At 40.4% G+C, this 138463-nt stretch overlaps 5 protein-coding genes across 5 annotated transcripts; 3 read left to right on the forward strand and 2 right to left on the reverse strand.

The window, feature by feature from the left end:
* Positions 1-932: 932 nt before the first annotated feature.
* sae1 (SUMO1 activating enzyme subunit 1) lies at positions 933-33962 on the reverse strand. The gene is made up of 9 exons (XM_063016254.1): positions 33775-33962; positions 30738-30849; positions 30488-30661; positions 19676-19821; positions 19509-19608; positions 17238-17343; positions 6155-6299; positions 5987-6056; positions 933-1213 (listed from the first exon to the last, which is right to left on the reverse strand). Exons 1-9 carry the CDS (start codon positions 33873-33875, stop codon positions 1115-1117), a joined length of 1053 nt encoding a protein of 350 aa, XP_062872324.1. The 5' UTR covers positions 33876-33962; the 3' UTR covers positions 933-1114.
* Positions 33963-40660: 6698 nt separating this feature from the next.
* Positions 40661-61203, forward strand: zc3h4 (zinc finger CCCH-type containing 4). Its single transcript, XM_063016255.1, has 14 exons — positions 40661-40954; positions 47959-48196; positions 48288-48395; positions 48492-48723; positions 48812-48954; positions 49081-49159; positions 49253-49386; positions 51295-51393; positions 51510-51621; positions 52196-52305; positions 53489-53865; positions 54022-54290; positions 54441-54680; positions 58576-61203. The coding sequence occupies exons 1-14, from the start codon at positions 40881-40883 to the stop codon at positions 60165-60167; spliced, it is 3807 nt and encodes a 1268-aa protein (XP_062872325.1). The 5' UTR covers positions 40661-40880; the 3' UTR covers positions 60168-61203.
* Positions 61204-88010: 26807 nt separating this feature from the next.
* Positions 88011-89935, forward strand: zgc:154093 (uncharacterized protein LOC777623 homolog). Its single transcript, XM_063016913.1, has one exon. It carries the CDS (start codon positions 88374-88376, stop codon positions 89211-89213), a length of 840 nt encoding a protein of 279 aa, XP_062872983.1. The 5' UTR covers positions 88011-88373; the 3' UTR covers positions 89214-89935.
* A 1575-nt stretch (positions 89936-91510) lies between these two features.
* Positions 91511-119125, forward strand: ercc2 (excision repair cross-complementation group 2). The gene is made up of 23 exons (XM_063016387.1): positions 91511-91600; positions 97339-97438; positions 97514-97591; positions 97685-97747; positions 97841-97954; positions 101591-101707; positions 101843-101959; positions 103627-103750; positions 103832-103928; positions 105018-105151; positions 105246-105414; positions 106415-106533; positions 106632-106701; positions 107312-107381; positions 109678-109779; positions 110221-110284; positions 110370-110491; positions 111548-111640; positions 111755-111827; positions 117970-118040; positions 118135-118278; positions 118362-118505; positions 118909-119125. The coding sequence occupies exons 1-23, from the start codon at positions 91596-91598 to the stop codon at positions 118999-119001; spliced, it is 2283 nt and encodes a 760-aa protein (XP_062872457.1). The 5' UTR covers positions 91511-91595; the 3' UTR covers positions 119002-119125.
* A 1268-nt stretch (positions 119126-120393) lies between these two features.
* On the reverse strand, positions 120394-132268 carry klc3 (kinesin light chain 3). The gene is made up of 12 exons (XM_063016226.1): positions 132059-132268; positions 130695-130925; positions 129428-129503; positions 127975-128200; positions 127785-127872; positions 127606-127707; positions 125680-125853; positions 125481-125580; positions 125330-125379; positions 125130-125251; positions 123934-124000; positions 120394-120805 (listed from the first exon to the last, which is right to left on the reverse strand). The coding sequence occupies exons 1-12, from the start codon at positions 132266-132268 to the stop codon at positions 120719-120721; spliced, it is 1533 nt and encodes a 510-aa protein (XP_062872296.1). The 3' UTR covers positions 120394-120718.
* Between the last annotated feature and the right edge of the window lie 6195 nt (positions 132269-138463).

Genomic DNA, 138463 nt, shown 5'->3' on the forward strand with positions numbered 1-138463 from the left:
AATGTAAGGAAGAGCCGCTCAGGTGGCGCAGTGTTAAAGTACGCTAGCGCACCAGAGTTGGGTTTCTAGATGCATCGTATGAAAACTCAGCTCTGCCTTTCCGACTGGGTTTGGCGGCAGTATGAACAACGTTTGGCTGTTGTTCAGGGTTAGGGGTAGAGTCGGAGCATAGGTCCTCATAACTGGTGCGACTGCGGACCCTGCTGTTGACTGACGCCGCCTGCACAGGGCTGAGGAATCACATTGAGGGGGGTGTGACCCTCCGTGCGCAGTGTCTCTTGGTGTATGAATTCGGCTCGTGCAGGTGAAAAATGCAGGCTGTACTGATTGCGTGCCGGAGGGGGCGCAAGTCAGTTAAGTGGTGTCCTCAGTCAGCAGTGAAGGGTCGAATCAGTATAGAGGACACAATAAGGGTAATTGGACATGACTAGAATAGGGATAAGAATGGGGGGGGGGGGGGGGGGGAGTGGGGAAAAAAATAGATAATTAAAAGTAAATGTAAGAAACACTGCATTTTTATTTTACTTGCATTTTCCATACTGTCCCAACTTTTTCTGATTTGGGGATGTACATTTTTTTAACTGAAAAACATCACAGCCAAGAACAGTCAGATGACAAATCAGTCTGATAGTCTTAAACTATTTATTAGTGGTCGGCTACAAGAAAAAATAGAAATAATAATAAAAAATAAAATAATTATTAAAATTAAATTTATCAATGCAATGAATTGGTCTACTTACAATTATTTAATATAATATTAAACCCCATTTTAAAATTGCTTGGCTTAAAATTAAACAGTGTTTGGTCCAGTATGGATTTTTTGGTCATTAATAGCCTACAGATTTTTTACCTTATACAATATAAAGCGGTAATTATGGATGATTTATTAAATTAATGACAACCATCAGCTAAATATCATTGTGACAAGACACTTGTAGTTCAAACCAGGTTTTTTTATTAAGTTCAAATTACAAAAACATTGCATGGCAAATTGCTCCACTTTTCTTACAGTTTCAAAAGTTCAGTCAGAACATTTGTTTCTTGCTGCACTAAAACAGTTTGTGGTGCTTTGAGTGCTTTGATTTCAACCCCCTTGAAACCACCTTGTTCTTCTTTATGATCGTTTGGATCCGAAGAAGTCCACAACGCCGCTACTGTTTAGTCCATCAAAGAAAAATAAATTCCTGTGTGGAGCATCCCTCTGAGACAGTGCCTGTTTTAATACACAGGAAAAAAAGTAAAAATCACACCACGTGCGAACCATTTGGTACATTTACCAGTATCTGTTTGTTTACCTAGGCTGTTACGGTTAACCTGTGTGATTAAACTGATAGATCTTTGTTGTGGTACATGTGTGGCTGTGGGTAAGGGACAGCATGAACTGCGTGTGGGTTGCAGCCTGTTTCATCATGCAATAAAATGGCGAGACGGCCTGGCTGCTCTCCACCACCATGTGGGTGCAAAGGCGTGCCCGGCAGCTATGTATCAGCCACCACAAGCAACACACACACAAACACACCCACATACACACACACACACACGCTCTCTACCTGACTCTGAATGACTCCTGCATGCTGCAGTTATGGTTAGTTCAACCTCAATGAACCTGCACCACTAAGCTCAGTATAAAGAGAGCCGGCATAAAGAGACTCAGCATTTCAATATCCCACTATGTAAACATGACTTGCATCGATATCCACAACCACAAATACCTCGTGGGGTTCACTTTAAGTGAGTCTTCAGTAACGGCTGTAATTCACATGTTATGATTCAACATTTCAGACACCAGATTTCAGTGACCGGAATTTTACCTTTTCAGTTCTGGCATTTAAAAAGTGCAGGCATCTAAAAGGTTAAGATATAATGCCAGATTCCAGGGGGGATGGCAGCTGTCATTTGCCTTACATTATATAACCAACAGTATGTGGACAGCTGACCATGCACTTTTTGGACATTCTATCTTATCTCTGTGCCCTCTTTCCTTGCAGCAATAATCATCTCCACTCTTGGAAAGGCTTTTCACAAGCTTTTGGTGTATCTGTGGGAATTTGTGGCCATTTAGTAAAAGGGCATTCGTGAGGCAAGGTACTAATGTTGGACAATCAATCCAAGTTTTGAAATGGATTGAGGACAGGGCCACTAGAGTTTCTTTACACCAAAATAGACAAAGCATGTCTTGGACAATGGGCCTTACATGCACAGGGGCACAAGCAAGCTGCAACAGAAAAGGGTCTTTTCCAAACTGTTGCCACAAAATTGAAGGCATATAGATTGTCTGATGATGTTAATTTTACACACCTGTTAGCAACAGGTGTGCCTGTAACCCCTGTGCCTAAAACCACATCACCAGAAACTATCGAGTTGTGTCCCAAAGCATTTTGAATAGAAGTCAATGTCATATTTGGAGTAACTATTTAGTACGTGCCATGCTGTTTGCAACATATCAACTATTTTTAAATTAAAGGATGAAGGGCTGTTTGTCAAGTATCATGGTGATTCAGATAAATACAGAAAAGCTTTTTCTTTCTCTAAAACTACCAATAATCTTGGTTATATAATTGGGTTTTATAATATATACCCAAAATATCAAAGATCTGTAAACAAACAAACATAGCCTGTAGCTTACAAAACAAACAAAACAGCCTAAAACAAAAAAAACACAGCCTGAAACAAACACAGCCTGTGACTAGCAAAAACAGACAAAACATAGCCTGTTACTAACAAAAACTAACAAAACAGCTTGAAACAAAAAACTAACAAACAAAACACTGCCTGAAACAAACACAGCCTGTGACTAGCAAAACAGACAAAACACAGCCTGAAACAAAAAAACTAAAACAAAACACAGCCTGAAACAAACACAGCCTGTGACTAGCAAAACAGACAAAACACAGCCTGAAACAAAAAAAACTAACAAACAAAACAGCCTGAAACAAACACAGCCTGTAACTAACAAAAACTAACAAAACAGCCTGAAACAAAAAACTAACAAACACAACACAGCCTGAAACGAACACAGCATGTGACTAGCAAAACAGACAAAACACAGCCTGAAACAAAAAAACTAAAACAAAACACAGCCTGAAACAAACACAGCCTGTGACTAGCAAAACAGACAAAACACAGCCTGAAACAAAAAAACTAACAAAACACAGCCTGAACCAAACAGCCTGTAACTAACAAAACAGCCTGAAACAAAAAACTAACAAACACAACACAGCCTGAAACAAACACAGCCTGTGACTAGCAAAACAAACAAAAGACAGCCTGAAACAAACTCAGCCTGTAACTAATGAAAACAAACAAAACAGAGCCTGAATCACAGTCTGTAACTAACAAAAACAAACACAGTGTGAAACAAACAAAAAAACTGCCTGAACTAACAAAAACAAAATCAGAGCCTAAAACTAACAAAAATGAAATACAGCCTGAAACAGTTTCAGGTGTTTTTTGTTAGTTACAGGCTCTGTTTCAGACTGTATTTAATTTTTAGGCTGTGTTTTGTTTTTAATAGTTTTAGGCTCTTATTTTGTTAGTTTCAGGCTCTTATTTTGTTTTTGTTAGTTTCAGGCTCTTATTTTGTTTGTTTCACACTGTGTTTGTTTCACACTGTGTGTTTTAGGCTGTGTTAAGTTTTTGTAGTTCAGGCTGTTATTTGTTTCTTTTCACACTGTGTTTGTTTTTGTTAGTTTCAGGCTGTTTGTTTTTGTTAGTTTCAGGTGTTTTTGTTAGTTACAGGCTCTAAAAAAACACAGCCTGTAACTTCCAAAAACAAAACAGCCTGAAACACAGTTTGTAACCAACAAAAACAAAACAAACAAAACAGCCTGAAACCAAAACTAACAAAACAGAGCCTGTAACAAACAAAATATATAGAAAACAAACATAACACAACCTTAATCAAAGTCAGCCTGTAACTAACAAAAACAAACAAAACAGAGCCTGTCTGAGGGGGTGTGTTTGTTATGGACCTGCTCGGTCAGGACTGGAGGTCAGCAGCATTAGAGAGGAAGTGAAATGTGATAAGGTGATTGGGGGAAATCGGGGGGAAAATGCATTAACAAAAAAGCGGGAAAAAACTGCCTGTAACCAACAAACAAAATACAGCCTGAAACAAACTAACAAAGCAGCACAGTCTGTTACTAATAAACAAAACAAAACATAGCCAGTAACTAACAAAACCAAACATTGCCTGTAACTAATAAACAAACCAGCACAGCCTAAAGATTAGTAATTTTAGTGATCTTGTACTCAAATATGCAAACATGTAAAATGTTATTACTTCTTATTAATGCTTATTATTGAAAATATTAATGCTTTAAATTATTTTTGCTTAAATTGCCAGGGCAAATTTCAGAAATCTATGATTCTATGGGTTAAGTGGAAGAAAACTAGGCATGTCATGAATATTCCTAATTACAGATGAACCTTTAAAACTAGCTTTAATGCTGCTAAAAAAACGACGTCCCCTAAACTCAAAATCTTTGAAATTTGACGAAATTCGTGGAGAAATTTGTACCCTTAAACTCGACATGTTCAGCTTTTTAAAAAATCTATTTATTTATTTCAAATTAACAATGAACAGCCACTTTGTTTAGCGTTTGGCTTGAGCAATGCGGTAAAACACTATCAAAGTGCGCATATGAGACGAATCTGCATTTGTGTGGAATAACCATCAGATTCACATGTATCTGTGTTTAGCAGGATTTTCCACCTTTCACTTTTAAACATGTGTTATAGCTCGAGGCGCTGAGAAATTGTGAGAATCAGCTTGTCCATAAGAGTCTGAAACGCTTATCATAAAAAAAAGCTTGATGTGTTTTGTCTGTAACTGACAAAAAAAAATCCTGAACCTAACAAAAACAAACAAAACACAGTCTGAAAAAACACAGCCTGCAGCTACCAAAAACAAACAAAATAGAGCCTAAAACTCACAAAAGCAAACAAAACAGTCTGAAAAAACACAGTCTGCAGCTACCAAAAACAAACAAAAGAGCCTAAAACTCACAAAAGCAAACAAAACACAGCCTAAAACTCACAGAAACAAACAAAACAGCCTAAAACTAACAAAAGCAAACAAAACACAGCCTAAAACTAACAAAAATAAAACATAGCCTGAAACTAACACAGCCTGTAACTAACAAAAACAGACAAAACACTGCCTGAAACTAACAAAACACACCCTGAAACAAGTTTAGTTTAGTGTTTAGTTTTTAACGCCATGTCTGCCCTTTGGGCCATGTTCATGGCAGGAAAGGTTGTGATCTGTCTTTTATTTACTTATTTCCTTTCACCCTGAAACAAACACAGCCTGTAACTACCAATAAACAAACAGCCTGAAACAAAACACAGCCTGTAACTAGCAGACACAAACAAAAAGCCTGAAACAAACTTGTGTTATAGCTCGAGGCGCTGAGAAATTGTGAGAATCAGCTTGTCCGAAAGAGTCAAACGCTTATCGTAAAAAAAAGCTTAATGTGACAATGTATTAACAGCACAACATAGGAACACTAAACCTCTCCTAATTATTACCGCTCATAAATTCTCTTCACTAATGAAATTCCTCACTCGTTGTTTTACTACAATAAGTCATGTTAATCTTTGTGCACCGTCACACTTCATAGGAAATAACGGCACAGTCGGTGCAAAAGTGGCTTTGCCGCTTCTCATGTGAATGGGCCTTTACTTGACTTTAGCTGTTTTTCAATTGTATTTCATTGTTTTTATTATATTATTTTTATTATACTTGTGTTATTGTCAGTGTGTAAGTGTCAAAAACAAGCCCATTATTTTACGTTAGCCTATAATACATATGGTTCCATGGAACGCATTAATAGGTTTCCGATTCATCAAGGCCAGTCCCAGAACCAACTGACGTCAAGTTTCAAGGTATCACTGTACATCGGTAAGTGTGGGTCAGAATCTTCAAAGAGTCAACGTTTGTCATAAGTTGAATTAAAATAAATAGTACTGAGTGGGATCATACCTTGACAATCTCCTGACCTAGTACTCCTCCAACCACAGCACACACTGGTGCCATCTCAGAGAAGCAATACCTTTAAAGATCAAATATACAGAGAAGTTATGCTTGTATTTGGACACTTTATGAGTATATAAGTATATAATGCAGGATGGGGGATGTGTTAGCAAGCACCTGACAAAGTTGTCTGGAAGGAGGTCCGGATTCACTCCCATGGACTCTAGGAGGTCATCTCTGATCTGCAGGAGCAGTTTGGAGTCCTCAGCATAACTACCAGGCTGAGGATCTCGTCCTTTATCAGTACGGAACTTCAACATTACTGTAGGGGGAGAGAGAGAGAGGACTTCATAACAAGGAACAGTATGTGTATAAGTGTCACTAATAAAACAAAGTGATGGAACCTAGTAACTCAAGGGTAACACGTGTGCATGTTTAAATCCCTGACAAAAAAATGACCGTTCATCTTGTGCAGATTTTACTGGCATTACTTTGAAAGTGTATAGTTACTAACTGTAGTTCATCTGTGGCTATGCAAAATGTTAGATCCTTCTATGTTCCATTTATTATTAAACAGGATCATCAATGATCAAAAATTATTTGGTCGTGGGCCATTTCTAGTACAGCATTAACATAGTGAGGATATTTTGTGTTGTACACTGGTATTTTAACACAGAGTAGGCTAAAAGCATTAAAAAAATTGACAGATTGTTTTGACATTCATCAGTTTTATGCATCTTTGTCATTTATTACTTGTTAGTTTAGCCTTTCTATTACTTTTCAACATCTGTGTGAATTATGGCATGTATATATAACATGTAAATAAGGGTAAACTGAGTAAAGTCAATGATACCAATGATAATACTGTATGTGAATAAGGGATGAGTAAGCCTTAGACACCCAAAGCAAATAATCAATTATAAATAAAGATTAACGCATGTTGAGCATCACACTAACTACAAACATTTTAGAAACACATGTACACTTGCTTATTCATATAATTATCCAGTCACTCCACTCATGTACATTTAGCAATATATACAATTACAGAGACGCTTCAATAATGTTGCCATAAGAATGTGGCATGAACATAAATGACTTTTCCCATGAAAATGATTGTTGGTGGCCGCTCAGGTGGCGCAGCGGTAAAGTACGCTAGTGCACCAGAGTTGGGGTTCTGAATCTCGACTCCTCATGGCTGGAAAAACCGCCTGCACGGGGTTGGGGAATAATGCTGATGGGGGTGTGACCCTCCGTACACAGCGCCCATTAGTGTATGAACTCGACTCGTGCAGGTGAAAAATGAAGTCTGTACTGATTGCGTACCGGAGGGGGGCGCAAGTCAGTTGAGAGGCATCCTCAGTCAGCAGTGAAGGGTCGAACCAGAATAGAGGACGCAATCAGGGTAATTGGACACGACTAGACTAGGGGAGAAAAATTGGGGGGGGGAAGTGGGGAAAAAATAGATAAGAAAAAAAAAGAAAAAAAAAAAAGAAAATGATTGTTGGTGGAAGTCTGACTGGTATGTGTACGTCAAAAACATACACAACGTCTGCTAATAGTCAAAAAGAATTTACACATTATGGTGTAAAAAACAAACAATATCCAGTGAGCGACAGTTCTGTGGGAGCGGCTACTTTACAAGTCAAAGAAGAATGGCTAGACTTGTTTGAGCTTACAGAACGGTTACAGCAATTAAAATAACCATAAAGCATTAGCAGAAAAACATATCTTAATGCACAGAGTTAAAATGTTAAACTTTGAGGTGAATGATCTACAACAGAAGAAGACCACAACAAGGTCCACACCTGTCAGCTTAAAAGAGGAATTTAAAGCTACAGTGAGCATAGGATTACCAGGACAGTTAAAAATTTAAACACCCTAGGTGGTCTGATACATCTTTATTGCTTCTGCAACATGCAGATGATAGCATCACCTATAAAACCTGATGTAGTCTTTAGCTCTTGTAGCTCAACCACCTCATCCTTCAATGTTTAGGGCGTCAAGATGCTACTTGCTCCACACAGTTGTAAAGAATAGTTATTTGAGGTACCCTTCCTGTCTGCTAAAATCTGGCTCATCTACAAGGTGTTTCTGCAGACAGGACAGCCTTTTTTTAAATGTTTTTTTTTTAATGTTAAACTGTTCTGTATAAACTCTAGAGACAGGTGTTTCTCAAAAAGTGGGGTGTGTATAAGACTGTATATAGCTCTGTAAATGCACAATTGCAATAAAAGTATTAAACCCTATTGCAAACTAGGTTTATTCATGAGATTCCAGCTGTTTGCAATAAACCAATCAAAAAGGAACATTTTAAAGCCCAAGACATCTAATATAACAGGTGATTTCATCAAATTCAACACAATGACAAGTGTCTTTAGTACTTAAAGCATCCATTGGTGTTGGCCATTCCAAAATCTTCCACGACTTCTTTTAAAACCGAGCCTTGGTGGACTTCGAGGTATGCTTGGGATCACTGTTCTGTTAAAAGGTCCAATGATGCCCAAGCTTCAGCATCCTTGCTGCAGGTTTCCAGAGCCAGAGGAAGCAAAGCAGCCCCAGAGCATTACAGAGCCACCATCAAACTTCACTGTAGGCTGGGTATGCCTTTTCTGCATATGCTTCATTCTTCCTCCATAGAGCCAAAAGTTCCAGTTGTGGTTCTTCGCTCCACTTTTTTCTTGTACTTTTGGGTCAGTAGAGGTGTACGTCTTGGAGTTCGGACATTCAGCGTTTAGTATGCACCCTACTGTGCAAACTCAAACCTCAATGCCTGCTGCAAGCAAATCTTTTGTAGTCACTTGAGGGGTTTTGATCACTTGCTTCCTCTTTCTGCCGTGTCCAGGTTGTGTGGGCAGTAGTCCTTTAACTTTGCACTTGCAAACAATGCATCCAACTGTATGTCTTGGAACATTCAGCGCCTCTGCAATCTTTTTGTATCCTTTTCCTTGTTAGAGCAAGGCAGGTATCTCTTTTCTTTTTCTCTCTTGATTTTATTTTATCTTGCTATATTTCTAACATGAAATTAAACATCACAGTCAGCAAACCCCTGACCACACCTGATGCAACTAATGAAACCCCTTCAAAACCCCTGATATGCAAATGTAGGCTCCTATAAGGGAATCTATTCAGGGGGTTGAATAATTCTGAGACCAAAATAGTCATTAAAAGTGGATTTGGAGAAAACACTTATTTTAATTGTGTTGAGCAATTTAAATTGTTCTTTGATTGTTCTTTTGCAAACAGCTAAAAGTTGGTAGATTTTTATAAATAAATACACTTAATTTGCAATGGGGGTTGAATAATTTTAAGTGAAACTGCAAGTGGTTTCTTAACACAGAACACTGTCAGTTGGCTACTGTCGCCCTAGACAAATGTAAAAAAGGAAATCACAGAAACACCAAAACAGAGTTGACGCTTTCATCTTTCAGCCTCTAATGCTTGTTCACAATTGGCTGTTTGCTGACAGATTTTGTATTTACTGTGCTGAAGGTTTTTTGTTACATTGAGCTTGTTTTACAGAGAGTGCTCGCAAACCTACTGCTTCTTGGAGTGACTTTTTATTATTTTATTCCAACAATCACAGCAGAACCACATATTGCCTGATTGCCTCTGCAACAGCAACAAGAATTCAAGTAGAAGTCACAGGTTTTGTTCAGTTGCTATTTTTCAGACTCATCTAATATCAAGAAAACCATCAAGATTTGACTAGTCAAGTACATTACATGGCCAGTTGAACATTGACACTTAACCATGAGCTTGTTGGACATGCAGTGGATGCCCTTACTCACTACTCTGATTTATGAATATATTGCCTTTGAATTTGTTGTACCCTTCTCCTGACTGATACCTTTGAACAATGAGATTATATTAATGCTTTGTAAGCTCTATGTGGACCATGGCTTTTGCTATAAGTTGCACCTATTAGCTCAGGACGCAGACGCTTTTATCCAAAGCGACTTGCAGTACTGCGACAGTATATTGTCTAAGCAATTTAGGGTTAAGGGCCTTGCTCGAGGGCCCAACAGTGGCAACCTGGCTGTGGTGGGGCTTGAACCAGTGACCTTTCGATTACTAGTCCGGTACCTTAACCTTACCTTAAACTGCCCTACTAGAACAGCTGAACTTTATACATGTTTATTCTGAGCCACTTTAATTGATGGCATCTGTCACTGACTACTATTTAACATGAGTTTAAATGGGATTGGTTCATTCTGAACACAGCTACATCCCCAATTATAAATGGTTGCACACTTATGCAATGACATTAGTTTTCTTTTTCCCTCAAAACTATGGGTCAAGGTAGAAATACATCTGAATTTATTTACCTTGGTCAGATTTTTTTCCATTACAAAAACCTGGCATTTTAACAGGGATTTGAAGACTTTTTTTTATATCTACTGTATATTTCACATGAGAAACAGCTGTTAGGACAAGTCACAAGGGAAGAATTTAAAAAAATTAAATAAATATAACTGATTAGTCTCAAGGCGTGGTGTGATAACATGCAGCTGAACACGCAAATGAAACTGTGGAAATGATTACCGACTTCTACAAAAATCATGCACCACTTACACCCATGGAAAAAAATGGTAAAATTTTAGCAGAACAGTCACACAAAGTCATTAAACAAGATTTCAACCTCACAACGAAACCTCACAACATCACAAAGAAGGTCCTGCAGCGCCTGCACATTTACCGCTCAGCTGAAGAAATTTAAGCCGCTTCACAGAAGCTGTTGGTCCTTTTCTACACAAAAACAATAGAATCAATAATAAACATTTTCTTTTAGTTCAGCTCTGCAACTTCTCACACCAAGCACAAGCTACAGCGTATTGTGGGAAGCACCATAAATGTAGGTCCCAGCTCTGCTCCGTTTCTATTGCAAATATTTACATTTTGCATGATTCATTATTTTTATAATGTTCGACTTCTTGATATTGTATTTGTTACAAAGTAATACTGTAATGCTATTGCATTGAGTGGCACCACACCAAAAAGACTGAACCCAAACCATGTCTTTATGATTTGCTTTTTGCACAGAGGCAGTCATACTAGAACGAGAAACAGCCCTCCTCCTACAAATAAAAAACTTGGATTCCTCTCATTTATATCACTGATGTTAAAACTGGGTGTGGCCAAAAGAAATAAACCCAATAAAGTGGTACCTTGAAACTCAAGGTCAAGGTCAATTGGTTCTGGGAGTGGCATTGAGTTTAAAAGGCGTTGAGTTTTAAGGTATTTTTTCCCATAAGGATGTATGGAAAGCCGGTTAATGCGTTCCATGGTCCTGTGGAACTGCATATATTTTAGGCTAATGTAAAATAATGGGGTTGTTTTTGGCACTTATACACTGAGAATAACACAAGTATAATATAAAATCACTGAAATATAATTAAAAAACAGTAAACATCAATCAAAAATACAATAAAACCTGCTTTTACCTTTACTTCTTTATCGTTTTCTTATGCTTCTTAATTAGTGGAGAGAACAAATAAGCAGTAATAATTAGGAGAGGTTTAGTGTTTCTATGTCGTTCTTTTAATACATTGTTACATTATAATTTTTTTTAATGATAAGCGTTAGACTCTCTCGGAAAAGCTGATTCTGACAATTTCTCAGAACCCCGACTGTAACACAAGTTTAAAAGTGTAACAGCTGAACACAGATACATGTGGAGTAAATTTGACAGTTATTCCACACAAATGCAGATTCGTATCATATTTGCATGACGTTTTACCACACCGCTCAAGCCGAGCGCTGAGCAAAGCAGCAGTTTACACACGTTGAGTTTAAGGGAAACGTTGAGTTTAAGGGTACAAATTTCTCAACGAAGGGCATTGAGTTTCAAAGATTTTGGGTTTAGGGTACAAGGTACCACTGTACTTAGATGCTGAGTCCACATATTTTTGGCTACATAGTGTCCATTCATGCATTATACAATTTCTTACTCATTACTTACTATAAATAAAAGGTTAAACCAAAAATATTACATTTTAAGCAGATGTTACAAATGAATGTTAAATCCACACTCATTCTAACGCGACATTACCAAACATTGAAACTTTCTTGATCACCCACTCACCACACCATAAAGTGCATTTCACTAAATTTCCACAAGGTATAAGGTGCAGAGCAAAAAATCCCTCAAGCATCAAGGACACATTTTCCTAGACACATTACCATAAATAGTAGTAAACACTGGCAAAAACTTTATACTGTGATTTTAAGATAATACAGACTTTCCTTTAGTCACTGAATCTCATTTTGCAATTATTTACCCTTTCTACCTCTTGCATTTATTTAATTTCCCTGAACACTTCATACTGGTCAGAGCTGTTTTGGATCTGCGCCACTCTGAAACACTGAGCCTGATAACAGGTTGCCGATTCCGTTTAGGTTGGTGTGCAGGAGGTATTGCAGAAATATCGTAACTAGTTTAAATAAGACTGGCTAATTACAAAGAAACTCAAAAGCAGTGTCGCCGCTTTCAAATTGCACTGCTTGAATCAAGGCATGAATGAGCAGACTTTCTCAAAAAAGTGGCTTGTACTACTGATATATGACATTTTTTTCTATTTTCATCAACCTCCCTCATTATTCTGGCTAGGGTTGTGGCAGGTGCAGTTCCACCATGAAACACCAATGCTAATCCATCAAATGGGTTCAGCCATACACCAGGAGCCAATCAGTCTGCATAGATGCCCTACCAGGCGATAGCAAGTGAACTAGCACTTGATCTGTAGTATTACCCTAATGTATATTGTTAATTTGTTTAACTAAAGATAAAAAGCAAAAGTAGTAAAACATAACTTTGTCAACAGATTTGATGTGAACTGATGTCTTAATACACAAACAAAACATCACTGGTAACAAATTATGCATCCAACAAATGGAATTGTTCATACACCTCCACTCTGCATGGTTTAATCTGTGGGTTTTTTTATTAGTCAGGTCAAGAAGTTCATTTCTTTCCTGTAGGTTGCTTCTGTATTTTGGGGATCAACGCAGTAGATCGTTCTGTTTTGCAAACCTAATTTGGCAGTTTTAGGCTGGATGCCCCATGGTGGCACGGTGGCTTAGTGGGTAGCACTGTCGCCTCACAACAAGAAGGTCCTGGGTTCGATCCCCAGGTGGGGCGGTCCAGGTCCTTTCTGTGCGGAGTTTGCATGTTCTCCCCGTGTCCGCGTGGGTTTCCTCCGGGTGCTCCGGTTTCCTCCCACAGTCCAAAGACATGCCACCAGGCTAATTGGAAACACTGAATTGTCCTATAGGTACCTACCTTGCCGCTAGATGCACAAACCAGTGCATTGTAGTGCCGGTCCCAAGCCCGGATAAAATAGGGAGGGTTGTGTCAGAAAGGGCATCCGGCGTAAAAATTTTGCCAAATCGATGCGCGGATCATGATCCGCCAAAGCGCTGACCCCGCAACCGAGCGGGACAAAGGCCCAGGAGAAGAAGGCGGCTGGATGCCCCATCTGATCCAACCTCCTCATTTTATTCAGGCTTGCCACAGACAAGTTCAGCTCCTGATGGCTAAGCTGTTCGTACAGCATACCACTGCTTCCACCCAAGTGCCCTGATGCTAAATGCTAATAGAATAGAGTGACCACTACGTGATCTGTTCAGCTAGAAGCACAAGATTTTGAAGTATGTCTGTGGGAAGCTGTGCCCATTTAGTCAAAAGAGCATTTGTATGGTTGGTGCTGATTTGCTGAGGTCAGGGCTCTGTGCAGGCCACTGGAGCTTCTTTTATCCATGTCTTTATAAACTTTGCTTTGTGCACAAGGACACAGTTGTGCTAAGACAGGAAAGGGCCTTCCTTAAATATTTTCCTATTTATTAGACCTGTTAGCAATTGCTGTGGCTAAAACATTAATTTACTAATTAAAAGGGGCACATACACTGATCAGCCATAACATTAAAACCACCTCGTTTCTACACTCACTGTCCATTTTATCAGCTCCACTGTTCATATAGAAGCACTTTGTAGTACTACAATTACAATTGTAGTGACAATTACAATTACTGACTGTAGTCCATCTGTTTCCCTACATACCTTTTTAGCCTGCTTTCACCCTGTATTTCAATGGTCAGGACTCTCCCAGGACCACCACAGAGCAGGTATTATTTAGATGGTGGGTCATTCTCAGCACTGCAGTGACAATGACATGGTGGTGGTGTGTTAGTGTGTGTGTTGTGCTGATATGAGTGGATCAGACACAGCAGCACTGCTGTCCACTCTATTAGACACTCCTAAATGGTTGGTCCACCCTGTAGATGTAAAGTCAGAGACGATCGCTCATCTATTGCTGCTGTTTGAGTTGGTCATTTTCTAGACCTTCATCAGGTCACAGAATGCTGCCTACAGGGCACTGTTGGCTGGATATTTTTGTTTGGTGGACTATTCTCAGTCCAGCAGTGACAGTGAGGTGTTTAAAAACTCCAACGTTGCTGTGTTTTGTCCACTCATACCAGCACAACAAACACTAACACACCACCACAGTGTCACTGCAGTGCTGAGAATGATCCACCACCCGAATAATACCTACTCTGTAGTGGTCCTGGGAGAGTCCTGACCATTGAAGAACAAGGTATGTAGGGAAACAGATGGACTACAGTCAGTAATTGTAGAACAACGAAGTGCTTCTATATGGTAAGTGGAGCTGATAAAATGGACAGTGAGTGTAGAAACAAGGTGGTTTTAATGTTATGGCTGATCGGTGTATAGTGTAGTGTGTGTGTATGCATGGATGTTAACTTTTACAAATAATAGTCTAAACACACACATACAGTGTATCACAAAAGTGAGTACACCCCTCACATTTCTGCAAATATTTCATTATATCTTTTCATGGGACAACACTATAGACATGAAACTTGGATATAACTTAGAGTAGTCAGTGTACAACTTGTATAGCAGTGTAGATTTACTGTCTTCTGAAAATAACTCAACACACAGCCATTAATGTCTAAATAGCTGGCAACATAAGTGAGTACACCCCACAGTGAACATGTCCAAATTGTGCCCAAATGTGTCGTTGTCCCTCCCTGGTGTCATGTGTCAAGGTCCCAGGTGTAAATGGGGAGCAGGGCTGTAAAATTTGGTGTTTTGGGTACAATTCTCTCATACTGGCCACTGGATATTCAACATGGCACCTCATGGCAAAGAACTCTCTGAGGATGTGAGAAATAGAATTGTTGCTCTCCACAAAGATGGCCTGGGCTATAAGAAGATTGCTAACACCCTGAAACTGAGCTACAGCATGGTGGCCAAGGTCATACAGCGGTTTTCCAGGACAGGTTCCACTCGGAACAGGCTTCGCCAGGGTCGACCAAAGAAGTTGAGTCCACGTGTTCGGCGTCATATCCAGAGGTTGGCTTTAAAAAATAGACACACGAGTGCTGCCAGCATTGCTGCAGAGGTTGAAGACGTGGGACGTCAGCCTGTCAGTGCTCAGACCATACGCCGCACACTGCATCAACTCGGTCTGCATGGTCGTCATCCCAGAAGGAAGCTGACGCACAAGAAAGCCCGCAAACAGTTTGCTGAAGACAAGCAGTCCAAGAACATGGATTACTGGAATGCCCTGTGGTCTGACGAGACCAAGATAAACTTGTTTGGCTCAGATGGTGTCCAGCATGTGTGGCGGCGCCCTGGTGAGAAGTACCAAGACAACTGTATCTTGCCTACAGTCAAGCATGGTGGTGGTAGCATCATGGTCTTGGGCTGCATGAGTGTTGCTGGCACTGGGGAGCTGCAGTTCATTGAGGGAAACATGAATTCCAACATGTACTGTGACATTCTGAAACAGAGCATGATCCCCTCTCTTCGAAAACTGGGCCTCATGGCAGTTTTCCAACACGATAACGACCCCAAACACAACCTCCAAGATGACAACTGCCTTGCTGAGGAAGCTGAAGGTAAAGGTGATGGACTAAACCCAATTGAGCACATGTGGCGCATCCTCAAGTGGAAGGTGGAGGAGTTCAAGGTGTCTAACATCCACCAGCTCCGTGATGTCATCATGGAGGAGTGGAAGAGGATTCCAGTAGCAACCTGTGCAGCTCTGGTGAATTCCATGCCCAGGAGGGTTAAGGCAGTGCTGGATAATAATGGTGGTCACACAAAATATTGACACTTTGGGCACAATTTGGACATGTTCACTGTGGGGTGTACTCACTTATGTTGCCAGCCATTTAGACATTAATGGCTGTGTGTTGAGTTAATTTCAGAAGACAGTAAATCTACACTGCTATACAAGTTGTACACTGACTACTCTAAGTTATATCCAAGTTTCATGTCTATAGTGTTGTCCCATGAAAAGATATAATAAAATATTTGCAGAAATGTGAGGGGTGTACTCACTTTTGTGATACACTGTACTAACTTTCCCATAAATAAATAAATAATAATAAAATTAGTGCATGAATAGTATATTATTTAATATATTGTAGTTTGCTTCCTTTATCTAATTTTGTGAGTGTTTGTGTGAAAAAGGTCCTACATATTCATGAAATAAAATATTAGTATATATTCTAAGTTAAGGTATATTAGTATACAAGTTGATGCCATCAATAAATGTTTATAAAATACTGTGCTGGTCAACATTACATCATAAAATGACATTACATTTTTTTGCTTTGGTGTTTGCAGTGATTAAAATCAGTGGCACTCTAGCCGTCTTACCAAACCCATCAGTGAGCTAACCTCAGATCAATCAGTGAGATAACACAAAGGAAACAGTTCTTCCTCAAAAGCAGCTCAGCCGTTACATTCCATTTATAAGCACTCTAATGTAACCTTTAAATGCTTCAGCACACAAATAGGACATGTTTTTTTCCATTAGTATACCACTATATGTGAGGCGCTGGAGCATTCAATGCCTTTTTTTAGTGATCGGTGCCTATTCTGAGAGAGGCGGAGACAGCATGTTTTTAGATTGTAAGTCATCGCACATGACTGGCCATGGACAACCTTCGACAAAAAACGGGCAGTCGTCTAAGAGAATGGCAGGTGAGCTCATATTAAAAGATTAACAGCAGTCAGAGCTTGTTTATTATGGAACATGCACAGCGTGACCGCATTTTAAGGCGTGTTTGTGTCTTCTATAATTAAACATGACACTGAACATGATGTACAAATAAATACATTAACAGTTACATCATCACCTGTACATAATGCACTGCTGAACTGGAAACAGTTTGGAAACAAACTGGAAACAAATTTGTTAGATAATAATAGATGCATTTAAAGTACCTTGCAGTAAGAAGTAGTCTGATGGAGTGCGTCTGAGACTGCGTTTGGCCTCCTCGCTGGTCCAGTCTACCTCCAGAGCCTCTTTCAAGGAGCAGAAACTCGCCGTCTTTACAAAAAACACCAAAAAGAAATTAAATTAGGGGAAAAAAAACCTTTACCTTCCAATCTATTCATTTCCAATTCCCATTTGTGAATCCACTGCCGCTTGCACAGCACCTGATTTGGTGGAAGTTTTATTTATTTTACAGATAAGTTGTTTATTCAGGTTTTTTGTCAAGTGTTACAGCTGTGTCAGGTTCTATATATGTACTATCAGTTTTGTATTCTTTAAAAAGTTAAAGAGGGTGTCTGCTTTGGTTTGGGTAAATATTCCACCCATTGTGTCTGGAATCTGGTTAGTCAGGTTAGTTTTCCTGTTTCTTTGTGGTACTTGGGGTATGATTACAAATCCAAGGGCACTATCTGTTCACCAGATGTTCACGTGTCAGGTTAGAGTGCCCAGTGTGTGTCTGGGTGTACAGTCAAGCCGGAAAGTCTGCACACCCCTTTAACCATCTCCGTGTTTTATTACATTACAGACTCATTCTATAGTAGATTGAATTCATTTTTTGGCACAAAATTCTACACAAAACAGCCCACAATGAGAAAGTGAAAGCAGGTTTTTAGACATTTGTGCTAATTTATTAAAAATCAAAATGTATACCATCATATGTACAAGTGTGCAAACCCTTTGATATGACGCCCAAAAGTGAGCTGAGTTGCATTTTGTTTTCACTGATACTGCTTAAAATATTTCTACAATTTAACCTATAATACATTTAATTGATTGGACATGATTGGGGATTGCCAATACCTGACTATATAAGGTCCCACAGTTGACAGTGCATATCAGAGCAAACTCCAAGCCATGGGGTCAAAGGAATTACCTGCAGACCTCAGAAACAGGATTGTGTCAAGGAATAGATCTGGAGAAGGGTACAGAAAATTGCTGCAGCTTTACAGGTCCCAAAGAGCACAGTGGCCACCATCATTCGTAACTGGAAGAAGTTTGAAACCACCAAAAAACTTTTGGGGAAATCGATTGGGGAAGACGGGCCTGGGAGGTAAGCAGGAACCCTATCAGAAGATCAATCATCTAGGCAGCACTCCACAAATCACGTCTTTATGGTAGAGTGGCCAGACGGAAGCCACTCTTTGATAAAAGGCACATGACAGCCCGCTTGGAGTTTGCCAAAAGGCACCTAGAGGACTCTCAAACCATGACCTCTGAAGGAAACCAGGCACCACTTATCACCTGGCTATTGCCATCCCTACAGTGAAGCATGGCGGTGGCAGCATCATGATGTGGGGATGTTTTTCAGCAGCAGGACCGGGGCGACTAGTCCTGATAGAGGGAAAAATGAATGCAGCTAAATACATCGAGATCCTTGGAAGAAAACTTGCTCCAGAGCGCTCTGGACCTCAGTCTGGGGTGAAGGTTTACCTTCCAACATGACAACGACCCAAAGCACACAGCCAAGAGAACAAAGGAGTGGCTTTGAAGAAAGTCTGTGAATGTCCTTGAGTGGCCCAGCCAGAGCCCAGACCTGAATCCAATTGAACATCTGTGGAAGGAGCTGAAAATGGCTGTGTACCGACGCTCCCCATCCAACCTGACTTAGCTTGCAAGGATATGCCAAGAGGAATGAGCAAAAACGTCCAGAAACAAGTATGCCAAGCTCGTAGCTTCTTTTCCAAGACGTCTTGAAGCTGTAATTGCTGCCAAAGGTGGACCAACCAAGTATTAGGCTAAGGGTGTGTACAGAGATGTAACCCCTAAATAAACTATTTTTGTCAGTAAAATAAAATTGCATATTTTCTAAACCCTGTTTTCACTTCGTAATTATTAGTGATTGTGTGTAGATGTTTTAGGCAAAAAAAGAACTCAATCCATTATAGAATGAGTCTGTAACGTAATAAAATGTGGAGAAGGTGAAAGGGGTGTGCAGACTTTCCGGCTTAACTGTACGCAGTGGAGCTGGGAAGGTGGAAGAAAACCAGAGTACAGACACGGGAAGGACTGAAAAACTTCCCCCACACAGTGACCAAAGATGAGAATCGAACCCAGGTTTCCAAGACCCATGTTGCTGAGCATCACCCGATCTACAAGCTGTGCCACTGTGCTACTTCAACAATATCAGATTTATTCATATTTGACTTTATAAGAAAGAAAGTGGCATTAGTGATGAATAACTTTATGGTTAGTTAAACATAACAATCAAAGTTCTGCACCTTCTTCACCATGGTGGTCTCATTAGGATCGACTTTAGGTTTCTTTACTTCAGGTCCGTCATTAGACTCTTCTGATGATTTTACCATCTTTGGTTTTTCTCTGAGGAAACAAAGACACCTTAAAATCACAGCATACAATATAATTATTTAGAAAAGACGTGACATACTCTACATAATGATGCTCCAGGCCCAGGTCAGAAAACATGTATCCATGGTAACCATAGACATCCCCACAGAAGACCTTAATGTTCCTAGAGGAGCAAAGCTGATCCACGTGTACCATGAGGTCTCTGGAGCATCCTGTCAGACACACCTAAAGAAAGAAAGTAAAAGTTGGTGGTGTGAGTGTCTGAACTTGCAAGTTCGAATCCAAGCAGAGCTACCAACCTGGCCGGGTGTCAGCACAAACACAAATGGCCGTGTTTGAGGGAGGACAGTCAGACAGGGTCTCTTCACACTGCAATACATAATCTCCTGGAGTGGGGGGGTTGTTTGTAGCCTAGTGTGGCTCTCTATACGTGATATGGCTCTGTAAGATAACCCAACACTGGCAGACTACAATATAAGAAGAAGCCGCAGGTTGGATTGGACACATGTCGGAAAGACCATGTGGTGATCCGGATCTCCTTAATCAGATTGGGCGTAGTGCAAGCGGCAGCGGATTCACAACCAGGAATTGGAAACGACTAGATTAGGAGATAAGGGGGACAAATAACTAGCTTCTTCAGATTACATCTATACATTCAGGAGGTGCATGTTGGTTGTTATATGATTCGGAAAACTATTTTAAACAACTCAAAAATGTTAAACTCACTCACTCACTCAACCGCTTATCCAATTAAAGTTGGAGCCTATCCCAGCTTTTCAATGGGCACAAGGCACACAGGAACACCCTGGACGGCGATGCGATGTCCATCGCAGGGCAGACACACATACACACACCCATTCACCTATAGTGCAATTCATTGTCTCCAATTAACCTGACTGCATGTTTTCGTACTGTGGGAGGAAACCGGAGCTCCCGGAGGAAACCCACACAGACATGGGGAGAACATGCAAACTCTGCACAGAAAGGCCCCAGACTGCCCTGCCTGGGGATCGAACCCAGGACCTTCTTGTTGTGAGGCGACAGTGCTACCCAAGCTATCAGACATGAAACGTCTATAGATAAACAACAGCAGTAGAACAGCTTTTACTGGGAAGCTCAGAAACTTTGAATGCTTTTATTTAATAGGATGCCACCTCTTTACACAGTAGTTCATCACATTTTAAGCGTTGAACGCTTTGGTATAATTTATTTATTTATTAGGATTTTACGGTCATGTTTTACACTCTTTGGTTACATTCATGACAGGACAGGAAGTTACTGGTTACACAAGAGTTATCAGTTCAAGACATGTTATGGACAATTTTGTCAGTTTACCTCACTTGCATGTCTTTGGACTGGGACATGGGAATCGAACCCAGGACCTGCTTACTTTGAGGCGACAGTGCCACTGTCCAGTCCCATTGGTATAAAGAACAACAACTGGACTCTGGAGCAGGGAAAAACTTCTCTCAGTCTAATAAATAAATGTGACTGACTGATGCTCCTTTTTGATCTGAACTTGAACTGTTTTTAATCTGGCTTCTTAGAACCTTGGTGCTATTCAGAGGTTTACAGGAATCAGAGTAAACAGAAGTAACTAGTAAGTAAACAGTAGTAAATAGCACATTGATTATCTGTGAGCATTTGTGCTGCTGCTACAGATGTTTGTTTTTGTCCGAAAAGCAGGCATGGATCAAATACTGGTGATAAGAAGACATTGAAGACTACTCTGTGTGTACTACACACCCACGGATGTCGCCACAGTTCTCGCTGAAAAACCTACTATTTTTAGGTTCCAGGTGGGAACGAACAGTTTTTTGGTGGAAATGTGCCAAATCGTTCAAAATGAGGCTCACAAACTGGAACGGAGCCCGCTCCACGTCTGTCAACAATGGCTATTTGTGGTACAGCTTGGGGAAAGCAAAAAGCAAAGTCCATAAAGAATCGATTTGCTGGGTTTAATGTGAATGCAATTGCTTTTGGGTGATTTGTAGTGTCCACTATAAGCCAGGCCTTATCGCTCAACATCAGTGCCGTCCTTCTGAGGCCAAGTCAACACCTCAAACTCGTTGTTTTGCTTCTCATTCCTGAAGCATTTTTGCTTTGTGGCAGGGCCACAGCCATCAGGGAATACCGTTTCCATGAAAGGGTGTCCATGGTCTGCAACAATGCTTAGGTAGGTAGTACGTGTCAAAGTAACATCCCAAGGCTTCCCAGCAGAACATTGCCCAAAGCATCACACTGCATCCGCCTGGCCTTCTTCCCATAGTGCATCCTGGTGCCATGTGTTCCCCAGGTAAGCGATGCACACACACCCGGCCACCTTCTTCCATTGCTCTGTGATCCAGTTGCAATGCTCACGTGCCCATTATTAGTGCTTTTGGCGGTGGACAGGGGTCAACATGGGGACCCTGACTGGTCTGCGGCTATGCAGCCCCATACACAACAAACTGTGATGCACTGTGTATTCTGACACCTTTCTATTAGAACCAGCATTAAAGTCTGTTGGGCCGGACCACACGGGCCAGCCTTTGCTCCCGACATTGAAGACTACTCCATGCGTACTACTGAACACACTCCTCTGCACTACATGCAGCTGCTTTTGGGTGATTTGTAATGTCCATTATAAGCCAGGCCTTATCGCAGAACATCACTGCCATCCTTATGTAATATTCTTGTGGCTTAATGGTAGAGAATCCATTGAGGGGAAAGACTTTCAAAAATACAGTGAAGCCTGGAATCATTACTAGGTTATGACGGCTTTCAGAGAGCCATTTGGGTGTTAGTTTGGATGTACAAAAACATAATGTACAATTACAAATAACTGACCTCAGGGTTGATCCATCTTATCAAACTCTTGCACGTTTTCCTACCATATCTATGATAAGACTATTAAGTACCCATAACTTAACATGTTGCTTTGATATCAAAAGACACAACCTCCTGTAACACCACTCTGCCTCGTCATGATCGGGCAGGACTGAAAGTTATTTACGGCCACACAATTGAAGTTTACGTCTCCAGTCAGAACATGAGTGCAGCACTTTTTAACTGATAAGCAATGCAGCAATGCACACTAAGGACGTTCCACTATGCAAGGATTCCAAAACATGGTAAGAACGTTATGCAATCAAAAACAGAAAATGAAAAACACTTCAGAGATATCAATCAAAGACAGGCTTGTTCATCACATTCTGTACTGACTGCCTTTCGCAACAAATAACTATACTGAAGCCGTTAAAGCCACGGATTTTTTTCAAGTGTTTTCGGATGTACATTGATGAGCCAACATATTAAGGCCACCACGTAAAAGTGTGCATGGCAATGAAATCTTAAAATAACTGTGGGGTGTAATACACACAAACACATACACCGGCATCAGGCATAACATTATTACCACCTTCCTAATATTGTGTTGGTCCCCCTTTTTCTGCCAAAACAGCCCTGACCCGTCGAGGCATGGACTCCACTAGACCCCTGAAGGTGTGCTATGGTATCTGGCACCAAGATGTTAGCAATAGATCCTTTAACTCCTGTAAGTTGTGAGGTGGGGCCTCCATGGATCGGACTTGTTTGTCCAGCACATCCCACAGATGCTTGATTGGATTGAGATGTGGGAAATTTGGAGGTCAAGTCAACACCTCAAACTTGTTGTTTTGCGCCGCAAACCATTCCTGAAGCATTTTTGCTTTGTGGCAGGGCGCATTATCCTGCTGAAAGAGGCCACGGCCATCAGGGAATATTGTTTCCATGAAAGGGTGTACATGGTCTGCAACAATGCTTAGGTAGGTGGTATGTGTCAAAGTAACATCCACATGGATGGCAGGACCCAAGGTTTCCCAGCAGAACATTGCCCAAAGCATCACACTGCATCCAGCTTGCCTTCTTCCCATAGTGCATCCTGGTGCCATGTGTTCCCCAGGTAAGCGAAGCACACGTACCCGGCCATCCACGTGATGTAAAAGACAATGTGATTCATCAGACCAGGCCACCTTCTTCCATTGGTCTGTGGTCCAGTTCCGATGCTCACGTGCCCATTATTGGTGCACTGTGTATTCTGACACCTTTCTATCAGAACCAGCATTAACGTCTGTTGGATCGGACCACACGGCCTTCGCTTCCCACGTGTATCCATAAGCCATAACCGCCCATGACCTTGTCGCCAGTTTACCACTGTTCCTTCCTTGGACCACTTTTGATAGATACTGACCACTGCAGACTGGGAACACCCCACAAGAGCTGCAGTTTTGGAGATGCTCTGACCCAGTCATGTAGCCATCACAATTTGGCCCTCGTCAAATTCGCTCAAATCCTTACGCTTGCTCATTTTTCCTGCTTCTAACACATCAACTTTGAGGATAAAATGTTCACTTGCTGCCTAAAATATCCCACCCACTAACAGGTGCTGTGATGAAGAGATAATCAGTGTTATTCACTTCACCTGTCAGTGGTCATAATGCCTGGTCGGGTATATACACCTCTTTTCTTTTCAAACACCACTGAAATTGAAAACTTATTGAACAAAACACAACGAAGTGACAATTCCCCCTTACAGTGGAATTATTACAAGTGACATGCATTACGATCTTAAGATTTTTATTGTGTAACTCTCACAAACCTGTCCATCCTATGCTACCAGTGCTCAAACATGCCTCATTCACTTGCCTTGCGGTGTCACCCCCCTGCAATAGCTCCTCACTTGAGAACCACTGGAGTAATGGCAGTTACTTGTAGTACACAATGTAATTCCATTTATAATTTTTATTATTAATCTTCGGCTATTATTCTTTCTTTTTTGTATATATGCAAATTTTAGCAGCATTTAACAGGCGCTTATATCCAAAGCGACTTATGTTATACAATTTAAGCAACTGAGGGTTAAGGGCCTTGCTCAAGGGTCCAACAGTGACAACCTGGCAGTGGTGGGGTTTAATCAGCAATGTTCCGCTTACTAGTCCAGTATTCTAACCACTAGGCTACAACTGCCCGACTAGCAACTGCCTTACCAGCACGTTATAATTTGTACATTGTCTTCTTAGCATTTTGAATATGTATACTGTATTGTCTGTATATTGTAGATTTATTTATTTATTAGGATTTTAACGTCATGTTTTACACACCTGGATTACATTCATGACAGGTAGTTAGTTACTCGTTACATTACCCGTTCATCAGTTCAATGTCAAACACAGTCATGGACAGTTTTGTATCTTTGGACTGTGGGAGAAAACCGGAGCTCCCGGAGGAAACCCGCACAGACACAGGAAGAACAGGCAAAGTCCTGTATATTCTAGAGTGCTACCAACAGCCAGAAACAAATTCTGTGTAGGTGCAAATCTGATTCTGATGTTGAATGCAGGAATTATGGACATGCTACTTGCATACAACTGTGAATCAGGCCTCAGTGCAACATCAGCGCTGACCCCACTATTGCTCTCGTGGCTAAATAAAAGTGAATTCCCGCAGTCACGTTCAGAAAAAATCTATTGAAGCTCTTTGACAGAAAAAAATGCAGGCTGAGCTTATGGCATCAAAGGAAATAAAAAATCTATATGAATGCCTATGGTACTGGATGTGATGCTTGGAGGTTTACAAACTTTTGGGCATGTCATGAAGCATTCTGTTTATCTGTTCACCAAAAGGACTGCATTTTTAAACAAAATAGCACAGATATCATGTCCCTTGTGTAAAATCTGTCAATCACTGGCAGACAGTGGCATACGTTCAGCACTACACAGCCAAAACACGCTCCCGGTAAGTGCAATCGTGCCAGCTTCTAACATATATATTTATTTATTATAAATATCAGTGGGGGCAGATAAAAGACGAGAATGGTCAGTAAAAAAAACCCGCCTCACTTCACTCCTCTTCCCCTCCTTCTAAACTCTCACTAGTACTCCCACTGGGAGATTTCTGATGGCTAGCAAACACAGACAGGCTGGGAGGCAGATCAGCTAAGCTTTGAACAAGAGTGCCGACAGATTCGCTTATAAACAAGAATGAGCCAAAGTCTACTTTCTGACCGTGCAATGACAATACTCCAAGGAATGGACAGCTTTAATTGACAAGCATCCCTCTTTGTCTAGAGAATCTGCTTATCGTCTGTCTTTTCTCCAAACATCAATGATTCTCTTTCATCTATTATTAAAGTTTACGATTATTTTGCTGTAGTTTTCTACCATTTAAAGTGCATTACATCATTTTTTTACTTTGCAAATGTGAAATAATAACCCAACAGGCAAGAATGTTTCACAATGGGTAAAAAACAATATAGCACCATCTACTGGTCATAAATAGAAAAGGACCCTTTATACAATAGGCAGAGCCCTACTAAATTTACAGGAATGTGCTTAATTTCACGGACCTAATTTATCAAAAATCACAGATTTCACAGATTTTTAAAGAAAGTAGTCATTAAATAACAATTAATGGAAGCTACAATACACAGCCCAGCCTACCTTAATAGCTCCCTCTCAAAAAACCAAAATAATTGTCCGTATTTTGACCTTCCACCCACTGTGTCCACAGAATTGGTTGGGAGTTTTCCAAACTCAGTAACCTGAGAAGTGTTTTTAGCTGCTTTAGACTTTTTTTGCATTTTCTCCCCTTTTTCTCCCCCTTGAGTGCGTCCAATTGCCCAATTGCGTCATGCTTCCTCTACGCCTATGCCGATCCCTGCTCTGACCGAGGAGATCGAAGCTAACCCACGCCCCCTCCGACACGTGGGCAGCAAGCCTTTTGCATCTTATCACCCACACATTGACGAGTTTTGTGCCACCTAGCGTTGTGTACGGAGAGAAACACCCTAAAAGCACTCTTTCCTCAGCTCTGTAGTAGGCGCCTCTAATCAGCCAGCAGAGGTCGTAATTGCACCAGTCTAACAGAGAGAGACCCATATCCGGCTTAGTCCCGCCCATCTGAACAACAGGCCAATCGTTGTTCACGTGACCGCTCAGCCTCAGCCGGCAAGGCAGAGCTGAGATTCGATACGATGTATTAGAGATCCCAGCTCTGGTTGCAGCGTATGTTTTTAGCGCTGTGCCACCTGAGCGGCCAAGAATTTTTAAAGAAGAAATAAACTGTACATAGACAAACTATCGGGAGCATAAAACTTTACTGGCTTGTCTTTTTTAGCACAAACTACAGAGAGATGATCACATGTGTAGAGGAGCACACTTGGAATCCCCAAAGGGAAAAATGCACTCGATAATTAAACACATACATCAAACATTCTTAGCACACTACACCTCAGAAACAAGTTACACAAATTAAAAATGTTAAACCACAAACCCTAAACTTTGAATTTTACAGCAAATTGCATATTACACAGGAGACGGCTTATTTTATGGTCTGTGACGCGATTTTCACAGCCGTAAATTAGGTAGGCCCTTAACAATAAGTAATTTTAAACGTCTCCACTGTTTTCATTATGGAGAGAAATTAGTGCCAGACTGAAATGCAATAACTGCAGGGGCGAAAAATTAAAAATGAAACAGAAGTTCGTGTTTCTCTAAACTGACATTTACATTTTCAGCATTCAGCAGACGCTTTTATCCAAAGTGACTTACATTACTGTGACCGTATACTGTCAAAGCAATTGAGGGTTAAGGGCCCAACAGTGGCAAAATAGGAGTGGTGAGGCTTTATAACTTCATTATCAAAATGTTATAACTTTATTAAATTTGAACTGAGTAGTTCAGAATCTCGGCACTGGTGTGCTAGCGGAATATCCCGCTGTGCCACCTGGGTGCCCCATTATCATTATAACTATTTTGACTTTATTTTTTTTTTTTCATTTGGGACGTTGTTAATGAGGCTGTAAAGACACCCCTAATGCCTTCTGTTTCTTCCAGGCCATGGGAAGCCTCTGACATTTCTTTTGCTATTCTTTATGGTAAAATAGATTTAAAAAATGGGCACCATTTGCAGTTAAACTTTGCTTGCACAATGTGTTTCAGTAACCTATGTAAAATTAGGATCAATTGTGTCTGTATGGCCCCATTAACCACGCCCCAAATTTAACTGGACAGTGATTACTTTTCATTGTGGCACGTTTTCTGCATGTCAGTCTAGTTTAAACAGTCTTGTCAACTTTGCACTTCACTTTTTTTTTTACTATAATGACAGCATTTCAATAAGGCATACATGTCTGAAGCACCTCATGATGGACAGCAATAAAGCTGTGTGTTGATTTAATTTTAGTCAATTGTATTCTTTTTATATATATTTTTTTTTTTTTATGCAAATTATTATGTTATTATGTAATTCTTTCAGTAAAGATGTCAAATGACATGAAAACAAAACCCCCAAAACCTGGAACCACAGTGACAGACTGAATGCTCACAACACTTAAACTGTGGGTTGTTCATTTGCATATTGCAGGCTTTTCTAGTGTCATTAAGGTGTTATAAAATCATACCTATCATATATAATTATAAAACAATCATATGGTAAAGGCAAATAACTGATCAAAGGTTTAAAAAGGAGATCTCTAAATTATTTGTTTTATCATATAAGCACTGAATATACTTTAGATATACCTTAGAACATATAAAACTACAGTCAAGACAAGTCAGACACTCATTTAAACTCAGTCACCAAACTATATGGATACTCGTGGGTAGAGATGGACCGATCGGGTTTTTTGGCATCGATTGCGATCTCCGATCTCCTTTCAGGGCAATCGGCCGATAGTCGAATTCGATCGGGGGGGGGGGGGGGGGGGGGGGGATGACATGCAATTTTTAGCGCAAAATCAGCAGTAAATAATAAAGTATCCAAACAATTATTTTTTTCACCCACAGGAGACATATCTTATTAGTCTAACTGACCACACACACACACACACACACAGGTTTAATGTTATCCAGTTTAGTCTGAAAAAAACTTAAAAGATAAACCGAAAGCAACAGCGTGTGTGTGTTTCTTTAAAAAAACGCTTTGTTCACAGTGTCGCTTTAAATGATTCTGATTCAGGAGTCGAATGTGACGCGTAAGTTTCTCTCTCCGTTTTTACTGTTATTAATAAATGCTGTGGTTTTAAATAAACACCAGCTACTACAGAACATTTTGTGTGACTTTCTTACATTAAAAAGCTTAATTAAAAAGCTTAATTAAACCGCTATTACCACAGAGCGGTCACCGAGTCAGACTCGTTCCGTCTGTGGAGCTAAAAGTTCTGATTACCCTAAAAGTTCAGCAGATGATCCTGAACTAACGAATTTGGTAATGAATAAACTTTTGCCTCTGATTGGCTCTGTAACGTTTCTGTTCTCATTTACATCAAAAGCAAGAACCGCTTACGAGTTACCAAACTGAACACGAGTTTGAATAATGTGCTGATAGAATCGGCTCAGATGTGACCGGGTTGAATTATCTTTTTTAAGTAAATATTTCAGTCAGCAAAATTGCATCGTATGTATGATGCACAACGTTAATTCTGTTATTTTAGGTCGTGAAGAGCTTTCATGATGGTTTCTGTATGATGGTTGATGAATGGTGATGTGATGGTTCGTGTTTTGTAGCGCAAAGTCTGGATCAATTCACTGAGCTGTTAAGCTTAACATGATCTTTATATATCAAGTGATCGGATCGGCTACATTTGGGAAATATCGTCCGATCGTCGATAGCATATTTTGATTGAAAATCGGCCGATATCGATTGAAAGTCGATCGATCGTTCCATCTCTACTCGTGGGCATCAAAAGGGTCTTTATGGAAAGGCCTCAATGAAAATATAAACACTGTGTAATACTAATCTAAAAAGATCAGACAGGTAACACTATGCCCTCTCTAAAACAAGGTTATGGTAGTGTCATTATATAAGGGTGCTTTTTACCAAGATGGACAGGCAGTCTGGTTAGCAACCAACCTAGTTCAACAGCATTTTAGCCACTGTTAAAAACATTTAAAAAAGAGTAGGCTTAAAAATAGTCAAATTTCAATAATTGAGCATTACTGGCATAGGGAAACCCAGGCAAACATGTAGATAAAAATCCATTCTACACAGCCAGATACCAGATGAAAGGACTGCGCACAGATTTCTAAAGCTATGTAGCACTCACACTACCTACTGTGCAGCAATGCTGCCCTACTTCAAAATAATATTTAAACATAATATTAAAATGATGCTTACATTACTTCATTGTTTCAGTAGTGCATTAACAGAGGTAACAGACAGTCATGTTTAGCAAACCTGCCTCTTGCTATCACAATAAACATTGTCTGCAATCAGGTTCTAGTGGAACAGTGGTCCAGAAAAATCTTAAGTTTATGGCTCCGTATCTGAGGAATGAAATGCTGGTTAAGTAATCACATCCTTCTGTCTGGTCAAAGAATCCTTTGTATGCATTAAAGCTCTCTGTAGAAATCTGCTGCTAGTTGGTGAAAAGATGTGGCCGGCAGCTTCATGTGTCAGAGAAGGCTTGTGCTTGCCTGCAGCCATCCCTTGAGTTAACAAAGTGTGCACAGGAGGTAAGTATATCCGAATTGGGACAGACATTAATGAACAAATGTCTTAAATCAAGACTCCACCAAAGACATTATCATGATTAAGGCTACGCATTATGGTAGTTAGCAGTCCAGCAAGGTAAGTGACCTTTTATATATTTGTATTGTGTGATTACTGCTTTTCAGCCCTATATTATTAATATGTAAACCTACTACATAGGCATTGTTTTCCAAAAAATGTAAATATCCACATGTAGACCATAGTACCCGGGAGGAACGTAAAAAAAACCATGTGCCCAGCAGTAAACTTAAGTCTTGTAAATCTTTCTTAGGAAAGAACCAGTAACTATCAAAAAATGTTACCAGCTTCTTAACTGGGCTTTATTTCAGTATGCAGTATTCAGTGCCCAGCAAGTTAATGAAATGCCATTTTTAACACTCACCGCATCAAATTGCAGAAAGAAGTCATCTGGCTTGTTCTCCACTTGTTCAGTGTCAGCCTTTACTTCTACCATCGGATTGAGGAACTGGGCTCGTTCCAGTGACGCCTGGGCTTGATTTTTACCATCTGCATCTACAGGGATCAGAAACTGTGCTCGTCTGGATTCTTCAGTTACCTAAAGTAAAGGTCATGGTAATCAGCAGAATGAAACTTTTTAATAAGTGGTAATATACAGAAGAATAATACTCTACCTGTTCATGGTCCAGAAGTGTGAGTGCTTTTACTCCAGCTAAAATAAGGTTCTTGGCCACTTCAGCACCCAGTCCTTTTAGTCCAACAAGCAGTACTCGAGAACCCCTCAGTCTGAGAAAGATTATATGTCAATTTGGAGAACTTTTTCTCTGTTAAAGTAGAACACAGTAAATGCTTATATAGTGAAGCTTTGACTATATATAATTAGATATTGGGTTAGTGATTAGCTAATCACAAATTTTAATCTGTCCAACATTTGTGTACACAATTGTGTATATTGTGCGCAGAGCACAAGGCATCTTCGGGGACCCCTACCACCCCAGTCACACACTGTATAACCTTCTGCCATCTGGGAAAAGATACAGGAGCATTCGTGCCAGGACCAGTCAAAAACTGTTTTTTTCCCACTTCAATCGCTTTACTGAACATCACACTACACCGCTAACTCCAGCAACACCCTGGACTACACACTGGACCTATTATTTATCATTTATCATTTGCACCATTAATATCATGAACACCCCCAGATTACACACTGGACTGCTATTATTATATATTATTGCACCTGCACTTTACCAACACCCCAGACCAATATACACTGCCTGGCCAAAAAAAGGTCACACACTCTAATATTTCATTGGACCAACTGTAGCTTTGATTACGGCACGCATTCGCTGTGGCATAGTTTCCACAAGCTTCTGCAATGTCACAACATTTATTTATGTCCAGAGTTGCATTAATTTTTCCCCAAAATCTTGTACTGATGATGGGAGATTTGGACCACTGCGCAAAGTCTTCTCCAGCACATCCCAAAGATTCTCAATGGGGTTCAGGTCTGGACTCTGTGGTGGCCAATCCATGTGTGAAAATGATGTCTCATGCTCCCTGAACCACTCTTTCACAATCTGAGCCTGATGAATCCTGGCATTGTCATATTGTAATATGCCTGTGCCATCAAGGAAGAAAAAATCCATTGATGGAATAACCTGGTCGCTCAGTATATTCAGGTAGTCAGCTGACCTCATTCTTTGGGCACATAACGTTGCTGAACCTAGACCTGACCGACTGCAGCAACCCCAGATCATAGCACTGCCCCCACAGGCTTGTACAGTAGGCACTAGGCATGATGGGTGCATCACTTCAGCCGCCTCTCGTCTTACCCTGATGCGCTCATCACTCTGGAACAGGGTAAATCTGGACTCATCAGATCACATGACCCATTGCTCCAGAGTCCAATCTTTTTGCTCCCTAGCAAATTGAAGCCGTTTTTGCCGGTTAGCCTCACTGACAAGTGGTTTTCTTAAGGCTACACAGCTGTTTAGTCCCAATCCCTTGAGTTTCCTTCGCATTGTGTGAGTGGAAATGCTCTTACTTTCACTATTAAACATCCCTGAGTTCTACTGTAGTTTTTCTACCATTTGATTTCACCAAACGTTTAAGTGATCGCCGATCACGATCATTCAAGATTTTTTCCGACAACATTCCTTCCTCGAAGATGATGTTTCCCCACTGTCCTTCCACTTTTTAATAATGCGTTGGACAGTTCTTAACCCGATTTTAGTAGTTTCAGCTTCTCCTTAGATGTTTTCTCTGCTTGATGCATGCCAATAATTTGACCCTTTTGAAACAGATTAACATCTTTTCCACGACCACAGGATGTGTCTTTCGACATGGTCATTTAACAAATGAGAAGCTACTCACTGCATCAGTCAGGGTTAAATAACTTGTTGCCAGCTGAAACATAATCACCCATGCAGTAATTATCCAATGAGAGGCTCTTACCTATTTGCTTAGTTAAATCCAGGTGGTGACCTTTTTTGGCCAGGCAGTGTAATTCCATATATGTAAATAGCTATAGTTATAACTTTATATTCATATTAATCATAGATGTATGTTACTGATATTCTCTGCACAATGATATTTGCACTTCTGGTAGATGCTAACTGCATTTCGTTGCCTTGTACCTGTACTGAGCAATGACAAAGTTCTATCTATCTATTCTAATCTATTCTAATCTATCTATTTATCTATCTATCTATTCTAATCTATCTATTTATCTATCTATCTATTCTAATCTATCTATTTATCTATCTATCTATCTATTCTAATCTATTCTAATCTATCTATTTATCTATCTATTCTAATCTATCTATCTATCTATCTATCTATCTATCTATCTATCTATCTATCTATCTATTCTAATCTATTCTAATCTATCTATTCTAATCTATTCTAATCTATCTATTCTAATCTATCTATCTATGGCCAGTGATAGCTCAGTGGTTAAGGTACTGGACTAGTAAACAGAAGGTTGCCGGTTCAAGCCCTGCCACCATCAAGTTGCCACTGTTGGGCCCTTAACTCTCAATTGTCATGCTCATTGTGTAAGTCGCTTTGGATAAAAGCGTCTGGTAAATCTATCTATCTATTCTAATTTATCTATTCTAATCTATCTATCTATTCTAATCTATCTATTCTAATCAATCTATCTATCTATTCTAATCTATCTATTTATCTATCTATCTATTTATCTAGTGTGCTGTAGACACTATCCTCACTACCCACTGTCATGACATACTTGTTGGGGACTGCTCAGGGCAGCTGTAGCCTAGTGGTTAAGGTACTGGACCAGTAATCAGAAGGTTGCCGGTTCAAGCCCCACCACTGCCAGGTTGCCCCTTAACCATCGATTGCTAAGATTTTGAACTGTCACAACTGTAAGTCGCGTCTGTTAAATACCAAAAACGTTATGGAAGTGGCCACCCTTAAGCCATCAGATTAAAGAGCTCAAATTTGTCAATGTGTTTATGATAAGACGTTTGTAAACATTAGTAAACATAAAGATTACATTCACATTTATGTAACTATGGTAACGACTTACGCTATACCAGAAACTACACACAATAATGCTACTGAATTTACGTGTGTGTCCGAGTAAAATGACTTATGGATAAAGAATAAATGCTTTTGGTTTAATCAGAACAGTAACTGGACTACACTGTTTATAAAAGGTATTATGCTAGTATCGGATCAGACCTCTTTTGTGCATCCAGCCCCCATAGTCGAATCTGCCGGTCATATTGAGCAGCTTCCTCCTCACTGATTAGATTCTCATCTTTCTCGATAGTATCGATCATTTCGGAATGTTGCGACGAATCACTTAATATAAATATTTACAGATTTTTAAACAATTTCACTTGCTGCCCATTCAATAACTCCCGCTTCGTCGCAGAGAAAATGTCGCACAGTGATGACGTATAATGCAAAAGTTTAGACACCCTTGTTAATTAAGAGAAGCTAGCTCGTTATTTACAAAGAACAAACTTCTGCATATTTGAATGTACATCTCTGTTTATTTACTAAATTTGTGTTCCCCACTGTGTAGGAAACATAAATCCGTTATCTGATATACAATCTACAGTAGTGCACTATGTAGTGAACATAAACCAATTATCTAATACACTATCTAGTGCACTATGTAGGAAACATAATTAATTATGTAATACACTACCTAGTGCACTATGTAAGGAACATAAACCAATTGTCTAATTTACTATCTAGTGCACTACGTAGGGAACATAAATTCATATCTAAAATACTATCTAGTGCACTATGTAGGAAACATAAATTCGTTATCCGATATACAATTTAGTGCACTATGTAGGAAACCTAAATCCGTTAACTAATACGCTACCTAAAGCATTATGTAAGAAACATAAGTCTATTATCTAGTACACTATCTAGGGCACTAAGTATGGAACATAAATTCTTTTCTAAGATACAATCTAGTGCACTATGTAGGGAACATAAATCTATCATCTTTCACACTATCTAGCGCACTATGTAGTACACATTAATGTGTTTGTGACGCGAACAGTTAGCTTAGTAGCTCAGTTAGCAGTTCCTTAAAGTTCTGTTATCACCCATATCATTTGGTGTGTGCAAGAGGTTTTTTTTAGCTTTTTTTTGGGGGGGGGCTTGGGGGGTCGGGGTTGAGGTCCGGGTCCGGGGGTACCTCCCTGAAATGAGTTTTTGCAACTTGGGATGTCTGCATATGTCTCTCCAAAATACCAATCAAAGCATCTACATATATAAAAGGCCTTCACATATACAGTGGGGTCAAAAAGTATTTAGTCAGCCACTGATTGTGCAGGTTCTCCTACTTAGAAAGATGAGAGAGGTCTGTAATTTTCATCATAGGTACACTTCAACTATGAGAGACAAAATGAGAAAAAAAAATCCAGGAAATCACATTGTAGGATTTTTAAAGAATTTATTTGTAAATTATGGTGGAAAATAAGTATTTGGTCAATAACAAAAGTTCAACTCAATACTTTGTATCATAACCTTTGTTGGCAATGACAGAGGTCAAACGTTTCCTGTAAGTCTTCACCAGGTTTGTACACACTGTAGCTGGTATTTTGGCCCATTCCTCCATGCAGATCTCCTCTAGAGCAGTGGTGTTTTGGGGCTGTCGCTGGGCAACACGGACTCCACTAATTTTCTATGGGGTTGAGGTCTGGAGACTGGCTAGGCCACTCCAGGACCTTGAAATGCTTTTTATGGAGCCACTCCTTCGTTGCCCGAGTGGTGTGTTTGGGATCACTGTCATGCTGGAAGACCCAGCCACGTTCCATCTTCAATGCTCTCACTGATGGAAGGAGGTTTTGGCTTAAAATCTCACGATACATGGCCCCGTTCATTCTTCCCTTAACACGGATCAGTCGTCCTGTCCCCTTTGCAGAAAAACAGCCCCAAAGCATGATGTTTCCACCCCCATGCTTCACAGTAGGTATGGTGTGCAACTCAGCATTCTTCTTCCTCCAAACACGACAAGTTGAGTTTTTACCAAAAAGTTCAATTTTGGTTTCATCTGACCACATGATATTCTCCCAATCCTCTTCTGGATCATCCATATGCTCTCTGGCAAACTTCAGACGGGCCTGGACATGTACTGGCTTAAGCAGGGGGACACACCTGGCACTGCAGGATTTGAGTCCCTCTCGGCGTAGTGTGTTACTGATGGTCCCTTTGTTACTTTGGTCCCAGCTCTCTGCAGGTCATTCATCAGGTCCCTCCGTGTAGTTCTGGGATTTTTGCTCACCGTTCTCATGATTATTTTGACCCCACGGGATCAAGGGAGATTATCAATGGTCTTGTATGTCTTCCATTTTCTTACAATTGCTCCCACAGTTGATTTATTCACACCAACCTGCTTGCCTATTGTAGATTCACTCTTCCCAGCCTGGTGCAGGTCTACAATTTTCTTCCTGGTGTCCTTCGACAGCTCTTTGGTCTTGGCCATGGTTGACTGTTTGAGGCTGTGGACAGGTGTCTTTTATACAGATAACGAGGTCAAACAGGTGCCATTAATACAGGTAACGAGTGGAGGACAGAAGAGCTTCTTAAAGAAGAAGTTACAGGTCTGTGAGAGCCAGAAATCTTGCTTGTTTGTTATTGACCAAATACTTATTTTCCACCATAATTTACAAATAAATTCTTTAAAAATCCTACAATGTGATTTCCTGGATTTTTTTTTCTCATTTTGTCTCTCATAGTTGAAGTGTTTAAATTAAGTGTAAATTACAGACCTCTCTCATCTTTCTAAGTAGGAGAACTTGCACAATCAGTGGCTGACTAAATACTTTTTGGCCCCACTGTATGCAGATCACCCTTGCCTTGGGTACTGGTGCACCCCCATGCCATCAAAGACCTGGTTTTGCACTTTTCATAGATAAAAAAAAAAAGCTGAGACGTGGACATGACTGACCACAAAACATATTTCCACTGTGTTTCAATCTATCTCAGATTACTTCTTTTCATGACAGTATAAACTGTAGATGGTGAAAATTCTGTGCAATCTTGTGCTGGGAAACATTATCTTCATCAGAACTGACTGACAATTCTCTTATGACCTATAAAGTAGTCAACCACGAGCTGTCTTTGCTTGCAAAGTCTATGCCTTTTATACTTGTCTTGACGACCTCACCTATTATCATTTAAACTGCTTATTAATGAACCTGTCCTGGGTTCGATCCCCAGGTGGGGCGATCCGGGTCCTTTCTGTGTGGAGTTTGCATGTTCTCCCCCTGTCTGTGTGGGTTTCCTCCAGGTGCTCCGGTTTCCTCCCACAGTCCAGACATGCAAGTGAGGTGAATTTGAGATACTAAATTGTCCATGACTGTGTTCAATATAACCTTGTGAACTGATGAACCCTGTGTAATGAGTGACTGCCGTTTCTGTCATGAATGTAACCAAAGAGTGTAAAACATGATGTTAAAATAAACAAACAAACATACAGTATTATGGAACCTTTTAGAACTATGGAGGTAAATGTGTAGCAAACCTGTAGAAAAAATTGTACCTGTAAAAAAATTGTACCTACAAAAAAATCTGTACTGCAAAAACCCCCATACATAAATTCTTTATATTCTACATAAATGCTATACATAAATTCTATGCAGAAACGCTGTCAACTACTGTGGGACAAAGTTCCAGGGCGGCACGGTGGGTAGCACTGTCGCCTCACAGCAAGAAGGTCCTGGGTTCTATCCCCAGGTGGGGTCGGTCTGGGTCCTTTTTGTGTGGAGTTTGCAAGTTCTCCCCGTGTCTGCGTGGGTTTACTCCGGGTGCTCCGGTTTCCTCCCACAGTCCAAAGATGTGCAAGTGAGGTGAACTGGAAATACAAAATTGTCCGAGACTGTGTTTAATATAACCTTGAGAAGTGATTAACCTTGTGTAATGAGTAACTACCGTTCCTGTCATGAATGTCACCAAAGTGTAAAACATGACGTTAAAATCCTAATAAACAAACAACAAAGTTCCAAGATTGTCTTAGATCCAACAATAGTGGAAACATGTAGTGGTCAGATGAGTCCAAGTTTCAGCTTGTTTACAGGAAAAACAAATATTGAGTTTCCCGTGCCACAAAAGACAAAATGATTATCCATACCTTTATAAGTGAAAAGTGCTAAACCCCACCTCTGTCATTGAATAGGGGAGCTTCAGTGCTCATGGCATGAAGGATTTGCATATGTGTGAAGATACTATTGATGCAGGGGCATTTGGGATTTTAGAGAGATATATGCTGCCTGCATTGCAACATATTTTCCTGAAAAGTCTATGGTTATTTCAGCAAGACAATGCCAGGCCTCATTCTGCACAAGCCACAGTAGTATGGCTTTACAGGCATAGAGTGTGCATGCTTGACTGGCCTATTAGCAGTTCAGGCCTGTCTCATACTGAAAATGTATGAAGCATAATAGAGAGAATAAAATGACAGCCACTTACTGTTGAGCAGCAAGTTGTGTAGCAAGCAAGAATGGACAAAACTGTAACAGTTGGCTTTCTTAGTTACCAAACAATTAAAAGGTGTAACCAACAGGAAAGGTAAGCATTTAGTGAGCACACCTTTGTCCCAACTTTTTGAGTGTGCTAAAGGCATCACATTTTAAATTAGTTTATACACAAAATATCATTAAGTTGGTCAGTAAAAACAATAGATCTTTTGTCATTTTGTCCATTAAATAAAAGCTCAAGAGAGTTAACAAATTACAAATTGTTGTTCTTATTGTATTTTACAACATGCCCCAACATTTCAGGAAATGGGGTTTGTCAATACTTCCTAAGAGTCCCTAAACCATAAATTTTGCCAAAATATATACAGTATCCCACCACAATATTGCAGATTTTGAAGCACTGAACAATACATAAAATAATTAATATTTTAATAGAACAGAATGCCTTTGTTTGGCATGAACACATATACACATGTACAATATCCCAGCTCGTTTGGAATCTGGAGTCAGAGTGCAGGGACAGCCATTGCATGCCCCCAACCCCCCATCCCCAGAAGGGTTAAGGACCTTGCTAGAGATTTGAATTCTCAACCTTTCAATAGTTAACCCAAAGCTCTGACCAATCTGCACTTATCCCCTATGCTCCTACACAAGTATTTATACTATATATATATATATATATATATATATATATATATATATATATATATATATATTTCTACGTATAATGAAATTACATCTAGTTAAAAAGTTGTGTATATGTTTATAACATATGTAGTGATGCTAAGTAAAATAATGAAATGTGAGCAAAAATGCAGAGCATAGAAAGATGGAGGGCGTACGTTTACTCAATAAAAGTACGTTTTAAGGGGGTGTGTGACATCAATTTCAATCAACTTCAAATTCATGTTTTTATGACAATGCAATAAACTACTTTAAAATGTTTAAATAACATTTAGAAAAATAACTTACTCCCCCTTAACAATGTATATTAGGTTTAAGATTTAAATGAGATTTAAAGATAGATAGATAGATAGAAATAATATATATAATAATATAATATATATATTTTTAACTGTGTCAGTGGATGTTGTATGTGTGCTGTATGTATAATGTCAGAGGATGTTGTATGTATGTAACAAGTTGTTTGTCTGATGTGACTGATGTGCTGTAACAAATTAATTTCCTGCAAATGATCAATAAAGTATCTATCTATCTATCTATCTATCTATCTATCTATCTATCTATCTATCTATCTATCTATCTATCTATCTATCTATCTATCTATCTATCTATCTGTTTATCTATCTATCTATAAATAAAGTAAGCAAGGTGTAGCAAATGTACAATGTGCATATATACAATACACAGAATGCAAAAATATGTGCAATTTGTGCATCAGACAATATGGCATGGCCTAAAAATAATAATAGGAGCAGTAGTATATATATTCTTATAACTGATATATACAAATACTATATGTGAATAAATATACAGTAGAAATAAATTATCAGATATAGGTATAAATGTATACAATAGAAGTGATAATATAATTCTCTCTCTCTATAATAGAAGCAATCATAGATATTGCAACCCACATACATATAAGAATAAATATACAAATTCCTGTCTAATTACAATATACAAGATTTATAATTTATATATAAGATTTGTAAATACACTGATCAGCCATAACATTAAAACCACCTCCTTGTTTCTACACACACTGCCTATTTTATCAGCTCCACTTACCATATAGAGGCACTTTGTAGTTCTACAATTACTGACTGTAGTCCATCTGTTTCTGTACATATGTTTTTAGCCTGCTTTCACCCTGTTCTTCAATGGTCAGGACCCCCACAGGACCACTACAGAGCAGGTATTATTTAAGTGGTGGGTCATGCTCAGCACTGCAGTGACACTGACATGGTGGTGGTGTGTTAGTGTGTGTTGTGCTGGTATGAGTGGATCAGTACTGTTTGCCCACTCACTGACCACTCTATTAGACACTCCTACCTAGTTGGTCCACCTTGTAGATGTAAAGTCAGAGACTATCGCTTATCTATTGCTGCTGTTTGAGTTGGTCATCTTCAAGACCTTCATCAGTTGTCACAGGACGCTGCCCACGGGGCGCTGTTGGCTGGATATATTTGATTGGTGGACTATTCTCAGTCCAGCAGTGACAGTGAGGTGTTCCACTCATACCAGCACAACACACACTAACACACCACCACCATGTCAGTGTCACTGCAGTGCTGAGAATGACCCACCACCTAAATAATATCTGCTCTGTGGTGGTCCTGTGGGGGGTCCTGACCATTGAAGAACAGCATGAAAGGGGGCTAACAAAGCATGCAGAGAAACAGATGGACTACAGTCAGTAATTGTAGAACGACAAAGCGCTTCTATATGGTAAGTGGAGCTGATAAAATCATCGGTGTATAATGTTGTATAATGTTAACATGAGTAATTTAAATAGTTAAATATAGATTAAATTGAACATTTCCAGTAAACAATGAAAACATTGACTCCGCCCCCTGCCTTCACTTCGTACCCTTCGTCCTCTTACGTGATGACGACAGAGCCTGTAGCCCCGCCCCCTCCATCGGAGAAGAATCGTCGCCATCTTATGCGCATGAGTTTCATTTCACTTCGCTACTGTAAGGACGGAGAGAGCATCAGGAACGTTTCAGCATGTTGCCTCTTTCAAACTGTTAATGGGAATTTAACTGCTATGAACTGAAACTCTTCCAAAAATCAGTCAACAAGTAGATCAAAGTCAGTAACGCATAAGCCAGTTGAATCCTGAGTCGATTTTTGGCACAGTAATAGCGTTAGAGGAAAATGGCTGTGGAAAGCATGACTGTCCATCCAAACTCCCCTACAGCCAACCACGATCACCTTCTCACTGACGAAAGGTCGAGTAATATCATATTTCTCTCCAACTACTTATTTATCCTTTGCTTTTTAAGTACAAAAAGCATGGGTATTTTTCTCTTTTTTTTTCTTTCAAAGGGATTAAAGTCGACTTTTTCTGGGAAACGAGTACAGAGGTAACGAACGCCATTTTGAAACGTTAACACAGGAAGGTCATATATCCGAATCTGGACAAACTGAACCTACATGTCTCTACAAATCAGTCATATTCCATCGAAGGTCTTTCATTATTGAAGGACTAAAGTGGCCATTAGACAAAGAACATTGATCATGTTTTTTAGTCGTCATAGAAAATGGATCAACAAACATCGGCTACCTAGCGTTAAATAGTGTTATTAATTTAGTTAATAATATGTAGATATTACACTTTAGTCTCATCTTCTGCGTGGCGTCTTTCATAAAAACACAAATGATTAACTGCGGCTGCTTTAGCTTGCTATAGACCGTGTATCTGTTAATGCTGCCTTCCCGTGCTCCTGAATTGTCCTTTGTTTAAATCAAACCTCACTTTGCTACGTCCCAGTTAAATAAAATCCTAAGGTGCGTTGAGAAATTAGTTTATTAATTAATCTGGATAATCGGATTGGTTTAGGTGTCTTCCCGGCTAACATTCCCACCCTTTAAATTGCTGTACACACGCCAACCCCAGCTGAGACATAATAGCCATGACCTAGTTATTAAGTACTAAAATAAAATTGCATTACTAAATTAAGTTATTCACGGCCAATTCACATGCTATGCATTAAATCCTGTTTTGAAAATATACACCTGTACTGATAAGTTTGCTGTGCAACTTTTAATTCGTAAACTCATTTTAACAATAAATCAGATAGCGCACGAAGGTAGCATTACCCGAGCTAGCAAGATGTACCCCGAACCTAGGTAAGCTAACGCTAGCTCAAGCAAATTCTAAAGCTAAGCTAACAGCTAGCTAACCTAGCCGCCGTTCTTAGCTGTTAATGTACTCGTCTAATATTAATATTAGTTAAATATGTTGGCTCAATTTTGTGTTTATACAGTTTGTTTATATTTAATTTTTAGTATATTAACCCCCATTTACAGTGAACATTCCTCTTTAATACCAAACCCACCAACTGCGTTTGCTTTGTTATTGTTCTTTAAAAATTACTTCAAATAAATGTTCGTTAGCCTTTAGTTTAAATAAAACTTTTATTTATAAAACTTTTTATAATTTCTTCGAATCAAATAAATCCTTTCTTATAGTTGACTTAAACGTAATGCCCCTTTCAGTAAAACAACATGAATCCAGCTTTATAATTAAAACAAACAATAAACCTAAACAATTCAAATAATAACATAAAAATGCAATTAGTACAGAAATGAAGATGCAGTGGTAACTCAGTAGTTAAGATATTGAGCTGTTCTTGAAGGTCAGAGGTTCTAGCCCCTCCACCAAACTGACACTGTTGGGCCCCTGAGCATGGCCCTCAATTCTTCTCAATTGTATTCATTCATTATAAGAAGTTGCTTTGCATAAGCGTTTGCTAAATACGGCAAATAATAATTTCTAATCTAAACAAAACAATTCCATTTTAAATGCAAAAAGTTAAAATTGATCTCATAATTATTAATTATAATTAAAACATAATTTTAGTTAAGATAACATAGTATTAAATTCATTAACGATGTGATTAGGCGGCACGGTGGCTAAGTGGGTAGCACCGTCGTCTCACAGCAAGAAGGTCCTGGGTTCGATCCCCAGGTGGGGCGGTCCGGGTCCTTTCTGTGTGGAGTTTGCATGTTCTCCCCTTGTCCGCGTGGGTTTCCTCCGGGTACTCCGGTTTCCTCCCACAGTCCAAAGACATTCAAGTGAGGCGAATTGGAGACACTAAATTGTCCATGACTGTGTTTGATATAACCTTGTGTAATGAGTAACTACCGTTCCTGTCATGAATGTAACCAAAGTGTAAAACATGATGTTAAAATCCTAATAAACAATGTGATTAAAACACAAATTAAAAACAAAACCATCACAAATAATGCTTAATTAAAATTGAACATTGGAACTGTAATTAGCAAACAACATAAAAAGAGCAGAGCATTGTAAACAAAACACATCTTTTTATTTACCTTTTAATTGAAACGTTTTTAATAGAACAAAAACGTTTAATAGAACAATTTGTCTTGTAATTAATCAATCAGCATCATAATTAGCAATTTTCATATCTAAACTGTTTAAAACTTAAAATAGTCAAAATAAGACTTGATTAGCTAATGAAAACTAAGGAAATATTTTTGTTACTACTATCTTATAAGTAGGTATTTATAATGCATCCACACTGTTTTGTAATACTTGTGTTTAGTGCACTGTGAATCCAGAAATACCACATAAAATATTAGAAAACTCATATTCTGTAGTATTATGTAAGGGGTTAGTGGCTCTTACTGGTATTGTAGTGTATTTGTCAATATCTATCACACTTCATTACAATGGGTTGGGTTGTTGGACAAATATAAAAAACACTTGTACTGTTTAATTTGTTAAACTGTGTGTGCTTTAGAAAATAAGTACATTTGCACAAACACATTTTTCCAAATCTTTCCCAATGTCTCAGAAGCATTCACAGTCCAAAATGTGTACTAAAACACCAGTTTCACACATCACTGAGTCCCAAAACCAGTAAATTACACAGCAACACGAGCCCCTTTTCAGCTTCAGTCCAAACAGTTGTGGAATGTGCCGTAGTAATGCTATTGAACAGGAATGTTGTAAATAGGTAAACATGTTTGAATCGTAGGTTTTAGAATTGCTTGGTAAGAATTGCATGATTAGAATGGTCTGACTATACTGTAGATTCGTCATTGCTTTTTTGGAAGGGTGACCTTATTTTTCAGCTGTCTTGTCACTCACTGTTAGTTGCGTGGCCAAATGAGCGGAGTTGTCCTCATACACTTTATGGCCAAAAAGTATTTGGACGCCTCACTATGAGCTTGTTGGACATACCAAAAGCAAATTTGTATTGAAATAGATTGACCTCTAAAACAACAGCATTACGTAATGTTGTATTTTTAGTATTTTTACCCTTAATGACATTGACATTGAGTACCTGTTTCAAAGAGTCATTTAGAAGAATCAAGCTAAGTTAAAGGGACTGTTTTGGTTTGAGCCAACAATGGTCATGTGACTGGAAGTGGATTTCAGCTTATGAAAGCTCTAGGTTTTCACTACCAGTGGTGGTGAGTGGGTTCAAAGTACACAGATCTCTTTACAGGCTGTATTGTACAAATATTAGAGGTCAGGGTCTGTTACTTGTAGTAGCCTATGTTTAAAAACCTGGCTGTTATGTATTACCATAGTTTAAAAAATGATAATGCATCATCATAAACTGTTTTTCTAGCAAAGTGTCAAAACTGGTATTAAATTATTAAATACAGCATTTATTTATCTAATTGAGGAAAAAGGAAATGTAAAACTACAGCAGATCTGTTAACACCTGATCAGTTGGGACTAAGAATAAAAACTGTGATCCACCTACACCTGACAATAGCTTAAATACTTACAAAAGTGTAGGCAGAAGGTTGGTAGGTGTACGTAATGCTGGCTTAAACTTTAATCAAGCATTATATCATTTGTTTTGGTGGATAGTACTGTCATTCCAGAGTAAAAAAATCCTGGGTTTGATTCCCAGGTTGAGCAGTTCCTTTCTGTGTGGAGTTTGCTTGTTCTCCCTGTGTCTGCATTATGTCATTATAACTATACACATGTAATATATGCCCAGAAACAGATCCACTGTTATACAACTAGCTGTCATAGTAAAACGCAAAGTATACAGTGTGCATGTTTGACAGCCTTGAGGATTTAAAGAAGTTTGAGGAGTCAGATTGTTCTCATTATGTAAGTAAAACTATTAGGTAATAGGTTTATAAATGCTGCACTGAAAAATAATCAAAATGCTGCCCTGTTTACTAGTAGGTCAGTAGATACAATCGATTTAACAGAGCTCTTGCTGTGTAAGACCCAGCTTGATCCATTTTATCTACTAGACCTCATTTCATTAGCAAACTACCTTTGCCACCATGGACTGTAAGTAGTATGTAGTTTCAACAATGAGCTTGCTGTTTCTGAGGTCAGGATTTATGCATGCGGTGCACTTTTCACTACAACCTTTGGTGTGTGGTGTTCTCTGGTGGTTAAGCCTGCTTCTAGTTGACCTGCATTACAGTTCTATTTGTAATTTAGTTTCAGTTTCTAAGGAGTTTGGTAGCTTCCAGTGAGACCAGCAGAAATGATAAAATAGTTGTCTAGTAGTCTAAGCACTGGCTGATAGCACATGACATTAATGACATTTCATAATTTGGTATGTGTTAGAGACCATGTTTCTATTACTTTTATCACTTTAGTGCAATTCTATTAGTAAAAAATGTGACATTTCAACTTGCCAAGGTCACGGAGCGTCTTTTAAAGTTTTATTAAAAGGCAACGTTCAAAATTAAGAATTTTTGTGTACAAATTAAAGCTATGTACACCGATCAGCCATAACATTAAAACCACCTCCTTGTTTCTACACTCACTGTCCACTTACTAGAAGCACTTTGTAGTTCTACATTACTGACTGTAGTCCATCTGTTTCTCTACATACCTTTTTAACCTGCTTTCACCCTGTTCTATTATGGTCAGGACCACTACAGAGCAGGTATTATTTAGGTGGTGGATCATTCTCAGCACTGCAGTGACACTGACATGGTGGTGGTGTGTTAGTGTGTGTTGTGCTGGTATGAGTGGATCAGACACAGCAGCGCTCCTGGAGTTTTTAAATACCGTGTCCACTCACTGTCCACTCTATTAGACACTCCTACCTAGTTGGTCCACCTTGTAGATGTAAAGTCAGAGACGATCGCTCATCTATTGCTGCTGTTTGAGTAGGTCATCTTCTAGACCTTCATCAGTGGTCACAGGACGCTGACCACGGGGCGCTGCTGGCTGGATGTTTTTGGTTGGTGGACTATTCTCAGTCCAGCAGTGACAGTGAGGTGTTTAAAAACTCCATCAGCGCTGCTGTGTCTGATCCACTCATACCAGCACAACAAACACTAACACACCACCACCATGTCAGTGTCACTGCAGTGCTGAGAATTACCCACCACCCAAAAAAAACTTGATCTGTAGTGGTCCTGGGAGAGTCCTGACCATTAAAGAACAGCATGAAAGAGGGCTAACAAAGCATGCAGAGAAACAGTGGACTACAGTCAGTAATTGTAGAACTACAAAGTGCTTCTATATGGTAAGTGAAGCCGATAAAATGGAGTGTAGAAACAAGGAGGTGGTTTTAATGTTATGGCTGATCAGTGTATACCAGTTTGTTAATTTGATTGACTTGATACAGTTTTTACAGATTTTTTAGAGCTTACAAATTTTCTAAATATTTTATAAATGAAAAACAATATAACACAAATATACTTACCTTACCTAATGAAACATGCAGTATTATTTCAAAACTTTTTCTAATAAATGTATGTATTACTAAAGGTAATGTAGCATCATGGATGTTGCTAAAAAAAACAGAATTTGACAGAATATAGGCCCGACATTACCTTACATATGTGAAAATACTGCAAAAGGAATAAAGAAAACAAAAAAAATGAAGAATCCTTAGGTTACTGGACTAGTAAACAGAAGGTCAAACGTTCAAGCCCCACTACTGCCAGGTTGCCACTAAGTCTTTATCGTACTCTGTGGCAACCTTGCAGTCTGCGTCTGCTAAATCCTGTAAAAGAATATTCTATATAAATATTTTAAAATCAGATTTAAGTGCTTTTCTTTCACGCTCACTTAATTTGTATGTAAAGTTGACTTTTGCATCTAATTGGCTTTTGATGGGCGGCACAGTGGATAGCACTGTCGCCTCACAGCAAGAAGGTCCTGGTTTTGATCCCCAAGTAGGGCGGTCCGGGTCCTTTCTGTGTGGAGTTTGCATGTTCTCCTGGTGTCTCGTGTGCGTGGGTCTTCCCATAGTCCAAAGACATGCAAGTGAGGTGAATTGGAGATACAAAATTGTCCATGACTGTGTTTGACATTAAACTTGTGAACTGATGAACCTTGTGTAACGAGTAATTACATGTCAGGACATGAATGTAACCAAAGTGTGTAAAACATGACGTTAAAATCCTAATAAATGAATTAATTGGCTGTTGATAAACCCGTCCATGACTATGCAAAATATTTTTTTATATTTTTCTTATTTTTTTCTAAAAAGAAGGGGCAAAAAATCAGTATAGAAGCAACCAATACACATTTTTTGTACAAATAACAAAAAAATGTCATTTAACAATGTAGTATACTTCATTTTGAGGGTAATCTTTGCTTGTTATTTGTTATATTTTATATAAATGCAGCTGCTTGCCTGGTTTTTAACCAACCTAAACACTGCCACATCACCCCACTGCTGCGTTCTCTTCACTGACTTCCTGTAGCTGCACGCATTCAGTTTAAAACACTGATGCTCGCCTACAAAGCCAAAAATGGACCAGCCCCAAGCTACATCCGAGGTCTAATAAAACCCCGCTCTGTACCACGCAACCTTCGAGCCACCTGTCGCTCGACTTGATCCTCCACCTAGAACTCGAGGAACACAAGAATCAAGGCTGTTCTCTGTACTTGTACCCATGGTGGAACGAGCTTTCATTGTCTGTACTAACATCTAAGTCTGTCAGTGTCTTCAAAAGACGATTCAAACCCCACCTGATTACTGAGCACTTAAGTTGACATACACTTACTTACTAACACTCTTATTCATTTCTTGTGCCAAAGAACCCCACTTTGGTTCTAACTGGGTTTCATCAGGTTTGTATTTTTGGACTGTTGTCCTACTTAAACTAGAGTAAGGTAATGTCTACTATGGAAGCTCTGGATAAGAGCGTCTGCTAAATGCAGTAAATGTAAATATAAATCTATATATAAATCCATATTTCCACTGTTGAAGTTTCACTTTGTTAATTGAAAACTTCGGGTGCTTGTACTCTACAGGGGGGAGGAAGGAGAGCTCGAGGAGGGTGAGCTGGAGGACGATGGAGGTGAGATTGAGGTGCCCAGCACTGAGGGAGTTGAGCCAGAGGAGAAACCCACCCGCAGCAAGGAGCGGCACGGTAGCAACTCGGATGATGAGAAGGCCCATCGCCGAAAGAGAAAAAGAAAGAAAGAGAGAGAGAGAGACAGGGAGAAGGAAAAGAGGAGGTCTAAAAAGAGGCGCAAATCAAAACACAAGGTGAGTGTGTGTCTGATGACCTGATGTTTGATGTCATTTCTTAAATTTGAGCTGCAATGAGTCTTGATTTGTTTTAATTTGTGTACTTTAGCGCCATGCGTCGTCTAGTGATGACCACTCGGACTTCAGTGATGAATCTGACTATAGTCCCAGTGAAAAGAGAAAGTATCGGGATTACAGTCCTTCGTACCCACCCTCAGTGAGTGACACATATTTCATTACTTCAGTATGTTTCTGTGGAAGTAACAAATTCCCAAAACAATCTTTACATTTCATTCTGATATTTATCCTTCAGTCTCACGGAGGTTACGGTCCTCCCTCTTCTCACGGAGGACCCATTTCAAAGAAAGGCAGCTACATGAAAATGGACAAACAGAGCTACAGCGGCTACGATGAGTATGATGATGAGACCTATGAGGGGGAAGAGGATGAGGAAATGGGTGATGATGACTATGATGACTTTGCCAAGGAGCTCAAACAGTACCGCAAGGCCAAAGAGGGCAGTGGACCAGGCAGCCGTGGCAGAGGTACACATGAATTCTTTAGTTGGGAGCGACAGAAGGTTTGAAAATTTGTCCTTCATGCAAACATTTTGATGTAACTGATGTAACACAGGTCTTAAGGGCCGAATGAAGAACCAGAGAGGCCGTGGAAGAGGGGGAATGAGAGGTCGTGGGGGTAGAGGAGGAAGCCGAGGAAGAGGGCGAGGGAAGATGGGAGATGATGAAGGGGACGGCATGTATGGAGACGATGTAGAGGTTTGTTTCAGCTTACTGATTATAATAGTCAGTGATCTTTGTTTTGTTTTGTTTTTTTGATGGACTTGTGTGGACCTAAATTCTTGAATTTATTAGTAAAGTAGCAATTTTAAATGCCCTTCACAGTACGGTGATGATGACTATGATGTGGGGGATGATGATTATGATGATTACCAGTACAGGAAATCTAAGGACAGAGGGCGTGGTAAGTTCGTAACAGTTTTGGTTAATTAAGGAGATGAATGAAAATGAGTTGTTTCTCCTAATAATTCTTTTTTTCTTTCATTTTTTTTGTCAGGTGCCAAAGGGAGTCGAGGTCGCGGGAGGGGCAAAGGCGGCAGAGGAATGAGTCGGGGCCGGGGCAGAAATAGAGGGAGAGGTCGTGGAGGAGATCAAGGGCATGAGGAAGACAGTGGAGAGATGGATACAGGGGTAAAGAGAATCAACATGCCTTTATAGTCCTGTTTACACAGCGCACGATCTGTTAGTATAGCTTAGCATATGCGTTTAAATTCTACATCCATACAACCGAACTTTTACCTTATGCCTCCTGGTCGCCCCATGGTCACTGTGACCAGGTTGGCTGGTTTGTACACACAGTTTTTTTAATGCCTATTATTGTCTTATTTTGCCCTTCATGATAATTCGTTAAATTAAGAGGTTAAAATTAAGGTTAGGGGCTTGACTTATAATATCTTACAAAAAGCTAGAAAAATTTTTTGTATTGAACTTTCTTTTATTTAAGTAGAGTGGTACCTTAAAATTCAACATCAGTTTGTTCTGGGAGTGGTGTTGAGTTTCAAGGTATTTTTTCCCATAAGGATGTATGGGGAAACCTGTTAACTCGTTCAATGGTCCCGTGGAACTGCATATATTTTAGGCTTATGTAAAATAATGGGGTTGTTTTTGACACTTATACACTGAAAGTAACACAAATATAATATAAAAAAACACTAAAATAAAAAGTTGATTCTTACGATTTCTCAGAACCCCGAGCTGTAACACAAGTTTAAAAGTGAAACATTGAGAAAAATCCAGCTACACACATACATGTGGATGCTTTTCTGATGGTTATTCTACACAAATGCAGTTTCGTCTCATATGCACACTTTTACCGCACCACTCAAGCAGAGCGCTGAACAAAGCGACTGTTCTGAATTGCTCATTTGAAATTAAATATATAATAATAATAATAAAAAAACCCAAACTGAACACGTTGAGTTTAAGGGTACAAATGCCTCGACGAAGGGCGTTGTTTCAAAGAGTTTAGGGGACGTTGAGTTACAAGGTACCACTGTATCACAATTAACAATCTACACCAGTCACACAGTGTAGGAAAAATGTAAGAGTGTAATGTGTAAAGTGAAAGTGTTGGGTTCCCACACAGAGCTGTATCGGTTACAGAGACCCACGCTAAGCTCGTTAGATTTCCTCAACAAAAAGGCAGGCCTTCTTTTGAGGAAGTTTTTGTTTTAGTAATTCATGTACAAAAATTGTGATTCAAGTTTGTATTTGGTTTAAACATTCATGTACACTGATCAGGCATAACATTGTGACCACCTCCTTGTTTCTACTCTCACTGTCCACTTACCATATAGAAGCACTTTGTAATTCTATGGTGGTGGTGTGTTAGTGTGTGTTGTGCTGGTATGAGTGGACAAGACACAGAAATGCTGATGGAGTTTTTAAACACCTCACTGTCACTGCTGGACTGAGAATAGTCCACCAACCAAAAATATCCAGCCAGCAGCGCCCCGTGGGAAGCGTCCTGTGACCACTGATGAAGGTCTAGAAGATGACCAACTCAAACAGCAGCAATAGATGAGCGATCGTCTCTGACTTTACATCTGCAAGGTGGACCAACTAGGTAGGAGTGTCTAATAGAGTGGACAGCGAGTGGACACCGTATTTAAAAACTGCTGTGTCTGATCCACTCATACCAGCACAACACACACTAACACACCACCACCATGTAAGTGTCACTGCAGTGCTGAGAATGATCCACCACCTAAATAATACCTGCTCTGTAGTGGTCCTGTGGGGGTCCTGACCATTGAAGAACAGCATGAAAGCAGGCTAAAAAGGTATGTAGTGAAACAGATGGACCTCAGTCAGTAATTGTGGAACTACAAAGTGCTTCTGTATGGTAAGTGGAGCTGATAAAATGGACAGTGAGTGTAGAAACCAGGAGGTGGTTTTAATGTTATGGCTGATTGGTGTATGTTTAGCTTTAGTAAGTCTCGTGCTGATTAGTTAATACCTTGATGCTGTTAGGAATGTGTTCTTTAATAATAGAAAAAAAGTAGAAGCTAAAACTCATGACAACTTTGCATTCTGAAGGATGGAGCAGAAGGTCAGAGGAAGCGTGATCCAGAAAAGCATGGCCCAGAGAAGAAGAAGGCTATCTGCAAGTACTATATTGAAGGTCGCTGTACCTGGGTGAGTACACAAATTCATATACAACTGTTTGTTTGATACAATCATATAAGTCCTTGTTCATATGTACAGTAACCCCAGTGACAATGATTTTTGTGCTTATGTTATGTGATTGACAGGGGGAACATTGCAACTTCAGTCATGACATCGATTTGCCCAAAAAGAAAGAACTCTGCAAGTTCTACATCACTGGCTACTGCGCTCGGGCTGATAGTTGTCCCTACATGCATGATATCCTTTACAACGGCTGTTTAATCCGGATAATAAGCAGCCAGTTATGGCTTTTGGTGATAGACTGATTAAGAAGACATCGTCTGCCAAGAACAAGTCATGTAAGGACAGTGGTAGCCTAGCGGTTATGGTACTGAACTAGTAATCAGAAGGGTGCCGTTTTAAGCCCCACCACTGCCAGGTTGCCACTTTTGGGCCTCTTAATTGCTTAGACTGTGTACTGTAAGTCACTTTGGATAAAAGCATCTAATGTAAATGTAAAATGTAAATGTAATTTGCTCATAAAAAACTCCCTGTAGGCTTCCACTGATCATTACCTTGAGAGTAGCTCGACGTTAATTCATGTATCTGTGCATCCAGCTAATCTAATATTTGTGTTAAATACTGGTAATGATCAATGTTAGTTTAGTAAATTATGTATTTAGCAGCCTTTAGTAGGCCTTGCCCAGCACATTAGAGCATACACAGGCCTGGTGGCTAATTACTTCATGATTCGCCGCTGATGGATTAACTGCTTATTAGATTAATATTAGAAGCTTGGGTTAAAGTGGATCGTTCCTTGACTCAGTAGCACGCGACTACCCCTGCAAACTGTTCCACACTACAGGTAACTGTGTGAATGGAGACGACTGCATGTTCTCCCACGATTCTCTAAATGAAGACACACAAGAACTACTGGATAAGGTAAGCCTTTTTCTAATGGAAAAGATACATGTGTTTTTGTGTCCTATCCTTTTTAAGGTCAGTGACATGTGACAATTCCAAATTATTCTTTTACCATTAGTTATTAAATATACACCATTTGACTGTTCTGTAATATGTCTTTCAAGTAATCACAGTTTTGTCCAAATATGAAAATCAGATAAACCATCAAGGAGTGTACCTTATGGGCGCTTAGGTGGCACAGCGGCTAAACACACTACAATACTTCGTATCGTATGCTCTGCCATCCGGCTGGGAGCGCGGCCGCATGAACAAAGATTGGCTGTTGTTCATAGGGTAGGATAAGGGATAGGGACTCCTCATAACCGAGAGAATTACAATCTCTGCTTGCTGGTTGATGGTGTCTGCACAGAGTCGAGGAATAATGCTGATCAAGGTGTGGCTCTCCATGCGCAAAGCCAATCCGCATATGAACTCGCCTCGTACAGGTGAAAAGATGCAGTTGGCTACTGCACACGTGTCGGAGGGGGCGTGTGACAGTCTCGCTCTCCTCAATCAGGGCGGGGGTCAGCTCCAGTGAAGAGGTAGCATTAACGCAATTGGGAGAAAAAAGGGGAGAAAATGCATTAAAAAAGAGTGTAACTTACTGCATTCGGGTGGCAAGGAAATCCAGTGTGCTAACCCACCACCGCTGAGATTGGGGAAGGGGAAAGGGGGGACTTACGGTACATTGCCACTGCAACTGTGGCCTCAGCTGGCTGGTCAAGGTGCCTGCAGGAGAAATGGGAAATATCACAGACAGTAGTGCAGGATGCTTTATGCGCAGTAGTGCTGTCTGTGTGACGGCTCTTCTTGGTCAGGGTAAGGATCTGTAGGGTGTAGGATATGGCTAGATTAAGTGGAAAAATAGAAAAGTGCAAATGCAGTTTGAATGAATCCTAATTGAATTATGCTGTCGTCGTGATGTTATGTCTAAAATGTTGAGGAGCCCAAGGGACCCTTGTGGGGCAGTAAAAAAGGCCAGCAGCCTCAAATATTGTGGGGGAAAGGGCACATTTTAATCAGGGATGTATGATCGAGCTATAAAATGATTATACTTTAAATTGTTAAAATAAAAACAACATTCATTTTCATAGAATCATAGATGAATAAATGCATTTTATCCAAAATTGCAAGTTTTATATATGTATTCATTTATTTATAGATGTTAGCTGAGGATGCTGAAGCAGGTGCTGAGGATGAGAAGGAAGTGGAGGAGTTGAAAAAGCAAGGCATCAATCCCCTCCCCAAACCTCCACCTGGTGTTGGTCTTCTCCCCACACCTCCGAGGCATGGCTCTACAGATTCTGCTCCTGCAGACTTCGGCAGCGTACCTGCGAACGGAGCTTCAGGCTCGGGCACAGCACCCGATCCCGGTGCTTCTCTCACTGGCTCGGACGAAGACTCACCAACCCATGGTCCACCTGCACCACCCGTTTGTCCACCACCTCCCTGTGCGGCCAGCACGGCAAAGAAAATTCCCTCTTTGTTCGAGATTGTGGTGAAACCCACCGGACAGCTGGCACAGAAATTAGGCGTCAGGTTACTGCTTTTACTTATTAGTAGTGCTACTAATACAAACCCCATTTCCGTACTTCAGATTGTATTATTAACAAATACAGACCTAAATAATGATATCATAACTAAATAAGTAATTTATTTATTAGCAAATGCTTATTAATATATATCTGTTTACAGAGGTCCAAATCCTGGCGTTGCTTGTCCAGGACCTCCAGGTCCTCCTGTGGGACCTCCGGGTTTACCACCTCGTTTCCCTGGTCCACCACCTGGACATATGGGGCCTAATGGACCTCATGACATGCCACCCATGGGCCCTCCGGGAATGATGCAGAATTTCGGCCCAGATCAGGCCATGATCCCACCTGGAGGTGGTCCTTCACGTAATTTTTATGACAACTTCTATCAGCAACAGCAAGGCATGGGCATGGAAGACGAAGATGAAGAGGGTACGCTTACTTATTTATTTAAATATGATCTAAATGTGAAAAATACACTATAATACACTATAATGCATTATTAAAGTATCTGTTTTAGCCGTGCTATACTATAACCCATTTTTCAGTACATAATGTTTACATATTTGTTCTGGCACATAGATGAAAGCTACATGGAAAGAGATGAAGGAAACTATGTTGAGCAGCCCCCAGGAAATCAGAATTCTGGGAATGTGGAGGGTCCAGGCACCGCAGGCCCAGGTAATCAGTCTGGAATAACGGTGCCAGACTTCTTGCCTCCAGCACAGCGCGTACTGTTTATGAGGATCCAACAAAAGCAGCAGGAAGAAGAGGAGAGAGCCAGGAGGCTAGCTGAAGGAGGACCTGAGCGGGACAACGAAGGTACGTTTCATACCCTGCTACCTCATACACATTTACAGGCCCAAGTGATGTTCATAACATACATCTGAGCGCTGATTAAAGCAACACCTGTATGGGAACAGCCCAGACAAGAACTGTGATGTAGTGAGTAACCAAATACAACTTTAATCTTTAATCTTCCTGTGCAGAATAGGTGCCAAGTTCACACTACACAGCTTTCCAAGTCGTCAGGTCGCTGTACAGTTCACACTACACAACTGGATCTCTTGTAATCGGGAGTCTTTCAAGTGTAGTGAGGCTTTCACACTACACGACTGATCGGCGATTGGGGGTTTCACACTACACCATCTATCACCAACTGGAATCGCAGGCGAGCTTCTCTGGTCTCCCAAACTACGTTTTGTCACGAAAACAAATGCGAGAAGTGACGGGGGGTTTAATGAAACCACGTCCAAAACTGCACGTCAACAAGTAGCGAGCGATCAAAGTTTGTGCGCCGATTTGCATCCTGAAGTCAAAGAGAAAAAAATTAATGAATCTGAGTGTATTTGGCTACACGACCATCATGGATTGTTCTATAGTGAGCTGGAGGTTAATGAATACTTTTGCAATGCAACGTTGGTGTTATGTTTTGTAGAGAACAATAAGGTCAGAAATACTGGCCGCTCAGGTGGCACAGCGGTAAAGTATGCTACCGGAGTTGGGGTTCTGAATGCTTCGCATCGAATCTCAACTCTACCTTTCCGACTGGGTTGGGCGGCAGCATGAACAACGATTGGCTGTTGTTCAGGGTTAGAGGGTAGAGAGTCGGATCATAGGTCCTCATAACTGGTACAACTGCGGCCCCTGCTGGCTGACTGATGGCGCCTGCACAGGGCTGAGGAATAATGCTGATGGTGGTGTGACCCTCCGTACACAGCGTCCATTAGTGTATGAACTCGACTCATGCAGGTGAATAATGCAGTCTGTCTAATGCAGTACTGATTGCATACCGGAGGGAGCGCGAGTCAGTTGAGAGGCATCCTCAGTCAGCGGTGAAGGGTCGAACCAGTATAGAGGACGCATTCAGGGTAATTGGACACGACTAGAATAGGGGAGAAAAAATTGGGGGGAAAATAGATAATAATAAAAATAAAAAAAGGTCAGAAATACTGTAAAACTTGTGTGTGTGCCAATGTATTCTGATAAAAACGACATTATGCCCCTGCCCCACCTTTATACAACTCCTCCCCTGCGTTACCCCTCACACCGTATCTTGCGTTCTCACTGGCTGTTTGACATAGCACTCATTGCCAGTTGGGCAACTCATATCCAGATATTTGACATGCTAGATATATTTCTTCAGCTCAGATCGAGTTGTTGAGTAGTTCACACATAGCGATTGAGAGGTGAGTCTCGATCGCCGAGCGAACGCCGAGTTGCTCCCGAGCCGGCAAATCTAGCGCCGACCAGTCGAAAATCAGGGCAAAGATCATGTAGTGTGAACTAGGCAATAGGTGCTTAAACTGATGTGCTGACAGGTTTAGGGTGTATAATACAAACAACCAAACAGTTCAGCTTCACTGTCTATACTTTTGGGTGGCATGGTGGCTCAGTGGGTGGCACTAGAGGTCCTGGGTTTGATTTCTAGGTGGTGCAGTCTGGGTCTCCCAGTGTGTGTGTGTGTGTGTTTCCTCTGGTAGCTCCGGTTTCCTCCCACGGTCCAAAGACATGCAAGTGAGGTGAATTGGGGATACAAAATTGTCCATGACTGTGTTTGACATTGAAGACTTAAACTGATTAATCTTGTGTCACAAGTAATTACTGTTTCAGTCATGAATGTAACCAAAGTGTGTAAAACATGATGTTAAAATCCCCAAAAATAAATACTGTCCATACGTCTCCTTTAATGTTTAAAACTTTCGCTAGATGGCAGCATTGGTCACACACAAAAAGTTCACAACGGCAGGTTGTAAAGATTTGTGTGCTCTAAAAGTGCTCTAAAAATCGCAATACTACATTGTGATCTGCTCACTAGCTAGTACAGACTAAATTATGCAATTGCTACAGTCCCTTCAGTAAGTGGGTAGCACCGTCACCTCACAGTAAGAAGGTCCTGGGTTCGATCCCCAGGTGGGGAGGTCCGGGTCCTTTCTGTGTGGAGTTCGCATGTTCTCCCCGTGTCCGCGTGGGTTTACTTTGGGTGCTCCGGTTTCCTCCAACAGTCCAAAGACATGCAAGTGAGGTGAATTGGAGACACTAAATTGTCCATGACTGTTCGATATAACCTTGTGAACTGATGAACGTTGTGTAATGAGTAAGTACCGTTCCTGTCATGAATTTAAACAAAGTGTAAAACATGACGTTAAAATCCTAATAAACAAACAGTCCCTTCAGCTTAAAGACTGATGTGTAAGTAAGGTGGTAAACCATTAAAATTGACGTAAAATAGTAATGTGAAGAAGAAGAAGATATACTTTATTCTTCATATATACATATACAGTTGTACGGTACAATAAAATTCTTTCTTCGCATATCCCAGCTTGTTTTAGGAGCTGGGGTCAGAGCGCAGGGTCAGCCACCTTACGGCGTCTTAAGGGTCTTGCTCAAGAACCCAACAGTGGTTGCATAGCAGAGCCTGGATTTGAACCGGCAATCTTCTGGGTGATAGCCCAAAGCTCTACCCACTAGGCCAGGGGTTTTCAACCTTTTTGGACATGCGCCCCCCCCCCCCCCCCCCTTCGTGTGCCAACTGCAAACTTGCACCACGCCCCCTCCCCTTCGTCAACCACCGCACAGAAATCATTGAGAAAGCTTCTGACAAGCTAAAATAACATAATTTGATGCAATTTTCCCGATGCAAGATTACTTTTAAAACATGATACAGCCCGATCCCATCAGAGCCGATTCTATCAGCACATTATATAAATTAGTGGTTCACTTTGGTAAATCGTAAGCGGTTCTTGCTTTTTGGTGTAGATGAGAGCAGAAAACGTTACTTCACGCATAGTTGTCAAGCATAGACAAAAGTTCATAAATTACTAAGTTGGTTAGTTCGGGATCATCTGCTCTGACTGACAGAAAACTTTTAGCTGCACAGACAGAACGAGTCTGACTCGGTTACCGCTCTGTGGTAATACTCCGTATAATTAAGCCTGAGCTTTTTAAGGTAAGCGAGTCACACAAAATGTTCTGTAGTAGTTGGTGTTTATTTACAACCGCAACATTCATTATAACAGTAAAAACAGAGAGATGACTGAGAAGAGAAACTTACGCTGCGCTTAAAATCAATCGAGTCCTGAATCACTTATATCGATACTGTGAACAGAGCATCTCTCTTAAAGACGCACACACGTCCTATAACAGCAGTCGTTGCTTTTGTCACCGATTATCTTCACTGTTAGCCCTATTTTGAAGTTTTTTTTCAAACTGAACTGAATAACATTAAACGTGCGTGTGAGCGTGGTCAGTGCGACTAATCAAATATGTCTCCCGTGGGTGAAAAATGAATTGCTTTGTTTTAGAAGTAAAAAAATCTGGTAATGCCACGCCCCCCCCAGACAAGTACTCACGCGCCCCACAGGTTGAAAACCCCTGCACTAGGCTACCGTGTTGAATGTGTTGAAATGACATGATGTATAATGTTAATTTAGCTGCTGTTCTCTCAAATTTTAACAGCTAAGTGGTAATTCTTTCAGAAAACTTTACCTCATACTGAGAACCACACTTATCTCTGTGTCTGTGTACTTTTTTGTCATTCATGCTGCTCGTAAAGCCAGTTAAGCTTCCCTCCCTCTCTCAGACCCAGTCAGCTGAGTCTGTTGAGCTTTCTGCCAAGCCAATGCTGTGTCATGGTGTGATGTAATTTTTAATATTCGAAACTATTAAGGATGATTTCAAGTGGTCATTAAGTGTATTTTCACCTTTTGTACTTCAGGTGATTCTGCTAACTGGTATTCCAGTGAAGATGAAGATGGTGGTGGCAGTGTCACTTCAATTTTAAAAACCTTACGGCAGCAAAGCCAGGCGCAGGGGCCACCGAAACCAGAAGGCGCTCTCAGCGACCCCAGATTGCAAAAGGCTCAACCCGCTCCAGTCCCCAGCAGACCAGCTGACCCCAGGCTGGCTCGAGATCCTCGATTATCACGCAGCACAGACTCTTCCCAGGTCTCAGAGCCCAGTCTTCACTCCCCCCCACCCTCCTCCACTCCCTCAGACCCTCGTCTTGCTCGGCAGGCTGCTTCTGCCGCCGCCCCCAAACCTGAGCCCCCACTAGTGTATAAACCCCCACCCCTTGTCTCTGCCGTAGTTGAGGAAGAGGAGGTAGAGAGGGTGCTCAGGGACAAGCCCGTCCCGATACCTCTGGACCCCTTGATGGGAATGGCTCTACGTGATCCACGCTCTCAGCTCCAGCAGTTCAGTCATATCAAGAAAGATGTTGTGCTAAACAAACCTTCTTATGCCAAGACTGTGCTGTGGAGTCCTGAAGACTTAATCCCAGTCCCTATGCCCAAACAGGACTTTCTCCCACTGCCCCCTGGAATCCCTCCAGTCTCTTCACTGGACCCACGACTCTCACGTGCCCAACAGCAGCTCCACACGACCATGCCAGCATCTGTGCCTGTCCCTGTGCCCCCTGCTGAGCCAACCAGTCAAGCCTCCTCTCTTCCAGACTTTGACCTGCTTTCTCGTATTCTAAAGACTGTCAATGCCTCCTCAACCAGCCCCTCTCAAGCTCCTCCAGCTGTAACCCCACCTGTTCCTGTCCCCACGGAAAAGCCCGTGGACCCTCGCATGGCACGGAAAGTCGCTGACCCTCGGCTTGTGCCCCAGAAATCTGCCCTCAAGCAGCCGTCAGAGCATCCAGTGCCACAGACCTCTGCATCGTCTGGACCTCAAGCTCCAACCTCACCCACAACCACCATCGCGCCCTACGACCCACGCCTGCTCTCTGCTGGTGGGGCCGGCAGAGGTGTCGGAGGGGGTTCCTCCAATTCTGGTAGCAACGTCCTGAGCAACATCAGCTTGTATGACCCACGCAATCAGAGTTCAGACAAATCTGAAAATGTGGAATCTTCCACTTTGACTTCGGAGTCCAAACCAAGCGAAGGAGCACCCTCCTCGACTAAGTCCAAATCCAAAGAGCCTCTGTTTGTCCGAAAATCAGCTCTGGATCAACCTGAACCAGAGAAAAGCGGCAACGAGCAAGCCACCGACCGCTACAACAGCTACAACCGACCTCGGCCCAAACCTTCACCTTCGCCCAACTCGGGAGCTACTGCGACATCCGTAGGGTCATCTCAGACTTCCCAGGGTGCACCCGGAGCTGCAGAGGCACCGTCCGGAGTGCACAATCTGCCCGTCTCTACACTCTTCAGCATTGTGAAACAGGCCGGCAAGCCAGGTGGCACAGGAAGCCCGTTTGGTGGCAATAGCCCCGCACAGCCAGACACAACAGAGCAGGACAATGGCTCGTTAAAGGATGTTTTTAAAGGTTTTGACCCCACAGCTTCACCTTTCTGTCAGTGAATTCGTACCCACAGCTCCGACACTAGGCGGCATGGAGCACTTTAAGACATTGAGGAATGTTCAGTCTTGAAAGAAAGTTCACAGACAGTGGATTTCTATGAGCTTTGATTGGGAGGGAACTCTGTGGTGGAAAAATCTCTCACAACACCTAAAGGGTATATGGTGAAGGACAGTTAAGAGACATCTATATTTGCCTATTTTAAAACCAAATAAAAACTATTTAAAATGCATTTATTTTAGAACCACAGACATTGGTCTTTATTTACGTTTGAGTAACTTAAGTACAGGATGACCTACATGTACCCTACCGCTGTAAACTGCCTGTCCATTCTGCAATGACTTTATCTCCACAGTGACGTAGATAAGGAAATCTTATCTTTAAATAGAAAGCGTGGGTGTGTTGGAGTATCCCAGAATCCTTACATCCTCCCCCTTATATTGCAGGACAAATCTGTAAGAGTAAGCACTGACTCTCCCATGCTTGCTTGGAAATCTTTTAAACTCTTTTAGCTATCCCTCGCTCCCTGTGCTGCACTGAGTTTCATTTATGCTCATTCTGTATTTTTTTTATTTGTTTATGGACACCTTTTTCTCACTCTCAACTCCTCTCAGGAGTAACAAAACTGTATAACAAAACTCACAATTGTTAATTTTGTGTAAATTAGTGTGTCACGTGAAACTGTTTTAATTTATTTTTTATACTTTAAAAAGTCTGCTTTTTCTTTATGTGGCAGTACATTATAATCATATTTACATAGACACACAGTTATATATATATAAATGGATTTGTGATGTTCGACACCAGAAGGGCCCTGATGATTACATAATACTGTTTTTCACCATCTTACCCTAAACACATGGTTTTTCATAAGGACTTGTTTAAAAAAAACAACTTTTTGTGTTTTGTTTGGGTTTGCCCTTGGTAAAAACTGCTCTGTATATAAAATGTGTCCATATTTGACAAAACATTTTGTAACCATTCAGTATAAGTAAAGTTGTGAACTGTATAATAAAGGAAATACCAGATTGAACATGATGGAGACTTGAAGTCAGGTAAATATATTTAGTTGGACTACAAAGGGTTTAGCCATTGTGTCAATGTTTTTCCTGGCAATACATAGTAAAGTACTCAGACCCCTTGCTTTTTGCACACTAGATTGTGTTGGGAGTTTGATTTTGAGTTTTAACCACCAGTCTACACTTAATCACCCATAATGACGAAGTAAAAACATGTTTTTTTGAAATGTGTTAAACGTTAAAGAGTGAAATCTCTTATTTGAAATCTCAAAAGTATTCAGACTGTTTGTAGTCAGGTGAATCCTGTTTGCTTTCACTAACTTCAAATGTGTTTAGAAATTAGCTATCCAGTTAATTGCTATTCAAAAAGACACACATCTGGACCAATGAAGGCCCACAAATGTGCACCAAGACATAGATCAGGGCACGAATATAAAACAATATCTAAGGCTTTGAGAGTCTCCCGGACCAGTGGCTTAAGTAACTATGAAAGAAGCTTGGCACAGCAATCATAAATCTTCCTTGAATTGGCTGTACAGCTAAATTGAAATCCAGGCATAATGGGCTTTGGTGAGGGATGTAAGAAAGAACCAAAGCGTCTGTCTAAAAGAGCTCCTAAAGTTCTGTGCAAAGATTGGAGAACCTTGGACTCGTTGGATGGACAACCATCTTTGCCATGCTTTTATGACAGAGTGGCAAGACACTGTTGGGTAAAATGCATAATACAGTCTGCTTTGAGTTTAACTGGGACGAACTGGGGGACATTAGAATGAAGCCAAATACAGAAATATTCTTGTAGAAAACCGCATCTTCGGGCGACAGGCCGAAACATAGAGCCAAAACAATACACAAGTGGCTTTGGGACAGGTCTCTGAATATCCTTGGATGACCCAGGCAATGGCCAGACTAACAACTCCATCAGACGTGTGAAGACCTGAAGTGGGCCGTTAACATGCTCACCATCCAAATATGACAAAACGTGAGGATCTGCCATTAAGAATGGGATAGATGTGAATAATGTATCTTTGTATTTCATCATTATGGGTGATTTAGTGTAGAATGCCAAGTAAAATGGCCATTATATTAATTTAAAATAAGAAATGGTAGGTACACCAATCAGCCATAACATTAAAACCACCTCCTTGTTTCTACACTCACTGTCCATTTTATCTGCTCCACTTACCATATAGAAGCACTTTGTAGTTCTACAATTACTGACTGTAGTCCATCTATTTATCTACATACTTTTTAACCTGCTTTTACCCTGTTCTTCAATGATCAGCACCACCACAGAACAGGTATTTTTTAGGTGGTGGATCATTCTCTGCACTGCAGTGACACTGACATGGTGGTGGTGTGTTAGTGTGTGTTGTGCTGGTATGAGTGGATCAGACAGCAGCACTGCTGGAGTTTTTGTAAATACTGTGTCAACTCACTGTCCACTCTATTTCACTCCTACCTAGTTGGTCCACCTTTTAGATGTCAAGTCAGAGACGATCGCTCATCTATTGCTGCTGTTTGAGTTGGTCATCTTCATCAGTGGTCACAGGACATTGCTCACAGAGCATTGTTGGCTGGATATTTTTGGTTGGTGGACTATTCTCAGTCTAGCAGTGACAGTGAGGTGTTTAAAAACTCCATCAGCATTGCTGTGTCTTATGCACTCAAAAATACCAGCACTATGTCAGTGTCACTGCAGTGCTGAGAATGATCCACCACCCAAATAATACCTGCTCTGTGGTGGTCCTGTGGGGGTCATGACAATTAAAGAACAGGGTGAAAGGGGGCTAACAAAGCATGCAGAGAAACAGATGGACTACAGTCAGTAATTTTAGAACTACAAAGTGCTTCTGTATGGTAAGTGGAGCTGATAAAACTGACAATGTGTGTAGAAACAAGGAGGTGGTTTTAATGTTATGGCTGATCGGTGTAATTGTTTACTTCAGAGTTTTCTGTTTTCTCTCTGTAATCCTCTTAAAGCAACGTACAGAGAAGCGGCTTGGGTAAATATAGCATTCTTGATCTTACAGATAAAATGGGGCATTTGTCTGTCACTATTCCTTAAACAAACTGCTTCATAATGAAACAGTTTAACATTGAGTTGAAGTAGTTGCTTACCTTGTGGCCCTTTACAGATAAATTACGCTAGATGTGGCTTATCTTAATTTGGTCTTTGTAATGAATCTCTGGCTGCTCATTGTTGGATATAAACAGTAAACCCATGATTTTCATCAGTGTTTTGCATGCACTTTAAATAATCTGAAGCTTGTATGACTCTCAGCACAGGCAAAACTTGAATGATGAGATAAACTGGAGTTGTGTGGCTGCACGAAATTTAAATATTTACAATGTGCCCTCGATGTGAACTTTTGTACATCTGGTCTTCATCAGTCCTTGTGTGGATTGAAAAGAAGAACTTGTGCATCTGGGCTGCGTTGTTTGACGAGGAAACACAGTTGTCAATGTTTTAAGCATTTTGGGGTATTAATATAGATAGTGTACACATTATTACTTATCAGCACCTACTTTTTTGGTTGAGGCTTTCTACAAGCTGCAGGGATTTGCTTTCATCCAGCCACAAGAGCTTAACAAGGTTGTCCACTGATATGTTGAGATGTTGGCTGATAAGGTATTTACAGGGCACGATGACCATACAATAAAACTAAGAGGACCAGCCTATTGTTTTTTTTTTTAATGAAAATTAACAGTTGGCACTATCATGCATTCAGACCAGCACAATACTGCCATCAGCTAGCCCTGACGTAATAATTTGCATCTTTTTTATTTTTTATTTTTTATTTTTTTTATTTGCACATAAAGTCAGGTTCACAAGTACAGTTATCTTTGGACATACAGGTTAATAATTACCAATATACATGACACAGCAAAAAAACAAAAGAACAAAACCAAACTACTAAATAATAGAATGGATGAATAAGATTAGCAGTTTAAGACAATTCAAGATAAGACATCAACAGTTGCCATATTTGTGTTTTCTGATGCAAGTTATATGTCAGTTGCTCCAGTGGAAGCACTGTTGTAACCTGGTTTAGCCAGAAACTAACAGATGGAACTTGAGGAACTGACCATAAAAGTAAAATACATTAATTAGCAAGAGATACTAAAATGAAAAATAAATGTCTTGTTTTACAGTCAAGCACAGAGTCTGTATCATAGTTCAACAGAAAAAGAGCAGGACAAAAAGTTAATTGGATCTTCAATATTTTCACGGTGCACCCCCTTCCAAAAAGACTATCTTGTCACATGACCAAAAACAGTGTAAATATGTCCCCTTTTCCTGTTTACATTTGAAGCAGAGACCAGAATAGTCAGGGGAGATATTTTGTAGGCGAACTGGAGTGAGGTACATCTTATTAATAAATTTATAGTTAATTTCATGGGTTGATAGTGAGCCTAGTTTAGGATATAGGTTGAATATATGGTTTTCCAAGTATCATTGTTTATATCTATTTCAAGGTCCCTTTCCCACAAACTCTTTAAGTGAGGTAGTGAAGAGATACAGGCATTAGACAATAAATTATATATATGCAAGACAAGTCCTTTTAGATTGCAATGATTGTGTAAAAGTTCCTCTATCTCAGTCAGTTCTGTTCTAAATGTATCCCTCCCCTGTAAAAGTTTGATAAAATGGCGAATTTGCAAATACCTAAAGAATTCAAGTTTAGAAAACCCAAATTCTTCCTGAATCTGTGAGAAGGACTTCAGAACACCACCTGAAAACAATTGTGATATTTGTAAAATGCCTGCCGAACTCCACCTGGAGAGTCCTGTATTTGACAGTTGGTAGGGTATATCAGGGTTATAAGCAATTGGAGATTTCAGTGATAAATACGGGGGGATCTTAAGGTATGACTTAGCATCTTTCCATGCTAAAAGTGCGTTAGATACTACAAAATTCTCAGAAAGGTGGCTCAATTTATGGAAACTATGTATAAATGGCAGTAGTTTGATTGGTAAGGGTGAACAACTTGTAGACTCTAGATTTAGCCATAAAGATTCCCTCCTCTCGTTACCCCAAGTAACCATATTTTTAATCTGCACGGACCAGTAATAATTTGCATCTTTTTAAAAAAGGAATTTCAGTGTTGGTGTGGTGTAATACAAGCCCAAATCAGAAAAAGTTGGGACAGTATGGAAAATGCAAATAAAATAAAAATGCAGTGTTCCTTACATTTACTGTGACTTTTATTTGATTGCAGAAAGTTTGAACTTGAGATATTTCATGTTTTGTCTGCTCAGCTTCATTTCATTTGTTAATATACCTCCATTCCTGCATTTCAGGCTTGCAACACATTCCAAAAAAGTTGGGACGGGGGCAATTTAGGACTAGTTTGTTTGTTTAATGTCATGTTTTACACTTTTGGTTACATTCATGACAGGAACAGTAGTTACTGGTTACACAAGGTTCATCAATTCACTAGGTTATGTCGAACACAATCTTGGACAATTTAGTATCTCCAATTTACCTCACTTGCATGTCTTTGGACTGTGGGAGGAAACCGAAGCCCCGGAGGAAACCCATGCGGACACGGGGAGAACATGCAAACTCCACACAGAAAGGACTCGGACCGCCCCACCTGGAGATCGAAACCAGGACCTTCTTGCTGTGAGGCGACCCACTTACCCACTTAGCCACCGTGCCGCCCTTTTAGGGCTAGTAATGAGGTGAAAAAACTAAATAATGATGATGACTATGTAATCATGTAATCATGGTTTGGTACAAAAGCAGCATCCTGGAAAGGCTGAGTCTTTGATGAGCAAAGATGATCAGAGGATCTCCAGTTTGTCAACAAATGTGTGAGAAAATGATTAAAATGTTTAAAAACAATTCACCTCAAAGAAAGGTTGGAAGGGTTGGAAGGTTATTTCTCCCTCTACAGTGCATAATATCATTAAACAATTCAAGAAATCAGAAGGAATTTTAGTGTGTAAAGGCCAAGGGCGCAAGCTTAAGCTGAACAACGGTGATCTTTGATCCCTCAGACGGCACTGCATCAAGAACCGCCACTCAACAATAGCTGATATAACCACATGGGCAAGGGATTACTTTGGCAAACCTTTGTCAAGCACTATAATACGGAGTTACATGCACAAAATGCCACTTAAAACTTTACTGTGCTACTGTACTGTTGCACATCTTAAGACGTGTTTGCAGGAAGAATGGGATAAAATAAAAGCTGAAACACTAAATCACTTGGTATCCTCGGTGCCAAAACGTCTTGTAAGTGTGGTAAAAAGGAATGGCAACATTACAAAGTGGTAAATCCTTTACTGTCCCAACTTTTTTTGGAATGTGTTGCAGGCCTGAAATGCAGGAATGGATGTTTTTTAATAAATGAAATGAAGTTGAGCAGATAAAACATGAAATATCTCAGGTTCATCCTTTCTGTAATGAAATAAAAGTCAAAGTAAATGTAAGAAACTTTCTGATTTGGGGTTGTACATACACTCAGTGCTGGGCGTGTAGCTTGGTGATTTAAAGCTTGCATTCAGTTGCTCAGGCAATCCAAGTCTCAAACAGCTCTTGTGTAGATGTTGTTTCCAGATACAGTTTAGAACTTGGTTGTAAGCATTGCAACTTTGGAACAAAGTAGCTGTTTTACACTCAAAATGCCATAGCATTTTGTGAGTGCATTCACAACTGATAAGCATTTTACACTTTGTTTACCATGCGTCTGTGCACGTACCACGCCTTTTGTGCCTTTCACATGATTTGTGGCAAAAGCACTTTCTGCTGTCTGGGTCAATACGCAATACTGACTAACAGTATTGACAGTTTGTTTACACTTAGTTTTACATGAAATGTACACTGAACAGCCATAACATTAAAACCACCTCCTTGTTTCTACACTCACTGTCCATTTTATCAGCTCCACTTACCATATAAAAGCACCCCCACAGGACCACTCAGCACTGCAGAGACACTGACATGGTGGTGGTGTGTTAGTGTGTGTTGTGCTGGTATCAGTGGATCAGACAGAGCAGCGCTGCTGGAGTTTTCAAATACTGTGTCCACTCACTGTCCACTCTATTAGACACTCCTACCTAGTTGGTCCACCTTGTAGATGTAAAGTCAGAGACGATCACTCATCTATTGCTGGTGTTTGAGTTTGTCATCTTCTAGACCATCAGTGATCACAGGACGCTGCCCACGGGGCGCTCTTGGCTGGATGCTTTTGGTTGGTGGACTATTCTCAGTCCAGCAGTGACAGTGATGTGTTTAACGCTGATCCACTCATACCAGCATAACACACACTAACACACCACCACCATGTAATTGTCACTGCAGTGCTGAGAATGATCCACCACCCAAGTAATACCCAATCTGTAGTGGTCCTGGGACAGTCCTGACCATTGAAGAACTGCATGAAAGGGGGCTAACAAAGCATGCAGAGAAACAGATGGACTACAGTTAATAATTGTAGAACTACAAAGTGTTTCTATATGGTAAGTGGAGCTGATAAAATGGACAGAGAGTGTAGAAACAAGGAGGTGGTTTTAATGTTATGGCTGATCAGTGTATTTTAGTTCAAAATGCCAATGGCCGTCCTTTGGAGACATGACAAAAGGCAGGGGGTTTAATGAATCTTTATTACTTTAATCAAATACCTTCTAAAATTTTACAGGTTTTTGGAAAAGGAGACAACTAGAGAGTTCTTGGATAATTAATATATGATAACGATATTTGATTTTGATGCTGTTGTAAAACCACATCTGTATTTTTGTAGATCACTGCATTCTTTTTTGTGTGTGTTATTGTTCTGTTGTACATGTGTATGTAGATGTATAAGTATGTATAATGTCAAAGTGTGATGTTATGTTAAAAAAGCAATAAAAACAAAAATAATAAAAAAAAACAACAACCTTCCTATAGAGCTACAAAGCCACAACAAGCATTTCTTTTATTAGTAAATGTGGGATTGCTTTTCTCACAATGCCATGCTTCCAATTTGAAATGGAATGAGTGGGCAACAGTTTAAAGTCGGTGCTTTAAAAAGTTCAGAGGCAAACTGATTAATTGCAACTTTGCGTGCAGTAGCAAGCGGTAAAAACCGAGCATTAAAGCAGTAAATGTGCATGGCACTGCCTTACACCATAGAAATCAATGGCACAGCCAGTGTAAGAGTGGTTTTGCTGCATATCATTTGAATGCAGCCGAACAGCACGTCTAGGTGACCATGAGCATTTCATGGCTGTGAGCTTGAGTTTATACAACTATTACAATGCAACTGTGTGGCAAAAATAGCCAAATCCATTATTTAGAAGGGTTGTCCATGCTTCCTGTCATGTATATTATTGTCACAGTACATTGGGTGGATGTTTTGGACCCAGAATAGAGCTAGAGTAAACATTATCAGTGATAAGTCCCTCATTAATTTAATACAAGTCTAGGTACTAGGTCTGCAAAGCCAGCCCCTTTGTCCCTTTCTAACTGTCTATTTGTTAGAAATTCCCATGCGTTCTTGGCTCCGACCTTCCCTTAGACCTTCCCATCCCATTTCCTGTCGCCCTTTGCAGAATTCCAGTCCATGTGCAGTCTCCTCTTCCTGGGGAGATCTGCAGCTGGCAGAGCAACATAAACTACATGTCTGTTTGGGAAAGTGAAAAACAAAACTTTAGCTTCCTTTAGTGAAAAAACAACTCTTGTTTTAGACTCAAGTATGTTTTCCTTTGTGAATACAACCTTATTTAGGAACACACCATAAAATACATATATAGCTTGTTACATAATGCAAAGTTATTGTGGAAGGTGGATCTCCTTGTTTCTACACTTACTGTGCATTTTATCAGCTCCACTTACCATATAGAAGCACTTTGTAGTTCTACAATTACTGACTGTAGTCCATCTGTTTCTCTGCATGCTTTTTTAGCCTGCTTTCACCCTGTTCTTTAATGGTCAGGACACCCACAGGACCACCACAGAGCATTTATTATTTAGGTGGTGGATGATTCTCAGCACTGCAGTGACACTGACATGGTGGTGGTGTGTTAGTGTGTGTTGTGCTGGTATGAGTGGATCAGACACAGCAGCGCTGATGGAGTTTTAAAATACTGTGTCCACTCACTGTTCACTCTATTAGACACTCCTACCTAGTTGGTCCACCTTGTAGATGTAAAGTCAGAGACGATCGCTCATCTATTGCTGCCGTTTGAGTTGGTCATTTTCTAGACCTTCATCAGTGGTCACAGGATGCTGCCCATGGGGCGCTGTTGGCTGAATAAATTTTTGTTGGTGGTCTATTCTCAGTCCAGCAGTGACAGTGAGGTGTTTAAAAACTCCATCAGCGCTGCTGTGTCTGATCCACTCATACCAGCACAACACACACTAACACACCACCACCATGTCAGTGTCACTGCAGTGCTGAGAATGATCCACCACCCAAATAATACCTGCTCTGTAGTGGTCCTAAGAGAGTCCTGACCATTGAAGAACAGCATGAAAGGGGGCTAAGAAAGCATGCAGATAAACAGATGGACTACAGTCAGTAATTGTAGAACTTCAAAGTGCTTCCATATGGTAAGTGAAGCTGATAAAATGGACAGTGAGTGTAGAAACAAGGAGGTGGTTTTAATGTTATGGCTGATCAGTGTATAGAGCCGTTCATTACATCTAATGACCAAGTCCCTGGTTTTCCCACAAAAGTGTTTGTTCTATATGGACATGCTTCTCTTTCAACCATCTGGTAGTGATATGTGTTAAATGGGCCATAATTTCTCTTCTTTGCTTTTACTCACGAACTTCACACATTTTTAGAAATCAAGTTTTATTTTAACCAATATAACACTGGTAGTTTTATATTGGTAATCTGTTAAATAAGTTACCAAAATGTGTGGCTCTATTTTTGTGTGTCTGTTTTATTGTACCATTTCCTGTGCATGTTGCCTGTGTTGGTGCAGGGCAAGGACAAACGCACAGGAAATGCACAGGATGGGCCATAGTATAAAAAATAGAAGAATTTTCAGAAAATCTATCAATCCCATTTCCAGAAATTTTGGGACATTATGTAAAGCACAATACAAAGTATGTGTGATTTTTAATATTTTTTCATCTTTATTCATTTTTATTTATTTATTAGGATTTTAATGTCATGTTTTACACACTTTGGTTACATTCATGACAGAAACGGTAGTTACTTGATACACAAGATTTATCAGTTCACAAGTTTAATATCAAACACAGTCATGGACAATTTTGTATCACCAATTCACCTCACTTGCATGTCTTTTGGACCGGAGCTCCCAAAGGAAACCCACGCAGACATGGGGAGAACATGCAAACTCCACACAAAAAGTACCTGGACCACCCCACCTGGGGATCGAACCCAGGGCCTTCTTGCTGTGAGGCGACAGTGCTACCCACCGAGCCACCGTGCCGCCCTGATCTTTATTTAACTGATAAAATAAGATTTCTAATGCTTTACTGATCGACTTCATTGTATTTTGAAAATATAAACACATTTAGAATTTGATGCCTGCAGCTCACTCCAAAAAAGTTGGGACAGAGGTAAAATAAGAGTGAAAAGTTTAAAAAATATTCAAGTTTTAGCCTTCCACATTAAGTAGGTAAATTGGTAACACATGAGAGAATCATGATTGTATAAAATGAGGATCCACCAAAGGATCAGTCTTTACAAGCAATGATGGGTCATGGCTTACCACTTTGTGCCAAACCTTAAAAACTGTCAAAACAGTTAAAAAAGAGCAGTTCTCAATGCAAGATTGCTTTCATTTGCCATCTACTATTCATAATATTGTGAAAAGATTTAGGGAATCTGGAAAGATCTCAGTCTGTGTAGGACAAAGCCAGAAAACCCTGTTGAATATGTGTGAACTAGAGATGGCTTTGCATAAGAAACCATCATGCTACTACAGTACTTCAGAAAACTATTGCCACTTAATACAGCTGGGCCTGAGTTCATCTCGGATGGTCCAAAAAACAGTGGAAAAATGTGTTTTGGTCAAATGAGTCCATGGTTTAGCTTGTTTTCAGGAAAAATGGACTTCAAATTTTCTGTGCCAAAGATAAAAATCTTTGTGAAGGTACCATTAACGTGGAGGTGTATAATGGGATTTTAGAGAGACACATGCTGCCATCAAGACAACATATTTTCTTGGGAAGTCCATAAGTATTTCAGCAAGACGATGCCAGGCCTCATACTGTATGCACTACAACAGTCTGGCTTTTTAGACACGTGCTTGACTGGCCTGCCTGCAGTTCAGATCTGTTTCCTATTAAAAATGAATAGTGCTGCATAAAGAGAAAAATCAGACAACGCGACCATGAACTTCTGAGCAGCTGAAGTCTCATATTAAGCAGGAAAAGACAAAAATTCCACTCACAAAAGTGTGAGTGGAAACAATAAGTGTGCTCATTTCCCACACCATTAAAAAGTCTAATTAATAGGAAACGTGATGGAACACAGGGGTAAACATTTCTCTGTTCCAACTTTTTGGAGTGTGTTGCAGGCATCAAATTCTAACTGTTATTATTTACAAAATACAAAGAAGTTATGAAAATTATGGTTGCTCTTTTTCAAAACACAGACAATTAAGGAATCATGACTATGTCAACATCCTGTTATCCATATTTATCTGTTGTTTTTGTTTTGTTTAGTTAATGATATTGTGATTACAAATTAGAAGTAATAAGTCACATACAATGACCTGTCAATTAGACGTTTCCTGTAACCATCTACCAGTGTCTGACATCGACTGGGAGAAAGTTTTTCTCCTCCATGCAGAATACCTTACCTTACCTTCAGCTGTGTGAGGTTTGAGGGGTTTCTTGCATGCACAGCTCTTTAGATCTCACCATGGTAATAACACTCACTTCAACAATCAAGAGCAAACCAAACTAATGTCCGAGGTTTAAATAAAACTCCAATGTCCTCTAATGATGGTCTAATCATTACAGCTGATGGGGAGCACCTGATTCTAATTTTAGACATTTTAAGTAGTAATAAATGTGGCGGTGTCCTAACTTTTTCCTCACAATAAATTTCCATTTTTGTTCATTACATTTTACAACTTGTGTTTAAAAGTCATTTAAAAATTTTTTTTGTTTAGTATATAGTATATACAGTGTATCACAAAAGTGAGTACACCCCTCACATTTCTGCAGATATTTAAGTATATCTTTTCATGGGACAACACTGACAAAATGACACTTTGACACAATGAAAAGTCGTCTGTGTGCAGCTTATATAACAGTGTAAATTTATTCTTCCCTCAAAATAACTCAATATACAGCCATTAATGTCTAAACCACCGGCAACAAAAGTGAGTACACCCCTAAGTGAAAGTTCCTGAAGTGTCAATATTTTGTGTGGCCACCATTATTTCCCAGAACTGCCTTAACTCTCCTGGGCATGGAGTTTACCAGAGCTTCACAGGTTGCCACTGGAATGCTTTTCCACTCCTCCATGATGACATCACGGAGCTGGCGGATATTCGAGACTTCGCGCTCCTCCACCTTCCGCTTGAGGATGCCCCAAAGATGTTCTATTGGGTTTAGGTCTGGAGACATGCTTGGCCAGTCCATCACCTTTACCCTCAGCCTCTTCAATAAAGCAGTGGTCATCTTAGAGGTGTGTTTGGAGTCATTATCATGCTGGAACACTGCCCTGCGACCCAGTTTCCGGAGGGAGGGGATCATGCTCTGCTTCAGTATTTCACAGTACATATTGGAGTTCATGTGTCCCTCAATGAAATGTAACTCCCCAACACCTGCTGCACTCATGCAGCCCCAGACCATGGCATTCCCACCACCATGCTTGACTGTAGGCATGACACACTTATCTTTGTACTCCTCACCTGATTGCCGCCACACATGCTTGAGACCATCTGAACCAAACAAATTAATCTTGGTCTCATCAGACCATAGGACATGGTTCCAGTAATCCATGTCCTTTGTTGACATGTCTTCAGCAAACTGATTGCGGGCTTTCTTGTGTAGAGACTTCAGAAGAGGCTTCCTTCTGGGGTGACAGCCATGCAGACCAATTTGATGTAGTGTGCGGCGTATGGTCTGAGCACTGACAGGCTGACCCCCCACCTTTTCAATCTCTGCAGCAATGCTGACAGCACTCCTGCACCTATCTTTCAAAGACAGCAGTTGGATGTGACGCTGAGCACGTGCACTCAGCTTCTTTGGACGACCAACGCGAGGTCTGTTCTGAGTGGACCCTGCTCTTTTAAAACGCTGGATGATCTTGGCCACTGTGCTGCAGCTCAGTTTCAGGGTGTTGGCCATCTTCTTGTAGCCTTGGCCATCTTCATGTAGCGCAACAATTCGTCTTTTAAGATCCTCAGAGAGTTCTTTGCCATGAGGTGCCATGTTGGAACTTTCAGTGACCAGTATGAGAGAGTGTGAGAGCTGTACTACTAAATTGAACACACCTGCTCCCTATGCACACCTGAGACCTAGTAACACTAACGAGTCACATGACATTTTGGAGGGAAAATGACAAGCAGTGCTCAATTTGGACATTTAGGGGTGTAGTCTCTTAGGGGTGTACTCACTTTTGTTGCCGGTGGTTTAGACATTAATGGCTGTATATTGAGTTATTTTGAGGGAAGAATACATTTACACTGTTATATAAGCTGCACACAGACTACTTTTCATTGTGTCAAAGTGTCATTTTGTCAGTGTTGTCCCATGAAAAGATATACTTAAATATCTGCAGAAATGTGAGGGGTGTACTCACTTTTGTGATATACTGTATGTATATATGTATATATGTATTTAGTATATAAGCTCCATCTCTTAGTACTGTTCAAATGAAGCTCAAATGTTCATGTTTAAATATGTTCAAAAAGGTTCTCATGGGTTGTCCTAACTTTTTCACATTTCACATGTGGATTTTGACTTTTTGTTTTTTATTGCTTCCTTTATTGCTAAAAATGTATTCATGATTTCCAAAAAAATATTCAACCCCCTCACTTAAAGAGGTTTTATGGTAATATGTATATAATTGGATAAAAATATACAAGATGTCTCAGTAGAGAAAGTACTTATTGACACAGCACCTACTGAAAATCATCATACTCTATTGAAATTGAAAGTACCTGGTTTGGATAAGAAGCAAAGTAGCCTGTATGGTAAGCTGGTAAGAAAAAAGACTTAGTCTTTAGTTTGAACTGGGCAGTAGTTGGTCGGGATTGAAGGGAAAATGAATTCTGCAAAGTACATCCAAATTCTTGAGGAAAACTTGTATCCCTCTGCTAAACAGCTGAAGACAGGCAGGAGGTTCACCTTCCAGTACGACAACGACCCTAAACGGACCAGCCAAAAAAACAAAGCTGTGTCTTAAGGACAGAAAGGCTAATGTCCTTCAGCGGCCAGAGTCCTGACCTAAATCTGACAGAAAATCTGTAGATTGTTTTTAAGAGAGCAGTGAATTGCTGGTCGCCATGAAATTTAACTGAACTCAAACAATTATCCAAGGAAGAATGGACAAATATTTCCAGTATAAGTGTGCAAAGCTGTTAGGGACATATCCAAACCAGACGGATGGTAGTAAATAAACAAAAAGGTGGCTTAAAAAGTGCAAAATCAGGTAACTGATAACTTTTCCAACCTTATTCTAGTTTTTCATTTTTAAATAAAAAAAATTGGTGTTCAGGTGGCACAGCGGTAAAACACGCTAGCACACCAGAGCTGACATTTCAAACTCACCGGTTCAAAACTCAGCTCTGCCATCCGACTGGGCTGGGCGCCTACATGAATTCTGATTGGCTGTTGTTCATACAGGGTGGGAGCCGGATAGGGACTCCTCATAACTAAGGCAATTACGACATCTGCTGGCTGACTGATTTGAGACAGAGTTGAGGAATAATGCGTTGATCAGGGTGTGGCTCTCCGTACACAAAGCTGATCCACATATGAACTCGCCTCGTGCAGGTAAAAAGATGCAGTAGTAGTAGTAGTAAGAAGATAACAGAACTTGACATTTTTGAGTTTTAATGACAAACATGTAGATCTTTCGACATTTGTGTGCACTATTATTCACCCCCTTCCCTCCTTTTTTGTCCTAATAATCTCTAATAAGCAGTCTGGTAAAAGCTAACAAATTTCTGGCACCTCTCACGCAAAAGCTTCATTGAGGTTTGTAGGCTTTTCTACAGGATTTAAATCTGGAGACTCAAAAGGCCACTCCAGGATATTCTAGGACTAATTCCTTAACCAAGCTTTGGTTGATTTGGAAGTGTACTTGGGATCAGTGTCTTGCGGGAAAGTCCAATTATCACCAAGGTTCATTTCACCCCAGAAGGCATAACATTCCTCCTCAAAATGCTTTGGTATGTCTGTGAATTTATGATGCCAGTCACATGGTCAGGACAATTTCTGCAGCAGAAAAACACCCCCACACCATCACTGACCCACCTCCATGCTTTGCCATAGGGATAGTATACTCCTGCTCATAAACCTTCTTTCTTGCACTCGACAAACTACTGATACATATGGCCAAACAGTTTTAGTTTAACCATAGACCTGTGTCCCAGAACTTGGCAGGCCTATCCAAATTTCTTCTGGCGTAGTGGTCAAAAGTGGTGTGCATCCCTTGCTAAAGTCCAGCCATGAAGACTAGGGTTGTTAAGTGCTCTATTTACTGACACTGACTTTCTCACCCAGAATTTCAAATGAAGTTTGAAATACTCCCAGCAGTGTCTTTAGGAATGGACAAGGTCTTGGAAATCTTCCTATACCCCAATTAGGCATAACATTAGACCACCTTCCTAATATTGTGTTGGTCCCCCTTTTGCTGCCAAAACAGCCCTGCAACTGTGATGCATTGTGTATTCTGACACCTTTCTATCAGAACCAACATTAACTTCTTTAGCAATTTGAGCTACAGTAGCTCGTCTGTACCACACAGGCCAGCCTTGGCGCTTGGCCGCCCATGACCCCGTCGCCGGTTTACCACTGTTCCTTCCTTAGACAACTTTTGTTAGATACTGGCCACTGCAGACTGGGAACATCCCACAAGAGCTGCAGTTTTGTAGATGCTCTGACCCAGTCGTCTAGCCATCACAAATTGGTCCTTGTCAATCTCGCTCAAATCCTCACATTTTTCCTGCTTCTAACACATCAACTTTGAGGATAAAATGTTCACTTGCTGCCTAATATATCCCACCCACTAACAGGTGCCGTGATGAAGAGATAATCAGTGTTATTCACTTCACCTGTCAGTGGTCATAATGTTATGCCTAGTTGGTGTAATTAACTCACTCAGTTTTTGCAACAGCTCCTTAGTTTTCAGCATGGTTCCAACACACCTTGAACACTTGAATCTCTGGGTAGTGATTATATAATGTGGCACAGCTGGAGCAAATTAAGGGTTATTGAGTTTCACAATGGTTTCATCATGTTGTAACCCAACTTAAGGTGGTACAGACTAACAGTGGGTACATTTATTTTCTTTGTTTACTTGCTGTATCATTTAAGTGATGAAGACAATTTTAAGTAAAATCCTTTTCCTCTATTTGCTTTAATGTTAAATATTTCCAGTTGCAACTTCACATGTCTTTGCAATATCGCTCTACGCTACCACAATAGATAAATATTCAATCACCATCACATAGTGATACTCATAAGGTATTTAAACAGTGGAAAGAAAAAATGATTAGCCTTAGCAGAGAGTCTTAACACACATTGTGATCACATTTACAGCCTTCATTTGCAGTGTCTGAACAGTGTGTCCCTCTCCCAGCATGATGCCTGTGGGGAGCTTTACAAAGACAGGTCCCCAGGCCCGATGTCGTCCTGTTGAGTTGCAGCTGTGTTCTTTGTCTGATGCATGTTCACACAGGCAAGTCTACAAAGAGCTTTTTGACGAATTTATGAAATAGTGAAATTATACAATGGATGAGCAGTGAATGGGAGCCTGTGAGACATGCTTGTTTATTGCGTCATAATTCAACCAGCAATTGAACCCACACTAGAAACTCTGACTTTTAGAGCTGACCTAAAATTGAACAACTGTTTGACTGACTCACGCTTATTACCACAAGTGGGATAAGTATGACTCTTTGGCATGATTTCAAATGAGATTTTTTGAGTGCCATGTAAATCTTTACTGGAATGGGTTACTACATTTTACCCTAAAATACTTTCATAAATCAGATTTAAACATAGACGACACTCTACTTTAGGGGAAATGTTACAGAGGGAAACACAAAGCACTTCTGTAAGTCACTAAACATCTGCCTTATGCAGTTAATGAAAATAGTGTGGTTGGTGCACAAGACCGTGGTTTGGGTGTGCTGGATTGTAATCTTATGAGAAATCTTGGCATGTTTTCATGTTCCTGCAAGTGTCCTCTCATCTCTCAAAAACATGCCAATGTTTAATTGTTAAATGTCCTGCAATGTATTCTTACAGTGACCTGATCTGGATGAAGCTGTTATACTCTTACTAAAGATAAATTGAGATAATACACACAAATACAAATACACGTATTTTAAGTGAATTTACTCATTATTTTCCTATTAAATTGTCTTTAAGAACCACTTACATATTACACAAAGTGGTAGACAGTGATTGTGTAAAAATGTTAGTCTAATGGGATTTACATGGGCTACATGCCTCAGATAACTTCAAAGGAAGAAGACAATGCTGAAAACTACAAGCTGTTACACAGTGTATATTGGTTGTGCTGAGGACAAGCTACTACTTTATCAGATGTAGCTTAAGGACCTTAGTTAGATTTAGATTTCACTTTAGATTAGGTCTTTATATATTGAATGAAACAGCAAAATAAGTAATGAACAAATGATTGATGTAGTAGTAGCAGGATATTTTCTTAACACTGCTATGACACAATTCAACCCATATACAATATTACCAATCTTGAAATGTATTGCTAGTCTATATGACCTAAAGTTGGGTTACAGCATGATTAAACCATTGGGAACTCAATAATGTCCTAATGTGTTATACAACCATAATAAAATAAAAAAAACTAATAAGCTGTCACAAAAGCTGAGAGAGGAGATAGAGAAGATTTCCAAGACCTTAAATGTTTCTAAAGACACTCTTTGGAGTATTGTCAGAAAGTTTTAAACTACTGTACATCAGCAAACCTGCCTGTCTGTATAATGAAGCCTAAACCTTCGCTCAGAGGACAATCTCATCAGAAAAATTCAGAAAAAAAACCTGTTAGTGAAAACTTGATAAAGACTGTGACAAATGTGTCAGTGGTAGCCATAAGGAGATCTCTTCACAACCAAGAACCTTATGGCTGGTCTGGAATTTGGTTAGGCCTACAGAGTTCTGGGACACAGGTCTATGGTGTGATAATTGAAATCTGGAATTGTTTGGCCATATGGATCACCATGGATGAGGTTACACAGCTCCTCTCATCCAGCAATCCCACTACATGCACACTTGACCCTATACCATCCACCATCCTCAAAGACCTCTCGCAGGACCTAATCCCCTTCATCACACCCATCATCAACAACTCCCTGACATCAGGTGTTGTCCCTACTGCTTTTAAGAAGGCTCAGGTCATTCCCCTTCTTAAGAAACCTACACTAGACACTATAGACATTAACAACTACAGACCTGTCTCACTCCTCTCTTTTCTATCCAAAATTCTTGAACGTGCTGTCTATAACCAACTATCTGCCTTTCTTACTCAGAATGATATCCACGATCCGTACCAGTCTGGCTTCAAGGCAGCACATTCTACAGAAACAGCACTTGTAGCTGTTACTGAGAAGCTTCATGCAGCCAAAGCAGCCAAACTGTCATCTGTTCTTATTCTTCTTGACCTTTCTGCAGCCTTCGACACAGTGAATCACGGCATTCTCCTGACCACTCTCTCCAACCTTGGAGTAACAGGTTCAGCATGGCAATGGATGGCCTCCTACCTGGAAGGGCGCTCCTACCAAGTGTCATGGAGGGGATCCATATCTACCCCATGCACTCTCTCAACCGGTGTTCCTCAGGGCTCTGTACTTGGCCCACTTCTCTTCTCTATCTACACCCGCTCTCTGGGTAAGGTCATAGCCTCCCATGGCTTCTCCTACCACTCCTATGCAGATGACACTCAGCTTGTTCTGTCATTTCCTTCTTCAGACACGCAAGTCTCAGCTCGCATCTCAGCATGTCTGCGAGATATCTCACAATGGATGTCAGCTCATCATCTAAAACTTAATCCCAGCAAGACAGAGATGTTGCTCATTCCTGGAGATCTGTCTCCAACCCAGGACCTAGTCATTTCTCTGGATGACTTCCAGATTAGACCATCTGATAAGGTAAGAAGTCTTGGTGTTGTCCTGGATAACCAGCTGACCTTCTCTCCTTATATAGCCAACATGACGAGATCGTGCCGGTTCCTCCTGTACAACATCAGGAAGATTCGGCCATTTCTCTCCAGAGAAGCTACCCAGATTCTGGTGCAATCACTTGTAATCTCTCGGTTGGACTACTGCAACTCCCTCCTGGCAGGAGCTCCCATGGCCACGATTAAACCCTTACAGCTCATTCAAAATGCAGCTGCCCGTCTGGTCTTTAACCAACCTAAACACTGCCACATCACCCCACTGCTGCGTTCTCTTCACTGGCTTCCTGTAGCTGCACGCATTCAGTTTAAAACACTGACGCTTGCCTACAAAGCCAAAAATGGACCAGCCCCAAGCTACCTTCGGGGTCTAATCAAACCCCGCTCTGTACCACACAACCTCCGAGCCTCTAGTCTAGCTCGACTTGAGCCTCCATCCAGGACTAAACGAAGACAAGCATCAAGGCTGTTCTCTGTTCTAGCGCCCAAATGGTGGAATGAACTTCCTCTGTCTGTCCGAACAGCTGAGTCTCTTGCTGTCTTTAAAAAACGATTAAAAACACACCTTTTTACTAAACACTTAGGCTTTATTCCAATCTTTTCCATTTAAAAAAAAAAAAAAAAAAAAAAAAGGTACTTTGGTTCTAACAGGTTTTAGCAGATTCGTGTTCTTCGACTGTTGTCTATCTAAACTTAAGGAATGAAATGTTCACTATGGAAGCACTTCTGTAAGTCACTCTGGATAAGAGCGTCTGCTAAATGCTGAAAATGTAAATGAAAATGTAAATGTTTGTCTGGTGCAAAATGAAGTCGAACAATATTTTTTATAAAATAGTAAAATGGGTCTTGCAAATGTGGGTTCAGTTATCCAACTTTTCCACATGCAGAATCCACATGCAGAATGTGGACTGGCTGTGTAATTGCCCTTAATTAAGTGTGGGTGTGAGTGAGTGTGTGTTGCACTCTGATAGATTAACTGCCTGTTCAGGGTGTGTTCCTGTGTTAAGATGGCACTGGTTCCATTGTGTCCCTGATCAGAATGAAGCAGTTAATAAAAACAAATGAAATGTTTTTATGAGATTAGTTGAATACAATAGACCAATGTGCAATTATTAATCACAGTTTAACAATGTAGTTGTTTTAATACTGAGAATTTTTTATGGTTAAGTTAAAGCCCCACTGCAGCTCATAAACAGCCAGTTTGCTTAATTGTAGACTGAGGTAAGTGCACATGAAAAAAAGAGAAAATGTGCATTTACATGCAGGGTTATTGGAATGTGTTTAAAATAGGCATCTGCTTGGTCACTGCTGTTATCTGAAATAAGATACACTGCTGACAGAAATCCCCCCCCCCCCTTCACTCTCTCTTACTTTTATATATGAGAAAGTGACGACAGGTGCACTGAAGAGGCAACAGCAACACAAGAAGGGCATGGTTTTGCAGGTGATGGCCACAGACTCTCTCCTTATCCTTCCTGACTGATTCTTCTTTAGTTTTGTGTTTTGCTAGTGTCCTTGTCACTACTGGTAGCATGAGTCGGTACCTGCTGCCCATTCAGGTCGTCTAGCCCCTTCAGTATGGCACTGCCATTAGAATTAGGAGGTCCACCATTGCTGTCTCGTCCTCAGAGCCACTGTCAGACCTTTTGCTGGAGCAGTGGGCCTTGGGTTTCTCCTGGTGCAGGGCAATGCTCAGTTTCATATGTCTAGAATGTGTGGGCAGTTCCTGAATGATGAAGGCATTGATGCCATTGACTGGCCTTCACATTCCCCAGACCAGAATCTAACTAAGAACCTCTGGTACGTTATGAATCAGTGCATCCGCCACCACCAAGACTGTCCAAGAGCTCACTGATGATCCAGGTCAGGACACCATCCACCGTCTCGTCAGGATCATACCTAGATGTTGTCAGGAGTGCATACAAGTACAATATATATTTTCTATAGTCATGCTTGTTGACTATTAAAAAACTCCTCCTCCGGGTATCCCCTCACCCTGTATCTTGCATTCTCATTGGCTGTAGTTTGACACAGCACTCACTGCCTATCACAACCTGATAGCAACACTTTTCACACTACAGGACTTGGTGTTGTCGACGGGTCCAGATATTTAGCATGCTAGATATCTTTCTTTAGTCTGTGAGCTCAGATTGATTTGTTGAACAGTTCACACACAGTGATCAAGAGTTGATTTTCAAGCCCCTGGTGCATCTGTTGGCGACCTGTGAGTGAAAACCAGGGAAAAATCATATAGTGTGAACCAGGCATTAGTAAAACCATTTTGTAACAGCAAGACAAAGGTGCAGTTGCATGAATGCTTTAGGCAGGTCTCAGAGTTAGTGCACCTTACTATAGATTTGCATGCTGTATCGTTACAGGCGGCTCGTTCCTTAGGGCGATCGGGCGACGCACCACCAAAGGGTGAAAGGGAAGACATTTTTTTTGTCTTGCCTCGGAATATCGTAGTCCAATCAGCGTCGCGTTGTGTTCCGTACAGTACCGCCCCTTTTGGGGCGATTTCAGTCTGACTGAAAATCGCCCCGGATTGCTCTCATAGACTCTCATGTTAAGGCTCTTTTTTTCGAACTGTAGGCACTGCAATACAATCTGAATGGGTTCCGGGAGGGCTCGCACTTACGTGCTTGCATCACACGTAACCTGGTGTCGCGATCTCGTCACCATGACTACCATCACCTCAGTTCGGCGCAACTCCATCGTGTCATTAAGGGAAATGCCATTCAGTCGTCATAGTAATAAGGATAAATTAGCAACTAAAGAATTAGGGCCACCCAGACCAAATCTACAAAGGGGGGAAATCATATAAGTAACAAGTAAATTACAAGTAAGTTATATAATTTTTAAATTGTGAATTGTGATTGCACTTATTGTATCTCCCCAATTGTTTAATTGTACTTCTTTATTCATTGCACATCAGCCCCGATGCCGATCTTTATTCTGGATCTGCTGCACCTAAAATAAAATGCTATCTGATGAAAACTGAATTAAATTGTTAGTGTGAAGGCTTTACTTAATTTTATGATTAATGGTAAAGTTATTTGTGAGGGCAAACTGACAGATGACTTAAGATGTTAATTTACCCATTGAACGGGTCACCTTGGCCATCATTTTGGGGTAAACTGTTTCCTTCAGTTGAGAATAAATGGTAAAGAAAATCTGATTTACTTTTGCTTTTCTTTCTAATTCTGTGTTAACCATGTGGGATTAGCCAAGTGATTCTAACCTGCTCCGAGTGTTTTTCTAACAGTTATTTTATTATTATCTCATTACAGTGAAATGTACTTCATGATTATTGCTTATCTGCAGGGGCGGATCTAGAAAAATATTTATGGGGTGGCGAGAGGGGGGCAGGGATTTTTGAGGGGTGGCAACATATGGCAAATATATACGTATTTATACTGAATTTAATCACAGTTATCACAGTTGAGATGAGAAATAGTATGTACACACTACAAAAGGGCACGGGCTGCCATTTACAAACTCATACAGACAAACTTAATCTCATGCAATCAATGTCTTGCATTTAAGGTTTCATGTGAAACAGTTCATATTAGGAATAAGTGACCATACAATGTAATCTCATTAATAGGAGATAAAAGTATGGTAACACTACTGTAGGTGGGGCATTATCAAAGGAAAGGCATTAAGGTAAGACACAGGTGATGAGTGGCAGATGTATGAGAGGGAAAGCAAACAGTTTTTGACTGTGTCAGAGTGGCAGCGTTGCAAATTGGCCATAACTTTTCTTTTAATTTGTTGCTGCCAACTGGGGTGGCAGCAGGGGTGGCAAGGCTTTCTTTTAGGGTGGCATTTGCCACCCTATGCCACCCCGGTAGATCCGCCCATGCTTATCTGTTACAAACACTATCGTATTTCTTAATATTTGTACAGCATAACGTTATCACAGACTTCAGGCTCCCCCACTACGTCACTTTCTATTCCTCACGGTCCCGCGGTGTTGTGATAAGTTTTGACTCGTCGGTGTAATCAGACTCTGCGTTCCATGATTAGCAAGTACTTAATCGTTTATCTGTGATTGGCTGGCTGTTGACTCACTAGCCAATCATTGTGAGAGGGGGCGGATTTAGTCGGGCAGAAGGATTTTGGTATAACACTTCAGGATTTAGAGGTTTATCTGCTCTAATAGCAGCGACTGGATTAGTTCTCCTAACGCACAGAATGAACTTATATTAAAGGCAAGTACAAATGTTTTTTTTAGTAGTTTAAACTTTATTCTGTAAGAAATAAACATAAAGACTTATCGTGTGGACAATATTCCGTACAACTGACTCTTTGAAAATGTTTAAAATGATTTTAAAAATTTAAACATGATGTCTCTTATTAATTATTCTGACGAGATGCAGTTTGTGAAATACAGTTAGTTTGCTCTCCATAGTAAAAAGTAACAGATGTTGTTTTTACACTTTTTTGTGGTGTAACATAATATTTTCATGTCATGTGCATTAGTAATGGGCATGTCTGGTCCCCTATTTTTATTTTTGAATTGTAACCATTTACAACCGAGGTCAAAAGTATATTTACACATTTGGAACCCTTACTTATTTGTCCAGAAATAAAACATTCACAAATATGAATCATATGAATTAAAACAATAAAGTTAACTGTCCTCTTTTTGAAAATGTGCTTGGTTAAAATACATAAATACATTCATGCATACATGCATACAAACCTACAGAAACTTATTAACTTAGTGGACCTCTATAATTACCTGTTAATGATTGTCGACTACAGCTTGTGACTGACTTCTCTGTGCCCATATAAACAGCTTTAATAAAATAACTTGACTACACCCGTCAAAAGTGCACGAAACTGTAGACTCTTGCCAGGGTCAAAAGAAAAAGTCACCCATATACTTAAAGGAAATTGGTCCAGATGGTCAGATATAATCAAAGAACCACCAAAAGGGGTACCACGACTTAGAAACTGCTGGAACAAGACAGATAGTGTTCATTGCCATTAGCTTAGAGCCTGCTGTGCAAAACAACCCTCTTTTAACTTTCTGCTTATATGATTAGGATATGTTTTTAGTTCTGATTTAAAAAACCTCTAAATGCATGGTGCTGTAGATAGTGTTACCACATGTTCTAACGGCTTATAACTTCTTTTTAATAGTTTTTATGAAGTTTTCTTCTCAACTCTAAGAACAGACCACTTTTCCATGTGCTTTTAAAATGATGCAATCCAACATGACTAATTTAAATTGGCGCAGAAAAGTCACCAGCTGTAGTTTTATCATTGTCATTATTACTAACAAATAATTAAAAAGCCATGACACCAAATTATTATGTAGCTGCTGTTTGTATTGTTGTCCTGTATATTATTGAGGTAATAATTAAAGTAAACACATAACTCAAAAATGTGAGGTTTATTTGGACAAATGGGTACATTTTATAACCACTAAGTCACATAAAAAAAAAAATAGTTGCATAAATCCTTGAAACTGTCATTAGATAAATACAAAATACACAAAGAGCTGACAAAGTAAAAGTGTTGTGTTAAAGTTAAAAATCCAAATGGAATAAAGTTATATAAAGTTAATAGAATGGCTAACTGATTGCACTAACTGTGAAGTCTTAAACACAGATTATTTACAGTGTTTATTTATAGACTAATCCTTAAAATAACCCTAATCCCAGATACTTTTAAAAGTGTTTATTGGAACAAAAGATTAAAGTAAATAATACATTACATATTGCTAGCATTACATACCATAGATCTTTTGATAAACTCTGCACCCCACCTCTCATTAAATAAGTGCTTTACTATTAAAATCAGTTTAACAGATGGATTAGAAGGACTGAAGTTAATAATCTTTCCTCAGAAGCTGGTCCGTATAATACAAAATACATACATTCATGCATGCATACAAACCTACAGAAACTTATTAACTTAGTGGACCTCTGTAAATACTTGTTGATGATTGTTGACTTCAGCTTGTGACTTTTCTGTGACCATATGAATAGTTTAATAAAATAACTTGACTACACCCATCAAGTGCACGAAACTGTAGACTCTTGCCAGGGTCAAAAGGAAAAGTCACCCATATACTTAAAGGAAATTGGTCCAGATGGTCAGATATAATCAAAGAACCACCAAAAGGGGTACCACGACTTAGAAACTGCTGGAACAAGACGGATACTGCCCATTGCCATTAGCTTAGAGGGTGCTGTGCAAAAACAAAATCCTTAAATTAACTGTAATCCCAGATACCTTTAAAGGAGTTTATTGGAACAAAAGATTAAAGATAATACATTACATACTAGTAGCATTACTTACTATATATATTTTAATAAATGCTGCACCCCACCTCTCATTAAATTAGTGCTTTACTATTAAAATCAGTTTAACAGATGGATTAGAAGGTAGGGCTGAAGGTAATAATCTTTCTTTAGAAGCTGGTCCTCATAAGAAAAAAGGACAATACACATGATGACCTGAACCAATACACCTCCAGTAAACCAATTCATATTTTAACTTGAATCATTATAATTTCAGTCCACGTCCATACATGTGTTAGCTAATACTAAAGCTGCTTTTTTTAACTGCACATAATTTATGTGGACATTAACTGAACTACTAAATATAAATGCATAAAATGTATTAACAGTACGGTCATTTATTTAAAAATACTGCAGATTAATTAATGTATACTGTAGAAGAACAGTTTTCTATGTGGTGCCTTGTGTCTGTCTTTTAAAACTCATTTCTGAGATACTTTTTTTGCTGTGGCGAGGTGACAGGCCTGAGAAAAACCACAATAGCAGACTATAAACACTCAGATGGTGAAAACATCTGCAGGGAGAACGAAGATAAAAAGGAACCACGGTTTTGTATATTTTAACACATGGTGGACTAAAGATGGTAAAATTTAAATAAGAAAATTAGTTTTCCAGCCTGGGAGTGTGCCTTTTCCATTATAAACTTGCTTTTTTGTTTAATTGCTGCCAATTTTCCTCTGTCAAATTAGGTACTGGTCAAATTGTACTGCTCCTTTTTATGACTTTTTTTCTTACATAATTAATTTAGCTTATTTTAACCTTGGGTTTCTTTGTTTCTCTAAAAATAAAATAATGGTCTGTAAACCATAATGGACTGCTTGGGGTTGTTTACCTCAGATGAATCAAACTCAGTCAGGCGTTGTAGATTTTTTAATGTATTTTTTAATATAACACTTAGTCAGTTGAGGTTAAATTCTATTTTTTCACCAATTGTACATTTTACATCTTCCTAGTAGACATTAAATAATGTTCCTAGAATTTGTTTCTTAATTCTGATGTCACTTCACTTTTAAAGTTAATTTATCCCTATTTAGGATCAATTAATTTATTAGGGTGCTGTTAATAAAAGTAAGGTTTAAACATCAGAACATTAATATGCAGTATTTCGCAATTTAGTGTTGGGTTCGGTTTTTTGTATGTAAGCGACATCTGTTTTTTAAATATGTCATTTGCTCTGCAGTGCTTTGTGGGGATTGGTTGGAAAAAACACAGAAATAGCTGATCCAGGGCGGACAATAAAATCAGAGTAACAGCTATAAAAATCTGGGTTCAGTCCCTGCCTTTGGTCACTTTCTGAATGTATGTTTTTACATACGTTTTCTCAGGGTAAGCCAGTTTACTGCTGCTCATCAAAAACATGCAAAGGGTGGATTGGGTTCTCTTTATTTTGCCTTTGGTATGAGGGCGTTAGCATGCAAGGGTATTCTGTCATTAAATGCATTGATGTCCATTTGGGGTAAGTATAAGAATTAGAATTAGCTGCCTGCAACATACTCCAAAAAAGTTGAGAGATGTGCTGCTGTTAAGGTGATGTTTTTTCCCAGGAATTTCATCAAGACGATTCCGGTCCTCTGTATGTGTTGCAACAGCATGGCTTTATAGACACAGAGAGTGTGTGCTTGACTGGCCTGCCTGCAGTTCAGATGGTTAAGCAGCTAAAGTCTTGTATCAAGCAAGAATGTACAAAATTGCACTGGCAAAACTTCAACAATTGGTGTCCACAGTTCCCCAAACCAATTAAAAACAGTCACAGTGGTAATCATGCCCTGATCCAACTTGTATGTGTGTGTGTGTGTGTGTGTTGCAGGCATCAAATTCCAAATGTTTATATCTTTATATACAAAATGCAATGAAGTGCTAGTGCCTTACACCGCTGGACCACCCGAGTGCCTCCAAAGACTTAATCTAATGAGTTGCGAGGCATGCTTTTTTGTCCACCAACAGTGCCAGTGATTGAACACACAGAGACACAAATCTTGCTAAAACCCTTCATAGGTAAGTGAAGGCTGTTATGGCTAGTAGCAAATGGGGAGCAACTTTAATGCCCAACAAGCTAACAGTCAAGTGTCCAACAGTGTCAGTGCGTGTTTTCCCTTTTTCTATTAATAATCATTTTATTATACAACTTCATGTTTTTGTTCTGCTTTCCCAACTTAACTCTTTGGTGGTAAATTTTATTTCTTTTTTTTATTAGACTTGAAGCATTGCAGAAGAGTTCCTGATCTTCAGTGATACAGTGAGCAGATCCACAGGCAGCCAAAGGACATAAAGACATTGATAGTGAAACATGGACAAAAGAAGAATAAAGGAATATGTCTGTTTTGTTTTAAAACTATGAAGACGGTCTACATTTTATTTCATCATCAGCCTATCAACTTTGATGTTTTGGACGTTTGACCTAAAAGAGGAAAGAGGAAACCATTCGCATTTAATACAATTTCTTGATTTGGTAAAGGGGGGCTAGTTAACTATTTGCCAATGACAAAACAAACTGTGACCTCCTTTTAGCTTTGCCATCACTACCAAGTATTGGAGTTCTACTCTGCATTTTTGGACACAGGATGCCAGCCAAGACTCCCATGTACTTAAAGACACCCATGCCGAAAAGGGGCAAAAAGCTAAATTTAAGGGATGTTTTATGCAGTAATATGATTAGCCCTCCACTAGGAGACTTCCGCCACAATGCCCATGTTGGGCTTGAGGGTGAAAATGACATGTTTGGGGATGTTGAGTTTTTGCAAGGCAAAACGGATATGTTGCCAGCCTCAGCACACCCACCACACCCCTCTTTAAACTACATAGGCAGTCATTTTGACCATACGTTTGATGGAAAACACAAAGACATACACTCCCATTCTAATTTAAATCCTATTTCCCATCTAAAAAACACCATCTCAATGCCCATTTTTATTGCTCATGAGCAGGCTCCACCTAAACCTCCTCGTCTACATTTAGAAGAAAGTTCTTCTTCTAAGCAGCAGCAAAAGAACCACCATACTCAACAGCAGCGCTCCATGTCTGTGTGTGAGGAAGCAGTTGGACACTACAAAGAACCCCTTCATGACCTCACTATAAGTACATCCATCCCAGTCTTGGAACACCTTGCACCCTCTGCTGTCTACTTCTCTGAGGCCTCCTCAGATGACTCCATGTCTGAAGTCTGTGGTCCATTAGACCCCAAGAGAGGCCTGAGCCTTGACTCTGATGCAGGCCTGAGCAATGAAGACCTGCAAAGTGAATGCAGCGTGTCTCCAGGACTCTCTCCAGTAATGTCACGCTCAGAGTCTCTCGCTGGCCTGGACCTGGATCTGGGACCATCCATACTAGAAGATGTTCTTAGGATAATGGACCGTTACAAGAGTGAAAATGTCAGATGTGATGAGCTGGCAAAAATCTTTTAAACTTGGTTGTAATGGGATGAGAAGGCCAATGAGAAACACGAACTTGATTCATTAAAAGTGATCATTTATAAAAAGTGAATTCTACATTCATACTGTTAAAGTCTGAACTGGAAATACAGATTTGTATGTTGCTTATAATGTATTTTATAATAATTAACAATATGAAGTTCTGCTCTACATAGTTTGTAATATAAAATAAAGATGCTTTATGTTGGCCAGGATGGCACGAAATTCAGAACCTATTCTATAAACAAGGTGTTTGTAAATACTTTGAAATACATCGTCAGCACAACAGTTTATTGCAAAGCAATACACACACATTCCTTCAAACACACTCATGCCTAGAGGCAATTGAAGTTGCCATTCTACTCATTGACAGGTTGTTGAAGGTGGGAGGAAAGTGGAGTACCAATGCAAAGAAGGTGGCAGCATGTCAAACTCAACACAGAGCCCGGGATCGAATATGGGATGCTAAAGCTCCGAGGCAGCAATATTAAGTGCTATGCCACTGTTCTTCCAAAAAGCTACTTCCAAAGACCCTGGAAATTTGGAAGTTTATTTTTTATATATGACTGTTACCTTATTTTTCATATATGACTAATAAATTAAGAATACTGACTAAAATGTGGTTCTGTTAACTTTTACAGCAAGTTTTATTGAAATTAGTTTATATGTAACTTGTTTAATGCTTGGCATTAAAAATGTATGCAGTCTGTTATGTATGTACTGATATGTATCATGAGACTTACATGACCCTGTAAATAAAATGTTAATGTTGTTATTTTTGTCATTTATTAACATTTACTCTTTAAACTGCTTTCTTTACATTAGAAATGTGTGTGGGTGCTGTATTACACTGATCAGCTCTTTGTTTCTACACCCACTGTCCATTTTATCAGCTCCACTTACCATATAGGAGCCCTCTGTAGTTCTACAGTTACTGACTGTAGTCCATTTGTTTCTCTACATACTTTTTCAGCCTGTTCTTTAATGGTCAGAACCACCACAGGACCACCACAGAGTAGGTATTATTTAGATAGTGGATCATTCTCAGCACTGCATTGTTTTGGTATGAGCTGGAGTTTTTAAATACCGTGTCCACTCACTGTCCACTTTATTAGACACTCCTACCTAGTTGGTCCACATTGTAGACGTAAAGTTAGAGACGATCGCTCATCTGTTGCTGCTGTTTGAGTTGGTCATCTTCTAGACCTTCATCAGTGGTCACAGGACACTACCCATGGGTCGCTGTTGGCTGGATATTTTTGGTTGGTGGACTATTCTCAGTCCAGCAGTGACAGTGAGGTGTTTAAAAACTCCATCAGCATTTCTGTGTCTTATCCAATCATACCAGAACAACACACACTAACACACCACCACCATGTCAGTGTCAGTGCAGAGCTGAGAATGACCCACCACCCAAATAATACCTGCTCTTTGGTGGTCCTGGGAGAGTCGTGACCATTGAAGGACAGCATGAAAGGGGGGTAACAAAGCATGCAGAGATACAGATGGACTACAGTCAGTAATTGTAGAACTACAAAGTGCTTCTATATGGCAAGTGGAGCTGATAAAATGGACAGTGAGTATAATATCGTTGGGAATCGATTCCAAAGATTCACTGAATCTACATGATGAAAATACATTTATTTGGACGCTGTAGAGTTATTTAATACAGTACAGTTGTTGGGTTCGAGTGGACTTTACGGAGGCATAAGAAATTGGTTTATTTATAAATAAGGCTTATAAAAACGTTGCTAGTAGAACGGTAACTTATTAGCAGTGTTTGGGCCAAGACGTCAATGTTAACAAACTAGCGTTTACTTAAAAAGAAAAATAACATTAATGTGGTTGCATATAAACACAACAAAAGTGTTGTTTGCTACCTTAAAGCATAAGTAACATTTACATTGGTATATTTTGAGAACTTTTTCAGTCATGGTCAAGTTTTTGATTCAAAACATCGCGTAGAATCGATTCTTCCTCGATTGGTCATTTTGCAAGCGTACTCTCAGAGTCGATTCCGAATGTTCCACATACAGTGTTTAACCAGCTCTACTTTTCAGGTTAGATTAGTTTAGACTGGGCTGCTTTGTTTGTGTGTTGTTCTGTACGGGAGCCAATCAAATATCTCCGTATGAGCCGTTGACGACATTTTGACCAATCAAAAGACAGACGCTTTTGTGAAGCGACACTAGCAGCATGGCTAGTCTCAGTTAGGTAATATTAGCTGTTAGCTGTTAGCTGTTGCATGTAAGTGAGTAGCATATAGCAGTTAAACGTTTATAAAAACGGAAGCGTTATAATTATTTATTATATATGCGTGTGATAGGTATACGACTGCAGCAAACTTATTAAAAAGGTGACAGTGCTACAACAAAAATGAAGTGAGTAAAGCTAACATGCTAACAAATAATCTCTGTTACAAACTTCAACAAACGGCGTTAGTTATTCATTTATTATTTATTAGCATTTTAACGTCATGTTTTACACACACTTTGGTTACATTCACTACAGAAACGGTAGTCACTCGTTACACAAGATTCATCACTTAACAAGTTTAATGTCAAACACAGTCATGGACAATTTAATATCACTAATTTACCTCACATGCATGTCTTTGGACTGTGGGAGGAAACCCACGCAGACACGGAGAGAACATGCAAACTCTTGGCGATGTTCCTACACTCACTGTCCATTTCATCAGATCCACTTACCACATAGAAGCACTTTGTAGTTCCACAATTACTGACTGTAGTCCATCTATTTCTCTACATACTTTCTTAGCCCTCTTTCATGCTGTTCTTCAGTGGTCAGGACCCCCACAGAGCAGGTATTATTTGGGTGGTGGATCATTCTCAGCACTGCAGTGACACTGACATGGTGCTCGTGTGTTAGTGTGTGTTGTGCTGGTATGAGTGGATAAGACAGCAGCGCTGATGCAGTTGTTAAACACCTCACTGTCACTGCTGGACTGAGAATAGTCCACCAACCAAAAATATCCAGCCAACAGTCCCCCGTGGGCAGCGTCCTGTGACCACTGATGAAGGTCTAGACGATGACCAACTCAAACAGCAGCAATAGATGAGCGATCGTCCCTGACTTTACATCTACAAGGTGGACCAACTAGGTAGGAGTGTCTAATAGAGTGGACAGTGAGTGGACACGGTATTTAAAAACTCATACCAGCACAACACACACTAACACACCACCACTATGTCATTGTTACTGCAGTGCTGAGAATGATCCACCACCTAAATAATAACCTGCTGAAGAACATTGAAGAACAGCATGAAAAAGGGCTAAGAAAGTACAGTGTATCACAAAAGTGAGTACACCCCTCACATTTCTGCAAATATTTTATTATATCTTTTCATGGGACAACACTATAGACATGAAACTTGGATATAACTTAGAGTAGTCAGTGTACAGCTTGTATAGCAGTGTAGATTTACTGTCTTCTGAAAATAACTCAACACACAGCCATTAATGTCTAAATAGCTGGCAACATAAGCGAGTACACCCCACAGTGAACATGTCCAAATTGTGCCCAAATGTGTCGTTGTCCCTCCCTGGTGTCATGTGTCAAGGTCCCAGGTGTAAATGGGGAGCAGGGCTGTTAAATTTGGTGTTTTGGGTACAATTCTCTCTCATACTGGCCACTGGATATTCAACATGGCACCTCATGGCAAAGAACTCTCTGAGGATGTGAGAAATAGAATTGTTGCTCTCCACAAAGATGGCCTGGGCTATAAGAAGATTGCTAACACCCTGAAACTGAGCTACAGCATGGTGGCCAAGGTCATACAGCGGTTTTCCAGAACAGGTTCCACTCGGAACAGGCTTCGCCAGGGTCGACCAAAGAAGTTGAGTCCACGTGTTTGGCGTCATATCCAGAGGTTGGCTTCAAAAAATAGACACATGAGTGCTGCCAGCATTGCTGCAGAGGTTGAAGACGTGGGAGGTCAGCCTGTCAGTGCTCAGACCATACGCCGCACACTGCATCAACTCGGTCTGCATGGTCGTCATCCCAGAAGGAAGCTGACGCACAAGAAAGCCCGCAAACAGTTTGCTGAAGACAAGCAGTCCAAGAACATGGATTACTGGAATGCCCTGTGGTCTGACGAGACCAAGATAAACTTGTTTGGCTCAGATGGTGTCCAGCATGTGTGGCGGCGCCCTGGTGAGAAGTACCAAGACAACTGTATCTTGCCTACAGTCAAGCATGGTGGTGGTAGCATCATGGTCTTGGGCTGCATGAGTGTTGCTGGCACTGGGGAGCTGCAGTTCATTGAGGGAAACATGAATTCCAACATGTACTGTGACATTCTGAAACAGAGCATGATCCCCTCCCTTCGAAAACTGGGCCTCATGACAGTTTTCCAACAGGATAACGACCCCAAACACAACCTCCAAGATGACAACTGCCTTGCTGAGGAAGCTGAAGGTAAAGGTGATGGACTAAACCCAATTGAGCACCTGTGGCGCATCCTCAAGTGGAAGGTGGAGGAGTTCAAGGTGTCTAACATCCACCAGCTCCGTGATGTCATCATGGAGGAGTGGAAGAGGATTCCAGTAGCAACCTGTGCAGCTCTGGTGAATTCCATGCCCAGGAGGGTTAAGGCAGTGCTGGATAATAATGGTGGTCACACAAAATATTGACACTTTGGGCACAATTTGGACATGTTCACTGTGGGGTGTACTCACTTATGTTGCCAGCTATTTAGACATTAATGGCTGTGTGTTGAGTTATTTTCAGAAGACAGTAAATCTACACTGCTATACAAGTTGTACACTGACTACTCTAAGTTATATCCAAGTTTTATTTCTATAGTGTTGTCTAATGAAAAGATATGATAAAATATTTGCAGAAATGTGAGGGGTGTACTCACTTTTGTGATACACTGTATGTAGAGAAACAGATGGACTACAGTAAGTAATTGTAGAACTACAAAGTGCTTCTATATGGTAAGTGGAGCTGATGAAATGGACTGTGAGTGTAGAAACAAGGAGGTGGTTGTAATGTTATGGCTAATCAGTGTAAGTATCAAAATATATAGTACAAAAAGGGGAAAATGTCCTGCCTCACAACCTTATTCAACAATAAGATTCAGTGACACAAAAAGTGTTTAGGGGGTTTTAAATTTGTATTATTATTATTATTTTGCATTAAACACACAGTCTCATCTAAATATTATGCATCATTTTATAGCCACGATATATAATGCCTGCCTCCAGCATAATACTAGGCCATGTCACAAAGCACAAGTAATCTCAACTTATTTAAATGACAATGATTTAAAATATCACTTTATCTGGACTTAAAATATTAATAATACTAAACATACTTTTGTTCTGCTATAGGTTCCACAAGGTTGTGCAGTTTAAGATTATTTATTTCTAATTAATATTGCAAAGAGTGGTTATTTAGGTTACTGCAACTTTGTGTTTCAACTTTTAATAACCCCCTTTTCCTGTGATCACTTTCATTTCATAATTGAAACTGTGTATAGGTGTTTCTAGTAATGTAGAAGGTAGGCTTGTAATCTAAATGTAGTTAATAAAGTGTTTACAGAATATGTCTAGTGTAGGCGCTCCTAAAAATTAGCTATGGAATGCTGATGGTACCCATAAAGAATGAATGATTCCTTTCGACTGCTCCTGTTAGGGCTTGCTACAGCGGATCAGTCATCTGCTTATTTTTATACCGGAAGCTAGGGATGTCCCGATCCGATCTCAAAGATCGGGATCGGGGCCGATCAAGGCATTTTTTAACTGATCGGAATCGGCTTTGCTAATGCCGATCATAATCCGATCTTTTGTTTTACATCAGCATGTCCGCTGTGTGGAAATAGTTTGAATTGGAAAGTGAAACAAGTCTAACAGTGAAGTGTAATGTCTGTAATGTGAGCGTTTCACGAGGCGGTAGGAGCAGAGCTGCGTTCATTACTGTAGAATTTTACTGTTTATATGGTGTGTGATTCAAGGATCACTCCGGTTTACAAAACAACGTAGTGATGCACTCGTTTAATAAAGAAATAAATACACGATATATTCACATATTACACTTTATTAACTTCTTCTGTTACGGTACTGAATAGCGGACAGCTAGAGTCAAGCACACGATTCCATGCACTATGGAAGCCCCAAAGGGTCAAAACGCACTCACTTCACATAGAAACGTCCATCAAACCATTGTCACAATACAAGCACTTTAAAAACTGGCTTTCCTTCATAACAAAAGAGCCTTTCCATTTTATTTTGGTATTCAGGTTTTACTGTAATGCTTTTAAGTAACTTTTTTTCTTATATTCAAGTTAAGCTGCTACACAGATTTCTGTTCATTTTTAGTGTATCACTGCATTAAACAGATTTTTTTTCTTCGAATGTAAAGTTTAAAGTAAAACTGAAATTATCTCACTCATTTTGATTGATTTTGTAAAAATACAAAACATTAAGCCAATAGCTTGGATGCAGCATTTTTCCCTTCAGCACTGCAGAGCTATTTAGTTGTTAAACATATACAGGGGTTGGACAAAATAACTGAAACACCTGTCATTTTAGTGTGGGAGGTTTCATGGCTAAATTGGACCAGTCTGGTGGCCAATCTTCATTAATTGCACATTGCACCAGTAAGAGCAGAGTGTGAAGGTTCAATTAGCAGGGTAAGAGCACAGTTTTGCTCAAAATATTGCAATGCACACAACATTATGGGTGACATACCAGAGTTCAAAAGAGGACAAATTGTTGGTGCATGTCTTGCTGGCGCATCTGTGACCAAGACAGCAAGTCTTTGTGATGTATCAAGAGCCACGGTATCCAGGGTAATGTCAGCATACCACCAAGAAGGACAAACCACATCCAACAGGATTAACTGTGGACGCAAGAGGAAGCTGTCTGAAAGGGATGTTCGGGTGCTAACCCGGATTGTATCCAAAAAACATAAAACCACGGCTGCCCAAATCACGGCAGAATTAAATGTGCACCTCAACTCTCCTGTTTCCACCAGAACTGTCCGTCGGGAGCTCCACAGGGTCAATATACACGGCCGGGCTGCTATAGCCAAACCTTTGGTCACTCGTGCCAATGCCAAACGTTGGTTTCAATGGTGCAAGGAGCGCAAATCTTGGGCTGTGGACAATGTGAAACATGTATTGTTCTCTGATGAGTCCACCTTTACTGTTTTCCCCACATCCGGGAGAGTTACGGTGTGGAGAAGCCCCAAAGAAGCGTACCACCCAGACTGTTGCATGCCCAGAGTGAAGCATGGGGGTGGATCAGTGATGGTTTGGGCTGCCATATCATGGCATTCCCTTGGCCCAATACTTGTGCTAGATGGGCGCGTCACTGCCAAGGACTACCGAACCATTCTGGAGGACCATGTGCATCCAATGGCGGTGCCGTGTATCAGGATGACAATGCACCAATACACACAGCAAGACTGGTGAAAGATTGGTTTGATGAACATGAAAGTGAAGTTGAACATCTCCCATGGCCTGCACAGTCACCAGATCTAAATATTATTGAGCCACTTTGGGGTGTTTTGGAGAAGCGAGTCAGGAAACGTTTTCCTCCACCAGCATCACGTAGTGACCTGGCCACTATCCTGCAAGAAGTGGCTTAAAATCCCTCTAACCACTGTGCAGGACTTGTATATGTCATTTCCAAGACGAATTGACGCTGTATTGGCCGCAAAAGGAGGCCCTACACCATACTAATAAATTATTGTGGTCTAAAACCAGGTGTTTCAGTTATTTTGTCCAACCCCTGTACATTGGATTAATTTGAATAACTGTAATGTACTTGAAGTGTGCACTGTGTGAACAGTATTATCTAGTTCTTATCTAGACAATATCTAGAAAATACATGTATCGGTTTGAGATTCGGTATCGGATCGGGATCAAAATTAATAATCGTATCGGGAACAAAAAAACGTGATCGGGACATCCCTACCGGAAGCCCTTTCTAACACCACCCTCTTATTTATCCGGGCTTGGGATGGCACTAAGGGTGCAGTGATATGTGCCTCCCAGTGGCTAGGTTCATAATGCCATGTGGATGGCCCTCAACAGAAAATTAACTGACAATTTATTGGTTTTTTACTAATTCCTGCTTTGCTGTTTAGGCTAAACATCGATGGGCTGTTGGTCTATTTCCCATATGACTACATTTACCCAGAGCAGTACTCTTACATGCTTGAGCTCAAGAGGACACTGGATGCAAAGGTTTGTTGGTTTATGTCATTTTGGTTACTTGTCTTTTGCTTAACATAAAATGAAACTTATGATCTTTCCCCAAAGGGTCATGGAGTTCTGGAAATGCCATCTGGGACTGGAAAAACCATCTCACTTCTTTCACTGATTGTTGCTTATGAGAGGGTGAGGATCTCAGAAATCTGTAATATGAGTATAATTAAGTATTGTTTTATTAAATTGTTGACCTTGGGCGTCTACATTTGGAATTATGTGTAGGCCTACCCTCTTGAAGTGACCAAGCTCATTTACTGCTCTCGCACTGTTCCTGAGATAGAGAAGGTAAGTGATCTCACCTTCTTCCTGTTTAATGTGAGCTTGCAGTACACTTACTTTGTGTACTTTCTGATTACAATTCAATGTTTTGCATTTTAGGTAATAGAGGAACTGAGAAAATTACAGGAATATTATGCAAAGGAAACAGGAGAAAAAAATAACTTTCTTGCACTCGCATTGTCTTCAAGAAAAAATCTTTGCATTCATCCTGAGGTAAGTGAGCCTTACTACAGATGCACCTGCAGGAATAAGCCATAAGGCTTATTTATTATTGTGTGTAAAGGAAATGAGCATATGTGCATTCACAAAAACCCACAAAAGCTCCAAGAGTAGCTGATGTGCACACCTCCCCTTTGTGGAGATCCAGGCCAGAGTAGGTCCTCAGTTCCCTCATGTTGTTGCTGTTGGAGGCGAACAAATGAGGCACCTTGTGATTCCTGGTGTTTAACCCTCTATGGTACGCATTATGATACCAATGAGGAAAAAAATATTTGTGATGTTTTTCCTTCTTAAAATTGGTCACTATAACAATATCAAAAAACATTTTAATTATTTTTAATGTATTTAGTTATTAAAAGTTTGTTGCCTCAAGGCAACATCGTACCATAATGGACAAATTGAAATATTTTATATTTTCATGCAGAAAAAAGAAATAGATTTATTGAAAACATCAATTTCTTTTACCAAACACTTGAACAAACATATTTATCTAGTTTTCAATGTATTACACATTTCGTATTTAATAAAACGTCACATTTCACATCCATCTGTTGCTCTTAGGCAACATTGTACCATCGTGGAACACAAATATAACCAAATCATCATATCATCAAATTATTGTATCAAAACATTACAATCAGATGTTTTTTCATGGTAAAACATGAAAAACCACAATAACCTCATCCTAATATACACCTCATCCTTACAAGAATGCACATACACACACACGGACCTGCATGTACATACACAACATCTCCTGTATCACTAATGGCCCTCACTGCTTACGAAAGTTGAGGAAGCAATTCCTCTCAATCGAAAAACACAGGTAGGTAGCACATTTTGAGCACTGCACTTTTACAATGCCTGAACAACCTGGGTTTTTGCATCATCTTCATCCTCATCTCTATCCTCATCTCCATCCTCACTCTCACTCTCTCCCTGCTGGATTGTCACTATGACCTCATCTTCCTCATCACTATATAACATCTCATCCTCACTCTCATCAACTGGAAGTACCACCTGTTCTTTATACCCTTTTTAAGTGCCATAGAAAACTTGCAGATTCATCTTCTGTATTAAATCATAATAAGTGTAAATGTAATATTTGAATTACATATTTTTATAAATGCATTACAAAATCTTATTCATGGCACATACATGTAAACAGTTCTAGACCTGTTATGGCCTTATGCAATTATGGTATTCTATTATGGTACAATGTTGCCTCAAGGCAACATGCAGTTTTTTGTAATTTTCTATGATATATTTGATGGTATGTAATGTAATGTTTTTGAAAATACTTCTTTACTTACCAGTGAAGGTGAGTAAAATTTTTTGTTGGTGATTATCTGGATTAAAATGTGTGAAAAATGCACTTTTTATTAGAGAGAATACAGGGCTGTCTGTCATGCTCACATGTGCTGAAAGATGAAGCAAAATTGACTCCTGTGGGTCATTCGACCACTTTTTTGCATTTTCATTGGTTAGTCTTTGAGTTCCCCTCCCCTGAGATAGCAATGATCAATGAAATGGGTGTCTACTTTTATTTTAAAAAGCTAAAATAGGCTATGTTGCCTGGAGGCAACACGGTACCATAGAGGGTTAAGAAGTGTGGTGACTGCATTCGCCATGGCTCTGACTTTAAATAGACAGGAGGTTGGAGCAGCTGGTCAGATCATGCACCTGGTTGCATATCTCATTAGATCCCTAGAAGGCGCTGGCTCAGGGTCCATCAAGTGCCAATAACATCTGGTCTAGAGTATATCATCCTTGTGTTTTTGGTGCACATTTGCTGGAGTTCCACCACTGCTCTGCACCCCTTTGTTGGGCTCTGAGGTAGGTCGGTAGTAAGGGTGATGCCATAAAAAAGTACAAATGGATAACCTCTATAATATATAAACTTTAGTAAATATCAGTGTAAAACCTCTCCCACACCTGACACTTACCAGCTGTAAATGTGTCATCCAGTGTAGAGAACTAAAAGACATGACAAAAGAAGAAATGACCAATAAGAATCAACCCCTCAAGACATGTCATGTAAAATGAATCACACTTAAAAAGACTGGACAAAACCAGAAAGACAAGGCTCAGAAAGGACCTTCAATAATTACCCTACTTTAGAAAACCTAGACAAGAGCCAGAAACCGAGGAGTGATTTAAGCCAAAAAGCAGAGCTGGAAATGTTTTGCCAGTAACATCAAGACCAGCACATCCTCTGACAAAATCTGGAACCCGTTATAAATAGAATGCAAGGTTAAGGAAATTCACCGTGAGTCCACTACCTAACCTGAGCAGAATTTACCAATGAAGAGCTAATGCTGTCACTACAAAAAACCCATGATTCTGCAACTGGTCCAGATAAAATACATTATCAAATGCTGAAGCTTCTAAAAATATTTAACACGGTATGGCACACAGGAATAGTCCTGCCTATGTGAAAGGAGGCCACAGTCATCCCTGTTTTTCAAAACCAGGAAAGAAATCATAAATCTCCTGATAACTATAGACCAATAGATCTAACCAGCTGTATCAGTAAAACAATGGAGAGGATGATTACAAATTACCTTTGGCGCAACTAGAGACCAAAAATGTCCTAAACGCAGCCCAAAGTGGCTTCCGCAAAGAGAGAAGCACAGCAGATAACCTGATCAAGACATTTATCCGAGACGCCTTTGTCAGAAAGGAATGCACAGTAGTCGTCTATTTCAACCTGGAAAAACATAAAATATGACCTGGTGATATGTCATCTTAAAAGTCCAGAAGGTCAGAATTAACAACAATTAATAATCGCCTATCAAGCAGTCACTCCAAGTAACAGGTGTTCCTGCCATCCTGCAGGCTGGGCGGCTACATGAACAACGATTGGCTGTTGTTTACACAGAGTGGGAGCCAGAGCCAGGACCTCATAACTGATTCAGTTACGACTTCAGCTGACTGATTGATGGTGCCTGTGCAGAGTCGAGAAATAATGCATTGAACAGGGTGTGGCTCTCCGTACACATAGCTGATTCGCATATGAACTCTCCTTGTTCAGGTTAAAAATTGCAGTCGGCTACTCCGAATGTGTCGGCGTGTCATAGTCTCACTCTCTTTGATCGGCAGTGGAGATCAGCATTGGTGGAATGGAAGTGTAATGCAATCGGGTATTTGGATACAACTAGATTGGGAGGGTGGGAGGGAAATTGGGAAAAATGCAAAGCAGAAATGGATGTTCCACAGGGATGCATCGTTTTAGTCACCCTTTTTAACCAAAATGATGCAATTTGGGATGCGGTGTCTGCTTTCAACAAGGACATATAAATCCTCCTCAGCCGAGCCGCGCCACCCACAGCCAGTTGCTGAGGATGATGTAAATTGCTTTGCATCAATGACGTCTATGTGTCTTATGTATATTACATGCTATTTATATTATTATGAATGTTGTATAAAATAATATTTGAATGTTAAATGTTGGAGCTGTTAAGGAAAACCCCCAGCAAAACTTCTGTAAACCATGAATTATATTGTATTATATAATATTTTTCTGTATTTCCCTTCCCATATAACAAGTCTATAATTAAATCAGTTATTATAATCAAGTCCAATGTAAACCTATATCTGTGCAAAGATTCTGAATGATGGTAATTACAGGTGAGCTCTCTACGCTTTGGGAAAGAAGTGGATGGAAAATGCCACAGTCTGACAGCATCATACATTAGAGCCCAAAATCACAGCAACCCTAACCAACAGGTCTGCCGCTTCTATGAGGTAAACAGAAAAAAACCTTTGCAGAGAACAATGAATTAAAAGTACATCTGTCTGTTTTGTATTTTGCTGGTATTTTAAACTCTTTATGTTATGCTTGTTTGTTATTTTTGTCTCCTCTTGGTACTCTGGATGCAGGAGTTTAATGCAGTTGGCAGGCAGGTACCCATACCTCCTGGCATTTACAACCTAGATGACCTTAAAAGCCTTGGGCGTAGGAAAGGCTGGTGCCCATACTACCTTGCACGCTACTCGGTATATTCTTTTTTGTTAGACATAAGTAGAAAATAATTATAGTCAGGTGTGTTTGTAGATCATTTAAAGGAAGAAATAGCTTTTTAGCATTACATTTATCTACTGAGTTGCTCTTGTGTAACGATTACCACAAATATGGGATGGGTATTGTCACTAGAGGGTCTCAGTGAGCCTAGAGGGGCGTCCTTTTGCATTTCATTGAGAAGAGTGCATTTACATTTTTCGGCATTTAGCAGACGCTCTTTTTCAGAGCGACTTGCAGAAGTTGTTCCATTGTAAACATTACCTTACTCTAGTTTAAGTAGACAGCAGTCCAAAAAATACAAATCTGCTGAAAACCTGATAGAACCAATTGCAAGAAATAAATAAAAAATTAGTAATTACATGTCAGCTTAAGTGCTCAGTAAAGAGGTGGGTTTTTAATTGTCTTTTAAAGACAGCGAGAGGCTGCTTGGGTAGCGCAGCGGTAAAAACACACACTGCAACCGGAGCTGGATCTCGAGTACGTTGTATCGAATCCAGCTCTGCCTTACCGGCCGAGGCTGAGCGGCTATATGAACAACGATTGGCCTGTTGTTCAGATGGGTGGGACTAAGGTCGGAAGTGGGTCTCTCTCTGTCAGAATGGTGCGGTTACGACCTCTGCTGGCTGATTAGAGGCGCCTACACGGAGATGAGGAAGGAGTGCTCTTAGGGTGTGTCTCTCCGCACGCAACGCTAGGTGGCGCAACACTCGTCAATGTGTGGGTGGCAAGATGCATACAGATTGCTGCTCATGTGACGGAGGGGATGTGGGTTAGCTTCGATCTCCTCAGTCAGGGTAGGGTTCGGCATAGACAGAGAGGAAGCACGATGCAAATTGGGCATTTGGACGCACTAAAGGGGGAGAAAAAGACAGCGAGAGGCTCAGATGTTCGTACAGACACGGGAAGCTCGTTTCACCTCTTATGTGCGAGTACAGAGAGGAGCTTTGATGCTTGTCTTCCTCGAGTTCTAGGTGGAGGATCAAGTCGAGCAAGACTAGTAGCTCGGAGGTTGCGTGGTACAGTAGCTTGGGGCTGGTCCATTTTTGGCTTTGTAGGCGAGCATCAGTGTTTTATACTGAATGCGTGCAGCTGCAGGAAGCCAGTGAAGAGAATGCAGCAGTGGGGTGATGTGGCACTGTTTAGGTTGGTTAAAAACCATTTGAGCAGCTGCATTTTGGATTTAATAGTGGACATGGGACCACCTGTCAGGAGGGAGTTGCAGTAGTCCAACCGTGAGATGATATCGTGAAAAACCGTGAGAGTAAAAAATAATCACACGTGATGGGATGGATAAAATCATTAGGACATATGGGAGATCTCTTGTGATGTCTGTTTTAAACTATGTATAGCCTACATTGGGTCCTCAACTGCCTTAAAAAATCGCAATGGATTGATCTACATTTCCATGAGCAAAAAGACAATACCTTTTGTCATCCTCACCCGTGTCAAGGGTGTCACACAAATTATTTTGAACATAAATAAGATGAAGATAAAAGATCTAAGATAAAAAAAAAAAAGGTTGAGAACTACTTGTGTAAGGGATACTGTCACATTTATTTATTGATTAAATATCAACCATAGACTGTGCATACGGTTAGCCACTGATTCAATAATAATTGACTAACAAATCTTTTTTATTTAGATTCTGCATGCAAATATTGTGGTTTACAGCTACCATTACCTTCTGGACCCAAAAATTGCAGACCTGGTCTCAAAAGAGCTTGCAAAGAACTCTGTGGTTGTATTTGATGAGGCTCACAACATTGGTAAGGATCGTATTCAAAAGTTCATACAACCCTCTGTCATCATTTGATTTGTATTAAAATTGCTTGATTTATTTTACACAGACAATGTGTGCATTGACTCAATGAGCGTTAACATCACCAGAAGGATTCTGGACCGCAGTCAGACCAACGTGGAGACACTTCAGAATACTATTCGCAGGTGACTAGAGCTTATACACACAGTGGAATTTAGTTTTACTGCCATTGCATCACAGCAGTCAGGATAGATGTCACAATTGGACTTTTGTAACAGGAATTGTAACAGTCTTCATTTACATTACTATCCTGTCTGTCTGCCTGCAGTACATTTAATTGTAGCAAAACATCTTTTGATGTTTATATTATTGTATTATATTATACGGTACAGTGGCTAAGTGGGTAGCACTGTCTCCTCACAGCAAGAAGGTCCTGGGTTCGATCCCCAGGTGGGGAGGTCCGGGTCCTTTCTGTGTGGAGTTTGCATGTTCTCCCAGTGTCTGTGTGGGTTTCCTCCGGGTTTTCCGGTTTCCTCCCACAGTCCAAAGACATGCAAGTGAGGTGAATTGGAGATACAAAATTGTCCATGACTGTGTTTGATATAACCTTTGTGAACTGATAAATCTTGTGTAATGAATAACTACCGTTTCCTGTCATGAATGTAACCAAAAGTGTAAAACATGACGTTAAAATCCTAATAAACAAACAAGTACTAAACTCAACAATGTACATTCTTTATCTAAACCAATTAAGTAATCAGGAGTTCAGTTGTGCATATAGATTCTTTTTTTTGTTTGTTTATGCATTTTTCTCCCTTTTTAGCACATCCAATTGCTCGATTGCGTCATGCTTCCTCTCCACCAATGCGATCCTTGTTCTAATTGAGGAGAACAAAGCTGACCCACGCCCCCTCCGACATGTGGGCAGCAGCCGTATGCATTTTGTCACTGATCAACGCACTCATTTCCCCGTCTCTGTGCAGGCGCCATCAATCAGCCAGCAGAGGTCGTAATTGCATTAGTTATGAGAGAGACCCTATCCGGCTTAATATCCCACCCCTATCTGAACAACAGGCCAATCGTTGTTCATGTGGCCACTCAGCCCAGTCGGCAGGCAGAGCTGAGACTCAATATGATGTATTCGAGAACCCAGTTCTGGTGTTTAGCGTGTGTTTTTACCGCTGCGCCACCTGAGCGGCCTGTGCGTATAGATTCTTTGTTGTTCGGTGGTGTGTTCTTGTATGAATAGCTTTTGCCCTGTGCTTTTCTTAAAGAATAAAGGAAACAGATGCTGCTAAACTAAAAGATGAGTACAGACGATTAGTGGATGGACTAAAAGAAGCCAACGTGGCCCGAGAAACCGATGTGTACTTGTCCAATCCAGTGTTGCCAGATGAAGTACTCCAAGGTCAGTTTGTCCTTAAAATCAGTTATGAACTGAAGAGGTTAAAAGAAAAAGATATATATTTCAATAAGGTTTTTTTTCCCCTCTGTCTCTTTAGAGGCTATTCCAGGTAACATCCGCACAGCAGAGCACTTTGTAGGTTTTCTAAAGCGCTTTCTGGAGTATCTGAAGGCTCGGCTGCGCATCCATCACGTGGTGCAAGAGAGTTCTCCTCAGTTCCTCAAAGACATCTTCGAGAAGGTGTGCATCGACCGCAAACCCCTTAGGTGAGGCCACTTGCTGTTCTGTGTGTCACGTATAGCAGCTTGTTTTTTGTCTCCTTTAGCTAAAAATCTCGTTGGCAGTCGGTGGGTGCAGAATTGGCTACTTTAGTCACTTACTGTAGTAGCTCCTGTTATCAGCATTGCCCGGGATGCGCCACGTGGAGTCCCAAATCCTGGGAATATCCAAATCTGCAGCTTCCACCTCAAAAACAGGGAAGCGAAATGGGAGCTTAACATAACCTGGGATGGCATTAGGCTAGAAAACAACCAGTATCCAGTATACCTGGGAGTAACCTTAGACCGTACCATGCGAACAACAGCTTTAGCCCTGTGTTTTTCCACCGCTGAGTATGCCTGTCAGTGAGACCTGTAGGATAGTGACTGGGTGCACTAAAACGACTCCAGTACCCTGTCTCTATGCTCTCTCAGCCATCGCTCCCCCTTACATCCGGGGGGGCAATTACCACCCATGCTGAACGGACAAAGCAAGCCAATGGCACCCGGCACCTACTCCACGTGCACGCCCACAAACGACTTAGCTCCAGGAGCAGCTTTTTGGACACCATAGAGTCCAACCCAGTCAATGCCAGGGATCACCCTAAATGAACGCCTTGCCTCCGGCCATGACCAACCCTGGAATGTCTGGAAAACGCTGAACCGCCTGCGAGTTGGCGAGGGACGCTGCAAGGCATCCCTGAAGAAGTGGAACATAACAACAGCTGATTCATGCATGTGCGGTGAACTCCAAACCATGGAACATCTCATGAGATGCAGTTCTGCTCCACAATGCACCGCAGATTACCTGACCGAACAAATGCAGCCGCGCTCGCCCGTGTTAACTACTGGAAGGACATGATATAGATGACGGCTGGACACGAGGAAGAAGAAGCTAAAAAGCTATTATTTTGTTTAATTTAATTCGGTTCAAATAACTATACTGTTAAATGTCATCAAGTTACATTGTTTTATTTGATTAAATTTTTTGTGCCACTATTTCCCACAGATTCTGTGCAGAGAGGCTTCGCTCATTACTTAGAACTCTGGAGATTGCAGACATTACTGACTTCTCTCCCATTACTCTCATCTCTCACTTTGCTACTCTGGTTAGCACCTATTCGAAAGGTTAGTAAGTTTTGTTGCTTTCTTAGTTCCCTCCCGACACAGTGGGTGTCTGGTGGTAGTTTTGAGTTGGCATGCAAGTAATTAATCTTGTTTTTCAGGCTTTACTATTATTATTGAACCTTTTGAAGACAGAACACCAACGATAGCTAATCCAGTTTTGCACTTTAGGTGAGTAAAATGTTTTGCTTTCATGCTCAGTTCTTATATGTACATATAATTAAAGCTATAATTCACTGTCGTATGGAAGGCTGTATGAGTTATGCAGCAAAATGATCAGAGGTTGTTGCTGGTATAAGTGTTTTGTAATGGATGTTTTTATTTACAATTCATTTTTCATAGCCTGAAGGGATCTTTTAATAATACTTATCTAATGAACATGTGTATTTCATTAGAAAGGAATTACTGTGCAAGCCTGCACCTGTTTTCTTGAAGTTTGTGCACCCTGTATTGAGTAGTTAAAATCATAACTGAAGCAAAACAATGTCTGAAACTTCAGGAAATATATTTTAAGATTACCGGGCCTGCTATTTAATTTAGGTGTGTATGAGTGCATTTACATACAAACTAATGCACTTTACGAAGACACATGGCTGTGTCTGGGGGATCATAATGGCAAAAGGGGTAATAAAACCATAAGGTGTTTCTCTGTGCATGCTGTAACCCTTTGTAAAAAAAAAAAAAAGCTTTGTTTGCTGGCCAGAAAGACTGAAAGTATGCACTTGGCATGTGTAGGGATTGTATTCGATATCATGTCCGATTTCTCTTGTTTATTTTCTAGCTGCATGGACCCCTCCATCGCTATAAAGCCAGTGTTTGAGCGCTTCCAGTCAGTCATCATAACCTCAGGGGTAAACTGCCTGCTCTTTATACCACTGTATTCTGTATTCTTCATTGTCATTGTATGGGTTGTAATGTACTGTGAGTTTCATGCCTTTTTTGTCCTCTAGTAAACAAGTAGGTCACTGTTTAACCTGGGTGGATATATGCTTACATCCCAGTCAAAATAATCACTGGCTAGCAGAATAGGCCATTATAAGATGAACTGTATCCCCATACATTACGTATCATGCGGGTACACATGGTGTTAGTATAGAATGTTAGAGAGGCTCCTTCTCAGTGATTGGTCTTTGTGCTTGTCAATCAAATATGAGCCATTATAAGATGAACTTTATTCCCATACATTACGTATCATGTGGGTACACATTGTACATGGTCTTTGTGCTTGTCAATCAAATATGAGCCATTATAAGATGAACTTTATTCCCATACATTACGTATCATGCGGGTACACATTGTACAGTGGTGTTAAAAAAAATAGCAGTGATTTTAAAAAAGCAAATAAAGCACAAAATCATTATAATAACTTTTATTTCCATAAATGCAAATGCACTGAAAATACTACACTTTCAATTCTAAATCAAAACATTAACAACATTTAGCCAGTTTGTGTTCATCCTTTACAGAAAATTAAGAAAATTGAATATTAGGCTGTTCAAAAAAATAGCAGTGCCAGCATTTTTCTTTAAAAACTCAAAAAAATGATCTATAACATGAAAAAAATGTTTGAGCTTTCACTTTACTTCAAATTACTGAACTAATATTTAGTGGCATTACAATTGTTTCCGAGATCTGTGTTGCATGGAGTCGACCAACTTCTGGCACCTCTGAACAGGTATTCCAGTCCAGGATGATTACACTACATTCCACAGTTCTTCTTCATTTTTCAGATATCAGAACACAAGTTCTCTATGGGATTGAGGTCAGGGGATTGAGCTGACCACTCTATTACCTCAATCTTGTTTGTCTGTAACCAAGATGTTTTGGGTCATTGTCATGTTGAAACACCCATTTTAAGGACATTTCTTCTTCGACATAGGGCAACATGATCTCCTCAAGTATTCTGATATATTTAAACTGATCCATGATCCCTCGTATGTGATAAATAGGCGTAACACCATGGTATGAGAAACATCCCCATATCATCATTTTGTACCACCGTGCTTTACTGTCTTCACAGTGTACTTTGGCTTGAATTCAGTGCTCAGGGGTCATCTGACATACGGCCACTAGACCCAAAAAGAACAATTTTGCTTTCACCAGTCCACAAAATGTTGAGCCATTTCTCTTTGGACCAGTTAATGTGTTCCTTGGCAAATTTGAACCCATTCAGGAAACGTCTTTTTCTTAACAACGGAACTTTGCAAGGAGTTCTTGCTGGTAAATTGGCTTCACTTAATCATCTTCTGTACTCACTGGTAACTTGAGATGTTCCTTGATCTTTCTGGAGGTGATCACTGGCTGAGTATTTGCCATATTGGCTATTCTTCGATCCATTTGAACAGTAGTTCCACGCTTCCTTCTGCATCTTTCAGGTTTTGGTTGTCACTTCAAGGCATTTGAGATCATTTTAGCTGAGCAGAATATAATCTGCTGCACTTCTCTGTATGTTTTTTCCCTCTACAATCAACTTTTTAATCAAAGTACGCTGTTCATCAGAACAATGTCTGGAACAACCCATTTTACCCAGTATTTCAAAAGGAAATGTGCTATGACCAACCTGTGCAACATTTGCCTCCCGCCTACCTTAAATAAGGGCCAAAATTTACACCCGTTCTTTTGCAGAATGAATGACTTCACCAACTGAAATTCTCACTGCTATTATTTTGAACAACCCCCTTTCAATCAATGCTTCGATTACTCAGAATGAGTGGCATGCATGTCTTAATTGTTGGGTTTGTTTTGTTTTCATTACTCTACTACACTTTCAAGTAAATTATTTGCTATGTAGAAATAGCATTTCTACTAAAAACAGTGATTTATCAGGTTAATGGTGTTGGACTGCTATTTTTTTGAACACCACTGTACATGTTCTTTGTGCTTGTCGATCAAATGTGGGCAAGTGCACAACACGAACAACTGACTTTCAAATTAATTTGGGAATACCAAGCAGCCTCAAAACAATCTAAAATCTAAAAAGGGGGTTTTGCATGAACTTTGTAAAACCCTACACAATGTTAGACAATAGTGAGACAATAATTAAAAATAATAATAATTAACTGCTATAAAGCTTATAACCTGTTAAATGTGTATTTGTGTGTGTGATCTGCTGGGTCTAAATTGTTGTCTTACTGTTTCTCTTGCTAGACTCTCTCTCCTCTAGAGATCTATCCACGAATCCTTGACTTCCACCCTGTCACCATGGCGTCTTTTACAATGACACTGGCGCGCACCTGCCTCTGTCCTCTAGTAAGTTTGCTATGAAGCACTCAACAAAACATACTTACATTTTAGGCATTAAGAGACTAAAGGTTCAACAGCTAAAATGTAAAGATTTACAGTTTCAATTATGTTTATGACACTTAACTAAAATAACTTATAATAGAGTCTATACAGTGAAGCAAATGAGGGTTAAAAGCCTCCATGACATGAACAAAACCCCCCATGGCACTGCCCCAACATTTTTTTTGCACCCATGAGCTCCTAGTTACACCACTGATTTTAGAGCTACATTTTGCAAAACATACCAGAAGGGGTCTGCCAAAAATATGTTAATAATTTGTTTATTATTGACATCTTGATACATTTCAGCAAATAATTAATGGCATTAACTAAAAGCTAAAAACGGTCTAATGTAAATATAGTGTAGATTACTGACTGATTATAATGACTGAACTTAATCTTTTTTAGATAGTTGGGAGGGGAAATGACCAAGTGGCGATGAGTTCCAAATTTGAGACCAGAGAAGATTTTGGTAAGCTTGGAGAGGATTTTGTGTTGATATTGCCATGCTTTAAATGCTTCATGCTTTACTGAGCCTGAAATTGTTTCACCTACAGCTGTGATCAGAAACTATGGGAATCTACTTCTGGAAATGTCTTCCATTGTACCTGATGGAATCGTGGCTTTCTTTACGAGTTATATGTACATGGAAAACATTGTTTCTTCATGGTATGAACAGGTATGTGACCAGAATGCACACGAGTTTACACAGCCAGTACATCATTTTGTAACAATAATTGTTTTATAAAGTTTACATATAGGACAAAACTTTAAAAAAAATTAAATGTTCAATAACCTTTTTTTATTTTATTTAATTTTGTAAAATTTAGCAATAAAAAGTAGTCAGTCATACCAATATGCAGAAATTAGGTTCCTTTTTTCCTAATATTTACCTAAAAAATAATCTGAATGCCGCTCAGGTGGTGCAGCGGTAAAATACGCTAGCACACCAGAGCTGGGATTTCAAATACATCGTATAGAATCTCAGCTCTGCCATCCGGCTGGGCTGGGCAGCTATATGAACAACGTTTGGCTGTTGTTCATACAGGGTTAGGGAGCTTGATAGAAACCTTATAACTGATGCAATTACGACCTCTGCTGGCTGGTTAATAATGTCTGCACAGAGTGGCGGAATGATGCTGATCAGGGTGTGGCACAAGGCTGATTCGCATATGAACTCGCTCACTACAGACTTTATTGCAGACTGGACTGAATAATAACTTTATTATTATTTATTTGTTTATTGCTAGTTATAACTTTTAGTTCATTTAATTCTGTGTTTGTATGATTTGTGTAAATCCTATTTATTTAAAGTATCCTCCAGACCACCCAAGAAGGATGGGCCCTTGAGAGTCTGGTTCCTCTCAAGGTTTCTTTCTGTAATTTTAAGGGAGTTTTTCCTTGCCACAGTCGCCCTTGGCTTGCTCAACAGGGGTTTTTGTATCTGTTGGTCCTGGATTTTGTAAAGTTGCTTTGAGACAATGTCTATTGTAAAAAGCGCTATATAAATAACCTTGACTTGACTTGGTGCAGGTGGAAAGGTGCAGTCGGCTACTGCTCACGTGTGTCGGTTACGTTCTTTTCAGTCAGGGGTGAGGGTCAGCACCAGTAGAGAGGGAGAATGCATTAAAGAAAAAAATCAACTGAACATGAAATTCGTCCACTATATACATTTTTATTCTGTTCTAATGTAGCATATGTTTGATGTTTGATTTTTTTGCTGTGATGACTGTAGGGAATTCTGGAGAACATCCAGAGAAACAAGCTTATCTTTATTGAGACACAAGATGCAGCTGAGACCAGCATGGCACTGGAGAAATACCAGGAGGTAAGGAGACTTTCAGCTTGACCTCTAATTGTTTGAGATGTAAGAGTTTTAGAATGCCACACACTAATTACTCAACTGTGCGTGATGGCTTTGTATTTTGATCTGGTGTTTCAGGCTTGTGAAAACGGCAGAGGGGCCATTTTGCTGTCTGTAGCTAGAGGTAAAGTGTCTGAAGGGATCGACTTTGGTGAGTATCCTGCAGTTAGATTCTACAATCTCTATTTAACATAAGTGCATGTCAGAGATGCTAGAAAGTTGACGAAAAAGTATGACTTTATCCTTAATTGTGAATGTCATCAATCAAACCAGAGACTTACACTGATAATAAAAGTTGTACACACCTGTTATAATGCCAGGTTTTTGTGATGTCAGACCAGTGACCTATAACTGGTACAATTAAAATGAAAAAAAAAAAAAAAAAAAAATTTAATTGTTTAGAAAGTAAAAATCAAAAGTAAAATAATCTGCACACTTTTAATTGGAATGTGGCTGTGTACTGAATGAACCAATCACATTCAACTCGTTAAATAGTCAGTACACACCTGCCATCAATTAAAGTGACTGATTAACCCTATATAAAGTTCAGCTGTTCCAGTGGGATTTGGACACCTTCTGGTTGGCGAGCAGGCACCAACTCGTCAGTTATGTGCTAACCCTTACAATTAAACATATTTTGTTAGAATGTCCTAGAATTTCAGCCATCAGAGACGACTTTTATAGGGTTGAGAACATGAAAGACTTGTTTGAGAAGCTTCCTTCAATTAAAATTCTTTACTTTTTAGACAGACTTGATATAAAACAAATGATCTGAAGAAATAATGATGTACAGTTTCAGTATGTGTCTATGCCATAAAAAGCCAGTGTGTTGCTGAAATGGCAATAAACCCAAACAAACGAGGAAAATCCAGAGGGATTTCCCTGACTTAGTTAGTTAGTTATCTTACAGCTACATTTTGCAAAAACTTACTTCTAGTTTGCCAAAAGCAATGTGTTGTGGTCTGATAATACCAAGGTCACAATTCCAAAAGTACTGTTTGGTGCAAAAACAACACTGTGTATCATAAAAGCACACTATGCCCAAAGTGAAGCATGGTGGCAGGCAGTAGTATACTTTTTTCTTTGACTGGAATTGGGGCTTTAGCCAAGGTGAAGGGAATTATAAGCAGTTCCAAATACAGTGTATCACAAAAGTGAGTACACCCCTCACATTTCTGCAAATATTTTATTATATCTTTTCATGGGACAACACTATAGAAATAAAACTTGGATATAACTTAGAGTAGTCAGTGTACAACTTGTATAGCAGTGTAGATTTACTGTCTTCTGAAAATAACTCAACACACAGCCATTAATGTCTAAATGGCTGGCAACATAAGTGAGTACACCCCACAGTGAACATGTCCAAATTGTGCCCAAAGTGTCAATATTTTGTGTGACCACCATTATTATCCAGCACTGCCTTAACCCTCCTGGGCATGGAATTCACCAGAGCTGCACAGGTTGCTACTGGAATCCTCTTCCACTCCTCCATGATGACATCACGGAGCTGGTGGATGTTAGACACCTTGAACTCCTCCACCTTCCACTTGAGGATGTGCCACAGGTGCTCATTTGGCTTTAGTCCATCACCTTTACCTTCAGCTTCCTCAGCAAGGCAGTTGTCATCTTGGAGGTTGTGTTTGGGGTCGTTATCCTGTTGGAAAACTGTCATGAGGCCCAGTTTTCGAAGGGAGGGGATCATGCTCTGTTTCAGAATGTCACAGTACATGTTGGAATTCATGTTTCCCTCAATGAACTGCAGCTCCCCAGTGCCAGCAACACTCATGCAGCCCAAGACCATGATGCTACCACCACCATGCTTGACTGTAGGCAATATACAGTTGTCTTGGTACTTCTCACCAGGGCGCCGCCAAACATGCTGGACACCATCTGAGCCAAACAAGTTTATCTTGGTCTCGTCAGACCACAGGGCATTCCAGTAATCCATGTTCTTGGACTGCTTGTCTTCAGCAAACTGTTTGCGGGCTTTCTTGTGCGTCAGCTTCCTTCTGGGATGACGACCATGCAGACCGAGTTGATGCAGTGTGCGGCGTATGGTCTGAGCACTGACAGGCTGACCTCCCACGTCTTCAACCTCTGCAGCAATGCTGGCAGCACTCATGTGTCTATTTTTTAAAGCCAACCTCTGGATATGACGCCGAACACGTGGACTCAACTTCTTTGGTCGACCCTGGCGAAGCCTGTTCCGAGTGGAACCTGTCCTGGAAAACCGCTGTATGACCTTGGCCACCATGCTGTAGCTCAGTTTCAGGGTGTTAGCAATCTTCTTATAGCCCAGGCCATCTTTGTGGAGAGCAACAATTCTATTTCTCACATCCTCAGAGAGTTCTTTGCCATGAGGTGCCATGTTGAATATCCAGTGGCCAGTATGAGAGAATTGTACCCAAAACACCAAATTTAACAGCCCTGCTCCCCATTTACACCTGGGACCTTGACACATGACACCAGGGAGGGACAACGACACATTTGGGCACAATTTGGACATGTTCACTGTGGGGTGTACTCACTTATGTTGCCAGCTATTTAGACATTAATGGCTGTGTGTTGAGTTATTTTCAGAAGACAGTAAATCTACAGGGGCTGGACAAAATAACTGAAACACCTGTCATTTTAGTGTGGGAGGTTTCATGGCTAAATTGGACCAGTCTGGTGGCCAATCTTCATTAATTGCACATTGCACCAGTAAGAGCAGAGTGTGAAGGTTCAATTAGCAGGGTAAGAGCACAGTTTTGCTCAAAATATTGCAATGCACACAACATTATGGGTGACATACCAGAGTTCAAAAGAGGACAAATTGTTGGTGCACGTCTTGCTGGCGCATCTGTGACCAAGACAGCAAGTCTTTGTGATGTATCAAGAGCCACGGTATCCAGGGTAATGTCAGCATACCACCAAGAAGGACAAACCACATCCAACAGGATTAACTGTGGACGCAAGAGGAAGCTGTCTGAAAGGGATGTTCGGGTGCTAACCCGGATTGTATCCAAAAAACATAAAACCACGGCTGCCCAAATCACGGCAGAATTAAATGTGCACCTCAACTCTCCTGTTTCCACCAGAACTGTCCGTCGGGAGCTCCACAGGGTCAATATACACGGCCGGGCTGCTATAGCCAAACCTTTGGTCACTCGTGCCAATGCCAAACGTCGGTTTCAATGGTGCAAGGAGTGCAAATCTTGGGCTGTGGACAATGTGAAACATGTATTGTTCTCTGATGAGTCCACCTTTACTGTTTTCCCCACATCCGGGAGAGTTACGGTGTGGAGAAGCCCCAAAGAAGCGTACCACCCAGACTGTTGCATGCCCAGAGTGAAGCATGGGGGTGGATCAGTGATGGTTTGGGCTGCCATATCATGGCATTCCCTTGGCCCAATACTTGTGCTAGATGGGCGCGTCACTGCCAAGGACTACCGAACCATTCTGGAGGACCATGTGCATCCAATGGCGGTGCCGTGTATCAGGATGACAATGCACCAATACACACAGCAAGACTGGTGAAAGATTGGTTTGATGAACATGAAAGTGAAGTTGAACATCTCCCATGGCCTGCACAGTCACCAGATCTAAATATTATTGAGCCACTTTGGGGTGTTTTGGAGAAGCGAGTCAGGAAACGTTTTCCTCCACCAGCATCACGTAGTGACCTGGCCACTATCCTGCAAGAAGAATGGCTTAAAATCCCTCTGACCACTGTGCAGGACTTGTATATGTCATTTCCAAGACGAATTGACGCTGTATTGGCCGCAAAAGGAGGCCCTACACCATACTAATAAATTATTGTGGTCTAAAACCAGGTGTTTCAGTTATTTTGTCCAACCCCTGTACACTGCTATACAAGCTGTACACTGACTACTCTAAGTTATATCCAAGTTTCATGTCTATATTGTTGTCCCATGAAAAGATATAATAAAATATTTGCAGAAATGTGAGGGGTGTACTCACTTTTGTGATACACTGTATCAGTCAATTTTTGCACAAAACCTTTAGGCCTCTTCACTTTTCTGAATGGCTTTACTAGAAGAAGAGGAAGGTTTTGGAATGGCGCAGCTACATCCCAGACCTGAATCCAACTGAAAATTGTGGGGTGACATGAAGAGGACTGTGCACTGGAGATGCCCTTGCAATCTGACAGATTTGAAGCGCTTTTGTAAGGAAGAGTGGGCAAAGATTGTCAAACCAATACGACTTAGTGCTCTGATAAAATCAAAAGATGCTTTAACAAAGTATTAGTTTAAGGGTGTGTTAAAACATTTCCAATAAATGAATCATCAGTGTTAATTTGGGTAAGTTATGCTTTTTTGGACTTTCTGGATAAGTTGTTGATGTGTTTTTGGAGACATTCACATAGGTCCGTGACAAATATTTTAACATTAAAGAAATCAGGAGGGGTCAAGTTATAATCAAGTATACTATCAATCTTTTAGTAAGAGAAAGCCCTCTGTTAAAAATAAAGGCAGCACTTTGGCTAATGTGTACAATCTTGGTTAGGGCTGAGGCTAAAGCTACAAATTTATATAAACATTTATGTACATTTTACCAAACTGTAAAAAACAGAACTTTTGTCATTTGTTGTTGCAATGTCTCTAACACACCTAGCAAATTCTAACAAACCAGGCAAATTCTAACAAACCATGCAAATTCTAAATAGCTGTATATGTGCTACATGGTGCACTACATTGTGTGTACTTACAGGGGTTGGACAATGAAACTGAAACACCTGTCATTTTAATGTGGGAGGTTTCATGGCTAAATTGGACCAGTCTGGTGGCCAATCTTCATTAATTGCACATTGCACCAGTAAGAGCAGAGTGTGAAGGTTCAATTAGCAGGGTAAGAGCACAGTTTTGCTCAAAATATTGCAATGCACACAACATTATGGGTGACATACCAAAGTTCAAAAGAGGACAAATTGTTGGTGCACGTCTTGTTGGCGCATCTGTGACCAAGACAGCAAGTCTTTGTGATGTATCAAGAGCCACGGTATCCAGGGTAATGTCAGCATACCACCAAGAAGGACAAACCACATCCAACAGGATTAACTGTGGACGCAAGAGGAAGCTGTCTGAAAGGGATGTTCGGGTGCTAACCCGGATTGTATCCAAAAAACATAAAACCACGGCTGCCCAAATCACGGCAGAATTAAATGTGCACCTCAACTCTCCTGTTTCCACCAGAACTGTCCGTCGGGAGCTCCACAGGGTCAATATACACGGCCGGGCTGCTATAGCCAAACCTTTGGTCACTCGTGCCAATGCCAAACGTCGGTTTCAATGGTGCAAGGAGCGCAAATCTTGGGCTGTGGACAATGTGAAACATGTATTGTTCTCTGATGAGTCCACCTTTACTGTTTTCCCCACATCCGGGAGAGTTACGGTGTGGAGAAGCCCCAAAGAAGCGTACCACCCAGACTGTTGCATGCCCAGAGTGAAGCATGGGGGTGGATCAGTGATGGTTTGGGCTGCCATATCATGGCATTCCCTTGGCCCAATACTTGTGCTAGATGGGCGCGTCACTGCCAAGGACTACCGAACCATTCTGGAGGACCATGTGCATCCAATGGTTCAAACATTGTATCCTGAAGGCGGTGCCATGTATCAGAATGATAATGCACCAATACACACAGCAAGACTGGTGAAAGATTGGTTTGATGAACATGAAAGTGAAGTTGAACATCTCCCATGGCCTGCACAGTCACCAGATCTAAATATTATTGAGCCACTTTGGGGTGTTTTGGAGAAGCGAGTCAGGAAACGTTTTCCTCCACCAGCATCACGTAGTGACCTGGCCACTATCCTGCTACTATCCTGCTACTAAGAATGGCTTAAAATCCCTCTGACCACTGTGCAGGACTTGTATATGTCATTTCCAAGACGAATTGACGCTGTATTGGCTGCAAAAGGAGGCCCTACACCATACTAATAAATTATTGTGGTCTAAAACCAGGTGTTTCAGTTTCATTGTCCAACCCCTGTACATACTAAATGCGTTGCAGAAAAGTAGACGGTCAAAAAACATTTGTGATCTGGCAACCAAATTACAGGTCAAGTCAATAGCTATCAAGTCTTTGAAAGGCCTAATAACCCTGTGTGTGATGTCTTTGGACTTGCTCTTTGCATAATACTACTCTAGAAGCTCTAAGCTACACATATTTGTTAGCATTTGGAGCTTCGGAGATCTAATACAAAAATAAAAAGTAAGGAACTGATTTTTATTGGTTATCAATGTTTTGTTTGTATGTGTCAGTAAATCAAATTTTAACTAACCCACAGTTCATCATTTTGGCCGAGCTGTGATCATGTTCGGAGTACCTTATGTGTACACCCAGAGCCGAATCCTGAAGGTCTGTAATTACTTTATATACCGTTTCCCAGTTTGTGTGTTTTCTTCTTAAGTGCATGCAGCAGCACTAAATAATGTTTTCTGTCTCCTTTTAGGCTCGCCTGGAGTACCTCAGAGAACAGTTTCAGATCCGCGAGAATGACTTTTTGACCTTTGATGCCATGCGCCATGCAGCCCAGTGTGTGGGCAGAGCCATCCGAGGAAAAACGGACTATGGTCTAATGATCTTCGCTGACAAGGTAAACATGGGTCTTTGGCCTGTGCTTGATTTAGGTTCGATGAGTTCATTCGAATGCTTAAGTGCTCTGCTTCCTTCACACAGCGCTATGCCAGGGCGGACAAGCGAGGTAAACTGCCCCGCTGGATTCAGGAGCACATCTTGGATGGGAGCCTGAATCTGACCATTGAGGAGACAGTGCAGTTGTCCAAGCACTTTCTGCGACAGATGGCACAGCCTTTCAAAAGGGTAGGAGCCCTAATTACATAAGATATAGAATAGACTATATTTACAATAGAATGTAACACCTGCAACATACTCAATAAAAGCTTGGGCAGAGGCAAAATGAGACTAAGGCGATGGGTTATACAAGTAGCAGTTTAACTGGTAACAGGTGATGTCATCTAGATTAAGTATAAAGAAGCATCCACCAAAAAGCATCAAAGCTGTTGATGAAACAATAATTGCTTGACACTTACTATGGGTCTAGCAACATCCAGAAACGGGAATCTTGGGTGATGCAGTGGCTATGACAATAGCCAATCTTAGCATTGCTATCAGTCGGCAAGGAAAAGAGTTAACAATATTTATCCATATGAAACTTAACCTGCCTTTTCTTGTCAAGTCTCCTGAATTTTTTTCTGTTTTGCAGGAGGATCAGCTGGGCTTGTCATTGCTGACCCTGGAACAGTTGCAGTCAGAGGAAGTGCTGCAGAAGATCTCTCAGATCGCTCAACAGGCTTAATGCTTTGCATAGGGATAAAAAGCTAATTCAATTTAAGCTTCATTACTTGTACATAAAACACTTTTATACAATTTTTCATCTAACACACAGGCAATAATAAATGCTGTTTTCTACAAACCCAGTAGACCAGTTCTCAACTGTATTATTGCAAAAGTTCCGGTCGCCTTACTAAGTCATTTATTACAATCATTAGACAGAACTAAGGACAAGGAGTGAAACTACCTAGACGAGGTTTCTATGTCATCATTTTAATACGTTAATTAACGTTAAGCTTTTTTTTTTTTTCTTAACTATAAGCATTTTAGATTCCCTCCAAAAAAAAGCTGATTCTTACAATTTCTCAGAACCCCGAGCTAGAACACAAGTTTAAAAGTGCAACAGGAGGAAAATTCAGCTGAACTCGACAGTTGTTTCACACAAATGCAGATTCGTCTTATATGCGCACTTTGATGATGTCTTACTGCACCACTCAAGCCAATTGCTGGAACAAAGCGGCTGTTCACTGTTAATTTGAAATAAAATAAAATAATTTAAGACGTTACATTTAAGGGAAATGTTGAGTTTAAGGGTACAAAGATTTTGAGTTTAGGGAGCGTTGCGTTACAAGGTACCACTGTATTACAATTTAACAACGAAATAAAACCATTGATTCTTAATAACTTAATGCTTTAATAACCTACATTACACCCTAGAAACATTTTAGCTTCTTAAAATATTTCATATACAATACTTTAAAAACATCTCAATATAAGACAAAATAAAAGACATTAAATCACAGACAGTACAGAAACTGAAGTCCCTTATTGCACAGGCATAGAGCATGCCTTGTTTTGGAATGTAGACCATAAAATGTACCATATACACCTGAACCCTTCTATTTAGAACACTGCAACATCAGTTGCTACCTACTACATTCCACAAAGTCTAACAAAGTGGTCCCCAACCACTGGGCCGGGGACCGGTACCGGTCCATGGGTCATTTATTATCGGGTCGCACAGAAAGAATGAATGATTAGAGATTGCTAGACAGGCAGTTTTCACTGCTTCTATTTCGGGTGATGTTGTCTTATTGTCACCCCTAGGTGGAAGCAGCGTCTCATTGCAGCGAAAAAAGCTCATTGTACATCGTTTGTGAGCAATATTATTAAATCCTCCCTTCCCCGCTGATCCATAAAATTATATCTTATATGAAACCGGTCCGTGGTGCAAAAAAAAGTTAGGAAACGCTCGTCTAACACACTACAGTTGCACTGTAGTAAAAACAATAGACTGCACAACCTGTTTATGATACTAGTGTATCAAAATAAGTCTAAAAATTGTTATACATGCTGAATTGAATCATTAAAACATTATTTAAGTGATAGAATTGGAGAACATTAATATTTCCCCACTACAAGTTAAATAAAAAAGCTAGTGCTTTCTAAAGATTCTAGAATGATAGCGTTCAGGTCATTAAGAATGCTGCAATGCTAACCTGTAGTACAATGTCAATTCTAGCGCCTAACTGTAGTAATATATTAATATATTAGTACTTATAGTGCAATAGGCTTTTAGGGTCAGAAAGCGAGAGAACTCTTTTAACCAGGGCATTTCTAAGTCATTTTACGTTGCCTGAAGTTCAACACAATCTTCATTCATGATGAACAAAACAATACTCCAATTCTTTTAAATCCAGTCCATAAACGACCATAAACTGGGATAGGTCTGGTTGGTTGGTTTAACCATCTCCACTTAAAGAGCTCCTGCGAGCAAGCATCTGAGTGCTGGAACTGAGAGCACGACTGTCTGTTAGCCTGTTAGGATTCTGTAAAACAAAACATACATGTTAAATAATTCCTAATTTCTTGTACATGAATTCAAAGGGAACTAAACTTTTTTGCTATATAGAATTAAATTAGGGCTGTCGAAGTTAACGCGATAATAACGCATTAACGCAATCTCAATTTAACGCGATTAAAAAAGAAGTGCCGTTAACGCAAATTACATTACGACATTACGAGATTTTTTCACTTCGAAAACTAAAGCAATTCATTTTTCACCCACGGGAGACAGATTGAATTATTCTCACTGACCACGCTCACACGCACGTTTAATGTTATTTAGTTCCGTTTGACAAAAAAAAACCTTCAAAACAGAGCTCACAGTGAAGATAACCGGTTACAAAAGCAGCGACCGCTGTTATAGGACGTGTTTGTGTTCAATACTCTGTTTACAGTGTCGATACAAGTGATTCAGGAATCGATTCATTGTAAGCGTAGCGTAAGTTTCTTTTCTCAGTCATCTCTCCGTGTTTACTGTTATAATGAATGTTGCGGTTGTAAATAAACACAAATACTACAGAACATTTTGTGTGACTCGCTTACATTATAAAGCTCAGGCTTAATTATACTGGTTATTACCACAGAGCGGGAGCCGACTCAGAGTCGTTTACGATTTACCGAGGTGAACCACGAATGGATGTGCTGATAGAATCGGCTCAGATGGGATCGGACTGTATTATCTTTTTAAAGTAAATATTTCAATCAGCAGAATCGCATCGCATGTATGATGTGCACAGCGTTAATTACGTGCGTTTATTAATGAACGTTTACGTTAGCTTGTCAGAAGCTTTCTCAATGATGTCTGTGCGGTGGTTGTTTTTTTTACAATTAGTGATGGCAAGCAACTGTTCCACTGCACTATTTTACACTAAACACTACACTATTCCATAATGCTCCAGATTGCATCATTCTAAATAGGTATCGGTGAGTACAAAAATACATGTACTTGTACTCGGTTGGGAAAAAATGGTATCGATGCATCCCTAGTCAAAACACACTCACTTCGTGTAGAAACGTCCATCAAACCATTGTCACGATACAAGCACAGAAAAGTCTGTTACAATAACTGCGCATCTGACATATATACGAAGTCAAGGGTCTCTGCTGGATAGTATTACTGCCTAGTATGTGAGTGAATAAAACTCCCTTACAGTTTTCTCTTGTCCCAGCAGTTTTTAACATAAGTACATTTAGCATAAAATGTGTTCACCATTTTAATTGTAACATTTCACTTAAAAAACCTTGTTTTCTATAACATTTACACAGATTTTTTAAATGCGATTAATCGCGATTAACTATATGAAATTCTGCGATTAATCGCGATGAAAATTTTTAATCGTTTGACAGCCCTAATAATAATACATTGCTTGTAAAAAAAACAAAAAAAAAACAACGATTCTATTCCTTTATTAGGTTTATATATGAAATGCATTTTCTCCCTATTTTCCTCCCGATTTAGCGTACTCAATTTGTCTTTCGCTGCTGAGAGATACCAGATTGCATATGAGGAGAGGACGTCGCTGTACACGCCTCTTCTCGCCGTGCACTCTGCACAGGTGTCTCTTCTGCCAATCAGGGTCCTTACACAGCGTATGAAGACCCACCCACACATAGTCCAGCCCCCACCCTGCAGATACAGTGACCAATTAGTAGCTGCAGGCACTGCCAATTATATATATATATATATATATATATATATATATATATATATATCTCCATTTAAGATTTAATCCACAACAAAGTCTGATTCTGCACCTACTAAGCTTTTCCTGCTTTAAAGCATCCGATACCTGACTATCCTTAATCGTACTTACAAGTGATTACTTATCAGCAACATAATCTGTCTATTTTAAGACAGTTCAGTAAGATTACTTGCACCCAATTTAGTTGTGACCAGTTGGAACGTCTCTTCTCATTGCTGGCACCTCCCCCACCCTCGATCGAGGAGTGCCGAGGCTGTCATGTGCCTCTCCGACATGCGCACAGCTGATCACGTTACATCTGCCAGCGGTGGGGTCTTACAGAGCGTAGTATTACGGGCAGCGTGATCAGTTGTCCCCCTGTGCAGGGTCCTTGATAGGTCAGCAGAGGCCACATCAGCGACTAGGACTCCTGTTTCAGCTTTTGTCCCTCCCCTACAGACACACAGCCAATCGTGTGTCTGGGTAGGTGCCTGGAAGGCTATTAGCAGAGCTAAGATTCAAACTCGACAGCTCAAAATCTCACCACTGGTGGGTGCATTGCAATGCCACAAGATTTTAAAGTCCTTGTTATGCCAAGTTCACACTACATGACTTTCAGAGTTGTCAGATTGCTGTACAGTTCACACTACACGACTGGATATCTTGTAATCAGGAGTCTGTCTGGTCTCCCAAACTACGTTTTGTCATGAAAACACACACAAGAAGTGATGAGGGGATTAACGATACCACGTCCAAAAATGCACATCAACAATATGCAAGCAATCAAAGTTGTTTGTGCGCTGATGTGCAGTGTAAAAGCAAGTAGGAAAAATAAATGAATCTCAGTGGATTGGGCTACGTGACCAGCAGGGATTGTCCGTTCTGTAGTGAGTTGGAAGTTAATAAATATTTTTTGCAATGCAGCGTTGGTATTGCGTGGTTTGGCGTGGATGATAAGGTCACAAATAATGTAAAGCTTGTGTGTGTGCCGATGTATTCTGATAGAAACTATATTATGCCCCTGTCCCATGTTTTTACTCCTCCCCTGGGTTTCCCCTCACCCTGTATCTTGCGTTCTCATTGGCTGTAGTTCGACATAGCACTCGCTGCCACTCGCAACCTGCTAGCAATGCTTTTTATACTAAGGATTTTGACTCGCCGACTGGTCCAGATATTTAGCATGTTAGATATTTTTCTTGAGTCTGCGAGCGCTCGGTGAGTCGCTCTGATCGAGTCGTTGAACAATTCACACAGAGCGATCGAGAGCCGATTTTCGATCCCCGTTGCCTCCAAGCTGGCACATCTAGCTGCGTAGTGTGACCTAGGCATTAGGAAACCATGCACTAAAGAATGAATGATTAAAGGTTTAGCTTGTCCTTAGAAGCATTTCGAAATGTGGAAAATGTTGCTGTGTATTGTTCAGGTCTTACCCTTGTGGTCTCTTGACTCTCCCTCATCCCCACATTTAGCACATTAAGAGAATTTGCCCGCTTCATTCTGTTGAAGGGAGGGACAGAGTGATTTAGATCATAGTTCATTTAGATTTACATTCATTACCAGGGCCTGAGGGTTTCTTTATCACCCCAAAAGCACAAAAAATAAACACATTCAATTTACCTCACTCGAATAGCTTCATCGGATTTGAGACCTTTTGAATGTGTAAGGTTTTTTGCCAACAACAATACCCAAGTGTCCTTTCACCTATTACTTACCTACCTACAACCTCAAATAAAAAAAAAGTTGGTCCAGTATGGAAAATGCAAATAAAATAAAAATGCAGTGTTCCTTACATTTACTTCCTGCAACACATTTCAAAAACAGTTGGGACGGGGGCAATTTAGGGCTAGTAATAAGGTGAAAAAACTAAATAATGATGTGATTATAAACAGCTGATGTCCAAACAAGCAGAGGATCTCCAGTTTGTCAACAAATGCGTATAAAAATGATTGAAATGTTTAAAAACAATGTACCTCAAAGAAAGATTGGAAGGGATTTGCATATTTCTCCCTCTACAGTGCATAATACCATTAAACCATTCAAATAATCAGGAGGAATTTTAGTGCGTACAAGGGTGCAAGCTTAAGCTGAACGCCCGTGATCTTCGATCCCTCAGACAGCACTGCACCATTCAACCACCACTCAACAATAGTAAGTCTAACAACTGTGGTCAGATGATTCAGCGTTCAAGGTCTTTTTTTGGAAAAAATGGACAGTGTGTGCTCTGGACCAAAGGCAAAAAGGACCATCCAGATTGTTATCAGCAACAGGTCCAAAAGCCAGGGTCTGTCATGGTATGTGGCATGGCATGTGTCAGTGCCCTTGGCAAAGGTCATTTACACTTCTGTGATGGCAGCATTAATGCAGAAAAAGTACATTGAAATCTTAGAGCAACATGCTGCCTCTGATTTGGGGTTGTATAATGTTGCCTGATTTTTGACAATGGGTAAAAATAAGGTGATGGTTCAGTTTTTCACATCACTGAGTAGAAATGCTAACGTAGCTTGTTCAGATTCACTGAAAACCAAATCATGTTACAAAGCAAAAATGTGTTATTTCTACTTCACATCATTTTTAACCCATGACGTGTTCCACAGATGCACAAACAATAGGTGGGATAAACAGTTACCCAAGTGTGCGAGGAGCCATTTCTTCTGTTTCCAGTCCCTTTAGCTTCTTAACCAGCTTCTCGCTGCTCCTCCTTAATGATTCCCGAAGCTTCGTGAATGATCCACTGCGCTTTAGGTTGTCCTACAGCCACAGAAAGACCTATAATATGTGGTTTGTACTGAAGAGGTCATTAAAGTAACAACTAAATACTGAGCATACCTGTCTGGAGCTTTCATATGTATTGTGTACCCAAACTGTTCTTCCAGCATCTAAAGAAAGACAGAATAATTACTACAAACAGAAAACTGGATTATTATTATTATTTAGATATTAAAAATGATTGATTATTAGCAATATAAAAAGTAAATACCTTTTACAGATCCAAACTCTTTCTCATGAGCACGTGTCAGGATCTCTTTATACAGAACTTCAGCTTGTCTATACTTCCCTTGCTTGAGGTAGCACGAGGCCTGTTCATCAAACATACACAGAGGACTAAACCACCTGATATCCATGAACCAAATACACATTAAATTAAGAGGCTTAACATAATCTGTCAAAGTCCTCACCAGATTATTTTTGGTTTTGGCCACATTGGCATCATCTGGACCCAGGCAGCTCTGGTAAATTTGCAGAGCTCTTTCATAGTACTTTTCCACCTCCTGGTACTTGCCCTGGTTCTGGCACAGCAGAGCCAGGTTATTAAGCTGCTTTGCCACATCAGGGTGATCGGTCCCCAAAACCTACAAAAACAAACAGACCATTATCTTCTAACTAGAGGCCAATATTGTCACTTGATATGTGATGTATCCAGGGAAGTATGTCATTTACTTATTTTTAGAAGTAGAATGTTTGATTTTGTTGTTTTGGTATTAAAAGGTGTTATATAACTATAATAAGCAGTTGAGGGTTTAGAGCTTTGATTCAAGTCTACATCACTATTGAAGCCTGTTAAATTCTGTATTAATTGTTACACGGTAAAGCCAGACATTACCATTTAAATTTACATTTTAAATCTCAACATGCTTGTCAAAGTGTCGCTTTTCTTAAAGAGAGTTACAGAACTGTGGGTTATGATACAAGCATGCATTTGGGAATGTTCATCCTGCCATATAAATGGTAAAAAAGTATTTTGTTTTTGCACATTCGTAATATTAAATGATATTCTGTTGATGTGACAAGGGGACTTGGAAAAAAAAAAAAAAAAAAATAATAATAATAATAATAATAATAATAATATATAGTGGTGCAGCGGGATATTCCGCTAGCACACTAATGCCGAGATTCTGAACTCCTCGGTTCGAAACTCGGCGTTGCCTCCGGTCGGCTGGGCGCCATCTAGCGGACACAATTGGCAGTGCCTGCAGCAGATACTAATTGGCCACCGTATCTGCAGGGCCGGGGCCGGACTATGTGTGGGTGGGTGGGTCTTCAGACGCTGTGTAAGGACCCTGATTGGCGGAGGAGACGCCTGTGCAGAGTGCATGGGCGAGAAGAGGAGGGCTGTGCACGTGTCGGAAGAGGCGTGTACAGTGACGTAATCTCCTCGGATGCAATCTGGTATCTCTCAGCAGTGGAAGACAAATTGACAGCGCTAAAATCAGGAGGAAAAAAAAAAATATATATATATACATATATATATACAGGTATATATATATATAAACAATATAGTAACAAAGCATATTCAGGAGAAAGCACACATCAAAAGAAATAATATGCTCCTGTGGTTACTCAGTCTACCATTTTACCACTTCTAATAAATAAATAAAAGCCAATGTACCTAATTAATAACACCATGGCTTCATTTTACCCTTCTACATGTTGACAGCAAATAAACTCATTTATTTACTTAAACGTATTGTGTTTACAGAATCTCTCATACTTATTCAACTTGGGGTTAAATACTCTTTAACACCCAGTCTGAATTTGTCTGAGTGTAAAAATCTGCTGGTCAGTAGTGCAGAATATACTTGTTTTTTGCTGTGTTTACACTAAAGGCCAATTTAGTTCCAACCCAGACGCTCCCACATTCAAACGTGCAGTTGAGGGCATGTAAACAAATAAATTCAAACAATGTTGGTGGATAAGGAGCCACATATTTGTGTAATAATGACATTTTTTCATTTCTTTTTCATGTTTTACCACAGCTTTATTCTGGTCAGGGTCACAGAGGATCCGTTTATTCAGCCATGTCTGTATCTAGTCGTATGACCGGCCAATATTAGTGGGCTGGTGTAATATACTGCTCGGCCACCTGTGCACCTTAGACCTTAGTTATGATACATATGACAAACATGCTTTTTTACAGCCCCATCTATAATATACCATATATTAAACAGTCTGTATTAAAATACAGCTGGTTCAATCCCTCTTTCCCTTGTTTTACAGAAACACTAGTGCAGAAAACAAGTTTGCATAAAGCTAAACACACAACAGTTATGTGTTAAGCCCAGTGTGAATTCTAGGTAAGGCATGTTTTAACTGTAAGTCTATACCTTTTCTCTGATCTCCAGTGCTCTTTTGCACAGAGGCTCGGCTTCTTTATACTTTCCTCTTTTGCCGTAAAGCACAGACAGGTTATTCAGAGTAGCTGCCACCTGTGCACATTCATACAAGTTTAATTTAAAAGAAAATAATTGTATTATTACAATGTAGTAACAGAAGAAATTCATACTGCTGGGTGATCCATGCCAAGCGTCTTCTCGCGTATCATCAAGGCATCATTCAGGAGGGTTGCAGCTTCTTTATATTTGTTCTGGTCCCTGTATACAGAGAAAAACCCTTTCCCATTTCTAAACAGAAGGTCGAATGAGATAAGAATAAACAAAAGGTGCTAATATTGCTCCAGCCTATTGCTTGATTACCTGTATACTAGTGCCAGGATGTTGAGCATGGTGGCTACGTCTGGGTGGCTATGTCCAGAGGTTTTCTCCAGATCCTCCAGAGCTTGTTTGCATAGCGGCACGGCCACCTCATAGCGGCCCTGAGAAGCGTACTGGATTACAAGGTTGTGCAGGGTTCTAAGTCTGGCAGGGATCTCATACCCTGCCTGCTGGGCTGCAGCTAGAGCACTGCGATGTGGATATGATACTGTAAAAACAATATGATACGTGAAAATCAAAACTATAGTAGTCAAGCTTCTGAGATGGATTACAATGCACATTCTTGATGACCTGATGACCAATCACTGGAAGTGGTTGGTTAACTCTTAACTAGCTAATGGTGGCCCATAAAATCTAAAACTGTGCTTTATATGGGACAGTGGTAGTCTAGTGGGTAAGGCTTTGGGCTATCAACTGAAAGGTTGAGAGTCCGAATCCCAGCTCTGTCATGCAGCCACTGTTGGGCCCTTGGGCAAGGCCCTTAACCCTCTCTGCTCCAGGGGTGCTGTACAATGGCTGACAAGCTGGGATATGCAAAGAAATCATTTCGTTGTACTGTACATCTGTATATGTATATATGATTCATGTATATATGAAGCATTCTATAAGCAAGGCTTTATGCGCCATTAAATAGAAAAAATAAATAGCCTAACATAGGAATGTGCAATGGGTTCAAATCTCAGAGGTACTGTTGGGAGTCTACAGAGACACAATTGTCTATGTCTGGGTTGGGGGGTGTCTGAACAGTCTAGCTATCTAGAGGTGCACTTGTCAGTGCACGCTCAGTGCCGGTCCCAAGCCTGGAAAAATAGTGTTGCATTAAGAAGGGCATACTGGGGGGTGCCCAGGTGGCGTAGTGGGATATTCTGCTAGCAGACCAGCACAGAGTTTCTGAACTCCCCGGTTCGAAACTCGGTGTTGCCACCGGTCGGCTGGGTGCCATCTGGCGGGCATAATTGGCAGTGCCTGCAGCAGATACTAATTGGCCACTAATTGGCCATCGTGGGGGCCGGACTATGTGTGTGTGTGTGTGTGTGTGTGTGTGTGTGTGTGTGTGTGTGTGTGTGTGTGTGTGTGTGTGTGGTGTCTTCATACGCTGTGTAAGGACCCTGATTGGTGAAAGGAGACACCTGTGCAGAATGCATGGGCGAGAAGAGGAGGGCTGTGCACATGTCGGAAGAGGCGTGTACAGTGACGTGCTCTCTTTGGATGCAATCTGGTATCTCTCAGCAGCGGAAGACAAAATTGAGTGTGCTAAATCGGGATGAAATTGGGGAGAAAATGCATACAAAAAAAAAGAAGAAGGGCATATTGGGTACATTTTTTTGTCTACATAGGCTAACCTAGTGTTAACCAACAACATGGATGCGATCAAGTTACCTGTATAAGTGCTACAATGTAAAAACCTTCAAACTACATTCTGAAGAAAACTTGCTTTGTGTTTGCTCCTCTTCATCAGCAGGAAAGAGATAATCAAGGGAATCTTTAGCTGAGGAAGTGTCTTTGTCCTCCTGTTGGACATCAGAAAAACACAAGTAAGCTCATTAGTCCACAGCATCCTATAAATAGCTTTTAGCTGGACACTTTCAGAACATGGACGCATGCAAATTTATTTGCTATTTAAAAACTGCAGTGCTGAGGGTTTCTGATTGCTTTGCAGGAAGGTGTTCTGTTTAGTTTTGAAAAAAATGTCTATTTATATTCAGTTAAAATATATTGGACTGAATACAACTTTATTTTTGCAGTTTTTTTTTATATTTAATACATATTTTGGTTACTTGCATTTTTTTTTGCCCAGCCCTGCTATTCATATAATAACTTATTTCATTTCAGGGCACCAACCCATCGCAGAGCTTCACCACCAAACACCCCCCCCAACCATAGCCAATCGTGTCTGTGTAGACACCCGGCTGGACGATAGCACAGCTGTTTTAGATTAGCATAAAAGGCAGCTGCACCACCCAAGTGCCTTTTTTTTTTTTAAATGCATTTTCTTCTTTTTTTGGCACGTCCAATTTTTACCCAATTGCGTTATGCTTCCTCTGTACTGGAGCTGACCCCCGCCTCGATTGAGAAGAGCGAGACTGTCACACGCCCCCTCCGACACATGTGCAGTAGCCGACTGCTTTATTTCACCTGCACGAGGCGAGTTTATATGCCGATCAGCTCTGTGCACGGAGAGCCACACCCTGTTCAGCATTATTCCTCGACTCTGTGCAGACGCCATCAATCAGTTAGCAGAGGTCGTAATTTGGGCAAGCCGTAGCCTAGTGGTTAAGCCCCACCACTGCCAGGTTGCTGCTGTTGGGCCCTTGAGCAAGGCCCTCAACCCTCAATTGCTCAGACTGTATACTGTAGCTGTAATGTAAGTCGCTTTGGATAAAGGCGTCTGCTAAAAATGCCGAAAATGTAAATGTAAAAAAAATTTGCTCAGTTATGAGGAACCCGGTCCGGCTCATCCTGCTCTAAGAACAACAGCCAATCAGTGTTCATGCAGCCGCCCAGCCCAGCCGGACGGCAGAGCTGAGATTCTATACGATGTATTCGAAATCCCAGCTCTGGTGTGCTAGCATGTTTTACCACTGTGCCACCTGAGCGGCGCACCCAAGTGCCTTTGAATAACACTCTACACTATTATTAAATAGTTATTAATGATTAATAGTGATTTCTACGTCATGTCAATTGTTAGTGCTAATGCCTACCACTGCCAGGTCATCCTGGTCATATTTGCGAATGCTACTCATGAAGTGCAGGTGTTTATTGTGCTCTTCGAGAGTGACCATTTCCTGCTCACTCTCCAGCAGCTTCTGCTGTGCCCCGGACAGCTCATCTCGCAGGCACTGGTTCTCCTGGCATAGTCGCCTCACCTCAGAACGCAGCTTCTGCTTCTCCGCCTCCAGAGAGCCCAAATGCGCTGAGAGAGCCTTCATCATCTAGAGTTTTGGGGTAATGAGAAAAACATTCTTTTTGACATCTATTTAGTAGCAAGTAGCAAGCTTGTTGCTTGTTCTATGCAACATTGGTATAAACTGTTCAGGAAAACGGTATGCTGGTCAAACACATGTGGACAACACTTTTAACTGGGTCTTAACTGGTGTATAAAAATCAACTATGCTTTAAATTTGCTAAAACAATGAATAAATGTCATCAGTGTCTGACCTCAGAAATGATCTTCTGAATGAATGGGCAGAAACTCCTATTCCACTCCCACTCCCAAAGTTTAAAGATCATATACAGTAGTATACACAGATCAGGCATAACATTATGACCACCTTCCTAATAGTGTGTTGGTCCCCCTTTTGCTGCCATATATGCAACAAACTGTGATGCACTGTGTATTCTGACACCCCAGGTACATCAATGAGCCTTGGCTGCCCATGACCCTGTCCCCGGTTTATTACTGTTCCCTTCTTGGACCACTTTTGATAGGTACTGACCACTGCAGACCAGGAACACTGCACAAGAGCTGCAGTTTTGAAGATGATCTGACCCAGTTGTCTAGCCATCACAATTTGGCCCTTGTCAAACTCGCTCAAATCCTCACGCTTGCCCATTTGAGGATAAAATGTTCACCTGCTGCCTAATATATCCCACCCACTAACAGGTGCCGTGATGAAGAGATAATCAGTGTTATTCACTTCACCTGTCAGTGGCCATAATGTTATGCCTGGTCTGTGTATGTATTGGTACTGTATTTTTTTTTGTTGGCTGCTCCCTTATTAGGGGTAACTACAGCAGCTCAGTCTGGTCCGCATACCTGAATTGGCACAGTTTACTATTTGGGATTAAAACTGGCACCGAGAGTGCACTGACAAGTGCACCACACAACGGCTAGGCTGTCTGCCATCCACTGGACACAAGCCAATCTTGTCTGAGTGGACACCAGACCGGCCGATCACACCACTGAAATTTGAACCCCAGATCTCAGTAGTGAGATTTGGTGGAGTGTCATTAAGTGAACTTCTGAGAAACCCATGAGTGCTATTTGTTGGTATCCATTAGTACATTTATCTAAGACACAGTTAGTTGCATTGGTCAGCGTATTGCTCTTGCTCCTAAAATGTACCTGTGCTTCCCCCAGACCCAGCTCAATCTTTTCTAGGGACTGTACGATAATGCCACTCTTCTCGTCCTTCAGACTGCTGCTCTCACTGGTTGGTTGGCTCTGAAGAGCCTCCTGCAGGCTATCCAACAGGTTGCGGTTTTCTCCACGCAGAGCTTCTAATCCAGAGATTACCTGCTGCGTGTTGCAGAGGATCTCTTCCGCCGACAGCATGACTCCTTTAAAAACAGGAAAAGAGCTGGAAAATATCAAAAATCCTTAACTGCATGATGCTTACTGCTAGCAGGTACATAAAATAATACCTTTAGCCATGCAAACTTTACAAACAAATAAAGGCGGGACAATAAGTCATACAAAACAGCTTACTGACTTACAACATTGCACTGTCATGGATTTAAGCCGGCCTAAATCCTAACATTGTAAAATTGATGCTTTTGGCAGTAAGACATCAGTTACAGAGATCTCAGTTACAAACCAAAAGGCCACACAGATTAGAACTTAAAAGTGCATTAAAATACATCGACCAGGCATAACATTATGACCAGGTGACAAGTGACGTGAATAACACTGATTATCTCTTCATCACTGCACCTGTGCAAGCGTAAGCATTTGAGCGAGTTTGACCAGGGCCAAATTGTGATGGCTAGACGACTGGGTCAGAGCATCTCCAAAACTGCAGCTCTTGCGGGGTGTTCCAGTTCTGCAGTGGTCAGTATCTATCAAAAGTGGTCCAAGGAAGGAACAGTGGTAAACCGGCGACAAAGTCATGGGCAGCCAAGGCTCATCGATGCACGTGGGGAGCGAAGGCTGGCCCGTGTGGTCCGATCCAACAGACGAGCTACTGTAGCTCAAATTGCTGAAGAAGTTAATGCTGGTTCTGATAGAAAGTTGTCAGAATACACAGTGCATCACATGTTGTTGGGTAGGGGGCTGCACAGACGCAGACCAGTCAGTTAGGAAGGTGGTCATAATGTTATGATAATGTTAATCTTGCTTTGACCAAATATTTAGAACAAATCTGCTATACTGTGTTCTTTAGGCATTTCCACCTTTTTAAAATATATAAGTTAAATATTAACTATATGTAATGCATATATAAATACATAGTAGTAATTATAATTATTAATAGCCATGGAAGTATTGAGAGGACTCATTTAGGTCATTTGTGTCTAACGGACACTGGGCAGCACGGTGGCGCAACTTGGGTACAGCACAGTAACATAGGTCCCGATGACCTGACTAACTCTTGCCCCTAATTGCTCAGTGTTTGTGTGAGTTTCCTCCGGGTACTCCACTTTCCTCGAACCTTGTAATAACATGCAAATAGCCTATAGGTGCACGTTAGTGTGTGGTGGCCTGCGAAGGATTGGTACCTAGTCGGGATTGTTCCTGTTCCAGAGTGACGGGCGCATCAGGGTAAGACGAGAGGCGACTGAAGTGATGCACCCATCATGCCTAGTGCCTACCGTACAAGCCTGTGGGGGCAGTGCTGTGATCTGGGGTTGCTGCAGTCGGTCAGGTCTAGGTTCAGCAACGTTACGTGCCCAAAGAATGAGGTCAGCTGACTACCTGAATATACTGAACGACCAGGTTATTCCATCAATGGATTTTTTCTTCCCTGATGGCACGGGCATATTCCAAGATAACAGTGCCAGGATTCATCAGGCTCAGATTGTGAAAGAGTGGTTCAGGGAGCATGAGACATCATTTTCACACATGGATTGGCCACCACTGAGTCCAGACCTGAACCCCATTGAGAATCTTTGGGATGTGCTGGAGAAGACTTTGCGCAGTGGTCCAGATCTCCCATCATCAATACAAGATCTTGGGGAAAAATTAATGCAACACTGGACAGAAATAAATGTGACATTGCAGAAGCTTGTGGAAACGATGCCACAGCGAATGCGTGCCGTAATCAAAGCTAAAGGCGGTCCAATTAAATATTAGTGTGTGATCTTTTTTTGGCCAGGCAGTGTATGTTATGTAAAATAAATGAAATAAAATAAATAAATACAATTAAATAATACAATTAAATAATTAAATAAAATAAATAAAAATAAATAAAATAAAATAAAAAAATAAAATAAAAAAATAAAATAAAATAAAAGATAAAATAAAATAAATAAAATAAATAAAATAAATAAAATAAATAAAATAAATAAAATAAAATAAAATAAAAATAAAACATAAAATGAAATGACTGATGTCCCAAATTACCTGACCTCACCCTAAACTTAAACCAGTGTGACTCCTGACTGTTTTAAACACAACTGACATCCATAACCATGTCAGGTAACAACGGTATTACACACAGTCCAAAACAAACCAGAAAGTGTCAACAAACAAGTGAAGCAATGTTATCGCATTAGCTTATTAGCTTCCAGAATAAAGTTAAATGACGTTGGCTGTGTTTCAATAAACACGCAGTGAGTCAGCGTCAGGTAAAATTATATATATTATATTAATATATAATTAATACAAATGAATACATTTATAAACACATATATACACATTACACAGCTTTATTTCGGTCTGTTCTGTCAAATACGTTCATTTCTTACCTGACAAAACACTGCAGCTTCGTGTCGCGGTTAATACACCCGTTTAAAGGTAACTGTAGCTCATACAATCCGAAACAACCCACAGCATCCGTATCTTCTACAACCTACAAAGCGAAATAAACCAGTCCGAACCACATGTTTGTAAACTGGTTTGGTATCGCCAAGCGTTACCTGCTCTGCTGCTTCCCAGCATACACAGCGGCACTGATGCGCACTCACATCCTCCTCCGTGTGGAGAACAATCAAATGACCTGCTGGCTCCGCCCACTGCGCACCTACACCTGTTCACGTTTGATGATCAACCCTTCTACTGTCTTATGTTAATTACAGATTTATAAACGAGAAGTTTAGTCCTGGATACCAAAATTAACTTGGCAAACTAGACAGGTAGGACTAGGCATAATGGCTTGGTGGGTAGCACTGTCACCTCACAGCATCAAGGTCCTGGGTTCAATTCCCAGCTGGAGCGGTCTAGGCCATTTCTGTGTTGGTTTCCTCCCACAGTCCAAAGACATGCAGTCAGGTTAACTGGAGATACTGAAGTCCTCCTAAATATGAGTGTGTTTGCCTTGTGAAGGACTGGCGACCTGTCCGGGGTGTTTCCTGCCTTTTGCCCAGTGAAACGTGCTGATCACTGACGGCTACCCTGTATACACTGATCAGCCATAACATTAAAACCACCTCCTTGTTTCTACACTCACTGTCCATTTTATCAGCTCCACTTACCATATAGGAGCACTTTGTAGTTCTACAATTACTGACTGTAGTCTATCTGTTTCTCTACATACTGTTAGCCCCCTTTCATGCTGTTCTTCAATGGTCAGGACTCTCACAGAACCACTACATAGTAGGTATTATTTGGGTGGTGGATCATTCTCAGCACTGCAGTGACACTGACACCACTGGTGGTGGTGTGTTAGTGTGTGTTGTGCTGGTATGAGTGGATAAGACACAGCAATGTTAATGGAGTTTTTAAACACCTCACTGTCACTGCTGGACTGAGAATGGTCCACCAACCAAAAAATCCAGCCAACAGCGCCCTGTGGGCAGCGTCCTGTGACCACTGCTGAAGGTCTAGAAGATGACCAACTCAAACAGCAGCAATAGATGAGCGATCGTCCCTGACTTTACATCTACAAGGTGAACCAACTAGGTAGGAGTGTCTAATAGAGTGGACAGTGAGTGGACACAGTATTTAAAAACTCCGGCAGCGCTGCTGTATCTGATCCATTCACACCAGCACCATGTCAGTGTCAGTGCAGTGCTGAGAATGATCCACCACCCAAATAATACCTGCTCTGTGGTGGTCCTGTGGGGGTCCTGACCATTGAAGAACAGGGTGAAAGCAGGCAAAAAGTATGTAGAGAAACAGATGGACTACAGTCAGTAATTGTAGAACTACAAAGCGCTCCTATATGGTAATTGGCTATTGCCCAGTGAAACGTGCTGATCACTGACAGCTACCCTGTATACACTGATCAGCCATAACATTAAAACCACCTCCTTGTTTCTACACTCACTTTCCATTTTATCAGCTCCACTTACCATATAGGAGCACTTTGTAGTTCTACAATTACTGACTGTAGTCCATCAGTTTCTCTACATACTTTTTTAGCCTGCTTTCACCCTGTTCATTAATGGTCAGGACACCCACAGGAACACTGGACAACAATTTTTTGTTTCCTTAAATTTTTTTGGTGATTGTGACTTTTTGGTGATTTTAAGAAACATGAGATTAAGTTTTACTGATTATAACACATTTAAATCTTATACCTGTCATTAGTTCAACCGAGCTAAAAGTGTTTTGCTGCTGATTTTCGTTTCTACTCAACATCTGGTGCATCTCGTATTAGTGTCCAGCAATAGTCAGACAGCATTGACGGATTCCAGTGGCCTTGGTAACATTTTTCCATTGTGGCGATGTCTTGGTGAAAGCATTCGCCATGCTCATCACTTACTGCACCAAGATTAGGGAAGAAATCCAGGTGTCAATGCAGGGAATGAATTTTCATTGACGCTGCACTTCATTACTTTGTAAGCTTGAAGAAGGTTGTCAACCAGTTTGATGAAGTTTGGCATCCTGGAATGATTTCCAAGTGATTTTCTCAGGTCTCACCACCAGCTCTTTGAACTGATCATTCATAATGTGTCGCATTTGTGGACCAACAGAAATGCCTTCACTAATCTTGGTATCAGTTATTGTTGGGAACTCTTCCTGCTTTTTGTCCATTGCTTTCATAAAATTTTTCATCAGCCCGAGTTTTATGTGAAGTGAATAACCTTTTTTTTGGGTCCACAAGTGGTTTAAGTGCCAAATTGGGTCAAATTCTGATGAATTGGCCAGTTCTTTTTAGTGTAATATGTTTTTTCTTATGGCTGTCCCAATTGCAAATGAAGCAGCAATACTTGGTATATCTGAGCTGCAATCCAAGAAGCAGTGCCACTCTAAATCTTTAAATCTCCAGATGTTTCAGTTGTAGTTGCTGTACTTGATGTGTTTCAACAACAGTTCCACGTCTGGTATGTTTCCTTCATGTGTTCAGCATACCAACAGGTACTGAAGGATAGACATTGTCACTGTATAACAAGACAGCCTTGAGGCATGAATCAATTAAATGGTACGTGATAGGAAAATTCTGAGGTGATTTTTGTTATCAGCAGCTCAAAACACCTAAGACACACCCAAAAGTGTTCAAGAAACAAAATCTCTGTTGACCAGTGTTATCAGTAGGTCAACCCCACCCACTGCACACCTACACCTGTTCACATTTTAGGATCAACCCTTCTATTATGTTAATTACAGATTTATAAACGAGAAGCGGAGTGCCTAAAACTTCTTTCCCCGTGCTAAAATCATAACAGTAATGCACGGTCTCGAGTGGCTTATTGCTTTTATAAAACGGCGGTCAACATAAAATATAATAAATACAACAATGTTTAATTCATAAATGTATTTATTGTGTATAAACTTACAATAAAGCATTCTTCTGCGACGCAAAATAGTTCGATTAACAGTGTTGCTAGGCAACATGAGGGCGAAAATAACATTAACTTTTTCGATTCAGTGGCGTATTAATATGGAATGATGTGAGGTGGTCATAGGTGTGCATTTATCGGGGATTTTACAACGGCTTCGAACGCGGCTCAGCCAATCAGATTTTAGGACCAGAACTATCCGTTTTATAACAGACAATGACTAAACTAGAAAGCCCTTAGTAAAGTTACAATAACGACCTATAGGTACTGACAGCTACCCTGTATACACTGATCAGCCATAACATTAAAACCACCTCCTTGTTTCTACAATCACTGTCCATTTTATCAGCTCCACTTACCATATAGGAGCACTTTGTAGTTCTACAATTACTGACTGTAGTCCATCTGTTTCTTTACATACTTTTATAGCCTGCTTTAACCCTGTTCTTTAATGGTCAGGACCCCCATAGGAACACCACAGAGCAGGTATTATTTGGGTGGTAGATGATTCTCAGCACTGCAGTGTGCCTTGCTTTGGAACAAGGCGCACATTAACAACAAGGACAGGGCACCAGGACATCATAGGGCAATTTTAGTACCCCCAATTTGCCTCCTACACAGACATGGGGAGAATATGCAAACACCAAACAGAGTGGAGAATTAAACCCAGGACCTTCTTGCTGTGAGGCGACAGTGCTACCCACCAAGCCACCGTGCCACCCAGCAAACTGTACTCGTGAAAAATTAAATTGTTAAGGCCATTAGGCAAATTTGCTTAACCATGTTTGGTTTTTTTTTTTCTAAGGTAGTTGTATTACTAGTTCACAAGGTTTAGCATGTTTTCCCCTTGTCTATTTCCAGTGTATTTCCA

The sequence above is a fragment of the Trichomycterus rosablanca genome, chromosome 20, assembly GCF_030014385.1.
Source record: "Trichomycterus rosablanca isolate fTriRos1 chromosome 20, fTriRos1.hap1, whole genome shotgun sequence".
NCBI lineage: Eukaryota > Metazoa > Chordata > Actinopteri > Siluriformes > Trichomycteridae > Trichomycterus > Trichomycterus rosablanca.

Excerpts from the sequence above, each read along its gene's own strand:
- sae1 (XM_063016254.1), bottom strand. The coding sequence starts at position 33,875 with ATGATCGATACTATCGAGAAAGATGAGAATCTAATCAGTGAGGAGGAA. Across the intron at positions 19,822-30,487 it reads TCTTTCTGCAATTTGATGCG|GTGTGTCTGACAGGATGCTC; the intron begins GTGAGTGTTAAA and ends TTCTTTCTTTAG. Across the intron at positions 19,609-19,675 it reads CTGGAGCATCATTATGTAGA|AGAAAAACCAAAGATGGTAA; the intron begins GTATGTCACGTC and ends TTGTTTCCTCAG.
- zc3h4 (XM_063016255.1), top strand. The coding sequence starts at position 40,881 with ATGGCTGTGGAAAGCATGACTGTCCATCCAAACTCCCCTACAGCCAAC. Across the intron at positions 51,394-51,509 it reads TTGAAGGTCGCTGTACCTGG|GGGGAACATTGCAACTTCAG; the intron begins GTGAGTACACAA and ends TGTGATTGACAG. Across the intron at positions 54,291-54,440 it reads GGAAGACGAAGATGAAGAGG|ATGAAAGCTACATGGAAAGA; the intron begins GTACGCTTACTT and ends TCTGGCACATAG.
- zgc:154093 (XM_063016913.1), top strand. The coding sequence starts at position 88,374 with ATGCCAGCCAAGACTCCCATGTACTTAAAGACACCCATGCCGAAAAGG.
- ercc2 (XM_063016387.1), top strand. Across the intron at positions 106,702-107,311 it reads AATCCAGTTTTGCACTTTAG|CTGCATGGACCCCTCCATCG; the intron begins GTGAGTAAAATG and ends TTTATTTTCTAG. Across the intron at positions 110,492-111,547 it reads TTTCTTCATGGTATGAACAG|GGAATTCTGGAGAACATCCA; the intron begins GTATGTGACCAG and ends TGATGACTGTAG.
- klc3 (XM_063016226.1), bottom strand. The coding sequence starts at position 132,268 with ATGCTGTCGGCGGAAGAGATCCTCTGCAACACGCAGCAGGTAATCTCT. Across the intron at positions 127,873-127,974 it reads ATCCTGGCACTAGTATACAG|GGACCAGAACAAATATAAAG; the intron begins GTAATCAAGCAA and ends CTCTGTATACAG. Across the intron at positions 120,806-123,933 it reads AGAGTCAAGAGACCACAAGG|AATCCTAACAGGCTAACAGA; the intron begins GTAAGACCTGAA and ends TTTGTTTTACAG.